Genomic DNA, 144,179 nt, shown 5'->3' with positions numbered 1-144,179 from the left:
TAAAGGATCTGCTAAGACCCGTCAGATAATATACAAAGGTTCAGAAAATGTGATGGCAAAGGTGGCAAGTTTACTAACATAATCCAAGGACGAGTTAAATTGAATTTTACATAATATGACGACGATTCAATGTTGGATTCGATTTATGATTTATCGATTACATGATCTTGTCAAAAAGAACTGCAAAACGACCTTAACGTTTGCTGATTGAGAACAATGACACTCCCCGCCTTACTTGCATTGCCCTTGCAATGAATTATCCGAATTTTTTTAACTGATCATATTAACTCGAAAACATATTATCTATTGAGTGAAGGTTCAGTTATAACCACAATTGAAACAATTATATAAAAATCACCTTTAAAATTGTAATATCAGACTTCAGTAAAAATAATGATCATGAAGTCGTCATTTACATACTGATAACATATGGAACGTCTTTAAATCAAAATCAAATCAACTATTATTATTAATTTGTTTTATTTTACAATGAATAACAAATAAAGTGCATGTAATAGAATATGACTATAAAATAAATATTGATGCATTGTTTAATTTCTGTATACTTTCTTTAACACATATTGCTTATTTATAAACGATATAATGGCCACTTTGTTTGCCCTTTGTTTCATTTTCAGGTTGTACTGATGGCGGTACAGAGTGTACTGGTGTAGATCCAAACTCTAGATGTGTATCTACAGAGTGTACATGCAAAGAAACCTATGAAGTGACTGGTAGTGCAAACCTCTGTGCTGCCAAAGGTTATTTATATATCTTTATTTTTTACTCGGAAACATAACTTGGACAAACAATAATAACCAAGCAATATATTTTCATTATCAAATTATAATTTCTTGGTCCATATTTGATTTATCTTCAATGAAAGGTAATATTTTTATGTTGAATTCATATTTTTTGCGCTTACTTGTCCTAAGTTTGGAAAAAATGGTTTTCTTGAATAAATAGAAACCTTTACATGTGTCGAACCACAACGAACAAAGGTGTGTCAACTACTTTCAATATAAAAGAAAGCACAATTTCTTTCAGTCGTCAAATCCAGTTGCACAGATGATAGTGATTGCGCTGGCATAAACAACGCAGTGTGTGTGACAACTAAATGTGCGTGTCCATCCAGTCACTTTGCCAACGAGGCTAACACTGCATGTATTGCCGGTGAGGATTTTTCATCTATGATTTCCAAAATTAATTTTTAAAAACTATGCTCATGTTTATACAGGATTAATTAACGGATCCATTTAAACATTTTAATACATATTGTTATTATTATTATTATTATTATTATTAGATATCAATTTCAACGACGTCATTTCCGACCTTAAGTAACGTTCGAATACAATGTTGCGCGTTTTATGGAAAACGACAATTCAATTTCTGTTTTAATCCTTTTTAGAGAAAGAAAATTTCCGGAGCATAGTGTTTGATAAACTGAAAGTAATAAATTTAAGTTTTATTTCAGTTTATTTTAATTTTTGGCAGGATATTAAATAAGCTTTATTGCAAAAGACTAATTCCCGCAGAACAAGCTTCTTTATTATATGCTTTCTTGTAGTTTATAGATATTAATCAATGAAAAAAAAAAGATTATTATCACTGTTCAAAAAATTCAGCCCGTTCTCACGTCCCAATCAATGTTCTTCGCGCAAAATTTTAACGAAATCATTTCCGAAATGAAGTTGCATTCGCATACTCGCTACGCCACTCGTGAAATATAACTTTTGGTTTTCACTGAGTGAAATATATTGAGATCTTACACTGAAACAAAAAAATATCCTCTATTTATTATATGATTTTCGGTGGTTTATTGATTAACAAACACGATCGATCGTATCCTGGTAAACTCATCGTGTGAAACAGTGAGTTTACCGAAACATAATATCACTGTTTTTGTCTTTCTTTTAAAGCCTGTTTCTCTGTAAAACACAAACATATACGCAACATATTGGTGGGAAATCAATGATGTCCTTTGACTAAATTTGCTAACTTTTCCCAATTAAACATCGAATACTTGCGACTTTAAGTATTTAAATGCATGGAATGTTTCAGTGTGAGATTGCAATATATTTGTGAACACCAAAAGTACTATATTTCACTATACTTAATATATCCATGGCTACGTTACACGTGAAATACAGCTGATGGTGCTCTCTTTGGTGTCATATATGTGTCTCCTGCACTGAAACAAACTACAATTCTCTATGAATTAGTGAAATAAAAATAACAATTCACTGTTTCAAACAGTAAATATTATAATTGTTTACACTGTTTTTATTAACTATCGCACTCACTCCAAAATCAAACGGCACTGCGCGCCAGACTTAGACACAATAACAACGTGAACATTAAAAGTAAATATTTCACGCTACTCGTGAAATATAGCTTGTGGTGCTCACTCCGTGAAATTCAATTATGCCCTGTGTATTTACATTCTCCTTATCTTTTGTATAAAGACAACTTGATTTAAAATTGCATCACTCATAAAACCCGAGTGGGGTAATAGTGTCATTGTTTATTTAATGTCGATCTTCAGCTCTGATTTAGTTAGCGCGACGTCGTCCAACCAACGATATACGACGTTTCAATTACCGCCTTTTCTTTTATACATTTGGGTAAAGTCGATAACCGTTTTTTTACAACAAAAATATATTTATTAATCGTGATCAATGATGATTTAAAATGTAAACAACATAAGAATTGTGTTTCCTGTGTCAATGCTGTTTGAATGTTGGAGTTCACGCTTGCGAATGTCCAAAGCAACGCAGGAAGGAACGCTTCGTGAATTTGCTGGCGTGCCTTTTTGCAATCTGACAAAATATACGCATGGAACATATGCGATCAGTCCAAATTAAGCTTACGTGAATATGACAATAAAAACAATTATGAACGTTTTTTTACTGCAAATGTATCTATATATATTATTTTGAACGTTTATATATAGAATGTAAATTGTCAAAAATAAAACATTCCCATAAACGCTATGAATTTCTGAAAAAGTTGAACATTTACACCTTTAAAAAACACTGAAAAAAAAACTTACAAAAAACTTCATGAATTCATCTTTGCGACAGAAAATAATGACGTTTTTCTTTAACAGTATAACAGTAAAATTGATTAAATGGTGCGAATACATGGAAAATATATATCATTGGAAGAATATAGAAACAATAGCTATTATAAGTATTGGCTAGAAATGTAGTTTCTTTTTCAAAATCTGACGTCGTTGATTTTTCATTATGTATTTGTATTAGAATTTTTTTTAATAGCAAAGCGCCAATATCACAACAATATTGCGTTGCTTTAATAAGTGTTAAGTTCATGCATTAAACTAAACATTAACTTCCAAAACCACCTAGGGGTCGGCGCCACTTGCAATCCCAATGGAAATGAATGCGCGGGGCTGACAGGCGGACACTGCGACACAAATAGCTGTGCTTGTACAAACAAGTTTGATGTATCTGGTTCCAAATGTGTAGATAAAGGTTAGAATTATATTAACAGATTTTTTTGTGTGAGTCAGGCAAATTGAAGAAATAGATATTAAGACATACTGGTATTAAACAGCTGATGCATGGTTAAAGCCGTTATTGGCACAGATACTTGGTGGTCAGCGTTTATGATTTAATGTATACGTATTTGTTCTGATTGATGGTATGAGAAGTTGTTTGTGCGTGTAGATGTTTTAAAGAAAATATCTTTAGTCGTTATTTCTTGGCCCATAATTGATTCATCTTAAGTTCATTTTAATAAGACTTTTGTAAATGCATTTAGTGTTTTGACTGGCTTATCAAGAAAGCTTTCTTGACGGTGTAAATTAGTTTTCCTGAATAAATAGTGTGTCATACTACTTTTTCCCACCTCAAATAAGAAGATCAATCAATTTAACCATCCTAGAAAGTCTTATCTTGCCCACGGGCAAAGATAAAACGCCCGTGTGGAACTCTTTTTGAATGTTCATCACATTGTAATTACCTCTGTCTTCTGTAGCATCATAAAAATCTTGTCTTTGTGCAATATTTAGAAAATGTATAAATAATTTTTCGCTTCAAATGTCACCATAAAAAGGTTTTCACGCACCTTTCAAGTAATAATGCTTCACTCCCCTCAGAACTATATAAAATCCGAATTCATTATTAACATGATCTGAATCACTGAGTGCATATCCATGGCAACTACGAATTATCACATATCCATACGCATTTATTTTCACTACGCACAAAAGAGTTCCAGCAAAAACAATACATTTTTACTTAATTTTGTTTAACTGAGGTGGGAGAAAAAGCATCTACCATAGCCCATCCCTCGCACAGGGTGTTTTGCGGAAACTCGGTAAACCTCGTTTACGCAAAACACCCTATGCTCGGGTCAGGATGAACCTTTCTTACACTCACGGCCATGGAAGATACTTATAGTTTACTTTAAATAAAGAAGAGAACATAATCTTTTTAGTCATCGGATCCAGCTGCAAAGATGCCGCGGATGACTGTGCTAATATACCCAATTCTGAGTGTGCTGCATCTCTTTGTGCATGCCTTTCCAATTATTTTTTCAACGGGTCTAAAATGCTTGTATTGCGGGTAAGGACTGTTCAGCTGTTTTTAGTTATACTGTTTCTTATATGTAAAGTTTGAAAATTTGTTTTGAAAACTACAGTAAACTGTCATCGAAATCCTTTTTAGGAAAAAACTTAAACATAAGCTTCCGGAGTTTTGTGCTCAACGACCTACAAAAGTAACAATTTCCTTTATATGCATTTTATTAATATTGTTGGGAATGTATCTATATAGTTCATAAATTGTCAAAATTACTGTAAATTTCACTTATAAATATCATTAGGCCAACCTCATGTCTGATAAAAATATTTACCTATTAAAACACTGAAATGTCTTATAAATAAAACTAGATGTAACAATTGTTCTTTGCGACAGACAATTATTGACATTCTCTAAGTGCATCTTACTTAAAACGGATTTTACTGTAAACTTGATAATGCGGTTGGAAACAGCAAAATAACAGTAAAAAAACTAGAAATGTAGTTTTATAGCACTGTTTTGCAATCTGACGTTGTTGACTTTTCATCATGTACTAGAATTTAATGACCAACTAGGAAATGCTCCAATATCATAACAATATTGGGTTGCTTTAATAAAAGTTACAGTTCATGCATTAAACTAAACATTAACTTCCAAAACCACCTAGGAGTCGGCGCCACTTGCACTCAAAATGGAAATGAATGTGCGGGGGTGACAGGCGGACACTGCGACACAAATAGTTGTGCTTGTACAAACAAGTTTGATGTATCTGGTTCCAAATGTGTAGCCAAAGGTAAAAGGTTTTGTGTAATAGTCGGGAATACTAAAGGTATGAATATTATGACAAACTGCATCTGTGCGTGCGTGCGTGCGTGCGTGCGCACATGTGTTTGTATGTGTGTGTGTGCGTTTGGGCGTGCGAGTGATTGTGCATGTGTGTGCATTCATGCGTGTGTGTGTGTGTGTGTGTGTGTGTGTGTGTGTGTATGTGTTTGCGTGCGTATGTGTGCATATGCGTCTGCGTGCATGTATGCGTGCGTACATCCTTACCTGCGTGCGTGAGTGCATGTATGTGCGTTTGCGTTTGTGTGTGTGCTTGAGTTTCCCTGTCCGATACCTTAGGTAATAGAAACCTTTAAATGAGTCAAACCAAAGTCAATGTTTTAAATCGGAAAGCGAGTATCATTATTTCAGTCATCGGTTCCAGCTGCGCAGGTGGCGGTGACTGTGCTGACATTACCAATGCAGTATGTAAGTCAACTCAATGTGCCGCATGTCCTTCAAATTCCTTTCCTGACGAGGCCAACAGTGCATGTATTGCTGGTAAGGACTTTAAACAATATAACCATTCGTGATCTTATAAATGAATATATTCCATATTCGATATTATTGGGCCTTCTAACTGTCTTATAAAATAAGAGTATGATCACCCTTAAAAAAATGTACTAATCCATCTTTATCTAGTAATTGGCCTTTGAGACGGAACGTGTATTACCTTGCCTACAGTACGGTATATTGCTAAAAAAATCGAGAATAACGTGCGGGAAAGTACAAAATATATCGAAACTTATTATACTTAAACACATATGAGCTAGAAATGTAGTTTTATCATTTGGCGTCGTTGATTTTTATCTTGAAATAAACCGATATCAAAACACAATAGTTTTGCTTTAATATGAAAACATGACGGACTCATTAGAGCCACAACATTATGTTATGCATTGTAACTGTTGCAGTACGTCTTGAGGTAGTTTGCAAGTAAGTGGAAAAAGGATGCAAGTATGGTTTGTAAGGCCAGAACAAATTGATCATTTCTTCTACGGATTTTTCAAAAAAAAACAACAACACTTTTTAAATTTAAGGCAAATCAGAGGCGAGCGCAAAGCGAAAATAAAAAAAAAATATTATATATTTGTTACAAAAAATATTATATATTTGTTACAAAATATATCATAGAGTTATGTCAAGTAATGCTTTTTAATTGCAAAAAAGGTTCTCAGTTATAAATGTAAAGGTTTTGATTGTATCACATCGAAATCTGTCTCAATATTTAACAAATGGCAATAAGACCCAGTGCTCTACTTTTAACTTTCATTGCATCAGCAATTTAAACGTGTGTTTTTGTGAAGACAGCATTCCTCACAGTAACGTGCAATAATTCGAAGACCAAAAAGAACAACTATTGTACTAATTCTGTACTAATTTAACTTACTATCACAAAAACAACATTTTAGACTAGTAAGAGTAATTCATCATTTGAGCATTTCCAAATATTGGGTCACGTCTAAATTTGAACCTCTTCAAGCACATGTGTCCGCGATTTGAAAATAAGTTTTGCTTTCAGAATCTGATTGAGTTATTATTTAGCACTAAATTTTGAGTACAAAACAATGAATTACTTAAAACATACATGAATAATAATTTTCTTTGACGCAGTGAAACTGCTGTTGTTTACTGACTTTAACACTGAATTTCACTTAAAATGTGTATTTTACATTTCGAAAACTGAAAGTAAACTGGAAATTTATACCAGAAATGAATAACAACGGTGAGTCCTGCAAAATATTCCCGACAAAAAAGACTGTCAACAAATATCAGCTGTTTTGCGGTTACCCGGACCTGATTTTGTCCGGACACGAGGAAAACAATGTAAAGCATGAAAAAAACCTTCAATAAAAAGGCGAAGTCGACGTTGAAGGGTTAAATTCTATGTAAAAGAAAGTCAGAAAATAGGGGAAATTCAAAAGTAAACAAAAAAATCCGCGCGGCCGAATAATATGAGCGGGCGCAATTTTTTTTTTTTTTTTTTTCGTTTTACGAATTTTAGGTGCGGCAAATCCAACGAACAATTGATCAATTTATTGTGGCCTAAAATTCTTTTCCAGAGGTTTATATGCGTGAAATTAATTAAAAAAGAAACAAAAGAAATCATGATATGTAGATCCACATCAGATTTACTATTCGTTATGTTATATGTAAGAGTCCTGAAAGAAAATCAAAAACTGACATCTAGAACTTGCTAAACTAGTTAAAACTCAACGTTGACAACAAATCTGAATCTGAAACTCATTTTCAATCATTGGCACAGCCGGAGGAAACATTGGAGCACTTGAAACGTTTAACGAAATGGTGTTGCTTCAATGTCTTGGAATAACAGTTCATAATATCAACTACATATATAATATAATATATTATTCATAACATTACTTCAATAACCTTCTAGGTGTCGGCACAATATGTACAGCCAATGGAAATGAATGTGTGGATTTGACAGGCGGATACTGCAACACAGACGTAACACAGCATGTTTGTGCTTGTAATAAAACGTATGATCGATCTGGTTTCAAATGTACAGCTAAAGGTTAGAATTATACAAACTCATTTAATTATGTGAGATGATCAACATTGAACAATAAGATTTTTATTAAACAATGCCGGTGTTGAATGAAATCTGTTATTGGAACAGACCCTTTTAAGTCGACGTCTGTAATGTAATGTGTACGTAAGTGTCAGTTCACGGTAGGTTATCTATATGTTAAAAGAATCTGCGGAATTCAGGTGGTTAATGTGGGAACATTATTGTTTGAACGTAGTTGGTTAAATGAGAATGGTGATACAACAGTACTAAGGGAGATCAAAAAGGTAGTGAACATTGTCTGTAATATACGATTGTTTCCATTGTAAATTTGATCTCAATGAAAAATAATAAATATGATCCTAACCATATGACGTCATGAACAATATAGAATATATATCGTTTCGAAAATGTACAGTATGTAAATCCGGCCATGTCTGAAAATTATTTCATTATTTGCCAAATTTCCTTTGAGATGTTTTTAAATACTGTTTTTATTGAGAGTTCTTAGTATGAAAACGTAACATAAAATCATAATGATCAGGAAACATTGTTTTAAATTCTGAATATTGAATTTCCCCTACATTCGATAAGCCCACAGTATAATGGATCTAACATGTCATGTGCATCTCTGGGAAACATAAACATTTGACGTCGTTAGACGTAAACCAAATTTTGTACTGTCATTCAATTTAAGGGACCTTCAACAAACAGCGTCAAAAATCTGATGATACACAAATACGAAATAACACTCACAACTACAGGTGCACTTTAAACTATAGCAAGGTGTTCCCAATGTATAACTCTCTTTTTCTCACATCCATGGTGACGGTAAAACTGGTAAATGTGGTTATTGCTGCAAATTATTGTATGGAAACAGTGAAACACATGCAAAGATTTACTCAAAAGGAGCTACTGTTCCGGATATACAATTGGCGAACATTACACCTAAGAATTCAATTCATACATACAAAGCATGAAATTAATGTCCGAGAAAGACGTTGAAACAAAAACAAAACACGCGCCCAAACTATGAGATATCTGCATATAGATATTCTTACAGCAACATAAAATATGAGCAAGGGTAGCAGTTAAAATATTAGCATGAGAAGCAGACAACACTTTGTTATAAATGTGTGAATCAAACTAATTGTTCAGTTTCAGTTGATTATTCTTTGTTCAACATTTAAACACATCGTCATTGTGAACCATCTTTATTTAGACGTGTACGTTGTTATAAGCTTGTGTCACTTCGTGTGTAATAAAGCCCGAACTCAGGTGTTAATACTTATTGAGGGTTGTCCTAGTTTCCGCTTCGGATCCCCGGCGCTTTGTTTTATTATTCAATATGTTGAAATATTGTTACAAATAATTCCAGTTATCAATTCAAGCTGCACCGAAGGTGGTGGGGAATGTGTCGGAATAACGGGAGCAATCTGTAAGACATCAGGAAACTCTCTTGCTTGCGCATGTCCAGACACGCATACGGCAAACGCGGAGAAAAACCAATGTAACCCGAAAAGTTAGTGCACACTTTAAGTTGTTAGTAAAGTCTAATAAACACATACTATTAAAAGAGTTGAAATTTCAATGTAATAATCAAAGACATTCGGCCCATACTCAAACACAGTCACCTATAAAAAGACTTCCCTTAAAGATGCACTCTTACTCCCAATTAAGATTTACCACAATTTTTAATATTGTTTAATATTCCAAAAAAGATGAATAAATGTTGAAAACAATGGTTCTTATGAAACATACCAAGATTAATTGAAAGAAATGAGCATAAACACGGTGTTATACCTTATGAGACCATAGTAGACCACAGTAAATCTTTTAGCATTCACCAATCATTTAATAATTTTGCGCTTTCTTCTAACGAATACACGGAATACATCTTGTTATCAGTAATTAATATTTTCCATAAATGCATTATTTAGTAAGCAGATTAAGGTTTATCACTCAAATTTGATGTTTGTTATAAAAGTGTGTATGTATTGATTTTGAATAAGAGTGTCACTTTAAGGGAAATGTTATTTGGTTATTTTGTTTATTTGGATTGTTTCCATTTTATCAATTAAACATATTTCTTAGTTGAACCATCCTTTCATAGATGACCCTTTCAATTTCAGACAACGCCGTCGGTCCTGCTGCGACAGGGATTATTCTGTTCGTCTGTTCTCTGTTAACATTCGTACTTCAATTTTAGATTGTAGTAGCATTTACATAACACAAGCATTATGTTTGTTAAGAAAAAGTGTACTAAACAAGTGTAGAACAAACTTTACAGCAATGGTAAAACAAATCAGAAAGTAAGACAAATGGAAAGTCTCATATTCTTTTTATTAGTTTTAAAATAGGAACATCCTAAATGGTTGATAAGATATAACAAAATCGTAATGGTCATATGTTTTGGCAAGGATAACCATTGGTCCCAGGTTAAAGTAAGACTGAGGAAAATAAAGTCGAGCATGTTTGAAAAATGTGTCTATATAACCAGAATTATTTAATAAACGTTATCTGCGTTCTTGTCATGCACTGTGTCCTCATTTGTCACTTCAATTTATTTTATTGTCATAATTGCATTATTGTTCCAGTTTGTTCGAGTCGAATTTCGTAAGAAATATAGAGAAGTATTAACAGTTTTCTATCATGTAATTTTGACCATTTGATTAATTTATTATTATCTAATAAGCAAGTCCATGTCAAACAGATAGTTGGATGTATGATGCAGAATGTAACAGCTGCCCCAGGCCAACTTGATACAGCTGCCCGTAGTTTTCTCTATAGTTTGTTAAAAGCATTGTATACATTGACTCACGAAACATTTTATTTGTTGCTTATCACACAATAAGACATGATGCACATATACATAATGCTTCTGCAACAATATTTCCAGATATTAAGTTAAGACATTTCTTAGGAGATATGAAGTTGTTGGGCATCCATGATACATCCAACTATATGTACATGTACATTCAAATGGAACAAATATTATATGCGTTTTCCAGATATCAATATTGTACAATGGTTCTATTAAAACCATAGCAAAAAAATAGTTTACTTCGTATTTACTTATGTTACTGTACGGTAGGATGTTTGGGACTTAATATGAGTTGATATGTGTATGTTAATTGAGCCGGATACTGTTTAAGTCGATACATTTCCAGACATTTAAAGAAGCACCAGCAAAGCCACTGTGTGAAAATGAAATATTCGTTATTGCATACAACAAGGAAAAGCGTTCAAATTCAACGCAATTTACGTAACGATAATCGTTCGATGATCACTTTGTCTTGATGTGCTCGAGTCAATCAGAAGTAAAATTCTTCTGGAAATGTATTTAATATGTACATGTATATATGTGTTAAAAATTCCGTTTACAACAAATAAACGTAAAACAAAATATTTTCGTTTGTGCCATCTTTATTACTTTGTACCTATTTTCAAATATAAACAACTAACGTAAACAAACACTTGAATGAACACTAGACCACAGGTATTAAATAAAGGAAGTGTTTACAGAAATAAAACAAATATCATTAGTGTATGTGATTGGGAGAATTACTTATGTCGTAAGAAGTGTGAAATCCAAACATATAGACGACACTAAGAAATCTATCAAACTAGCAACTCGCCGTTTTATAAGACATTAATAACCCATGAACATGAATCAAAGCTTAACAAGACAGGCAATGTGACAGGAAAACAGAAACATATAACAAAAGTATTAGAAATTATAAACATTATACATAAGTTTTGATTTGTTTTGATATAGTTAGCGATGCCTCGTCTTGTAGATAACGTGTTGAAAACTACCATCGTGATGATAGAGGATGATTGGGGTCATTCCTTTCAAGACATAGTAATAGTAATGTGATTCGTCCATGCCATTCTGTGTTTTGAAGACAAACTAAACACACTTAAACTATAAAAGTGTTTGGCTGAATAATTATCTCGAAGGTAAAAGTACAGAGCAAATTGGTTGTTCTAAACATTACAGGTCGCATGATGCGCTTTCAGCACTATACTTAAACCCGATTCATAATCATGAATGACTATACTTCTGTAAAATGCAACAAGGATGGGAACATATTTCAACACAATAGTATCCAAATTATTGACTCAGTCGGTTCAATTCTCATCGTAAAACATTAAATCAACAACGCCAATTAAAGCATTACGAACGAAATAAGTCATAGACTGCCATGTTCCCAACCAAATCCACCAAATGGAGTACACTATAGCAGAGATCAGATATTGAGGACAAATATTAGGCATGGACATGATAGAAGGGACTAACATAAGAAATACTGCGGTTATGGTTCATGCGCCCTGTATTTTTTTCAGATATATCTGTGTACTATGAAGTTTGAACATATATGAAAAAAAAAGAAGTATTATTTATTATGAACATGAACAAAATACAATGACGCAAACAATATCACAATCAGATGCATGGTTCCTGTACACGGCACGTTTTCTAAATACGATCTGACTTGATATAAGTTTGATATCAATGCCTCAAAACATTTAGAGTAATACTCTGGACAAAATAAAGACTTTATATGAACAAAGGGAGTACCTCATATCATGTAGCAAAGAGAGTTATAGTTCATGTGCTTCACTTCTTACTTTAATCTGATTTGAAGACAATACCTAAAGATGTTTTGGAGTAAAGCTGTTGTTATGGGCTCTAACTCGCATTAACTTATAGTACAAATTGCATTATGATGATTTCTTTAGAAGACAAGTCATAGATTTGAATACTTCAAAACACCAACGATAAAATACCCATTTAAAAAAAAAACATATGTACATATTCTCAAGGAATAAACGCCGGTAGTTACCCAGGCAACATTTTTAAAACGTAGTTGTTAGCTTAATGCAACTGAAATTTCATTAATTTTATTTCCTTTGCTTGCAGCTATGCGATCCCTTTTATGGAAATTTCAATTAAATGGCATAGAAATGAAGCATATTTGGTCTATATGCGTGTTACATTACGAAAAACATATATGTTTTGCTCCAATAGCCCTGTAATGGGTTATACACAGCACGTAAACATCTGTGTCTGGAGGTGAATCACATTGGAAGTCCCGCCTGTATCTGAAACATATTTAGCGTGCATAACAATGAAAGTGTTTGCCTCTTCATGATTGGATTTCAGGTCATCTATTTTGCAGCATTGAAGATATCAGAAGACAGTTTTTGCCTCAATTCAGGATAAATATGTCATATTCCCTTGCAGGAACACCTACAATATTTTTTCATGAATTCAACATAGTAGGCAGATAGGCGCGTCTTACTTTTGCCACAACTTAAAAAGGCTTTCCAAGCCTTGGGTTGTCGTAAATTAGCCTGTATATGCATGTCATTGGATGATGTGTAATCACCTTGTTCTTGGGGTGCTGTACTCTTCAGACTGTTTTCATTATATCTGTGAAATAGTATATGTATCGTTTATACTTACTCTTGGAATGCAATGGGCTTTTCGGGAGTATTTATGCCAGAAAAGAAGCAGCAAATATCTTTGAAAGTATTATGTTCGATGTTAATTGACAGTGCTGGTATAACTGTAATTCCATTTCTTGGCAATAAACGGCCACTACTCCGGATTGAATAACTGTCCCAGATAGTAAACTCATAATTCTCATAAAATACTGCATCCATATTTGGTATGAAAAGCACAACATGTCAATGTCTTACCTTAACATTAGGCCATAACTCAGGGTCGACTGGAACAGGTTGAGATATCATGCGAATAAATCACGTTTGGTAAGGATTATAAAAGATTTTCTGCAATTGCAGGTGAAACAAGTTTAATTTTGGCAATTCGATGTCTTAACGAATTGATCTGGCTGGTTATCAAACATGCTAAAGATATGCAAATAAATAACAAAAACAGTTGATCCACGTTTCGAAAAGATAGCCAGATAACAAGAGCCCAGAAACTTGGTAGAAGCAGTCCGCAATGAAAATTCCATGTAATAATTATACGTACTGGATCTGAACAATTTGAAAAGGGTTATAAGGTTTCGTTGACATTTTCTTAAAAAATAAAGCTGCAAAATTTCAAGGGATGATCTGTAATATATAACAAATGTCGCTTGTAGGAAATATAAAATGTTTTTACTTTTAGCAACTTAATTTCTTTAGACTATCATTGTTCTGTTATCCAAGGGTATATTTTTAGTAAGACTGTTGCCTTTTGACGACAAGATATACCATTTAAATATCTTATACAATACAGCAAAGTCCAAAATAAATGTTAAAATTTAGAAACATACATGTTACTAAAAAATAAAGGTAAATCATCAAGATATACCATCTTTTTATTTGTCATGCTCGATTTATAGCCCTTTGCATCATGCGGCCTATAGCCTAAACACTGCCAAGTACATCAAGACATGGTTTATTTTGACTTTTTGTTTATTAAAATCAATATGGATTCGAAACGGCTTGTTGATTTATTTTGAGTGTCCATGTATTTGTTTAAAACAAAACGTGTTCCCATATATATGACACCTAAATAAAAAGTTAATTATAGAAAGGACCTAAGTTTGCACGAATTAAACGTTTGTTATGTTAATCATCCTTAAATAGGGTTAAATGATAATTGTATGCGCATTTCAGTTCCTTGTTAATATATTCAAACTATTTGACATTGAAATATTTCAATAATCTTTTTTTTGTTATTTTGACCGCCAATTGTCTCTGTTTTGGCAACTATAACAAAAATATACAGATAGTTCCTTTTAAATATATTTTAAAAATGACAATAGTTCATTTGGACTGCTTGGGTGTTAATGGCGCAGGATAAACTATTTGAAACGCATACACATTTCAATATCACGGTTAATGGATCTTTAACAACTATGATGGAAAATCAACTCAATTGGTCTAAATATAATTAAAAGCATTATGTATATGGTTAGTTCAAATTTGGTGAAAGGATTGTTAATCAACTCATTTAACTTGTATCATTGATGTTATAGTGGAAAACGAAAAAAATGCAGGGTAAAGCAAAAACGATTTAAGGCAAAAAAAAAATAAAAAAAAATTATGATCGTTTGATAAAACATTTACAGCACCAGACAGCAATTTCACGATAGTTCTTATCCAATATTTGATCTACTCAACAAAATAAATATGTATGAAAAACATTACACAATTTGTCTTAAAGATGCACTCTTACTCCCAAATAAGATTTACGATACAAAATGATGCAAGCTATCGATTATAATGCAGCAAAGTCAGCGTTATCATTCAATGGGCAATACAAACATAGCGAAAAAGCTTTTCAAACCTTTTTACCATCGGAAATTGGCTCACATATCACAGCAAAAGCCGTACTATTGTAATCGGCAGCTATATGTTTACATAACTGCCTGTGTCATAAATCGTGACAGTCACTGTGCAAAAATGTTTAAACAGAATTGCATTTAGACAAATTATCATGTTCATGTAACTGGTACATATACACTTGGTTACTTAGGTTTCCATATTTCATTACATATCGCAGATATTTTTTAGAGATTAATATACCGAACGAGTTTCGCAAACCCTACTCACGTTTTAGTTTTCATGATTTTGTTATAATAACAAAAACTGAATAAGCATGCTAACGTTCCACATGCGGGTTGCAAACCGTATAATTATAATTGGCCCGGGAAGCAAACACATTATCGCTGAGTAATGAAAACAATCGCCAAAATCCTGTCACAATCCTTTACTATATTCAGGAGCATACCTTTGTATGTATGAATATTACAATGAAAGAACATACACATTATAAATAGGCTTTCAATTTAAAAAAGGAACGAAATATAAAAATTTAAGTGAATGTGTTTGTACTTAACCTCAAAGTGGCATTTACCTTTAAGAGGTCAATGCCTCAGTCAAATTTACGTTTAACAGTCTTCATCCCTGTCTATTTAATGCCATATTCAGATATATTCGTTATAAATTAATGTATTTAAAGTCATGCATTAAGACATTCAGACAAACAGAAACATATGTATAGTCTAGAAAAAAAATATTACATATAAATATACTAAGTTCGTTAAAATTCAATATTCTGTCTGAAATCTGTTTTTGAACACATGCTGAATAATGGTAACTATATTGTACGTATATTGACATGCAAAAATGTTTTGATAGTGTTAATAGGAATGCTCTGTGGCTGAAATTACATACATTGGGTATAAATGGAAAGATGCTTAGAACCGTACGTTCCATGTATACTTTTGTAAAAGCAAGGGTTAGACATTGCAGCAAATACTTGGAGTTCATAAAGATGTCAGTTGGTCTGAAGCAAGGAGATATATGTTCGCCAATTTTTTGGTCAATGTTTATAGATGATTTAGAGTTTAATCTGGAAAGTAACATAACAAGTGTAATATCTATAAATGACATAACATTACTTTTATTTGTTGTATGCTGATGACATGGCAATATTTACAGAAACTCATGAAAAGATGCAGTCAACGCGCAATAATCTTAAAACCTACTGTCATAGGTGGGGGCTAAAAGTGAACGTTGAAAAGAGTAAGGTTATGGTATTCAGACGTCGTGGACATGTTCGTGCTAACGAGAGCTGGAAATATGGCGACTGTTTGTTAGAGATCGTTGATTATTTCAATTGTCTGCGAAATGTGTTTAATTCTTTGTCATGGATCTTTTTCTTCAGATATACAATTGCTATGTGGTAAGGCATTAAAAACAATGAATATGCTTCTTAATAAATTGAATGAGCTGGCGTTCAATTCTAAAGCAAAATGTCAATTGTTTGATGCTTTTGTAACGGCGATCCTAAACTACTCATCTGAAGTTGGGGGTTTTACTAAATCGAAGGACATTGAACGTTTACACTTAAGATTTTGCAAACGGATTCTGGGTGTCAAACCATCAGCAAGCAATGCGGCAATATATGGGGAGTTAGGAAGGTACCCACTACTCATTAACCGTTACACACATATCATCAAGTATTGGGCAAAACTATTATATACCAAAAATTGTATTGTAAAAAGGATATATGAGATGTCTTTGTGTTTGTGACTTAGAATCAAATCAGAAAAAATGGTTATTTGATGTTAAGAACTTATTATTTAAGTACGGCTTTGGTGCCGTTTGGAAGAATTCCTCACATATAAATACACAACTATTTATAAACGAGTTTCAGCAGAGAATTAAAGACTGTTTTATCCAGCACTGGACAAGTAATTTACAATCAAACTCTGTGTTAACAGTTTATAAGGAAATGAAAAGTGACTTTGAATATGAAATATATCTAAGTGCGAGTATTCCTACTGATTTACTTAAGCTGTTTACACAAACAAGGATATCTTGCCATAAACTACGGGTGGAAACGGGACGATATGGTCGCAATCGTATAGAGAGACATGAGAGACGTTGTGAAGTGTGTGATTCTGGGGACATAGAAGATGAATTCCATTTTGTGTGTGTTTGTCAAAAATATAAAAAAAACTATCCGTAAACGCTATTTACCGGCGCATGTTATTCAAAGGCCAAATATGGTCAAATTTCTTGTACTTGTTGTATGCAAGAGCTCTGATATATTATATAAAATGATTACTTATATACGTTGTGCTATTAAAATAAGAGATTATAAGTATCTTCCATGGCCGAGAGTGTAAGATAGGTTCATTCCGACCCGAGCATAGGGTGTTTTGCGGAAACGAGGCTTACCGAGTTTCCGCAAAACACCCTGCGCGAGGGTCGGGATGAACATTTCTTACACGAGTTAAACGAAATTAAGTAAATATGTTTTTTTTTGCTGGAACTCTTTTGTGCTTAGTGAAAATAATTGAGCATGGATATTTGATAATTCGTGGTTGTCATGGATATGCGCGCAGTGATTCCGATTATGCTAATAGTCAAATAGTTCTAATGAGAGTGAATCATTATTTCTCGAAAGGTGCGTGAAAACTGTTTTATGGTAACATTTGAAGCGAGAAATAATTAATTAGCGTTCTAAATATTGCCATAAGACATGGTGTTTCATGATGATACTTACGACAGTCTTCAACAAGGGAGGTAATTACAATGCGGCTACCATTGAAAAGGAGTTCCATACGGGCATTTTATCTCTGCCCGTGGGCAAGATAAGAATTTCTAGCATGGTTAAAATTCTGGATCTACTTATCTGAGGTGGGAGAAAATGTATTACAAGGTTAAACTTGTCATTGTTTTAACGTTTCTATGTATTATTTTTGTTTTCCCTCTCGAAGGCACATTTATTTAAATGCTCTCTCCTCGTTAGTTTTAGATCTATTCGAAATACATGCTTTTTTATCTAAATACAAATATACATTCTTGTATAAGTAAATATGATATTTGTTTTGAAAATTATTAATTTACCCTCCAGCAAAGTCTTATTTTTTCAGTTTTGTTTTTAACGGATTATGATGAGTTTCTTCTTTAATATCTTAATTCCTGCGATTATTTATGTTATAAAATTTGATCATTGAGTTTGAAGTGAATAACAATACTTAAAAGTAACTATATGCAGTATACTGCTGTATATATTATACCATTATAGGTTAACATAACACGTTTATTGTTTTGTGTTTGTATTTATTTACTATTGACTTAAAAAATCAAAATAAAATACATTCTGACTCTGATTCTGATTCTGATTCTGTCAATCAAATTCCATTTTTCCTCCCAATTTGGTTAAAAATTGTTTTATTGTTACACTAATTAGTTATTTTGCTTGCCTTTCAAAAAACCTAGGACAACTGGTATATTTAAAACGCATTAATAATTTAATTTAATTTAATTTAAATTAATGCAATATTTGTTTTAAATTGCATTGAGTTTTCATTTTGCATTAATATATGAAACATTGTATGTTTTTATTTAATTTACAACTCGTATTCTGTGTAACATTTTTGATAGCTTGTTTTCTAACGTTTAAAAAATTCCAACCATAAATTACTTTAGTATCTTGAAGTACATATCTTCATTGGTTCGTGCATATACATAAATGGCTTTTACAGGTCAGTTTAACATTTCTTTTTACATTGAAGAAAATGAGCTGGTACATGTCAATTGACTTATTACGATGCTTTATTTCTGGTCGTTTTGTAATGCCTTGATAATTGTTTGTTAGCAGCAACTGCCGAGGCCGAAACAGGTAATAATATCAAAATCCGGTGCCATTACGTCTAAAAGAGGTCATTCAAGCAAACGTAACTCTCAATTGAAGTTGTGGACGCCAACGGATATATACTTATTAAGTGAAATACTTAATGTCTGATACTTATTTCTCGATTAGGAATGCTTATATTATAAATTTTATTTTTGAAACAAATAAACGAATAGAGGATAAACAATCAATAAAAGATAATAACAGTGGGGGTCCTGTCGAGCTTGATAAGGTCAAACATCGGGTTAAACACCCCGTCTGAAATGCAGTTATCGTTAATGATCTTGTCGGACTCTGGGGTTAATCTAATCTACTTCCGGTGTGAGAGTAATTGCTATTAAATGCGGCTGATATAAAGGGCAATATCGTCTTAAAAAATAGTAAAATTGCCTATTATTAAATGTTTACCTAATACATGTTTTAGATTCAAACTGTTATAATATCATAGAGTTCTCTAGTTGCATCACACTACGTGGGAATGACAGACGTTCTCGCGTATATCGCCGTCGGGATGAGCGGATCAAGGAAAACTGTCTGGTAGAATTGGGTAACTTCGGGGGTGGTTCCACTATGCTTTGGGCTGGAGTTTCCATGCACACGAAAACTCTTCTTTTATAAGTGCACTTATCTGGCAGTTTTGTTTCAATTCGTTTGGGCTTGTCTTGAGTTTCTTCTTCATCCCAAAAGTTGCGATGCAAGATAAGTGCTGGTATTTGAGCATCCTTTCTCTGTTCGGATCGTTCAAAAAGTATCATTCATTTATTGCCTGGTATATTAGATGACAGTGTCCGCATACATTCCAAGGTCAAATTCAATTGCCAAGTAGCACCAGTAAAACACAAGTTCGACCCATAATGCTAAAGAATTTTCAGAGACATATATATGCCCGTCGGTGGCTTAATGATGTACAAACAGAGGCTGATACACACAAATACACTACACACCTTGTTGCATACCATCTTGGTGCAATAACATCATTTACAGTTTACAGTTTTGATTACAGGCCTTATTAGCAATAATTGTGACGGTCCAGATTGAACCATTGACGGAATGAGAAATGAAGACAACGGACAAGGCAATGCCATACTAAATTACGCATAGAACATTTTAAAATGGACGGTAATCTTTACAATGAAAAAGGTCAATTGCGTCTTTGGCTTAGAGGTTAAGTACAAGGCAAAGGAAAATTCAGACTGAAATTTAATCGCGTGAAAGACACCCTCAAGAGTTATGGCTCGCAAGTTGATATCAAAACGAGGGTACATATTAGTACTGTGTAGTGTTTGGGTGATTCACATTGTGAAGGCCCGGACTCCGATTACATTCGGTTTCAACTCTTCGTGATGCTTTAACACGTTGTCGGTCAAGAGTTTGTGACCTGTCTATACCTTGGATGAGTTTGTTACTAAAGTATTGCTGCAAATAGTTCTAAGTTCAAAAACGCTTACAACCTTTGGTCACCTATCTTTGTTTCCTGTACATTGATGGGATCAATATTATATTTGGATTAGAGTATCAGATACCATTAATATACCTTTTTGCTCCCTAACCCACATTTGTCGATTCCGACAGGGTACAGGCGGATAAGAAGTTATTGTAGTCATTGATCCAGCACACGAACCCTTTAAATCTCTTTTCTGTACAGTACAATTTAAATCAACCCACAATACAAAAGTTAGCTGTAGTCCGGTTCAGAGGTACACATATCAAAGCCAAAAGCACACAAAATGAGACTAAGAAGGCCTCATGAAAATACATTGTACAAACAAAATGTTAAAATAACATTGATAATAATCATTTGGGATCAAGTGTCGAAATGGCCAGATAACATACTTTAGATTGCTGTCATTTGTGAAATAACGTAAGTTCATCGTCTTGGATAATTTATTTCTGACTTGTCAGCTTGTTACTGTGTTCCGTTATAGTTTTTACATGGTGTTTGTACATGAAAAAAGTGCTTTTGAGTTTGATAAAAAAATTGGGCGCACTTAAAAACCCATACGTCTGACTGTTCAATGGTAAGTTTGCATTTAATAACATAATTTGATATTGTTCTGTTCAATGTTTAAATATATGTTATTTTTCGTTTAATTGTTCTTTCGATTATACGAGAAATACTGGAAATAAATTATTGCACATAGTTATCTTTTTAAAGAAACAAAATCTTCGATCTGCTTAGTTAATAATTGTTTTGTTTTGTACGGTATTTTTGGGTTTGTTCTTTTTCTTTCTCCCATAAAATGCGTTATTTATATTCAGTGAAATTAACCATGTTGAGAAGTATTAATGGCAAGAACGTTTTTGAAGACATTTAGTTCAGTTCTTTTTTTAGCTTGCTGAATTGCATTTTGAACTAACAACTACTTTCGATGTTTGTACCCTAATCATAGAAGTATTACTTCGGAGCTTCCCACTTTTTCCAAGAACGCGCTTTATAGAACATATTAAATAAAAAGTGACCACATTGCTTCTAGGAGAATGACTATTTGGTTTTAATCTTATATCCAATACAAGAAGACGTAAAAACAAACCAGCAATTTATACACGCGATATTTTTTTTTTTTAAATTCAACTTTCAACATTTATGTTTTCAACAATTTACCGTTTAGAGAGAGTGTCCTTTCCAGCTTTATATTGAGTTTGAATCAATTACATTCCACGAGCCAGTTGCACCGACAAACGCGTTTACAGAACAATATGATTGACAGTCATAAAATAACTTGAAAGGAGTCTGCAGATTAAATCCCAATTTTAAAAAAAAAAAAATCATAAAAAATGTTCGTCCAAGAGCAGCTTAACAATTGAATTTCAGTTACGTAGGGAATATTATTGCTAATGTGTGTTCATATTCCATTTATGTGTCATGGATGATTCATAAGTTTATCTTTTTTATTCTTTGTTTGTATTCTTTAAATAAAGAATAAACGGACAAAGTAAATTATATATGTAAGTTTGTGTTCTAAAAACAAAATGAGTTCCTTCAATATCATTTTTAACAGAAAGTAAGAATTAATATGTTTTAAATATAGTTTAGTTAATTTGACAACCAGGCTAGTCATCTAATGCTTGCGAGATACAATTGTTAGACACAATTTGTTATTTTTCAATTAAGAATAAATTGGGTGTCTTTTAATTATACCACACACAGAAAGCAAAATGTGTGATTAATATTTCCTCTCAATAATACGTTTAATATGACAGTGTTGCTGTGTTATTTAATTATTTCTAAACTTCGAACCCGCTATGCGGTTTATCCTTTTTAATTATACTTCTGGTTTAAGTGTATAGCCATTTTACAATACATATCCGATCGGTTGAAATGAATTGCTATTCAATTTTGAATCAATATATTGGATGGTGCAATAGCGCCGCTTATATATATAAGACAGAGCGCAAATATCTTGATTAGACAGGACTGACGCAACGGCGCATAAAAAATGGTAAGTTTTTTTCTGTTACAACCACCATTACAAAACTTTGATATTTTCTTAACATCATAAAATACTGACTGTATCACTATATGTTTTAGATTTACCTTTCTGGTGAAGTCGGATGTCTAGAAATATGCGATTAGTTTCTTACTCAAGGATTTAAAAAAAAAACTAGATCATATTTACTATTAAAGTTTAAATTTATCAATTCATGATTCTCAAACGGTGTTAACACGTTTTCGTTGCTTCTAGTTGTCGGCTTGTTTATTGACAACCGCAATTGGAATTGTTGCTACAATCCAACAGGCATTCGCAAGTAAGTGCAGAATGAATAATAATAATAATAATAATAACAATAATAATAATAATAATAATAATAATAATAATAATAATAATAATAATAATAATAATAATAATACTTTCAACGACATTCGGTAGAAGAATATAGTTTTTTGTTCCTGCAACTGAAGTAGGGTAAAAGGAGAAATTCCGCGGCCATTTTGTTTTTTACTGGTGGTTTTGGCCATTTTTGACGGGTTTTCTTTGTTTGATTGGAGGAAATCCGCGGCCATTTTGTTTTTTACTGGTGGTTAAGCGGCAATTTTTGACGGGTTTCCATTGTTTGATTGACAGTATTCATTTCAATTGGATGGATATGAACAATAGCACTGGCATTCAATAAGGCATAGGCATACATTAACTTGATCTGATTAAGATAGCAATAGGCGTTTAAAATCCAAGACAAACGGTAATTGTTTATTTGTTAATCGTTAGTAGCATAAAAAACAGCCTTAGATTATCACTATTTAATAATCCCATTGTGATTAAAGTTGGCGGTCATTTTTTAACGTTAATATGAGTTATAATTTAGCTTCATATAACGCGAACGGGAGAATGTTTAATTCCTTTTTGGATGAGAATGGAGCTATGTTATCATGGGTAATTGATTTTGAAGCAATTTCCATATACAGTTGGCTGCGAGAAAGCCATGTGACGCTGTGAGCCATACCTCCTCATACCTTCTCAATACTCCTCAATACCTCCTCATTGCCTCCTCATACCTACACCTTGCCCCAACATACATATTCATTGCATTCTCGTACCTATTCCTTACCTCCTCATACCTCCTCGTACCTCCTCTCTGCCTCCTCATACCTCCTCAATGCCCCCAATACATACTTATTGCCTCCTCAATAATACCTCCTCATTGCCTGGAGGCATAAGGATGCAATGAGTAGGTATGAGGAGGTAATGAGTGGCATTGAGGAGGTATGAGGAGGGAAAAAGTAGGTATGAGGAGGAAATGAATAGGTATGTGGAGGCAAGGAGAAGGTATGATGAGGTATTTAGGGGCATTGACGAGGCAATGAGGAGGTACGAGTAATGTGTTAGTGTTATAATGGCGGCAGCAAGTAAAAGACAAAAGCAAAACTCGAAAAGCCTTCGGAAGAAGAACAATAGGCGATCTAGAAAAAAGGCATCCTCTAAAGAAGGAAAGCCCAGGCAGATCTCCAACCAAATCGACTCAATCACGACAACAAGAACTATTAAGACATCGTTCGAGACGTTGAGGTCAATGCACCAGTGCAATATTTGTTATCAGTATTTTGGAAGGCAAGTTACAACACAAAAAATCTGCTCATTTCGACGTAGACCGCAGTTTTAGGAAGACGCGATGACCGATACCAGCGTTCAAGAGGATAGTTTTTAACCTGTCCCCAAACTCGTTTCCGATAGCAGCGACGACGATGGCGATGACGAATCTGAAACCTCTGAGGACTCTGGATATTGATCCCTGGCAAGACATTGTTGAGGAAGCGTTTGATAAGTGACAGTCACAGTACGAGGCTGGTGTTAATGGATGTATGAAGTAAGATTAACAGATGAGTGAGCGTAAAGCTAAAGAAAATGTATTTAAAGAGATAAAACACACTTTTCGAAAAGAAATGATGAACGTTCTTGGAAGCAAACTAGGTTTGTTTGTCGTATAAAAAAAGATCCGGTTTATAAAGCTGCGAAATATTCCGCGAATAAGATGGAACAAGATGATTATTAAGAGTGACTTTGATAAGACACACCCGTTGTGAGCTATTCGAAAATTTGCAAGGACTTTCGCTTTCGCAAAGAAAGCACCAAGAGGACTATAATTACACATGTATATCTAAATAAAAGAGTAGCTGAACTTTGAGACGAGTCGATTCTATCACAAAATATTGATGCCACATAAAAACAGTGTTCATGTTAAATGTATTTTGTACATGCTGTATTAATTTCATAATAACAATTACATACAGACTAACATGTATATCTTTCTACAAAGTATATAACAATAGCTATTGTTATATTATTTATACTTGTAAGGTATAATTTGACTTCTAAAATTGATAATTAAGCTATATTTTCTTAATTTCTCTTTTACGGAGTTATTTTCATGCTAACACAACTTATGTTTATATACTATTGCATTTGGTGTAAATGTTTTAAATTAAAATGATTAATATTGAAATTAAAGTGGTGTTTTCTTTTTTATATATAGAAAGAGTAAAAAAGGTAGTTTGCAGGAACAACGCCATCAAACGGATAAACGAATCGATTTTAACCGAACAATTCAAAACCATGATAATTGTTTTAAAGTCCACTGAGGTAATGCATTTGTGTAAGGTTATTGATTTAAACCAAATTCAAAAGATTTAATTGGATAGAGTATTTCCTCTCTCATTAAATACATTCTATACCTAAAGGCAATACCCTTAAATGTTTTAAAAATATTCCACACGCAATAACGAATGATCGATTTACAAAATGACTGCGCTTTTGAAAACTGTATCAAACCCGCTTATTTATTTGACAGGTCTGTCGCATTGAAACAAATTTATTTGTTATAAAACAGATTATCACCTCCGATATGATATTGATTACAGAAGTTTAATTTTACATAGTTAAGAAAGAATAAGAAGGATTAAATAAAACGGTTATGACACGAAATGCTTTGCTTTCTTATGGTATTGGTGTCACTTGTGCCTTTAATATGTCATTGACTGTTTTCATAGGGTACAAAAAAGTTTTGTTTGCTCTCAATGCTTAACAGATTAAACCCTTTTTACGTCTAAACCATGGAAATGTTTTTGTTGTTTATTGAGAGTGCGTTTTTATTGTGATAGTTTCGACAATGATTAGTTAACATTTGATCGTAAGCAATGTCCTATTTGAGTAATTTTATGACAAAGTCGTCATCTTTAAATTAGGCTGAGTTCTGAGCAAACAGTGTGTTTGTTAATGTTTTAAATAGTTGAGAGAATTAACAAGAAATTCTTAAATCAGTTGTTTCAAGACTAATGCTCTCTAAGAAAACACACATTCATTTTGTATGATTTATTGATAAAACAATCGTACAACATGAATCAACACTCTCCCGTTCGAGACATATGAAGCTAAATCATGATGGAAGAGCAATAATAAAACTGAAATAGTTTGGAAGTTGTAATTTGACCGTCCTTTTAAGAATGAAGCCAACAATTTAACACTTTCCTTCACAGAGAGTTTACCAAATGGTAATTGAAGGTTTTGGTGACCCTTTTTAAATATTATTTTAATGCGTCGCTGTCTTTTTTTCCCAACTATGGCAAATCTATTACAAAGTTTGCAATCAATTTCTCTTCTTTTTGGTGACCAAGAGACATTTTCGAAACCAAAAGCTCTCAAACATGTCTGCAACTCGTTAGAAAGTTCTGGGCTTGAATAACTTTGTATTTTTAAAAAACCTTAGTCAATTTGAGCACAGACAGATCGCAACTGCACTTTACATTCACTGCGTTCATCATTTATAGTATGTTTTGACTACCAGCTGCACATGCAACGATTGGTACGAGTACAGATATCTGTATTATTGTCTAGGAATATAGTCTTCGATGCCTTTAGTTGGAGAAAATGTTGTTAAATGCGGTATAAATTCACACTGGTCTTGCAATTCACTACGACTATTGTACTCATCAACTATGGTTCGAAAATCGGTACTTTTTAATAAATCTATCATGTGGGTATGGTGTCTCGCAGCCAACTGTATATCGAAATTGCTTCAAAATAAGTTACCCAAGGTAACATAGCTCCATTCTCATCCCAAAAGGAATTAAACAGTCTCCCGCTAGAGTCATATGGAGCCAAATTATAACTCATATTAAAGAAAAATAATGACCGTCAACTTTAATCAAGGGGATAATTACATAGTGATAATCTAAAGTTGGTTTTTATGCTACTTATGATTCACTAATTAACAATTATCCTTTGTACTGAGTTTCAAACAATGGTTTACATTATTTCACTATCAACAACTTATACGAATGAGTGGTTATCAAAAGAAACGCCTAATGTCATCTTAATCAGATCAAGGTATTGTATGTCAAGAATGCCAGTGCTATTATTCATATCCTTTCAATTGAAATGAATACTGTCAATCAAACAATGGAAACCCGTTAAAAATGGCCGTTAAACCACCAGTAAAACAAAATGGACGTGGAATTCATGCAATCAAACAGTGAAAACCCAAAACTACCAATAATACACAAAATGACCCCGAAATTCCTCCTTTTACTCTACTAACTGTCACTGCGGGCATTTTTATGTAGTTTTTAAATTCTGATTTTTATGAAGGAGATAAGGAAAATTAATTTCTTTGAGTAAAGGAAGATAAAATGCAACATTATTTTGCATATCAGGACTTTAGTGTCATTTTCGATTTGATATAGTTTTTAGAATTTGATTAAATGTGAAAGAGCAACTTATTCATGAACGTTTAATGGTCCATCTCTAATAATACAAAAGCGTCATTGAATGACCTGAGTTGTAGAAAGTTTTTTTTACTCTGCTTAACAATCTACATTACCTCCGTTGAGAACTTTGACCAAAAGCTCATGATTTATGACAAATGCACTGGTAATAACCAAAGGTCAGATATTTCTCTTTATAAACTCACCTTTTCATTATAATTTATCCAGACAGTATTAAAGGAAACAAAACCTTTTTCTCTTTCAGGTAAATAATAAAATATGTTGGTTATCTATGCGTTTAATATCGTCAGGCGATATTCACCAGGCTCTTGTCCATCATCTTTCTTCTCATCATCCTCCTCTCTTCCGAAGCGTCCGATGCTCGATCCTAGCTTGAAAATCGTTCAGTTTTCTTCGGGCGGAATCTTCTAGTATGCAGATCTTTATAAGAACAATACTCTTCCTTAAAAAATAGCACACACAATATATCGCAAGAGTTTGATTATCGCATCCTTTAACTCTCCAAAAAAGAATAGACATACCTATTGACCCACATCGCGGCATTGTATTTTATGTGAAATCAGACATGTTTGTTTTGGAAATGACTTTGGTTAAAGTACGTAATAAGAGCAGACGTCTCTTGGTACATGTTATAGACATAGGTACTTAAACCTAGCATTAGCACTGTGTATTCTGCAGTTTGCGAATAATTGTAAAAATATAGTGTGCCGATATAAACAGGGAGAACAGTTTTCGGCTCACCCGTTCAATTCCCCCGCCTTGCCAGATAAATTTCCTTCATCCACGGCACTAACCTAGTATTCTCTATATTGATGTAGCAGTTAAATTTAACGAAGACATAAGTAAGATACCCTGACAGCAGGTCTTCAATCCAACAAACATGACGGTGATCCTTTTCTCTAGATAGACAAGCAAACCAGTGCCCTTCCGGTTAACATGCTCGCAGACGTTATCTGGGACAATCAGTTGCAAGCAGATGAAGAAGTCCTTGAAAACATTTAACGTGAAGCTGCCATAATTATTCATGGTGTATAACGTCTTGTAACACATTGACAATTACTTACTCCACCTTAGGTTCCATTACCATGGAATGCCTTTCCAGTAAACGTTCCGTCTGCTCCTTCTCTGCAAGCTTTTAATCACAGCCTAACCAATACAAGCAATGCGGTCCCACAGTTTTTCTGTGAAGGCGATCGGAAATTGAGTATATATATCATGCCAGCCTAAGGACGAACTGCAGTACCCTAAACAAGCATTGTTTAAATAAATATCCATCGTACTATATTGTATTTTTGCTTCTGCGGGGAAACTGAAAACTTATTGCACTACTTCTTCCGATGTCGACATAACAATATTATATATCCTACATAAACTGTTATTTTTGTTTAGACCCATGTCTCTTCAACTACTGATTGGTTCGAAAGACGCCACGGAGCAGACGAACCCTATCATCTTTACATACCTTCGCCAGCTTGTCCAACTTATTAACCACCTGTTTCTTCTTATTTGCATTGACTTGTCACACTTTTCGCCTTTCGTTTCTTTTCACTTAACTTTTCTGTCGTCCGCTTATATATATTTTTTTGTAATTATACAATAAATAAACCACTGGATATTGCATTATTATTATTGTTTAAAAGGCCCCAATATATCAAAAGCAGTTTGAAATTATCTGGTATAAGCTGAAAGCTTTCTTCTTAGCTCTGTTCTACGTATTGTTTTTTATGTAATTCTTCATTGAATTTCTATGTTCATCCTTAATGCTTGTAACAAGTACAAGTAATTTTAATACATAGTGTTCAACTAAATATCATCCGCACTGAAAATAAATGGACAAATAAGACGAACCTACTGAATATAAAGAATGTGAAATATATGTCGTTTTTATGCAACGCAGACGTGGGAACTACTTGCACGGCGAATGGAAATGAGTGTGTTTCACTTACGGGCGCATACTGTGATTTAGATGCCGATGGAGGTGCAAAATGTGCATGTGCTGCTATTTACAAAGCGAGCGACGATGGTAACACAACCTGTATACCGAAAAGTATGTTAGTTTTTTTTCGTAAAAATGCGTTTTACAACATTTTATAAAACGTGAGAAAAGGGTTGAGTTTTAATTGTACAATTATAAAAGACTTGTATATGATATATGTATCTACTCTTGCACTATAGAAGTTACAAAATAAATGAAAAAACAACAAAAAAGCTGTCGTAAGACAGCCGCTCGACTATACACTACTTTGTCATAGAAATATAAGGCCGCAATGCAACAAAACCATGTTTTCAATGATTGACAATCTTTAGATATTGAGAACTTTGTTGTGGGATTCAGTTTATTCATTTTGTAGTCACAGTGACCTTGACCTAGACTCTAGGGTCCTCAAACGCAGTCCCATGGTAGTCCTAGACCTTAACCATGACTCTCTAGCCTAAAACACTAAGGAACTTCTCTATAAACTCTTCCTTATTACCAAATTGTGTCGCAATCTGTCTCTTCTTACTTAAGTTATTCAATACCAACCATGTTTTGTAGTACCATTGACCCTGAACTTGATTCTAGGGTTCCCGAACGCAATCAAATGAAAAGGTCCATTTAAACCCCTCCTATATAAGTTTGATCACTATGCGTCAAACCGAATTAAAATTATTCGATACCATTGGTGAGTTTCACGCCGCCCTCACACTGAATTGCCCGAACAACGACGCATGTTATTCCAATAAACCGGTTTCACTTTGTGAAGAACTTGAAAATATAAAAACGTGTCTTTCAAAAGCAAAATTAATTAATAAAAAAAAGGTAAAAACAAACGTCAATCAAGGAATTGCCCTGTTATATTGATAATGATGTTAAATACTAATCTCCCCCACCCCCATAAGGAGATAAAATATTTGGCCATGCTGGAAATCCTTATCGTGCTCATAGCTAAAGATGAAAAATACTCGTAATGAACTATTTTTCTATAGTCATCACATAATTGCATCCCTTGCTGAAGACCGTGGTCTGTAGCACAATAGAAACATTGTCATATGGTATTATTTGAAATGTGAAAACATTGTAAACCTTGTTTCGGCATAACACGTGAGGCTCGGGTTGGGATGAACCTTTCTTACACGAAAGGCCATGCAAGATACAAATTATCATCTTACAAGCGAAGGTCATTTTCATTGAAGTCATTTGTTGTCAGTGCTTTTTATTATTCTGGATAAAGATATTTTGATCATTATCGAAGCAGTGGATTTACTTGGAGTGTTAGATTTTTTTTTATTAGCCTTAGGAATAAAGAATTTGTTATTGAAAATAATCGTTGCTTGGCTGTTGAATTTCTTTCACGTTGGAACGTACATGGGACTGGTTTGGCTGAAGTGTATTTTGCCTTCCATTTTATTTTATCTATTACTATTACTTCATCCATTTAATTTATCTTTGTACACATTTGGTGAAACTACAGAGGGACAATGAGTATTTGGAAGTCTCTCTTTGATGGCCTTCATGAACCTTTTAAAAATCGATCAAATCGATGTAAATTCATACCATGAATAAGAGTTTTGGGTTATCTACATTCTCGTCACTTTTTAGATAGCAATACAAACTATACAAACAGAATAAAATAAGCATTTTATGATAAGTTTGTTATGCATACAGATTAAACATAGTCAGCTTTATCTATATGGAAAGAAGTTCAAGTAAACGGCAGCACAAATAACATTCACGTTTCAACATTTCTTGAAAATTCGATATATATTGAAAAAACTATAATAACATTTAACGAACAATTCGTTTTATGAAAGTAATGAGCAAAACTAACTTTTTAACGCATGTCTGATTTTTTAACTATCACTAATGACTAAGAAATATGTACAAAACAAAGAATCACGGCGCACACAGCGTTGCATCGTTCAGTCGAGTTGAAATTTTGGCCAAGGATTGCATCGTTAAAATACAAGCAAATCTAAAATATTTTTCACGTGCAGAAGCAGAAAATATCATAGTCTTATATAGGCTAAGAATTTCCTATATTTTTCTTATTAAAAGTTATTAAGGTATTACTGTCACTTTCATGCTTTTGTTTACATCGGTTTTGAACCGTGCTGACACATGTGAGAACCCCGTTGAACTCACGTGATTCCTCGCTCTGAGTAAATTATGTATACGAAAAAGACAATACTTGACTAATATGTATTTGTATTTTCCGTTTAAGACTGTGCTGTTGGTAATGCTGTGGCCAGCAATTCTGTGTGTAGAGCTAGAGATAGTAAGTCAAAATGTGACGGTGACGTGTGCATATGTAAACCAACGTTTGTACTCACGGGGGCAGATGACTCGGATGGCTGTGCACTTGGTAAATCCAACAAAATATATTTTTTATATGTTATAAATTGGAGTCAGCGTTGTAATTGTATTACTTACATTTTTATAACACCATGGTGCAACACCAAACCTAATATGAACGTTATACTGCAAAATCGTCGAAACTTTCTCTCAATTTTCTCTCATTTATTATAGATTATATATATTATATACATGTATCAAGTATGTTTCAGTTTTATGAGTGTTTGTTTTTGTGTTATATGTCATTGGAGCTGAACCTTGATATTAAATAGGGTTTATGTTTACACTTTCGACTTCTGGACTTGTTGTTTCTTATTTTTTCATATAAATATTTATATAAAACGAATAAAAAGACATTTGGCGCTCATTTGAGTCGAAAAGCCGCTCTTTTCTTTAATGCACTCATGGTAAGGCCAACAAATATAAGTCTGATTTCTGTCACATGTCTGCAAAAAGACGAAGGGTTGGTCAAATGTGTTTTGTTTTCTTTGTTTTGAAGAGTTCATTTATGTATGCATGTTAAATTCACATGTATGCATTCTTCTTTTAACTTACACACTTCGTACCCCGTTGTCTTTATTTAACCAGGGATTTAGTACTACTTTGACGAAAATTAAAGCCGGCTTCGACTTTGTATGGACAGTCTGATCACCGGAACAAAACTTTTTTTGCTTAATTTGCCGTATGGCAGATTGTCTCGGAATTGTGTAAAAGTGATTTGTTATTGCTGTAATTATTTAATATATAAATAAAAAGGGAGAGCACGTATATAAATACCGGTTAAGATAATTTTGAATGATATATACAACAAATTGTAAACGTTTGGATTATCAAATTACCGATGTATGCTAGCATAATAATAATTATATTATATATATTTACCGTGACAATGCGTATATCTCTAAATCAATACAAAGCGCATATTTCAGAACTGAATATTGTTCCATTGCGTGTACAGTGTTGCAACAAATAAACAAATAAACAAAAGCTGGCCTCAAATACCTAAAATGCCATCCGTCTTAGCGTTGAGCACGAAATGCCTCTATTCTAACCAGCGCTCATATGAGAGCTTCTAGATAACCAGGTTAAGACAACAAAATAATGACAAAATTAAAGTTTGGCGGTAACTTGTTTACTGGATTTGAGCCTGAGCCTGGACGCTACACCTTGTATATACGTACACTATTCGTATCAATACAAATCGATCGGTTTTCTTGTTTACGCATTTATTTTTTGTTCGGGTTAGTTGAGTAAGCTTTAAATGCTTTCAGACGACCGCACTCTTGGTTATTAATTAAAAATACCTAGCGCGCTTAGAGAGCACAGCGATTTATGAAAAACATTCATTTAGTTTTAGTTCTTCAAACCCGAATGGATGTCTCCATCCTCAGATATATGTGAAATTGAGCCATATAAGATTAGAGGATTCCTCTAAAGTCATTTGCCCTAAAATTTGAAAACACCAAATAAGCATGCTCAAAATAAAAAGGTACACTACCAGTCACACGTTTAGTGAAAAAATGAAAAAAAAAACGCGTTGCAGGACGAGAATGCGTCATCGCGGAAAATCGCAGAAAGATATTCCGCGGTAACCAACGTGTTGTGCGTCCACGCCGCGATCATCTGCTGCTACCGCGTACGGCTTCCGAAAACATGCAAATCGCCGCGATGCGGCTTACCGAGATAGGCAGGTATTTTAACTGACCGTTGGTATAAATAGAAGATTGTACATGTAAATTGTACTGTGATCGCAAAATGGATTTCACACAATTTGCAAGAGTAAACAATCTCATACTCAGAACTTGACAATCATGTCGCTGGAATTTTGAGTGTTTGTTATTGTATTTTTAAATCAATTATAATTCAATGTAAAGACATCGATCTTAAAAATACTAAACACACAACGCAGTTTTATTCAGCATATTATGTATTCACAATCACAAGTTTAACGAAGGCGTTCCAACTATAGATTTTTGCGAATAAGGTGACAATAGCGTCTGAATACTTTCACAGTTGAAAAGCATATTTTTCAGGGGTCAAACTAAGCTTGGGGCACAAACCAAGATTTGTCAATTACGGGACGATTTTGTGTGAGTTTGATAAAACTGACAAGAATTATATTTATTGGAGGGGAACAAAAAACAACTTCAAAATTTGACAGTTATCGTAATTACCGTTATTTTACACTTCGCAACGCCGTGTTGACTCGACGCGGTGGAACGCGGGGAAAATTATAGAAATGAACGCTGTGGGCATTATGCTTAAATCGCGGGGTATAGTGAACATTTGATTCCGGAGATAGCGTCCGCGGTAAGGAAAAATCGCGGCGATGTGCGGAATGTGCAAAATACATGTGGTTGATAGTGTAGGTATCAAACCGTATAGTTTGGAGCTTGGAAGGTAGTCATACATGGTAACATAAGGTCAATAAGATAGTTTGAAGTACATCGTTTAGGCGAACTAAAAGTTGTGATTTTATTTAATTGAATATAAATGCTTGAATCGCCATTACTTTCTCATCATTTTGTCCCCGTATAGATGATTTGGACCTAATTACAAAGCAACTTTGAGGAAAACCTATATTAAACTTGTTGTTGCATTGTGTAGTTATTTTTCATATCGATATACAATTTGATTATATCGAAACTCGGCTACATATTATGAAAAAGGCATACCTTCTACTTAAAAATCGTATTGTGCTGTTGAACAGTTATTGGATCCAGCTGCGCTGGTGATTTTGACTGTGAGCACATACAACACGCTGTGTGTCCTACAATAGCGGAGGGTTGCGCGTGTCCTGCCACTTTCACAGCCAGCAAGGATAGACTTACATGCGTACCAAACAGTAAATGCACGTTGTACATTAGTTTATTTGACGGAAATGTACTTAATCTATTCGACAAATTTTGACATGCATTACATATGCAAATATCACGAATCATGTTTTGACTTAAGGATTCAAACTGTATCAGTACATACAAGGATGTATTTTAGATATTAATAAAACTTCGCAGAAATAAGCGCAGAAAGTTGTAAATTTTTCATTGAACAAAGATAGACATGTTTTTGTTAATGTGTACGTGCGTGTGAAAGTCCATGCATTTTTGTTCAATTATTTTAACAGAAATTGGAGCGAACTGCACCATGGAAGGAGGTGAATGTGCTGACATAGCTAACTCTTTATGCAACACGTCTGGAAAAAACTCTGTTTGTGCCTGTCCAAATACTTACACAACGAACACGAATGAAAGTGAATGTGTGCCAAACAGCATATCTATTTAAGAAAATGTTTTATTGTCCGCTTAGCAATTACAATTGCCGTTAAGAATATTATTAACTGGTTTGCGATTTTTACAATCAAGCGTTATTCAGAGTTGGAATGTTTGTCTTTTGCAATGGCGTTGCTGGCTGCTTGTACACACCCATTTATGCAATAAAAGTCTGGTGTGGCTAATTAACACGTGTTTTAAATTATTTTCACAGAAATTGGATCCACTTGCACCAATAACGGAGGTGAATGTGCTGACATAGCTAATTCAGTATGCGACATTTCTGGCGACAGGTCTGTCTGCGCATGCCCAGCTACACACACGGAAGGCACAGCACAAAACACCTGCATTGAAAAAAGTATTTAATACTTTACTTCAACTTAAATGTAATATTTATGGCCGAAATGCTTTTAAAACATTTCGTCAGAATGTCATCAGTAATATTATTTTTTTTGTAAATAATTTGCTTAATAATTTGTTGATTTACTGTTTATGCATTCAGACTGTACAGAAGACACCACATGCGCGACATCCGATGATAATGCCATATGTTCAGACAAAAAATGCGGTTGCGATGTAACGTTTGAGATTTCCAACTCAAAATTATGTCAGAAAAGAGGTATTCATCATTCTAAGTTGTATTCCAATATTGTTTGTGTGCGAGAAGAAGAATTTAATTAAGAAACGTACATAAAGCAGAAAATGAATTAGTGCTAAACATGTTTGTGCTGTCTTTTTTTCATGGTTTTTGTCTGTGGTATCTTAGTATGCCATATACAAAAGCTTGCCATAAGTGAGCAGTGAGTCAGATTGACTTCTTTCTAATATCCAGGCAAGCCAAATATATTACAATTTCGTTCTGGCCTGGTGCCATTTTTTTTTCTTTTTGGAAGACATCTTGTATGCAGACTATGCTTGTTTACATGGAAGAGCATTCCTTGTATTGAAACAAATGAAAAAAATAATTGAAATCAACGACCATGGTTGACACAAAAGACATACCAAGAGGAAAGATAACTCTCAAATTTAACCACCTTAGACAAGTTAGCAGTCAGCTTCCTTTGCATGTCTCTATTATGACATACATAAGAATTGCAGTTGGTGCCATCGAATTTGTCAGGCATGAACAAAACAAACTGTTTTATCAGTTGTAACTCGGATTTTAATATATTAATTCAAATGAGTTCATATGTTATGTGTTTACTTATAAAGACGAGCTTAATATCAAAATTTTACAAAACGAGATGAAAGATTCACAATACGATTTGAAAACAAACTACCTATTAAGATGGAAAAAAGAAGTTTGTACAGTGTTATCAACTTAGCGTTTATAAATATTTCGATAAGATGTTCATTACTCTGAAAGACGTTCTCATTTTTGTTTAAATATTAAAAGAGATAAAGTAACCACGTTGCAGAAAGTTCAAGTGTTGTCCTGGAGTGTCAAAGCTTGCCACGAACATCCGCATTTACCGATATTGGACAGTAGTGTAACAGGAAACTACTTTTACCCCACACTACAAACAATATGTTAAGAGTTGTGTATGGAGTATGGGGTCTACTTACCATTCAGAATAGAAGTCAGTGATTGATTCAGAAAAAGATCACTGAAACGAAATACACGCGGTTTGGAATACAAGTTGCTACTAGCATAACATATATTTTGAATAATAGCAATGCATACGTACCAAAAACTTACGAATTGTATAGTGTTTCGTATTTACTAAGGCAGCAGAGTTATCAGTTTCGAAAGCTATTCCGATATTTATTACAAAACTATAAACCAGTTGTAAAACTTCGCCATAGAACAATGTAAGTATTTCTTTATTACGACCGAAGAGTGAAAATCTGCTTTATTTTCAAAATATTAAATTAAAAAAGTTTGTTTAAATATCAAAGTCAAAACCTAAAGAATATGTCACCCAAAAAGTTTACACCTGTGTGTATGCTAATAGATTACCGTACGGTATACATTTATAAAAAGTTTGGTTAACCGATATTCATTAATTTGAATGTCAAAATAAATGAACTCTTCTCTGTTGAAAGCTGTTGGAGACCAGTGTTTAAGTTTACCGACAATTTCTCTTTTTAGTCATTGGTTCAAGCTGTAAAAATGGCGGGGAATGTGCGGGTATAGCAAGCGCCGTCTGTGACTCTTTCATTTGTAGCTGTCCAGCCACACACACGGCGAACGCTGGTGGAAGTCAATGCACTACCAAAAGTAACTGTAACAAGTAAAAGTATTGTTATCTGAAAAAGAGTATTGTTCCATTGGCTTGCAGATTTGTCACAGTTGAGTCAAACTATATATCAGTACATATTGATAATATAACAGAAGATTGTTGCCAGCAAAGGTTATTTTTCCTATGATATTTGCAACTTTAAACTCAATCAGTTGCATAAGTTCAAAGATGTTCCATTTAGTTTCAGACAACGCCATCGGTCCTGCTGTGTCCGTGATCCTGCTGTTCACCTGCTTTCTGTCAACATTTCTTCGTTAATTTTAGACTTTAAAATTACTGACTGATTAAATAGACTGTAATAAATTTTTGAAAAAAACAAGTTAACAGCAATGATTTTAATACAGTGAAAAAAACTCCATCGGGCTCTTTTTGCACTTTAATACTAAAATCCTTAATGATTAACAAGCAATTTCTCACTCAGGAAAACATCTGAAGGTACTTAAATAAAAACAGAGAAAATAATGATTCTATGTCGAACATGTTTGAAATCTGTGTCTTTATACCATAAATTGTTTATAAACGATATTGTGTCCTCATTTGTCTATATACAGCTTTTTATGTAGTTGTCAATTTGGCATTATTGTATGCCCTTTCCATTTACCACACCTATCTGACATTCTCATTTTCGCACAATTGTATGACAATGTTATTTTGGCACAATTGAATGCCTCTATCATTTTGGCGCTGTTGTATACCACTCTCATTTTGGCGCTGTTGTATACCACTCTCATTTTCGCACAATTGTATGCCACTCTCATTTTGGCACTGTTGTATGCCGCTCTCATTTTGGCACTGCTGTATGCCATTGTCATCATGGCATTGGTGTATGCCATTGTCATGTTGGCATTAATGCATGTCATTGTTTTTAGGGCATAAGTTTATGCTATTGTCAATCTTAAATGAGTGTTAGTCTTGTCATTTGGCATTAGCGTATGCCATTGTTATTATGACATTAGTGTATGCCATTGACAATTGGGCATTAGTGCATGCCATTGACAATTGTGCATTAATGTATGCCATTGACAATTATGCATTAGTGTATGCCATTGTCATAAGGCATAAGTGCATTCCATTGACAATTAGGCACTAGTGTATGCCATTGACAATTAGGGATAAGTGTATGCCGTTTACAATTAGGGATAAGAGTATGCCATTGGCAATTATGTATTAGTGTATGCCATTGTCATAAGGCATTAGTGCATTCCATTGTCATAAGGCATAAGTGCATTCCATTGACAATTAGGCACTAGTGTATGCCATTGACAATTAGGGATAAGTGTATGCCATTTACAGTTAGGGATGAGAGTATGCCATTGGCAAATATGTATTAGTGTATGCCATTGACAATTAGGCACTTGTGTATGCCATAGACAATTAGGGATAAGTGTATGCCATTTACAATTAGGGATAAGTGTATGCCATTGTCAATTAGGGATAAGTGTATGCCATTGACAATTAGGCACTAGTGTATGCCATTAACAATAAGGCACTAGTGGATGTCATTGGCAATTAGGCACTAGTGGATGCCATTAACAAATAGGCACTAGTGGATGCCATTGACTATTAGGCAATAGTGCATGCCATTGACATTAAGGCACTAGTGGATGTCATTGACTGTTAGGCAATAGTGCATGCCATTGACATTAAGGCACTAGTGGATGTCATTGACAATTATGTATTAGATTATGCCTTTTAAAATTAGGGGTAAGTGTATGCCATTTACAATTAGGTACAAGTGGATGCCATTGACAATTAGGCACTAGTGTATGCCATTGACAATTAGGCACTAGTATATGCCATTGACAATTAGGCACTAGTGAATGCCATTTTCAATTAGGCACTAGTGTATGCCATTTAAAATTAGGCACTAGTGTATGCCATTGACAATTAGGCACTAGTGTATGCCATTGACAATTAGGCACTAGTGTATGTCATTGATATTAAGGCACTAGTGTATGCCATTGACAATAACGCACTAGTGTATGCCATTGACAATAACGCACTAGTGTATGCCATTGACAATAACGCACTAGTGTATGCCATTGACAATAACGCACTAGTGTATGCCATTGACAATAACGCACTAGTGTATGCCATTGACAATAACGCACTAGTGTTAGCCATTTTCAATTTTGCTTAACTGCAAACTTTCCTCCGTCATTCGGATGTCTGTTAGCCTTAATATGTTCATGTAAATTTATAAACAACATACGTAGCAAAACTAGCCGATGCATTAACAGTGTCTAACCATGGATGAATGATATGAATGAATATATTCTTAATCAACAAGCAATGTTTCCCGTTCAAAAAGTGCCGCACTACCAATAGTATATGAGGGTTTCTAGGCATTTCAAGCACAGTATATATTGTAAAAGAGAAATGGATGTATTGTTAACTAATTGCTGCGAAATATATGTCTATGGTGCAGTTTGGTTTTAGCGACTTTTTGTCAGTTAATATATTGCGCGATCAGTAGGGTTCATGGGCCCCTTAACTACTGTTATCTTTGTATATGTTGATTGAGGCCTCCTGGTTTCTCAGGATCTCCCTTGGGCCAATGTAAAGAATACCCCCTTCCTGGTCTCTCAGGATCTCCCTTGGGAAATGGTTTATAACGAAACAGCACCCTGAATTCTGCGTTCTTCTGTGGCGCTGGGAAACATTGGCTTTAACATCCTCTTCAATACCTCAGAAGCATGTTTTCTGATTACCAGTGCAGCTTGTGTCTTTTAAACTCAACTCGATACCTGGTAAATGGAAACAGCTAAACAAACACGTTCTAGTGTTAAACTATTTATTGTTTTTAACAATAGTATGTTTCTCTATAAAAAGTAATAAACATCATGAAACACAGATTCAAACTTCAGCCTACGTATTGATCAAAAATGGTGACCGAAAGCTACTGTTGTCAAATACACACGTTATCGAATCATTCTGGATCAAAGCTAAACAACACAAAACGTCACATAATTGAAGAGTATAGACACCTTTGACAGTATTATAACACATTGGCATTAACATAACATTTGATTCGATTTTAGATTATTAACCATTAACGAAAATGGATCCCCCTCTTGTAATAAGATTTCATAATGAAGACTACCATGGGGACGATAGCAGACAAACTGAATCGGCATTGATAAAAAATTGTCTTTTGCATCATTCGTTTTCTTAAGGAAATTATAACTGTCATCGCAATGAGACAATCACGATTTCCTACTTACTAAAAAAAATACAAAAGATATTCGGTAAAGATTTCTCAACTAAGACAAACTAGATGTGGGAATCATTACAGGTCGCCTATAGCGCTTTCGGCACCATACTGTGACCCATTTTCATGAATGTTCTTCTTAAGGTCATGACTGCACCTCTGTCAACAAGGATGGCCAAATATTTCAATAAAATATAATACGCATTATAAAATAAATCAGGCCAATCCACTGCGAAAAACGTTACCTTAATGTCAGTCGTTGTGACCAGAGATTTACAATAATACAATGAATATTACGTTCATATCTTACAGAGACGAACAGAAAATGTATCAGCGTTTATTATATAATTTGTCAACTTCCAAATGAAATAAAATAAATGTTTTGGCACATAATTAGACCATTTTCGGTTCTTACTCGCAAGTGCTTGCTATGCTTTTGCAATGATGATTGCAAAGAAGATGTATTGCCTTGAAGTACCAACGTTTTTTATTGTTTATTTTTGCCAAATGAAACATAAACATATGCTAAAATGTTAACAGATTTAACAAGTTGGTTTTGCTCTCAAGATTCTCAAACAAGAATATAAAAAAAACATATTGATGTAGGTGTTATATGTGCTTGCTAAACGCTTACAATTGCACACATTTCTCGGGTGTGAGAATTATTACATGTCGTCTGTCATATTTTAAGCAGCATGATACTATGGCGCGGACTATATTTGTAAATAATCGGCATAAAGTAATGGCACAAATATACGTTTCGTATATCTCTTTTTGGCTCAACACACTCCTTATTCACCTTCGGATCAAAGAGGACGGCAGTCGAGATAGGATGCTGCTGTTTTTGCTGCTGCTGCTGCTGCAGTTGCTGCTGCTGCTGCTGCTGCTGATGATGATGATGATAATGTGTGCGTGTATGCGTGCGTGCGTGCGTGCGTGCGTGCGTGCGTGCGTACGTACGTGCGTGCGTGCGTGCGTGCGTGCGTGCGTTCGTGCGTGCGTGCGTGTTTGAGTTTATATATTGAAATAAAAGTAATGTGCAGATTATTACAATCGATAATTGATAGTTTTGGCCGTTACGAAATATAGAGCAGAGCGAATGTCTAAACGTGTTTTGAACGCGTTTGCGCGAGTCATTTGAGTATATTTACACTCAACTTCCATTCCTTAAATGAACTGCCTTTCGGCAATTGCGTTCATCAATCGATGAACGCAACATCTTCGGATATGTTCGGATCGTAATTCATTGCATTACAATATACATGAAAGCTATTGATCTTGTTATTGGTTGTATTGTGTCTGCAGGTCCCGTAAAATATAGAACAACATTTTTAAAAGTGTTAGTTTATTTAGTTTATTATATTTTAAATATATTGGTACCAGAAGTGTTTCAATTTTACGTTTTAAAGTGATTTCAAGTGGCTGATCTTTTCCCTCGTTTTTGTGACGTCATTTGAAAAAAAAATGTTTCAGTTATAGTCGGGTCGTTCTATTTACCGAATGGGTAAGAACGGGTTACTGAAAGGTTGTCTTAAATGAAATGAAGTATTTTTTAACAATTCTTGAATGAAATAATGAACTATTGGTGTAAATATAAGGAATGAATTGCGGGGTTGATGTCATTATCGGGGATATGAACGCAACTGGGTTGGTTAAAGTACGCGTGGAGTCCTTCGGACTCCACACACATTGACCAACCCAATTGCGTTCATACCCCGATAATGACATCAACCCCGCAATTCATTCCTTAAGTGATGGTCACGTGGTATTTAAGCTAGGGTGGTCTGTCATATGTTCCTTTTAATCTGAATTATAATGGAACAGTATGTTCGAACTTTACAATGTTGGTTAAAGTATTTATGCAGAGAATGTATCTATCGTTTGTATGAGTTTGTGTGTGTCTCACTGCTCCAAAATATGCAAAAATAACTCGAAGAATTGTCCCATGCAACATGTGTATGTCTTTTGTGCGTCGTTAGGACTTATTGAACACTACGGATTAGGTCGACAGAGGTCTAAGTAATTCTTAGAAGTCATGAATTAAAATGTTAAGATTGATAAATTACGGTTTGAGCGTAACGAACAAGCCTTCTATATTATTAAGATTTAATTCAGTTCATCTAACTTATTACTTACTTAGAATACAACCTCATTGGCAGACACATTTTCAACGCAAAATCTGAAATAGGAGGTGGCAGTAGGCGGCCTTTTCATCGCCCGCAAAAGTTGAGGGATTCAGCATAGTAATAAATGATTGCCTATAAACAAATTACATTGACATTACAAGAAGAAAAATTTATTTACGGATTAAAACTGCGTCAGATATTATTTACCCATACATGATTAACAAATGACGTAGTGAGCGTAGCGCACGATCCCTTCTTAATCATTAAGATATTACTTTCGGTCACTGATTTAGAAAACAACCCTTTTTGGCTGACACGCGAAATCTGACACAGGTTGATTGGATCGAATGAATGGCAGTAAATGGAACTTTAAACACCCGCGAGTGTTGGAATGTTTAATGATGAAGGCTCGTATTTAATAATTGCCTATCTGCAATTTTATTGACTAAAATTATAGGTTGTTTTCTAAGTATAAATAAGCTCTAGCCGGACTCTGGGTTTATTCTAGACCACTTCCGGTGCGCGTGCATGTGCCATCTAATGCGGTTCATATCAAGAGCAATATCGTCTAGAAAAGTAGGCAATTTACTATTTTTCGATGATATCCGATACATTTAATTTTTCGTACAAGGTGCTTTTAGATCAAAGAAGGGTGTTACGTAATGAAAATTGTTGATTGTTATATTTTTGTTTATTAAATTGTACTCGATGTAAACTTTATTTGCACTATCAATCACAACAATTTTTAAAAGAATATTTAACTAGAAGTACATCATGCGTATGCCAAGCTTTAATGTTGTGTCGATCGTATAAGTATATTTTTATTTAAAACGCACCATCTCAAAACTCTCCGGACAGTCTTGCCATGTACGTAAACGAAGTTAATTATGAAATCAGGTTTCTGTGTCATTTAACGCAGATGGAACATTACGAACACTCCTCATAAAACAGAATTGTGGAAATCTTTAGATGACCCCCCCCCCCCTACCCCTCCGCCGCCCCTTAACTCACTTTCAATGTTAGGCGACTTCAGAGCAAATCAAGTGTGTAGAAATAACAAAATTTCACGTAGGGTGTGCGTGTGCTTCCTTTTTTCTCTCGCATATATCGTTTTATCCTGCCAATCATATAGCGACCATAAATTATATATATTTTAGTACAGCAAAGATAAAATCACAATATTAAAACGGCTATATTTGTATTTCACGGTTGCTCTCTCTCTCTCTCTCATGAATCCAGATAACAAAAAATGCTGTCAAATTCATAGAAACTTTTCCAGATGTCTCTTCAACGGACGTATTTATTGTGTAAATGGTATTGGTTTCACTAAAGAAAACTATTAGAAAACAGGGGAAATATATTATTATGAAAAAAGAATAACCTACATATTTATATCTCTCGCACTACTCCCATCTTCGTTAATAAACAACTTATCTAATATAAGTCACAGACAGACTAACTGATCCCATTACTAGTACAATAGTACAGTGTAGAACAAGATGTACAGCCTGTCTAGTGCTAGATAAAGTGTTCATCAACAATGTTCCAATATGGGTGGTTGTACTTTCATTCTACGACGCCACCGTGTATTCCAAGCATCGGCATCGAACATGTGGCGAGTATTTGTGTTGCTAGGTTGTAGGCCGTTGTGCATTGACAGGATGTAACCCTGGTAATAGCTTCTCAGGATCTTTAGCATGCACGAGCGTGTAAGTGCTGAGGCAGAAGATCGAACATAGGATTCCAGATTATTTTGCTTCTAGACAATGGAATCGCAACAAGTCTGTGCCATTATAGACAATGTAAGCTTATTCGCCTTCACCATCGGGTCAGAACGATTTTAAGAGCGAGCTAACGTGTATCTTACAATCTTCTTTGTAGAAAAACATATTTGTTATATGTTACACTCTTCATCCGTATGATGGTTCCTCGATAGCGCGGGTACCTAAGACTATATGAATTCTTAAAAAAATAAAGGTTGTCCGGGTCGCGCAGTGGTGATCGCACTCGCTTCTTGGCAAGACGACCCGGGTTGGTGGTCACCTAGACGGAGTTGTGGGTTTCCTTAGGGTACTCCGGCTTCCCCACAAAACAAGACCACACTCCTAAGAAACATTTCGCGAACGAAAGTGACTTAATATAAGTTATGATAACTTTCTTCACAATCGTTTTAAAATTTATAATGTTTAAACTAAAAAATATAAAGTTATCAATATAAATATCATAATCTTTGTTATACAAATGTACATGTAGTTAAACCTGAACATTATTCAAGATTTAACAAATTTAAGATAGTGTATTGATAAATAAGTAAATACCTTGGTATTATATTAACAGGCCGATTAGAAATAATGAGGAAATAGCTCATAACAACCTGTTTCATACAGCTGTAGGGGATGTCAGTGCTGGAAATTGCTCATAACAACCTGTTTCATACAGCTGTAGGGGATGTCAGTGCTGGAAATTGCTCATAATAACCTGTTTCATACAGCTGTAGGGGATGTCAGTGCTGGAAATTACTCATAACAACCTGTTTCATACAGCTATATGGGATGTCAGTGCTGGAAATTGTTCATAACAACCTGTTTCATACAGCTATAGGGGATGTCAGTGCTGGAAATTGCTCATAACAACCTGTTTCATACAGCTGTAGGGGATGTCAGTGCTGGAAATTGCTCATAACAACCTGTTTCATACAGCTGTAGGGGATGTCAGAGCTGGAAATTGCTCATAACAACCTGTTTCATACAGCTGTAGGGGATGTCAGTGCTGGAAATAGCTCATAACAACCTGTTTCATACAGCTGTAGGGGATGTCAGTGCTGGGGTGGAAACATTTAAGACCTTACTCGTTACCTCCCTTGTATAATTTATGTATAATTGAATCCCTTGCGTTTGCCTGCTTTTTGTTTTCATTTTTGGTAGTGTTTCAGTATTTATATACACTTTTCATTGACATGGTGTCGTATTGTCTAAATACATATAAAGTTAAAATTTAGGTGACCAGCAATGTATTTTTGTATATATCCTCTTTCAAAACTGTCATCCAGCTAGACTTAATCTGCATATGAAATATTAATGTATAGTATCAGTGTTTATAGTTCGTTTGTCACGTTTTCAAATTATGTTCATGTGTTTGTTAGTGTTCTCCCTGTATTAAGTTTTCCTAGATTTAAAGAAACTGGTCGAATGCAAAGTCTTTATAAATTAAAACTTAAAGATCAAATTGATTTGTTTTGCATACTATTTAAAAAAAAAGAACAACACACATAAAATGTTATTTAACACACGCCTAATAACAATGTGCTTGATTACTCGTATGTATTTCACATGTTGTATAAAAAGAAAAAAGTATGTCTTCTGTACATAACCATTACTTTGTGATAGATGAAGAATAGCTTTCAGTTGAAATCGAATGGTTAATCATCCTGTGCTTAGTAGACAACTGAAGAGGCTTATATTTTAGTTTTGTAATTATCGATAAATAAGTGCGAGGTTATGGCCATACACACTAGTTCAAGCCCCCAGTATACTCGTGTTTTAGTGTTTTTCTAGCCATTCCTATGCATTAATCCTATCATTTATTGGTAAAGCTATGATGATGCGTCCGTGGTCTTTTAATTGCGTTTGTATATGTGTATGTAGTGTGTATAAATTCACCTTGTCCTGTGCCTCTAAACAGTGGTTACTTTTGAAATATCGACTACTGAGCTAGTCCATGTAGTTTCAATTGTATTATTATAAATAACTGCAAAAGTGACCAATACTTTGATTAATCATTGAGTATATTTATTATTACATCCGCAAATTATTTTGTAGTGATTCGATGGCGCTTTGAATATCCAAACCACAGATCCCTACAACGAAAACGCCCGAGGTCCCGACAACACCTTTGTCCAAGGTCACGTAAACACCCCTGCCAATGGTCCTTTCTAAGCCCACGTTTGAGTTTCATTGAGCGCCCAGACACCACAACATTCTCAAAACGGGCCTTGTGTATTGGATAGAACAGAGTTCTAAAATTTATAATATTGCAACCTTTTAACAAAAAGAAAACAAACATGTTAGAGAATAGCCATTACCTACGAAACGATAACACTTTTCCTGAAAACCCTGATGTTTACGTTGTCAACATTAAGCTCTTGCTAGTTATGCAAGTTCTAGCAAGTTATGTAAGTTTTTGAAGATCAGATTTTTTTTTCAGAATTATACATTTAACACGTCACATAGTCAATCTTATGTGGCACTTAATTCACCGATTTTTATCAAGTGGAATACTATGCCAGTGGAAATGTTTGATATTTTTGGAGGAAAATAAGAGTTCAGGAAAATCCGTTTGAAGTAATATAATGTAAACAATTGTCTTTAACTGCAAAACATAATCCAAATGTGATGTGTCATGTTCAGTACTTGTAGTTGATTCATTAGAGTAGGTATAACCATACATAAGATTATCATGATAATGCACCTATTTGTCAACTGTTCAAAAATATATAACTATTTTTAGTATTTGTGAAATTATTTTTCATAATGGTTTACCTTATTTTGAAGTAACACGCGTCCATCAAGTAATTAGGAGGTTGTGTATGTTTGTTTGTTTGTTTGTGTGGAGTGTTCTTTAATGTTAGTAATAAAACCCAATATCTGGATTTCACGAAGAAGATGTTTGCCAATGTTCAATTTTGTGAAACGTTTTGAAAAGTGAGAAGTTATTGGTAATTTGCCTCAAGAGTATCATTTCTGGTTATTAATTTTAAACAACTGGACAGTATTTCCAGGCATAAATAAAAGGAGTGCCTTTCCTTTTAAAATAGAAGTAAAAGTGTTAGTAGCCAGGCCCCTAAATATGTCCAGTATTTCCAGACAACACTTTGAGAGCCTTTAAATATAAGATTCATTCTAAAGTAGTCACGTCCTTTAAAATACTTTATAGTAGTTACAGAGCTTTGTCTGATAAAAATCAATATTGATGAGTCATTCCTTTTAGTATTTACGTTGAACAACTAATCGATTTTAAACAGCTGAAAAACTACATTTGGCTACCGACACATCCCTCTTAGACAAGACGTTTTCGACAAAACGATTCTGTTGCAAAAGCAATCCATTTAATATTTTTAACGCTTAAACAAAGAAAACAACAAATGTAAGTAAAACTGACAAATACTCAAAACTATTGTGTTCGTTTTGGTCACTATAACGAGATGCAAGTTCTTAGAGTTATAAGGTCGTGTGACCTGCTTGAGTTCTACAGATGCAATATTAATTATTTAAAATTAAAACATATATGAAACCATTCGGTAAATCAGAAACTATCCTAAAATGAAATAAAGATATTTAATTGAAAATCGATTCGTAAATGTTTTTTTTTTCTTTTTGGAATTGTCAATCTATAACAATCCGTTTATTTTATCATAAAACATACAAAGGGTACAAATAACAATGCGGTAAATGGTATAGTATTTGAGGTGAATATTCAATATATAGCAATATATTTGATAAATGCATTTAGAAAGCGCAGGGAAATGCCTTTATTTGTAAAGTGAGTTTGAAGCGTTATTAAATCATTATATAAATGGTGCATAATATTAATCGGTTTCGTTCTTCTTTCACACATATAGTACGTCTTGTAAATACAATAAGAAGCTTGACTTAGTACAATGTTAACAATATTATATTCCTTTTGGGTAATTTTATACCCCAGCACAATGTGCTTAATATTCTTAATATGTTTCTGTATTCCACATTTATTAAAGACTGTCTGAATATCGCTCCAAAAGGTTGACAATGCCTTACATGTAACAAAAAAGTGTTCATAATCTTCTACTTCATTGCAGAACATGCATAAAGGACAATCTTTCACTTTCCAGGTATATAAATTTAAATTTGTTGCTATAATATTATGTAATAACTTTATTTTAAACTGTTTGACCAGCAAATATGTTCTTGTAATCGTCTTTCCCAATAAACATGAATGTATGGCTTTTCATAGAATTGTTTGATATATATCTGATATATCTGTTTATTCGTCATGTTTTCTAGAGGTTTGTCTTGACAACTAATTAAAAGTTTTGTTCTTACCACAGTCCTTGTAGATACATTTGTTCTTAAGGTTTCTTTCCAAGTGTTAGGTATTGCTTGTTTTAGCATATTCACTTCTGCTATCCAATTGTGTTTATACTTTAGCTTATCAAGTATAGTATTTGTGTCGATGTTGCCCGAATTTGTCGTTGATGTAAAGTATGTTTGAATCGATCCAGTTTTTAAACAAAAGACTTTTATTTTTAAATTTTATGAACTTATTACCCCATATTATTTCTTTTGTAATATTGTAGTAAGTGTCGGGCTTTTTAGTTTGATTAATTGGCAGTTGTTTAAACTGTATCCATAATATAAGCAACTGTTTATAAAACAAAGTTATTTTGTTTATATTCGGCAGAGATTTAATAGTGTCTACATTCATATGGAATATAAGAATTTTTATCCCAAATTGATCGAATATTAATGATGGTATGACTTTCCAGTTTGCATTTACTGTGTTAGTTAGATAGTTTATCCATTTTAATCTCATTGTTTTAGAATAGTATCCAAAATCGGGCATGTTTAAACCTCCTTCAAGTTTGTTTCCAATAATTGTTGTGCGTTTAATTTTGTCCCTTTTACCACTCCAAAGAAATTCAAAGATCAAGGAATTAACAATCTTTATAATTGAATCAGGTGTTACAATGTTTTGAGCTAGATACACAAGTTTTGGCAAAAGTAAAGATTTTATGACCGTTATTTTGCCAAAGAAGGTGAGTTTTCGTTTATTCCAATTATTTATCAATTGACCTTACGACAGGATTTGATTGACAGGTCCTATCAGCCAATCAGAATGTAGGGCTGATAAGCCGTGTTGCTATCCGCCATTTTGTCCGTCAAACTGACCAGAGTCCGTCATATACATGCGCTGGCAATTCCTCGCCTTTTTAAGTATTATGGTAAAAAGGTGTTGTCATGGCACTTGTAATTCGGATACAAGGTAGCCAGGCCGACTAAAGATGGCTTCCAATTCGTTCCGTATTCGAAACCAGCGAGTTATTTAGAAAAATGCAAGTGCTGTATCAGACTCTGTGGAAGACCTCATCAACAGCTGATCTTGGAAATTTTGAAACATCGTTCAAAGGCGAAACATCTATACGTCTGTACAAAAGTATTTTTTTGAACAAAACTACTTATTTCAATCCACTCAAAATTCATTTAATACTGAAATTGTCCGTGCATGACCTAAATAAGTGTTACTATTTTTAAACTATAAACATCGTACATTTATGCTTTGGCTTGTGTTGTCAAATCGGCATTAATGGCCATTTATTATCCGGTTCAACATGGACACGATTGATTTCATTCAAGATAGAGGTATTTTTGTTGATACCGTTATGTAGTTTTTATAAACTGCTTTGCTTTCAACGTAAATCAGGAAATATCGTACAACTAAATTTTTGTCCGAACCATCGCATGCTTCCGAATCTCATCTACTCGTATGGTTCCTATGTAAACAATGGCTTTTCTAGCTGTCATTCCGACACATTTCATAGATTTCTTATTTTCATATCAGCACTTTGTCGACGGAAAATCCAATCAAGAAAACCCTGACCCTCAAGCAGCTACTGTATTTGACCAGCTCACACCAGCTATGCCTCCTCCAAAACTCAGATAAATATTTGAGCCACCAAAACAAAACGAGAACAGATCGGTCAGAATCGTTAAGGTATTATTTTCTGTATACCAGTAAAACAATTTATTTCCCTGTACATTTAAATCAATTATTATGTTCATTAGAACTTGATTCTGCCAAACATGTGCTGTAAAGACTTAGACTTATTATGAATAAAGAACAAGTCAAACATGTACATATTTTCATTGTTATTCTTATATTTTGGGCCATTTACGTTAATCTACAATATTTAATGATAGTTCATCCAATGTTCAGAGTCCGGATCACATGCACACTCGATTAACAGTATTCTTAAAGTTGCACTCTCACAGAATTCTAGTTTGACACTTTTTGTCTCAGAATCGGCTTATTTTGGCATTCTTTAAATTAAGACCTAATATATAAATCACACAGCAAACTTCTCCGAGCCAAAATATGATAAATGCAATCAAATCCTGTGTAAGTTGTCAAAGTGATCAATCTGTGAAAGTGCAGCTTTAACAGTGAAAAATAACTTCTGCTAATGCTATATATTTTAAAATATATTTGCCATTGCAATAAAGAGATATTCACCTACAATATCATACATAAACACCACAGAAATATCAAAATTTAAGTAATGTTTGTAAAACAACAATGTATTTAATAAATCTGATATTAAATATGCAACAACATGCTGAACAACTTCAAGAACTCTCTTCAAAAGACCACACTTTCCTGAAATAAATAAAAGATGCCAATATTAAAATAAATCAGTTACATGTATTGTTAAATATTTTAATACTAGCTGTAAATGCTACTGCCTTTGATGTTTGCTTTCTACATGTATATCATAATGAAATATTGACAAGATAATAGCTAATGTTTTGTGGTTGTTGTTTTTCTCTGAACAAATAGTCCATTACTTTTGTACAGCAAAGTAAAACCAAATGTTATAAAAAGCTTTAAAATAGGTCCTACCGATTATTTGTAAAACTTGTCATCACTGGTTTTCTCTTGTGGTTGACATTGCCTGGACTGGCAAATATCATGTGTGTGTGTGTGTGGGGGGGCGGTTTCCGGTCTTATGCTAGGTCCCCTGTGGCGGTAGGCTTGTTGAAGACAATAATAAGGGGACTTCCTTATCTCCATCAATCAGAATACTTTAATGGTGTCAACGTTCAATAACAGGAGACCCTCCACCAGCCTTAACCGGTAAATGGGGGGAGGGTAGTGTGTGTGGGTTAGAACCAGCTGCCCGGTCAGCTTAGTTGGTTAGAGTGCCGCGCGGTTCTGGTGGTTGTGAGTTCGAGCCCCACACCGGGGGCACTTTTCCTCCCAGGTCTACTTTTACAGCCAGAGTGTGTGAACATGTTCCACAATTTCTGTAAGAACAAAAATCAAAGCATGTGAATGTTTGAGCAATGCAAAAGTTACAGATTGGTATCACCCACGATTGTCACTTGTCAACTATTACATTATTATTCATAACGCTTAGAACTGAAACTTTTTATGCATAACCCCAATAAACCATTTCTGCTCATACTATAGAATACAAGGTTATACTGTATAGCTGGCATGTAACTGTTATTTAATGTCACTTCCGGGTTCCCCATTCGGGCCATTTATGATTTACTCATATTGTGCGATAATTTAATCTGTGTTTCAACAATACTGTAAGAAGGACCGGTGTTATTAAAAGTTAAACTTACCCTTGTTTGCATTTACAGTATGCGTCACACACACGCTTTTCCTTTGTTTCGATGTCAATATTGACAACATGGCGGCTATCCGATTTTCTCTGACTTGGATAGATTTCACCCCGTAAATGTTAGATATCGTCATTTTCTAAAGATATATCGAGCCTTCCGATGTAGCAGCCAGTTACAAATTCCTTTGACTTCTATTTTTTTCGCATTGTAATTTCACATTTATGATAATTTGTCAGGAATATCGGAAAGCGAAACGACACGAGACGCCATTACTTCCTCGTTTGTTTGACGGACATAGACAGAGTTCGCTCCCTTGATATCAGGGGGCGTGGCTTAGAAGCCGCTGTCGTAAGGTCAATTGTTTACATTTTTCTATTTTTTCATTCCAGCTTAAGTTCGTACATTCATTTTTATCATTTCCAAAATATACACCAAGTGATTTAACATTACACGATGTGAACTTTATATTATAACTACTATTTTCTTCGTTTCGTTTGCATTTGCCAATCCAAAGACCTTGTGTTTTGGCCTTATTTAATTTTAGTCCTGAATATTTTCCAAATTCATCAAAGATATCAACAACTATTGGTATTTCATTATGGTTCTTTAAAAAAACAGTTGTGTCGTCCGCAAGTTGAGTAACCTTTAGATGTTTTCCTTGTATTTTTAAACCTTCGTAGTTTTTATTTTTTCTCAATTTAGTTGACAATACTTCAACTACTATAATAAAGAGTAATGCAGAGAGAGGACAACCTTGCCGTATACCACGTTGTAATTGAAAAGAATCTGAGATCCATCCATTATTTAAAATTTTTGACGTAATTTTACTATAAAGTGTTTTCACCCATTTAAGAAATGACGGTTTAAATCCAAATTTATTCAAAATATCGAACAGGAAATGCCACTCAACTGTGTCAAATGCTTTTTTAAAATCTAAAAATAGAATTGCGCCGTCAATATCGTATAAATACGTGTAATCAATTATATCGTCTATTTGCCTGATGTTGAAACATATATTTCTATTTTTTAAGTATCCTTGTTGATCTTGACTAATTATACTAGGTAAAACAGATTGAAGACGTTTTGCTAAGATTTTTGCTGCAATCTTATAATCAATATTTAACAAAGATATAGGTCGCCAATTTTCCAGATTTTCAGGATCTCCTTTTTTATATATTAAAGAAACAACGCTTTGTAATAATTCACCTTTTGTATAGCAGTGATTTAACGCCGAGACAACAAGCGTTCCAATGATTTGCCAAAATGACTGATAAAACTCTATTGTAAGGCCATCAAGTCCAGGACTTTTGTTTGGTTTCATATCATTGAGTGCTTTTGTAGCTTCTTCATAAGAAATTTCTCCCTCACAATTTTCAGCTAATTTTGAGTCTAAAGTAAATTCTAAGTCGACTTCATTTACATACTGTTCATAATGCTTTTCGTCTTTAAGCCCTGATGTATACAGATCTTTATAAAAATTAACTTCTGCTTTGAGTATGTCTTCAGTTTGATGTAGTCTGGCTACGTCTATCATTAATGCATTGATTACTTTCTTGCTTTGGCGCGATTTTTCAAGGTTTAGGAAATATTTCGAATTAGTTTCCCCTTTTTCAATGAAATCGACTTTTGAACGGATTTGGGCGCCTGTGGCGATATTTATATATATAATATATATATATATAATATTTATTTCTCTCTCAAGAAAGGTGATACGTGAGGAAACATCAATGTCGGGGTTTTGATCTTTTAACTCTACTTCTAGTTTACGTAGGTGGTTATGTTGATTTCTTGAAATTTGTTTTGAATATTCAATAGTTTTATTTTTGATTTCTATTTTGCAGAGTTCCCGATTCGTAAATGGTAAACACGGTTGTTTTGTGGGTTTTATGCTTCGTCAAAGTGTTACCTAATGTGCAATTAAAAGTAAGGAAAAAACAAACATTCTGCAGTATAAATTTAGAAGTAAATTTTCATAATGCTTAGTAATTATTTGCATTGGTTTTCGAATGTTTTTGTCTATACAGCAATTATTCAATACAAAGTATTGTGTAATTGAATGATATGTATTTTCAAATTATAATATAATAATGCTTCACATATCTCACAGTTGTTCACAATGAAGTTCAGCTACGAACTATTGGAAAATGCCATTTTAAAATGATGATATATAACTCGAATCATAATTTGAAAGTAATGTAACACCTTTGTTCCAAAAATAATTTCAACTTTAATGTGTATGCTCTAGTCCAACTTTGGCTCTTGTTCAACTTTGGCATTCTTCGGAAAATGGAGCAGCGCAGCGAGGCCACAGTCCGAATAGTTTTAATAGTAGTTTCGGTAGTAACTCCAAATAGTTCCGTTGATGTTATGTTGGCTAAAGCTGAAAATCAAGAGAAAATACAGAGGCAAGTTTAAACGCAAAGCCACTTTTTGTGCACAAAGTCCTTAATTTATGATCGTTGGACAAAACATTAACTGCACCAGGTGGCAATCTTACAGTCAGAATAATCCAATATTTGGTTTATCTAAGTTAATAAATATGCCTGATAAACACTTTAATTTGTTGTAAATAAACTCTATTAATGATACAAAATGAGCATGCTATAAAAATGAAAATACCGTAACGAAAGCCAGCTGTCAAAGCGCTATCCTTCAATTGGCTATTAAAACGTAGAAATAATACTTTTAAACCATAATTTTTTTCTTATAGTTCTTTTAGATGCTCCCAAATTATATTGAAAGCTACTTTAAAGCAATTGGCATCAACGTAGTTTCATATTTCAATCCTCTTTTTCTTTAATTAAGCTGCAAGAGCAAGATTAGGGCTGTCTTAACTATTCTGCGTGAATTGAATAAGTAGTTTGCATTTAGTCAAAGCATCACCACCCAATGACGTTGCGTTCAATAAACGATCATGCACAAAAGGTAACACTAAAATAACGTGAACGGCGCCAACGGAAATATACTTACCTAGTAAAATACTTAGTCTATTGAATGATTTAAAAAAGACCATATAGACATATATAGGCATAACGATTACTTAAGGTCTTAATAAAACGTTGCAGTCAGATGATATGATTTCCTAAGATGCATAAAGTTAGCACGAATTTGAGGATGAATACAAAAACAAACATCTAGCCAGCTGCAAAAAAAACGAGCTGTAAGTTCGATATTTAAAAATATAAAAAAAAACACATATCAAGCACTGATGTAGGGATGTGTTGGGTAGTTTCACGGCGGTGGGGCTAATTAAACAATGTGAATATCGAACTTGCTGCGAATTTTAAGCTGTAGCCACCAACTAACTTAGCAACCAATGACTTCCTTAGGAACCAATGCCTTCCTTAGCAACCACTTTCTTCCGTTACAACTAGCATAACGACCAATGACTCCAAGAGCAATCATTGAATTCCATAGCAAAAGTCGGCTCCAATTGCCATTACATCCATTGCCAGTTTGAACAACCCTCTGACAACATCCTGACTTACCTAGAATTACTATTTATTTCACTTTACAATTTAGTTCGAAAAGAAGATCATTCTATGCTGGAATATTCCGCCAAAAGTGACCGAAAACTAAATAAATCATTCAGTCCATTTATTGGTTCAGACTAGAAAATCATGCAGTGATTCGTTGACGCTTCCGACACCCAGACCACAGTGCCAATTTATTTTTTAATCCCTTCCAGCATGACAGAGTTTAAGTCCGGACACGGATACTACATTTGTGTGCATTAATGTAGCATCTCATAATGATTAAAATCTTGAAGTGACCTTGAAGTTTCAAGAAGGGTCACGGGTCTTGCGCGCGACACATATCGTCTTTATGTACGGAACACATGCGCCAAGAAGTTTTAGAATCCCTACGTAGATGATAAATTTACAACCCGGACACGACCAACCATACTCTAGGTGAATATATGCATCATTCCATCGCCTTTATGTATTGAGCACAAGCGCAATTCCTCTGTAAGTGACAAAGTTATAAGCCGATCACGACCCCTATATTCTTATCATATTTGCAGCATTCCATGTATATTTGCATAGCACGTGTAAACTTAAAGAAATGCTTGACCGAGCCCCAGTGTCTAGAAATAACTCTTTTTTAAATTACTCACTTAGTCAACTCCTTATACCAGTTCACAGCCTGGTACGGGTCAAAACATTTATGTTTTACCCCGTTAGAATCATATTCTCTCATAGATTATTTGATATGACGTTTTGGTAAAAAGAAGAAAAAATGTTTTAGAGCAACAAATGTACTTGAGTAATTACTCAAAAATTTCAGTGGAACTCAACTGTTTTTATGCACATTTAACCCCATTAAAGAAGGTTACACAAAACAAAATGGTTAAAATATTTAATAATAAATAATAAATTAATATATGCTATAAGTATATATACTTTTCATCTAAAATTATTTTGAATAAGAACTATTTGAGAATTTTGGCCAGTTTATTTGGTGTAGATTTTATAAATTTATAAATTTTGAGCAAGTGAAACAGGTGCATGACTAATGTAAGTTCTAATGTTAGCTGGTGTTCAATTGGAATTGACTTAGTCGATTAGTTGTATAATTTGAAATAACCAGTTTGATGACTTTTATTATTTTGACCATTTTCATCGTTATTAAATAGACACATAAAGCGTCTGTTGTAATCTTACTAAGTGTGATTTGACCTGATGAACTTGTCAAGATACCAAGATACTCTTGTATAGGTATTCCTTACTGATTATTTTTTAGACAACATCTGCCCGAAACTACTTAATTTAAAAGGGACTCTTTCACAGATTGTGCTGACATTTTTTAAACCTTGTTGATTGAGTTATTTCGACGTACTAACGGTCAAATTAAATAGATCAACTAAAATTTGGAGAAAAACTAAGGGAAAAAAAGAAACAAAAAGCATGCATGAAAGTCTCATAGATTCATTTAATATCCACAATACAAAAAACACAGAGTACAGGTACATGGACACATGATTAACCCTGAGAGGCAAAGCTCGACTTATGGCAAATGTATTCTGTAGTGATTGGTCAGTATTGAAGGCTCTGATGAGGCGTTTATGTTTAGTCTTGTAATTATTGATTAATGTAAGTATGAGGCTATGGCTTTTCAAACTTAAAGTTCATGTCCCCAGAGGACTCGTGTTCTAGTGAACCCATGTTTCACTGGCCGCTCCAAGGCGGTATTCCCATCATTTATTGGTAAATATATTTTGATGCGTGTGTGGTATGTGTGTGGTGTGTGTACTTGCGGATGTGGTGTTTAAACTAATACGTCTCTAGTTCAGTGTCGTTTGGGCTTATGTGTATGTGCGTAGGCGTTTGCGTGTAGGCGCGTAACTGACTGGACGCAAATACGCAGTTGTGTAATGACATTTTGACAGGTCAGTTTTTGTCATACCAGAACTCCCGAAATCGAAAAAAAAACGAAGGGGGTTGGGGTAGAGGGTAAAGGGGTTATTATGCTGTACATGATCGATCTGCGTAATCTCAAATTCGCCCTAGCTACGCGCCGGATGTATAATTGTCTTCGAGTTGGTCATCATAAATTACTCCAATCTATACTGTGAAAAATCGTTTCTATGTGTTAACATGTGCAATGTAAAACTTGTTGCGGTTACTAATATTTTGGTGGGTTTCCCGCCTTGTCTAATATTTACCAAATGATAATTTAATCATTAAAACAAAAAAGTGTTTAAATGTTTTAACTTATATATATTTGAATTTGCAGACGATTACGAATTTAGTAATTAGAATGTAAAGCACTTGATAGTGCCAAGTAATTATTTACATTGGTTTCCGAATTTATAGGTCCTTGAAGTAACTCTTTATCCCGAAGTTGATTGTGATTTAATGACATGTATTGCCAATTAAGGTTAAACTGAACGTTTACCCTTTGATAATCTCTTTATAAATTTTACACTGCAAATAAACTACGAACAATATAGAACTCCATGGAAACGTGATAAAGCTAAAAACGGTAGTTCTTGGACTTTCTGCATGCCTCAAAAATTCAAAATTCTTTGTTTGCAAAAAAGACAAATCTGTATTTTACGTATGCTTACCTCAGAGTTTGATAGTGAGATAAGAGGTAATACAGGGTTAACCGACTTATATTATATTAATTATGTTCATTACACCGACGTAATATTATCATACACTTTCATGCCGCGATTGTTCCTATGTTGTCGAATACGTATATTTCATTGGTTATTAAAAATTTATATTTTTTATCATCAGAATTTATTCTCATTTATAATGTTGTTTTAAAGCATTAAACTGGTTACAAACATGGAATATCACCATTTGTGATAAAAAAGGCTTTGAAATGTATTCCGGTGTCATTCCAGTGATTTAGTTTCATCTATATACAAGAAAGATAATTGATGCAAAGCATCAACGGACGCCATGAATTAGTTTGTGAAGTTAACAAACTCTATGGAAATGAATGACAAACGAATTATAAAACTAGTTTCTAAATATTCTTTCATCAGTTTTAATTGTTAACCATGTGACGGCTCTCATCCAGTTAATGTGGGCAAATAGGTTCCATTGTTTTACTCGCTTTTTTCTGAAACATAATTAATGTTCTATGAGAACCCTTGTAATATGTGGCATATGCTTAACATCGTATTCCATGTTAAAATAATTGTATCAGATATCGCAAACGAAGATTGTTCTTCGCTCCATCACTGCGAAGACTGTTGTGTGCCCGTTAGTGTAGTGTGTTTGCATTAAATGATACAAAGGTTGCAGATGACAATCAATCATCCTGCTTGTACTGAGGATAGTTTTCTGTTGTTTTAGCGTCTTATCAATTTAAATCTGTTATCTTTATAAGGCTATTATTATTACAAAAAAACCCAAACAATATCACTTAATTTAAAAAAAGAATACCGTGAAGCTACGAGAACATCACTACGGAGTTAAGAAATTGTATCTAACAATATGATACGCATACTATGAAAACGTTTGAACGGACCCGGTTACCTATTTAATTACATGCTATGGGTTGTTGGTCTGTCGATACCTCGCTGCTTGCCTCTTAGGTGATGCTGTCAATACCGCCAGCAGGTTGGAGAGCAATAGAGAGGTTTAGAAAAAGTTTTAAATCATTTCAACAACAAAACCTCGTGAATGAAATTATCAATAATTATCGCTTTACGCTCCAAGTGTAGTTCTATTAGGTGGGTAATAGGTGCAGTAGCTGTCGCCCGTATATCATACAATGTATTAAAGCTATTTTTGTTGACAAGAAATTAGTCATTAACCTATCGAAGTTTCCTAAAACGGGTTTCATAAAAATAGTTGTACCCACACATTTTGCTCAATGTATCGCTGAAGCTGTTCAAAAGAACTTGTTCAAATCTTCTATCGGTAATACATATTCAAAATGTTGTACTATAGAAAAGAATACTCATTCATTCAATACTTTGTATTTGGTTATAAACTGACATTTCATTGTTTATGATAAACCCAGCATTTATTAAACTATCAAATAACGAATCTGCCACAATATTCAAACGAGAACTTTACGTAGTTTAAAGGGGGCTGTACTACATCCGAACGCCAAAACCTGTAAAACAATAGTATTTTCCCTTTAAAGAAAATCCCGAAAATGTGTTATGATGTCAGAAAAGCTTGATGTGATGGTAATCTTGACTAAAATCATATTTAAAACAATATTCAAATCTATAAGAGTATCCTTAACCCGTTTTTCAATCTATGAATTATTATCAAAGTAAAATTTTCTTTCAAAAAATATATTTTCTTATAAGGTCTAGTAGGGCGTTTTATGCCTTGCTTGTTTATAAACACGATAATGGGACCAAAATGGTAAAACAATAAATGTATTTGTGACAACTCATTTACAGCCGTATCAACAAATTTAAATTTTCCAAATCAGAAATAAATTCTTGAAACAGATTGCTGCAGAACTTCAAAAATGGTAATTATTAATAACATCCACAATTTCTTCACTCGCACCTATTTGCATCTAAACATCCATGTTAGATTTAAATCTACCCTTAATATTTAACTGTGACTTGAACGATCTGGTTCAAAATTATGAACTTCATACGCCAAGAAATATTTATCAAACATACAGTCTAGAGAATACCCATTATGTATATTCCGGCTTGACTACTGTTGTCGGTGTCGAGGTACCGTAGTAGTAGTGAACTTTGCGAGGAAGTGTCCTCGCTTTCCGCTTGAGAAGCAATCGTTTGGTCATTTCTCGTACTTTGAGCGCGAGAAGACTGCTGGTCATGATAACCCCATAGCTCTTGAAATCGTTGATGCCGCTCACTTCCGATAAACGTGCTCGGAAAAGGTGAGAGAACGCTTATAAGAATGATAATTATTTGCAGGAAGATTGGAAGTATTAATTTCTTTAAAAGCCCTTATTTCCGCTTGTCGAAGCCTCTGTTCGTCCTCGCCCTCGGACCTACGTTTCGGCTATTCATATTCATTTACGGTCGACACGCCCCGGGGAATAATTTGCCACTCAAATGAATATTTTTCTATGATGCACTCTAGAAACTTAACCCAAAACAATGTTCTGAGCTACCTCGGGTAAAATGCATTCAAAACACTTTTCAAGTCCTCCTGAATGTCCGAAATAAATTCGATTTGAATTTTGTTTGATTCACTTTTAAGTGTAACTGTTTTCTTCTTTTTAAAAATACACTCATCCTTTAACTGACAGTCAAGATAAGTTATGATCAATGAGAAAGTTTTAATCGCTGGGTACTCCAGGGACTTACCCTTTCCACGTGCACCGCTTCCTTCCTCACTGCTTGTCATAATACAACGAACCATTTTTTCTGTATAATAGCCGGATATACAACCTCGAACGAAGAATACTGGGTGTAAGCGTATTTATACTCGCACTCGGACAAGCCTGCGACCCCTGGATTGACAGTTAATTGTGTTACCACTAGACCACGGATCCGCCAATGACAAATATACTTGTACAAGCTGCTTTTATGTAACCCACTGACCGTTACCATGGATGACAATAAGGCCACAAAAAATTTATCGGTTTTTCGTCAGATTTACAGCACCATTATTTCCGAAATGCAAGTACATGTACTTTTTTTTAAAAGTTTACAAAATAAATGTCAAATATATGCTTTCAATTTTTTGATAGAAATTATTTATGCCTGTATGTGAAAAAAAGCATACACGCTTTGTTTTCAAGCAGTAAATATTCAAATGAACCTGCAAATTTGATCATTCTCGGCGGAAGCGGAAGTCGATATCTTAAGAATATCAACATAAACGAACAGGAAATAAAAAGCGCACTTTCTTGCATAGAACGTATTTGTCAAATTGTTTGAATTCTGTGACTAACACATAGTTACAGATGGTATATACTATCATAAATGAACTGTAACCAGGTTGATAAAGACCATATGGTAAAGGTAATGTCGTGATAAATTACTGTCATTTATTTCGGACATGTTGAGTTTTCAGACAGCATTTTGCGGTTCAAATAATCCAGATTTGAGCAAAACAAAAATGCAAAAATACGCCAAGCTTAACATAAATTACACCAGTCAGCAAATTCATCGAAACCACAAGCCAATATTTTATTTACTTAAGTTAATAAATCTGCCAAATAAACATTTAACTATTTCTCTTAAAATGCATTTAACGATGTGTAATAAAGAAAGTACCGAATGCCAGGTGGCTCTGCGTTTGTCGTTCAAAAGGCAATTATACGATGCAAAATCATTATATAATGCTGTTCAAAAGTAATTCATGTCGTAATTTTTCTTTAAGATGACAATAAATTACATCAAGAGCCACTAAAAATTTAATCAACAAAATGAACGTTTCTGTTTATTCAATGCCCCCTGTCACAAAACGCATTTACAGGAGATATTAAAATAGTTCTGTTTTTATGCAAATCGTCATTTGTATCGTATCTATCTATAGTTAACGTTAGATGTTAACATGCTGGGTTTTGTTTGATAGTTTAGGTAATGCCAGTCTCACTGACCACTGCTTAAACGGCTATATTTTGTTTCAAAACAGTATGGCTACAAATAATTATTAATTTCAAAGAAATTAATATGCAGTGCCTACAGTGACCAAAATGACAAACATACAAACAAGTATGTTAGTGACTATTGCACCGTTAATGTTCCTGTACATACATAGTCGTTTAAACAAGAGTCTTTCAAATAGTTGTGTGTCTTTGCTACTTCTGTATAGCTCATTGAATGATAAAAATCTTAAGGGTGTTTTGCAGTAAAAAAATGGGTAGACAAGGCTAAAAATACATTTGTTTTTGCGTGCGAGTGTCAAAATGATCTACAATGTCTTGATTATAGAACAGAACAGAACAGAACAGATATTTTATTAAGACTTGTACAAAGTACATCATCTTCTTAACCACATATGAATAATAAATAAACAAACACATGGTATGACATAGGTTATACATACTATGGAATAGAATCATAAATACATTCAAAAAAAAAAAAAATATATATGCAAATCAGGTGAGGATGAACAAAACTATTATAATTATAAGTCAATATTTAAAATTGATCTTCTAATACTCAGAGCTTGTTTGACAAATAAGGACAGTTTTATAAGTTCTTGTTTATTTCTTGTGTTTAACAGTTCGATGAACTTAAAAACAGACGGACGTAAATAATAATACCGTTTTATGTATTTCTTTCTTATAGTTTCAAAACGTGTACACGTACAAATAAAATGAAATTCGTCTTCTATATCTCTTGAGTTACAGCATAAACAATGTCTTTCTTCACGTTGTATTCGATTACGATTATATCTACCCGTTTGAATCCTTAACGGGTGTGCAGAAAGTCTAAGTCTGCAGAAAAATAGTCGTAAGCTTTTAGGTAATAAATCCAAATAATCTTCATACACAAAAGTAGTCTTAAATTCCTTATACAAAAATAAAACTGGGCTATCAAGGGATCTATACCATTCTTGCTTAAAACAATCAATTATTCTTGTTTTAAATTCAGTTAGAAAGTACTTTTCATTTATCATTTTAGGATTATTGAATACGTATGCAAAACCATACTGGCTCAAAAGCTTTTTAACATTTGATACCCAGTTATTTTTTCTATTATTACAGTCAGATAATGCATACTCATATACACTACTTATTATAATGTTATCGCTACTTGTATCCTTTAACCAATATTGTATAATTCTAACATATCTATGTACATATAGAGGGTATCTACCAAGCTCCCCGTACACACTTGCTGTACATGTATTTTTTCTAACGTTTAACAAACGTTTACAAAACTTTAAATGGATTCTTTCAATTTCCTTAGACTTAGTAAATCCCCAAATTTCGGAAGAATAATTCAAAACGGGGGCAACAAAAGCATCAAATAGTTGACAAAAAATCTTTGGTTTCAGGTCATACTCCTTACATTTACACAATAACACATTTAATGCTTTTAAAGCTTTGCCAGTTAAATGTTCCTGGTTTAAAGCATAATTTCCAGTGTAATTAAAAACAGTTCCTAAATAATTAAAATCATTCACGACGTCAATAGGCTGGCCATTGTAGGTCCAATTTTCTGTTGGCAATAGCCCTCCCCTTTTACGAAAGACCATAATTTTGGTTTTAAGTGTATTTACTGATAAACCCCAATTATTACAATATTCTGAAAGTCTATCCAAATGTTGTTGAATTTCAACTGGTGTTTCACCTACAATAGCCATGTCGTCAGCAAATAATAATAGAATAAGTACAATATCGTCAATACGTAAGCCTGAGTCTAGATTATTTTGTAAATATAACTCTAGGTCTTCAACAAAAAGAGAAAATAACAATGGGGACATAACTTCCCCTTGACGGAGGCCTACTGCATAGTCAAAGTAATCGGAATATGTAGAACAAGATTTAACACAAGATTTGACTTTTTGGTACATATCTCTAATTATTCGAAGTAATTTGCCTTGTATACCGCATTTATATAATTTCAGCCACAACGCATTTCTATAAATAGAATCAAAACATTTCATCATATCGACGTATACAACATAAAGCCGCTTATTGTCATTTAAATATTTTTGTACCAATGACATTAAAATAAATATAGCATCGATGGTGGATCGCCCTTTCCGAAATCCGAACTGAGCGTCCGAAATAATGTTATGTTCATTACAGAATATCTCGATTCGTCTATTTAGCACAGTAGTAAAGAGCTTAGACATGCAACTAAGGAGAGTAATTCCCCTATAATTATTAACATCGTCTACATTTCCTTTTTTGTGCAACGGTATAATAACTCCTTCCATCCACTTATCGGGGAAATATCCAGTATTTAAAATACCGTTAAAAATATCACACAGATGCGATGACAAAATATCAAAAGACTCTATAAAATATTCATTCATCAATAAATCAGTACCTAGCGATTTATTACGCTTCAGTGCTTTAACAGCAATATGAATTTCACTGACAGTTATATGCTGGTCCAATTCAGGAAATGAATCATTGATTAAATTAAAATCATTTGTGCTACCAAAGTTTTCTGACTCCTCATTGAAACATTCAAAAACACTACTACCTAAAGCTGAAAGATATTCTTTAAACGTTTCATTTGATAAGCTATTATTCGTTTGCTTGGAATTAGATTTAAAATATTTCCAAAAGTCTCTCGGTTTATGTTTCTTAAGTTGTTCTATTTCTTGCATTTTTAATCTGAATGCAGAATTTTTCTTCTTTTTAACAATACTTTTATACACATGCTTACATTCTACTAATAACAATCTATTTTCAAGTGATTTATCGGTATTAAATACACGTAATGACTGTAAGTAAACAGTATGCGCTTCCATACATTCAGCGTCAAACCAGTCATTCTTTTTTACACAAGCATTCGAAAAAAAATAATGGTTTATTACTATAATGATAACGTTTTGAGAATAAAGGATCCGCAACAGTTCGTATAAGATTCGAAAAATCATTAACAGCATCGTTTACAGATTGTCTAGAGCTATCAATATTATTAATAATAGTATTGAATTGTGGCAAACAGCCAATAATTCCTGAGCGAAACTGTTCTCTATATTCGTTGTTCCATTTGTACTTTATCTCTGATCTTTCTTGATCTTCTTGAGTAATATAATTACATAACAGTTTAAAATGCAAAGGTGAGTGGTCACTCCATTGATTGAATGGACAAATAGTGAAATCGCCAATTATTGAAAAGTTTCGTTCATGCATCAATAGATAATCTATAACGGAACAACCATTATTTGAAAAGTATGTATAATTATTTGAGTTGCCTACTCTACCATTAACAATGCGTATTGATGACGATTTACATAAATCTAGTAACTTGATTCCGTGACTATTATTTACAATGTCGACAGAGGCCCGCACAGGGGTACTGTCTGGTTCATAATCTAAATCGTTAAATGAAATATTAACATTATCATGTATAATAAAATCATGTTTTTTACCAGTTCTACTATTTAAATCGCCAGTAATAGCTACACAGCCTAAATCACTGTACTCAGATATATCGTTTTCAAGCGTGTCAAATAAATCAACATTGTTAAAAGCATTATAAGCTGGCGATTCTTCACCCCATAGGTAGACACCACATAAATAAATATCTTCTTTGGTCTTAAAAAATGAATGATCTAGCTTTAACCAAATAATTGTATCGTGATGATTTCTAATAATTTCAATTCCATCTTTTAAGTGATCCTTATAATACAATACAATACCTCCACTACACCTACGAGCATTTCGATGTTGGAACTTGCGATAAAAATTCAGTGAAATATAACCATTTAAAGAAACATTGCTAAGAGAATTAGTCCATGATTCGTATAAGAAACATATATCAGAATTAGAAACAATATTTACAAAATCAAGTGATTGCTGTTTCTCCTGAGTAAGGCCGTGCACATTCCAGGAGAGGATATTGAGCTCACCCTCGGCGTGCCCCTAGTCCCTGACTGGCCGACCGTCCACATAGAGGGTGTCGTAAACTATCCACGCCTTCTTTCCGCCGTCCCTGGCCTCTTTCATCCTCTTCACCAGCCCCCTCCTCTTGTCCGTCACTTCCTTCGGGAATTGCTCGAACATGTGGAAATTCGTCCCTTTTAAATGCTTCCACTCCCTACGCACACTTTCGCGTTCTTGGAAGAACGTGAATTTGGCCACAATGTTTCGAACTTTGCCCCTGATTTGCTGGCCCGGTGTCCTGTGTACACGCTCGAACCGGATGCTGTCCGCCGTCTCCTTGGCAATCTTCAAGGCGTCCTGCAGGTGTCGTCGCAGTTTCCTCTCGGTGACATCTGCTGTCTCGTTTCCGCTACTGTTGTCCTCGGGGATGTTAGTAAATACGAGGTTATTGCGCATAGACTGTGACTTCATGTATGTGACATCGTCGCGCAACTCGTCCCTCTGCTTCTCCAGGACCGCCACCCTGCTGGAGACAAGGCCCGTCCCCATGTCTGCTGAATCCACGCGATCCTCCAGTCTTGACACTCGGTCCTCTGTTTTCTTCGCTCGATCGTCGAGGGCCAACCATATTTTCTTCAATTCTTTATCAAAGTCCGACACTTTCTTTTCTAACACTTCCATAGTTCCCAGTTTCTTTTCCACCTCTGCCAACTTCGCACTCATGGACTTCATGCAATCCATGAGGTCCCTGTTGGTTGGCTCGCGGCCGCCCTCTGCCATTTTGTCCCCGCCAGTAACAGCCTCCTCTTGTGTATCGTCACTTACAAATACACTATTATCACAGTTCTTATCCAAAGCACCATTTTCTGCATATAAAACAGCATTTGCCTGGCTTATTATGTCACTCACATTATGGTCAAAATCCTCTGACGGGCCTCTTTGTTTACAGATTTTACTCCTGTTTAAATCACTGTTATTTCCACTGCTATTCCGATCCTTTCTTTTATTGTTTTTACTTTTAGTCATGATACACGATATCCCATAACATATTTCGTATTCTATACACTTTTTGTAAATAGTATCCGTTTATTCACTCAAAATATCAAATTTTACTATTTTTTCACCCCTGACTTAAAATCCACGTCCACTCCCGCGTAAGTTTAATCGATATATAGGAAATAATATAAGAAATGTGATCAAACGTAAGTATTATACTGTAAAACAGGTTTCATAGTTATTATAGAACATTTTAAAAGAAAACATTTTCGGATAATAGAATCAATCATTGGTGATTTGAATGTGTCAAACATTTAAGCACAGGAAAACATTTTTTTCTCTTACATTTTCATTTTGCACTTAGGAAACTCCTGAATACGGCACCTGGCTTTTGGTACATTTTTCTTTGATGGCCAAACTGTATTATTATTTTATACCATACGCATTGTCATTTTAAGCATTAAGTCAGTGTATTAAAGAGGAAATAGTTTATGATTATCTGACAGGTTTATTAAAGGTTGCTAATCATAAGCTTAGTATTAATAGCGAGTTCGCTTCATTGTGCTTTTTGTGTCTGTATTATCTTCGTTTGACGGTCATAAATTGTATTTATAGTGCATATAAAGTACTAGCGTATTATATTATTTAAATTTTACAACTTTTCGTTTGAGCACAACTGTGTTACAAAAACATAGTTGTGCAAAACAAACATGGACACTCAGGCACTGTCCATGTACATAAAGAAGCAATGGAAAATGAAATGCTATTGTGCTAGGAAACATACTAAACGTTTGTATAATCCTTTTATTTCTTTTATTCAACAGAACGACGGGCTATTTTAGTCGGCTTAACAAAGATGTAATACATTATTGATTATTTGTTGTTTGCAGACGATATAACAATAACCCTTGTACTGCTAAGGGCACACTTGCGTCGAATTTCTTTGTATTTTTCTTGCCCGGGTTGTTACTTGGCCATGCGTTTGAGATTTCAAATTACATAGTTCGCCGATTTAAGATGGAATGCCACTTGAATAAGCCCTGGTTGAATGTAAGATTTGAGGGTCGTTTTTTTCCAGCTGTATCATGGCCATGCGTTCAGGGATTGTTAATATTTTACAAAAATACTCACGATCAGGAGACAGCTTTTTACGTGCAAAACTCCAAGTTCGTATATCAGGTAAAACTCCAAGTTCGTATATCAGGTAAAGTAGTCACGCAAGCGTCATTTATCTTTACAAGTTCTCCAATGCACAGAAATGATAAAATGTCAACAACTTTTGGTATTTAATCATTTATTCATTGTGTGAATGATTATTGATTTTTATTACCTAATAATTGAATGAAAATTTTGCTTAATCTTGGACGATGATTTCAATTTCAATTCAAAAGAAAAAGGCAAGAACGCATTTTGCTTCCTTTGTTAATAATGACCCTGCTGGGCAGCCTTTGTCTTTTCGAAGCTTTCGGGGAGGAGGGGGGGCCGGGGATTCCAGGCAGAAGTACGTTTCGTGCAGTGTGGACCAGACATCTGTTTCAAATGCAGCTCAAAGGGATACTTTGCTAGTGGATGTGCCACAGACCTGCAAGGAACCACCAACTTCATGGGTATCAGACGTGGCCGAGGAGTCACCAGACCGGTGGCAGCAACCGCCTCTCCACAGACGCAGCTAGCTGTCTTTTAGTGATATTTGGCTTGAATGCCAGGGCTTGCTGCCCTTTTGGGATATTTTGTTTTGATAGCCAGGGTTATAGGCCCTTTAATGGCTAGAGTCCTTCTTGGATATTTAGCTTAGATAGTTAGGGCTAGATGCTATTTTGAGATTTTTGGCTTGGATGGTCAAGGCTATCTGCCCTTTTGTGATATTTGGCTTAGATAGCTAGGGCTAGCTGCCTTTTTGTGATTTTTGGCTTGGTAATCCAGGGCTATCCGCCCTTTTGTGATATTTGGCTTGGATAGCCAGGGCTAGCTTCCCTGTTGTGATATTTGTCTTGGATATACAGGGCTTGCCGCCCTTTTGTGAGTTTTGGCTTAAAAAGCCAGGGCTAGCTGCCCTTTTGTGATATTTGACTAAGATAGCCTGGGCTAGCTGCCCTTTTGTGATATTTGGCTTTGATAGACAGGGGTAGCTGATCATTTGCGATAATTTGTTTGGATAATCAGGGTTATACGCATTTTAGTGATATTTAGCTTAGATAACCAGGGATAGAAGCCCGTTTGTGATAGTTGGCGTTGATAGCCGGGGCTATTCTTTTCGGATATTTAGCTTAGATAGTTAGGGCTAGATGCTCTTTTGAGATATTAAGCTTTGATGGTCAAGACGCGAAGTCCTTTTGCTTGGATAAACTGTTCAAGAGACACTGTTGTGATATTTAACCTGATATCTAGGTTTTTTGTCCTTCTGTGATATTGGCTAGAGACCATTCTGTTATATTTAGTTTAGAAAGCCAGGGGTTAAGGCCCTTATATGATATCTACCTGATATAACTAGGGAATGAGACACTTCTGTGATGTTTAGCTTAGAAACTCAGGGCAAAAGCTTAGCTTAGCTTAGATTACTAGGGATAGAGACCCTTTGTGATATTAAGGTTAGCTAGCAAGGTAAAGAGACCTTTAAGTGATATCTAGGTAAGATAGTTAGGTAAAGAGACACGTTTGTCATATTATATAGGTTGGAGAGTGTCTTGAGGACTATTATGTGGTACGGACGCTTTAAAGGTAGTATTTAATATTTAATTTTATTTGTTATTCATATATATGTATCTGTTACATGAAAACAAGAATAGATATAACAATAATTGATTGAATACTACCCTCTTTGTTTGTTTCGACAATAATTAGTTTACTTACGTATTGAGCAAGTAAATGATCTTATTTCATTAGGGTTATTGGAAAGAAATACAAAGATAAATTATATATTTGAAGAGAAAAAATTCTTGATAGTAACAAAGGTTGTTATTTTCAGTTCAAGAATAACACACTGTGCAGTAAAACGTTGGTATGAATCCAATCGTGAATGATTTACCTTCCATATATTAAAACTCTGCAGGCTTGTACCAATCTTGTAATTAATTTGCACAGGGCTTGAAAATGCAAAGTAATTATTTGCATTTGTTTCCGAAATGAAAGGTGCTTCAAGTAACTACTCTAAGCTAAGTATGTTGTGATTTAATGATGGTTATTGTCAAGTTAGATTAAAATGAACTTTATCTCTTAAAACTTCACGCTGCAGTTTAAGTACGAAAAAATAGTAAAATTCCATTGAAAAAGCATTGTGCAAATAAAATGGACACATATTTTTTATACAAAATTGAAGCAAAACCTGAATGTCCAGCCAATTGCTGACACGCAATGTCCTGCATTTATTGGACAACACATTAAGTGCACCAGACAGCAACCTTACAGTATCTATAATCCAATATTTGCTCTTCTTAACGTAATCAATCTTTCTGCCAAAGCATTATACGATTTATCTTAAATGAACTTAATGATACAAAAATCAGCAATTTATCAATGACAAATATACGGTACAGAACAACAGATGCCCCGCATAATCAGGCAATGAACTCTTCAAACGTTACAATAATACTTCTAAAACAAATTGCTATCTTATTGTATGGTGGTCACAAATTACAGCAAACGCCGCTTTAATGCAATCGACACTACAAGTGTCATCCCTGCTAAGCTGTTTACTGAATTGCGTTTCAACTGTTGTGCCATAAATCACGGGCATACAATACCGCATATATCATCTAGATATTAATAAATACATGGCGGAACCGGGTCGTTGCGTAATAATTAGCCCGATTGTCCCATAACAGCCCATGGCGTAAGTATCGGCCAGGTTCAAGTTTAAACTCTACTTCTAGATTTAACCCGACCAAATACATCTTTCTATATTTTTATGCATTATAATTTTATATAGTAAATTTGCCAATTCATTTTACAAGCCCCACACAAGTTTTACTCGACATAACCGGAGGTTTGGACGTGTTTCGCAAACTCCAAGCCAGATTTAGTTTTAAATACGCAACAGTTTGCTTTTGTAAACGTGCGAAAATTCTAGAGGTGGTTCACAAACCAGACAATCATAATCGGCCTGAGCCTCAAATAGCATTTTGGCTGAGTCATGAAAATAATCATGAAAACACTGAAAAAATATGTTCTATAAAAGCATAGGTATAACTTAATATTACAATTAATCAATTAATTAATTACAATTAATCAATGCACAAACAACAATGCCGAAGCGAGTGCTGTGCACTAACTAATAACTTTAATGAGTATAAAAGTTGAGTGTTGTTTTCGTACTTCACTGTCAAGTGGTCAATGCTGTATGTCTTTAACAGGATACAGTATCTCGTTTAATAGTATTAATCCTTGTCTATCTAATGCCATCTTCAGACAAAGAAATAACCAAACATTGGTTTTACATTGGCCATTCTACTTCACCGTTTCATGAAGTTTAAATTTTTACGTGTACTCCACCCAAACGAATTTAACTCCGCGGGTTGAAGCCACAATCAAGACATACAGAAGCGGCAGTTCTGCATCAACTTAAGACTGACTGTCTTTTGATCATTTACATCCTTAACTAAGTCGTTTGATTGCTAGAAAACATCCTATTATAATTTGAATACGAAAATAGGTGACCAGTATGATAATGTTGCTACCAATGGCCTGATGTAAATAAACACTTGATATTAATATTTGCTCAATAAAGTGAATTCAGTACCTTCTGACTTCGTTTCGCTGTAGTAGACACCCTTGACTTCATGACACAAAACTACGTAACACAGTCGAATTCATACACGCATTTGACAGATGGCGGTAAATTCAAATCAAATTGAAACCGAAAAATAAAAAGGCATTATTAAATAGGCAGGTATATTATAAATGGAATATTACGATAAAACGATTTTCTGGTGACCTGCAGTCTTGACTGATACGTGTTTACACACCAAACTCGACGTGATACAGGTCACCAGAAAAGCGTCCTATCATAATATCCCCTTTGTATTTCTAACTGAAATATATGGGCATTATCCAGCGAGTTGTTTTCTTTGATTTTTTTTCACGTTTGGATTGATTTGAATCATTTGTTTTTATTTTTGTTGAACTTAATTTGTTTTTTACAAGTAGCTAAGCGCGATATAATGCAAATGAGAGGCTTTTTGTATACAACTTTTCTACCCAACCTTGCGACTGGTCATGACAGTTACGCAGCAATTTGGAATACTTCTATAGATTTCAGACCAATGTTATGAACCAATTGGACATCTGATCACGAACGAAAGCATCCCCACCCGCGTTATCACCGAGGAACTTCTCCGTCGTTTCCGATGTCTGTGGCATTTAAGCGGACAAAATAACTTTCGCTCCGGATTTACTAGCGGTTTTGATGTATTTCGGTTGGAAAAACTATATTGTATTGTTGTATTGTATGCTTTTATCCCCAAATCATGACAAACGACATCGCTTACACGAGTGTCCTAGCGCACTTGCTCGATTTTGTTTTCAACATTATAACTCGCCCATATTGTGTATCAAGAGGTTAAGTGTTTCGTCTATAGATATTGCATTGCACAATACGGAATTCGGCGTTATCCCAACGACTGTACTCGTAGCCGGTATAGTTAGCAGTTCCTCTTTCCATGGTGAAAAGCCCCATACAATGCAGTTAGCGCATCATTTTCCTCAGTAATATTTCGTAGATTGGTGCGTAAATAAATAATAAATTGTAGACGTTGTTGCTTCATTGAGCTTAATATTGCTTGAGTATTAATTTTCTCAAGAGCTCAAAAATCATTTCATGTATAAAGGAGCCGGTTGGACCGAGACTGTCTATTGATAGGTTTGGTTAGTTCAATGCCATAAACAATTTTACAAAACGGCTTACGAAGTATTCTATTTGGAGAACAAAAGTTCAAACCAAAGGATATCAAACCTAACCGCCAGAAGACCTACTTCTAACATCCATCGAATCATCAAATACTAAATAACCATGAGCACCGCGTCAACGGCAGAACGATTGGCAAATAGTTCATCATAAATAATCTAAATGATTTCAGTATGAGACTTATTTTCTCTGTTTTTGTATGCTCATCAAGTTTGCACCTGATTTTGTAATTTATGGCGCTGATAACCATTTGCTGAAAAAAAAAGCCTGAGGGTTGAGCACAGGACGACCAAATCGACCAATGAAAAGAAGCGCATTTCTTTTAACAAAAATCAGTGCGATATAATTGAATATAAATTCCAAATCACGCGGCTTACAGACTATGTAGAAGTAAACGGCAGCGTCGATAATGGTATGTATTTTGTTAACTTTTTTGTTATCAATAAATATTTTAAAATATCGCTTTTTATAAGGCTGATCGAAAGTTAGATAAATATCACTAAGAAGTTTCAATTGTAATTAAATCGTAAGTATTTCATTGATTGTGTTCAGTTGTGCTAAAAGTGTGATATTGACTATTAAGTTATTTACCACTTTTAAATCGGTTTTAATATTTCCAGCCATATAAATAATAACAATAAATGTTTTTGTAGCTTACATTATGATGTTTTAGAGAGAAGAAATGATACTGATGATTTTACTAAGATAGCCATTTTATTTTACGTCAAATAATAAGGAAAAGTCGCTAGCCAACGGAGGTGATATTCATTTGTTTGTGTAAACGTTTATATTGCGTTTTTCTTTCAATCGCATTCATATTCCGAGGAACACATCCTCTGTTAAATGAAGTTATATTGAAATTTTATTGCAGTACAATATATAGAAGTCGCTTTTTAGAAACTGTTTTATCAACAAATTGCGACTTTTCTGTGTGTGAAGATATTGGGTTAGTTTGGTTATAAAACTTTGTAAAATGTGTACTCCTGAAAGTTGTTTCATCTTTTACATCTGTATTAAAAAGAAGGGGTATGGGGACAAGCGACATTTTCATTCATTAATTGAACTTTTTAAAACTAACTACATATTCTTTTCACTAAAAATTGTATTTGTTGATTCTGAAAATGCTTAAACTATTGATCTAAGTCCTTCTGGAGTCGCACTTAAATCAGGGAAAGTAATAAAACAGATTTAACATGACATCCTTGACACTTATGTTACATTTGAAGATTTAAATTCAGGTGCAAAGTTTGATAATGTCAATTACATAAATTAAATAAGTTAATTATTTGTTATGATAACTGTCATGTAAAACAATATACCATCATCTTTCAGGAATATAATCTGAATGGATTTGATAATAAGCATATTATAATTAGCATTGGTTTTGCAAGGACTTGTACGTTTCCAAAAATGAGTCCTTATATAATCAGAATAAATATATGGCGACGCGAAAACGAACGTGTGTGTCTCCAAGAAGTAAACAAAATATAATTTAAACAGTATATTTTGTTTGAGGGGAACATTATGTTTTGTAGTCATATTGTCTACATGAAAAGTCCGAATTTCAGAATAGGAATAATGGGATTTCTATTTTTTGGAGACAATGAAAAAAAAACACACACAAACAAACAACAACATAAACATGCGTGTTTAATGATGAAAAAGCTCTTTTCAGATCCATGAAACTTCCTCTGTTTTATTGTTTAAAAGGAAAAGCGTTCCGCTGAGGGATAATATATTATTTTTTTAATGAATTCTCTTGGGCAAAACTACGTCTAGCAGGAATCGGTCTATTATAGAAAATATTCAAGTTAGATTATCATAGCCTTGGTGTGGCGTGGTTGGCGTGCACACTTTTTAAACTTAGTCAAAACTCAACAATAGTTCTTTATACCCCATAATTTTTGCTTTTAAAGTTATTGAGTTATGTTGCTTAATCAATCAACACACGACCGTTGGCGTTCGTTCATGTTAACTAATATGTCAGCGGAATTTTCTTTGTTCTTTCGCAGACTGTCCACGGAATGGTAACCCTATCTGGACTCCTGGTGTTCGCGATGGTGATCATTTCTGTTCATGGAGTTGATGGTAAAACATTTACAGTAGAAATTTGTCAACGTACAGATCAATATAAATAAAAAATACTTGTAGATAAGGTAATGTTTAGAATTTATTTTAATATTTATTTTTCTTTAATAAAAGCATAAGCACAGCGAAAGAAACAGAAAGCGTTGCATCCTGTTTTAAAGGATTGAATTATATATTTGTGACATTTAATCTGTTCACATCAAGACGTCGTTCTGTAAATATTCTGAAGTTTGCGTCTTAATCATGTGTACATTAACATTTTTGACCTCGTTCATTGGTTTTTGGTTGAAAATCGTGGGCAACACATTCATTGGCTAATGATCTATGTTTCTAGTCGTTGACTACTTAATGTTAATTTATATCTTCGCGCCCGCCTACCCGTTAAAATCGCGACTGAGTTTATATTTCATTTACACCGACCCTGCTAAGGCGGTTCCTTAAACATTTATCAATGGCGATATTGAGATATGGATGTGTGATGTCTTGTCGCGTTGTGTCTCTTGTTTCGTGTTTTATTTAGGAATTAATTAAAAATAAAATAAAAAGATGTTCTATATGTTATCGGTGGTTGGAGAGATAATATCAGTGAAATAGAACTGCTACTTCGCTGTTTCAAACAGTTTCACATTCATCCCGACAGCGCGTATATGCCTAGAACACAATATCAACGACGTTATGTTTTTTTTAAGAAAATGGTATTAAAGTATTACTTACAATTTGCAATTTTATTAAAAAAATACTGAAAATGGTTTCTTTGAGTGTATGATAGCTGCTTTTTTACCTCGTGAACACCAAAAGTCAATATTTCAATCCAGTAAACACCATTCGTGAAATATAACTATAAGCGCTTACTCGGTGAAACACATAACGATATTACACTTAAATAAACAAATATTGTCTATATATCATGACCTAGATATAAAGATACACAGTACATTCAAAACAAATGTAAATTAAATTTCATTAACTTATTGACTACAATAATTTGCTGGACGTTATATGCATTCGAAACCTAGAAACTAAAACCTCATGATGTTAAAAAGAGTTTTAAGTTATTTGTGTATTAAATTGGCTCTCACTCGAGCTGAAGAACATTTTCATCTTGAACAATGATTATCACGACTGGTTAGGCAAATCAAATGTTACTTCAGCGTCCTTTATTGTCATCGCTGTTTGTTGAACGTACTTTGTTGTAACTTCCAAGTGATGGCATGTTGTAAAAATGTTTTTTTATCAGAAATAAAATGTTATATTCTGTTTTTGCATGTTATCAGTCGGGTATGATGGCACATGTGTCGTCAATACTGATGACTGTACCGTACCAGGGACCGCTTGTATCGCGGAATCTGGAGGGGGCCAAACTAAGTGCCTTTGTGACGGTAACTGGGAAAAAGTAGCAGATCAAAATAAATGCCAGTGTAAATCGGATTTCATTCTGAATGAAGCAGAAAATGGATGTCTAAGCAGTAAGTTGTTGTAAGACGTTTTGTTGTGAAATATTTTAATGGCGCTAATTTAATAGAAACAACACGTTTTACTCTTCTTAAGTTATAATTTTGGAAGCAAAAAAGAAACATAACTATTTATCTACTTGTTTGTTGGGTAGTATTGTTTTAAATACATAGAAAACGAACGGTTTTAGTGAAGATGCAAGCATAGCCTGAGGGTTATGAAATTACCTTTGTATTGTTAGATTTTCATTGGCAGACTCTTTCAAGAAACAAAGCTGACGATATTAATTTTTTCTCTGTCTGATCACGATTTCCAATCGATGCGTCGGGGGGGGGGGGGGGTCATATCTACCCCCTCCATGAATCATCTCAACAGAAATGTTATACAAATACAAGTCTATTTAAAACAAATATCGCTTATTTTGTGTGTTTTTTTTAAATCACCCTACTCGTAGTCGCATGTAATGGAATGAAGTCACGCAATCATTCGGGCCGACGTGTTATTCTTGAAAACAGATTAATAATTATAAAGAAAAAACAATTTCAGAACTTGGAGGAACATGTTTGACCGACGACGACTGTGGAGAAGGAGTTTGCGATGTCACAAGAACAACAAAAGTTTGCGCTGTCGGTAAAAATATTTATCAGCAGATCGACAGAGGAACTCGTTTTCTTTAAATACTGATAATTCGGTACTTAATTTTTAAATTTAGTGAAAATAATTCTTGGGTTTTTACTGTTGTCTTTGAACGAGCCAATATATTTGAGAAAATCCACGGAAACCAGTTATATAAGACTGCTGACAAAAAAAATGATCGCAGATTTTTATATTTAAGTTCAAAAAATGATGTTTTATGCATTTTTCTTAAACCGTTAGTAGGCCATACAACATTAATTTTCGAACGAAAATATGAAAATCTACGATCTGACTTTTTGTAAGCAATCTTAAATCATTGGTTTGCAGAAATTTATACAAAACTTTGCTCTTTCCAGGGCATTTTTTTTGTAAAATGGTATATCTGTGAGAGTGCAGCTTTAAAACTATATGATTTGCATTACAAGTCTATTAAAAAATAAAATATACTGTTATCCACAGGTGACACAGACTCGTGTGCGTCAACAAATGCAGACAAGTGTGTATTGAATGCCGAATGTACGGCCGACACCTGTACATGTAAATCGGGTTATACGGCAACAGAAAAGCTCTGCATTGGAGGTAAGCCTGGTTCAATATGACCATACTATCGGCTTGTTATATTTATTTCCAGTTTTGTTGGTTTTCATATTTGTGAGATTGCTCCAGGTTAAATGTTTATTCCTACAGCGTTAGGATCGGCATGCGAAACATGCATTGGATGTGAGGAAAATTGTATGTGTGACACAAATGCCAACCCTGCGACGTGTTCTTTAGGTACCATGTTTACGCATAGCTTATGTATTTAATTCATGCAACCAATTTCCGTACTCATTAAAAAAATCACTGATAGCCAAAGTTCAGGAAAATCACAAAAATATTTGAAATGTAATCCTCACATAATAATTAACAATTTTCTAACACTGTTGAAACTTTTATAGAAACGAATTTTACTCTCTCTCTCTCTCCATGACCTTAAATGCCGAATCAAAAAATTCCAGAACATAGTACAACTATCCTCAAGAACTTCTCCAAAATTCATGAAGAATCGTTTTTATTCAAACACTTCAATACATGAAAATAATAAAAGTAAGAACGTTCTAGGCAATTCCTGAATGCATTGCTAAAGTAACATAGGTGAAAAACAGTGTTTACTTTAATGAATCTAGGTCACCTTACAATTTAACGTTTAATTGTGTTTGTGAAAGGGTTAGTAGTTTAGGTGCCCGTCTCTCATGCAATAGGTTGTGGGTTGAATTCCACACTTTCTCATGGCCTCTTTAATTACACCAGTATTTTTAAGGCAGGAAAAGGATTCAAGAATAATACACATCAGCATTCAACTGCCTTCACAACGAGCTAAAATATTTTTTAATAAACTTAAGTAGTTGTGTCGCTCGAAAAAGCGACATATGGGTTTTACTTTTGGCGTAAGTGGCGGCGTCGGCGGCATTGGTGGCGTCAGATAAATATTCTGCAGACAATAATTTAAATAGTAATCATCCATTAATGGTGAGGCCTGATGACAATGTTTGTGGGCAAGATAAATCTGTTAAGTTCATTTGTAAAGAAAGTAGGTTTATTTCTTTTGCAGTAAACTTAAGTGTGTATTAGCCAATATTATGGAAACGATATGACAGTGTTCGTTGACATAATATACAGGTCAAAAACGAAGATAAGTTGAATCGCCTCTTAAAACACCAAACGTAACAACTTAACATGAACATATTGGTTGTTTATTGCTTGTGCAGACTGTTACTTACATATTCATAATCCAAGTTTAAAGGCATTGGTGACATGTCTTTGTCCAAAATGTCCATGTAACTCTACCATAGTTATGCCGATAATTTTTTACAATCTTAAACCCAGTTTTGTCCTATTATATTAAAATTGGTATTATATTTGGTATGAAAATGCACTGCGCATTCGATATGCGACACAAGGTCTCGAGTGTGTTTTACATACATATAACCAATGATTTTCGAATTATTTACTTTTTTATTCATTAATTGTCCAGTGCATTTATGAGTAAAGAAGTAAAATAGCATCTCGCCACCGACGCTCTTACAAATATGTATATAACCTTTTAAATACAAAACAATGATTATCAAATGGGTTTGCAAAAGAAATAATCAAAACATTAAAACAATAATAAAAATACCATATCTGATATTCAAATGCCTTATCGAATGAAACCAATAAAATAAAGATTTTGTTTCAATCGATTTTGAAGAAATTGAGTTTGCAATTATTTTGCAAAAAAATGAGACTGCATTTTTAAATGGATTTTGGATTTTGATTTTGTGCATCAGTATCTGCAGTCCAAAAATACAGAGTCCATACATGTCTTTGAATAAATAAATTTTAATTACATTCTGTCTCTATTTCATTGAACGCTCATATAAATACAATATCAAAATGCTATTATGTCATATAATAATGCTATATTAAATCCTCTGTTAGTGCACAACGAGGTATAGAAGTGTCTTATATACTACTGATATAGATTGGGCATACTGTGGCTTTTTCTTTTCACATTGGCTCAGCGAAACTGAGTAACTTGTTAGACAAAGTATTTTAATTATTTCAGACCTAGGCGTAGCATGTGCTAGCAACGCCGAATGTGGAAGTGGAGTTTGTGATTCCACCAGAACAACGAGCATTTGCGCTATCGGTAATGTATAATAAACGTATCCCTAAATATGTTCCTTGTTGGTTTCCTTTAGTGATGTGTTATCCGTATTTATAACGTAACGGCATGTATATCTTTGTTAACTCGCCCGTTTAAAAAACATGAGGTACTGCCATAGCTTTAGTGTTTCAAGAGTTGAATGTGGAACTTTAGAACAACGAGTATTTGCGCTATCAGTAAGATAATAAACGTAAAATTAAACATGTTTCTTGTAGATTTACTTTTGAGATGTTTAATCCAGTTATATTTATTTTATATTGGCATATGGATGAGCTTTAAATTATAATCAACAGGTGTCACAGACGAATGTACTGAGTCCAACGCAGATAAGTGTGTATTGAATGCCGAATGTACGAGCAGCAGCGACACCTGTTCTTGTGAATCGGGTTATACGGCAGTAGGCAAACTCTGCACTGGAGGTAAAGTTGTTTCACTTTGTGCATTGAATCGGATAGGTTCATTTTTCTGTATTTTGTCGGTTTGTCCAGAGAGTAGTTATATTTGTATACTTCAGGTAACCGCATTAACATAACTTTTTACCTTTCAAATGCGAGTATTGAGAATGAGGTATTGAGAATGAAGAGTATTGTTTGCGATGTTATGGTAGACAAATATTGCGCCATGTTACTCCATTGATTGTCCATTTTTTAAATTGTTATCCCTTCAGCGCCAGGATATGCATGTGAAGCATCTAGCGGCTGTGCTGGAAATGACATTTGCGACACAAATGCCAACTCTGTGACGTGTGCTTTAGGTATTGTTTACAAACACAAAGACTTTGTCTGTAGTTGTAATATTCATCAATTTCTCACGACGTGGATTGATTTATTAAACGCAATGCACATTTACTTTCTTTCATTCATATTCCAATATTATTATAGCTAACGGGGATGCCTGTGATGCCGATGATTCTAAGTGTATGACACACTCAGAGTGTACCGAGGAAACTTGCACGTGTTCCAACGGAGACGCTGATGAAACCACAGAGCTGTGTCCAGCACCTAACAGCGGTAAACATAAATACATGATTATGCACATATATAGAAGAGTATATTTTTATAGTGTCATTAAACGTGATGTTGTTGCTACAATTGTATTATTACTGTTGTTGATAGGGATGGTTCTTTTTGTCCCTCATTAGGTTTCTCTTCTGACCTCTTGTTCGTCTTTAATTCATGCATATTATAATAGTCTTATACTGTGTCTGTTTCTATTTTCATACGGCAGGTTTACGTGAAACGTCTGCGATGCTTGTAGTGGCGGCGTGCCTCTGGTTGAGTATGTTTTAATCGCTACGACTGTACTGGAAACTGATCGAGTGCATAAATAACTGTCTGTGATTCTAACCATATTGTGCTTAAAAACATTTTCCCCATATTTTTGTCAAATGCTATGTTTAAAGTACTAAGGTATCGAACCAAAGGAAAATAGGGAATTGTGTTTGTTTTTATATTCAAATAACGGAACAACATAATTATGAAATACAAAATTTAATCTACAGTGTACAATTATAAGGGTAATTTAATTAACATGCCCTTAAAAAGCAAACAAAAAATAACGTTTCATAAGAGATCAATATGCCCTGTTTTAGGAAACAAATAACTACATTTAGACAATTTGTGTAAAGATCGGCTTGGTCGATTTCTTGTCACCCATAACGGTCATCAAACGTTCGAGTTTTGCAAAACCTCATGAAACTAGCAGACACTTCACATTGAGGATTAAATCTGCAAAGAAGTACGCAAACATTTTTGTGTCAAAATATCACCAAATTATTCTCAAATTAAAAACACGTAAAATGCTTTCCTTTACTGTTATGTGTGGCTATATAACGATGTGTATTTAAACAAAGAATGCAATTTTAGAAGAAATAATATTTTCTTTAAAAGTAGGATAGGAAGAATCACTTACATTGGAATGACGTGTATCGAGAAAATTGCCGACTGAAATGGTTTACAAGTTATAAGAATCTTTTTAAATTTTAAATCATTTTTGTATGTATTTACGTGTTAACACTTCGTTTAATTGTTTATATTTCCAGCGCATGATATCCACCATAAATTGAATAACTAACATATAAAGGTAATGACATATTTTATGGGGCCCCTTCTTTCAAACAGTGCACTGGTATCCATACCATGTGGATTCAACATCCCAGGGCACCGTTTATAATTGCAAACGTTGTACCCAATATGCCATTTTGTTTAATGTTATTTGACGGATGGCTTTGAGCGAATAACTGGCGTTGCTGTTGTTTCTCAAACAGCCATAACGAGCACCCATTATTATTCTATTTTTAGTGATAATCGTAAACGCTTAGACACATTTTATAAGTCTATGTACTGTTTGCAAAATTGAATGTCATCTGTAACTTGTTTAATAGAGAAATTAAGTAAATATTTACTTTTAAAAGACATTGCAATAAAAAAATATGTGTGCTTGGCTAGAAGTCGATACAAAGGTCACTTATAAATTAATAAAAGTATCTTTAACGCTGTTAAAAGACATAGTAATAGAATGAATGTTGAAAAACAAATTTATATTTCTGTCGTACCGATTTAAGGTGTTGATGACTGCGCTGTTGCTAATATACCTAGCTTGGTCTTATCCAACGTTCCAGTGTGGCCATGGATATTTCAGTGGTGTGTAGCTACAAAGTGGAGAAGGAATCAACCACAGAACTGAAAATCTGTTGATATCTAAAAAATAATAGGTTGAATTAAATTAATTATCAAATCCTAATGCACATTACTACTCTATCAATTAATGGGACATACTGATTTTAAAAACTCAGCCAATCGTTTCTCTATAGCTATATACTGTGATAAGGTTTCATGATACTAGGAGCTGTTCCTCACTGAAATGTCTTTCAGATTAAAATCAAATTACATAGGATTCTTTTTATCGAAATGGCTTTATTCTACTAAATATGTATACTAAATTTATATAAATATATTTCATTACAAACCATACATACTATGGATAACAATGTCTAAAACAAATGCTAGTTATCGTTGATAGTTTAATGCTATTAAATGTATTAATGACCACCGAAAGCTGGAAAAGAACAGTATATAACATGATTGCTGTGAATATTATTTATTTAGAATTGTTTTTTGAATAAACAGTTATCATTGAAATATTTGTTGAACCTTGTCTTTATCATTTTAAAAAATATAATGATTATCCGAAAATGTGTTTTCGTATAAGTAATTTCATTGTTGTTATTTACAAAAAGGGTCGACCTCCATATTATAAAGGAATGATCATTTGTCAAATGCAATTCGGTATCATATGCATATATATTTAAGTAATTGTAGAAGAATATCAATTGTATAAGCAATATGAATGGCCTTAACTGTATTCTTATATTGATATGAGTATGGCTTTCGACTTGTATAATAGCAAAACTATCATGAGACAAAGGTTTCATGCAGTTTGGATCTCTCTTGGCCAGGAGTCAACAAATTAAGAGCCGAACAAGAAACAAACATCAATACAGCACATCGATATGTCACGTAAAAGGAGAGGATAAGAATAAATGCAAAACATCATACTAAATAAATGAGAAGAAAAAAGTACTCAACAACATGCTGGCTCAGAAAGTTCAACCTTGATGACATGAATAATTTTGTATGCTTTTTGTAATAATTAAATAGTTCCACATAAGTGCGAGTTGTGTTGGAGGTCTCCGCAGTTGGCGCTTAGCTCGTAGGTCGTAGATCGACCATCTAAAATTTTAAAAAATGGCTGATTGGGGTCTTCGATCGTAACCTAGACCATCTTTAATCTAAGATTTAGTTGATCTGAATCGTAGATCGTAGCTCGATGACCTTTATCCCATTAATAGTTTACCAGGACCGTAGATCGTAACTCGATCACCTTTAATCCATTGAAAACCAATTTACCTGAGGCGTAGATTTTAGTTCAACCAGGTCAAACATTTCTTAATGGATTAAAGATGGTCAGTCGATTTTTAATGTAAGTTTTAAGGTATTTGCGATTTTTCGAGCTACAACCTACGGCCAATATCAACTAATATCAATTACGATCTACTATCCAGGTCAATCAATGCATAATATTAAAGGCGGTCGAGTTACGATCACAACCCAGGTTAACCTATTAATAGTTGAAGATCGTTGGTATTAAATCTTCGAGCTAGGCACGAACTTCACACAAGTAACTGTGTGTAGAAAAGTAGAAAAAAAAAACAGAACAAAATTTATTAGTTATTGCTTGCCCATGCATTGTTTGTATTTTTAAATGCCCAAAGAATTAGAAAATATTAGAACATGAATAATTTTCGCGACGTTTGATTGAGAAATATTGATCTAGTTTCATATTCCTTATTCGACTTATTTTTTTTTCCCAATCCTTTTGTATTTTGCTTGAATGTGTTTTAAAAGAATAAGAACTATATTTAAAAGTTAAATATTGTATGTGACGACATCAATTGTTCTTCTTTTACTCTTTATAGGTAATTGGATTGTTTTACGTTTCTTCTTACTGTCCAACATTTTCGGACCGGATAGGTTTTTGTTAAATAACGGACAGTTAAAAAAAAACGTTACAAAATTGTATAATCTTGGTAGTAAAAATGACCAATGATTGACGTTACAAACATGTTTTAGATATCGGGATACGAAATGCATGCGTTTCAGGGTTATGACTCAGTTAGTTTTGATGATACATGCTGACCTTCATTAAATGAAATCGATATAACACAAGTGCAGCCGTTTTGTAGAAGTAAGCATTTAGTTGACTGTGCGTAATTTCGGTTATAGTTACAATAGACAACGAAATACAAACTGAGCAAAAACGAAAAAAACAACATACTTACACCTGACAAGCTCTCGTATTTTAATGTTTACTACACATGTGGTCCACACTTCTTTTAAAAGAAATGCTTAAATATTATGTGTTCAGTGAAACATAATGAATCATTCTTAAATATGAAAATGCTTAACAGAAGAAACGCATAGTTTAATATCAAATGACAGGAACAAATATATCAAATAACGTCTTTCAATTTTGGTATTTTAAATGATACACATACAGTTGTATGAAAAAATGTGTAATCCAGAATAATGCCCTTAATGAATAAGGCATTAAATTAGCATTTGCTAACATAATTACCTTTTACTGCCTACATTTCTGCAATCCTGTGTCCTATATCATTGAAATAGTTCACTGCTGTGATTACTAAATAGCTACATGTTATGATTTTAACACCTTAAAACTTGTGCACTTTTAAGAGTTCAGCAAGCGCATTGAACACATTTATCAAGGATATCAAATGCCATAAAATGCTGTACATTTTTTCAAACAAATGGTATAAAACAACAACTAATATATGGTCCGGTCGGAGGTTTTCATCAGATAAGGTAGGGTTGCTGTAAACACAGAAACTGTGAAGCATCATAAGCCATTTGAGATTATACAAAAAACTGAAAAAGTCAACAAATATAAACTCGATGCGATGTCTCAAATCGACAAATCGTGTCAATTGGTTCTTTACCGTTGAAATGTCCTTAACATTATCAACTGGATGCAAGATAAAGGTAATGAGACCGTAGAAATAATGAAGTCCTTTATCTTACATTTTTTTAAGTAAATAATATGAACTTCTAACATTTAAAAAGTGTTGTATATAAGTGACCATTTGGCGAGCTGTATAATTTTTTCTCTAACGATTTTCTTAAGTTAGTATTACATGGAAACAAATGTAAGATTCTTTTTATCACATGACCCATATTTTTCCACCCAAAAAAGATTTCATTAATGTCTCGGTTAAAATCTCAACGCTACATTTGTAAGGCGAAATGACGTAAAATCAAATTTATATTACACCATTGTTATATAACAAAATCCATAAATGTTGTATAACACTCGAAACAAGCGAAGTTATGTGATATAGAGATTGACATATTAATGCCGTGGATTGGGAAATGTATGTTGCAAGGCATACGAATTTAATTAGTTTCGCAGCCTAGACAGGTAAACTTTTCCATATCCATGGCACTAACCTGTTATTCTATTTATCTTGTAACATATTTGCTTTTTATCTTAAACATTATTTCAACCAAACATCTATTGAAAAAGAAATTTTCTTTGCAAAAAAAGTTAATAATACTTAAGATGTCAATGTCAATACTTTGGCTTGACAACCATAAAGTAAGACAAATATTGATGTAAGTGTTTTACATGTAGTGCATGTTCAACATTATTATTATTGACATGCTTTAGCAGAATTTAGTCAGTTACACGTGGTTTTTAAAATGTTCTTGTCACAGTTTTCGACTTTCCGGCAAACCCAAGGCCAGCCTCGTGAATAAAGCAATTGACACTGTGAAACTAAATGACATATTGCGGACATCAGTAGCCACGTTAATTAGTATAGACTACGTATACACAATCATCCCTTAAGTGTCGATTCATAACACGTCGTTTCATGCTTTTAATCATCATTTTCTTTAAACCTTTTCTCCACGGAGGGAGACAAAATGTTTATTACTGCGCCATCAAAATGACGTATTTAGCCTAGGCAATTTATGTAAACGTGAATCAGATACCTTTAGAAGGTATTGTAGTTAATGTGTTTTAAGTTTAGAAATACTGTTAGTAATTATACAACAAAATATTTCCAAAACCAACAAATGTATGCTATATTTAGTTTTGATTTAGATAAAAGACACATTTAAAAGCATAATGTATAGCCGTCAAAAGCCAACCTTTGATTATATCAATGAGAACATGACGCCCCAAGACAATGTTCTGGTATTTTGTAAGCGTCTTTCTCTGCGGGTGTTTTTGCTGTTGACTTTTTCTTATCATGTATGTGTAATTAGACGCAGCCTGTAGGCCGCGTCTATAGGGATACATGTTTGCAAATGTCAATGGGGAAGTGTATACGAATAAATTTTAGTTATGAAAAAAAAGAAGATTTGTTAATGATATCAACTCTTATTTAACTGTACTTAAAATTTGTCGTCAATAACCGTTTTGATGCGTATAAAACGAATAAGCCTAATGTGTAAAACAGGAAATTAAAAAAAAAGTTATTCTCTGTGTTTTTTTATTGACTGGTTGCCGGTTATGCGATTGCGTTATTTTAGAAATTTACTCTAGAGATTTATATACACGCTGTGGTAATAGATAAGCATGTGAGAATTTACGGGCATATTGTGAATAATAGTTTAAATTATGCATTTGATAACAAATATAAGTGACTTAACATGACATTAATTGACTGTTTTAAACTTAAGTGATATAACATGGAAGTACAAAGCTTAATTCACACGATTTTACCAACGAATATAAGTCACAATATCGAAATTAACACAATTTAATTAAACTGATATAAAATGAAAGTTCAAAGCGTAATTCACACGATTTAAAACAAACATTAATGAATAAAAGTAGGCCGAAAAGGATCAGGCCGAAATGATATCTCGGCAGAATCGACCCGACCGAGTAACTACGATCTAGAAAGTTGATTGAACCGTCATAGTTCGGCTATGTCCGTGTTTATTCGGAATGTTAACAATTGTATATATTGTCACATGACTTTATTGAGCCAATTGGGTATCGATGATATATATTAATATTCAATAAAACCCATTCAGCAGCGTCTTTGATGCCTAACATCAACATTCGTCTTGTGATGTTATTGTATTACTTCTTATTCTCTCTAAATAAACACACTATGTATGTACTCTATTCTTATACGGTTCTAGTTTGGATCTTGATTGGTTGTCTCCCAGAGAAGGCTGTTATTATCACCTTATTACATACGTAACAAAAATATTTGTATTGCATATACACTCGATTCTATAAACCTGTGTATAATACTAACGCACTTTTAACAAGTGGACATGCCTTGTGTTCCTCGTGACTTGTTTATTCATTGGAACCTTTTAAAAAGTAACATTTTTTAACATTGCTGCGACAAAAAAAGGCAGCCTTTAAAAATAAAAGAATAATGAGCAACATATATTTAAACGATTTTTTTTAATTTACAAAACAATATTTCTTTTAACAAAAAAACATTCACAGCAACCTTGTCACTCGTAAAACTTGTCCAGCGCTAAGTAGCTTTTTGTATATAAATGACTTTAAATCTAGGGAATGTGTTGTATTACGAAAATATTATTGAAATTGTGTATGGTTCTACTAATATTGCAATACAATTAAAACAAATATTTAGCAGGATGAAGCCATTTCGATAAATATCCATTGTTATTTGATTTTTAATATGAAAGACATTTCAGAGTGGTACAGCTCTTAGTATTATAAAACCTGGTCACAGTCTATAGCTATAAAGGAACGGTTAATTTTAACATGCATTTTAATTGTTTGACTTTTTGAAAAATCAGTATCTACATTATGTGGTAGATTCCTTCTTTACTTTTTTAGAATATAATATCATATTGTCACAATAAATTACGGTAGCAATATAGAGCAAAAATACCTGGTGCAATATCTGAAACCTGTAAATAATAATGTATTTCGACAACTTGATATATTTTACTCAATGAGCATTTCCTCCTCAAATAGTATCAATATAATTGGGCTTCTACATGCATCAATGTTTCAACATTTCAAAATTGAAGAAATGGTTCATTAAAAGCAAAACATAATTATGGTATTAAAATCTTATTTGATAATAGTTTGTCAGCGAAATGTGATATTTACTAGAATTACTACGCATACAGTTATTGTTCTAGTTGAGGTTTTTTTACTTTATATTAGTTGATATGTGTACGGTAATGGAGCTGGGTACTGTTTCAGTTCATGAATTTCCAGATTTTAAACGAATCACCGACAAAGCCAGTGGAGAATATGAAATATTCGTTTCGGCAACCACAAGGCTTTGCATGTATGAGTATGAAATACTTGTTACAGCAACAGCAATGCCTTGCGTTCATAATACCGGATTTAAAAAAAATAGTCTAGCTGGTTATCAAATTCGTCCAAGATAATACGTTCATAATTCCCATAAAATGTTACATCCGTATTTGATAAAAGTTTGATATAAAAAGCGGACATATTCAATTCTAAAAATATGATATGACTGTGTTTCTCTAAAATAAGTTCATAGCTCAAGATCGACTTGCTCAGGATGAGGTATCATGACAATAAACATTGTAATCAAATCTGGTAAATATTAGAAAAGAAATGCTTCAATTGCAGATATAAGTTCAATTTTGACAATCGGAGGCCATAATGAAGCAACCTGACTGTTTATCAAATTTGTCAAAATTATTCACATAATATATAAAAACATTTTGTTCACTTAAAGAAAAGATTAACGGATTACAAAGGTCACGTTTAGTAGAAACTTTGTGAATGCGGTCCGCCATGGATACACTAGCATGTACTTAAATCGTATTGGAGCTGAAGTAGTTGAAATTTATAATAATGCTTGAATTCGTGGACATTTTCTGAAAATATATATTGCTCAAAACATTGCTAAACATCATCTGTAATTATTATTTTAAGTAGTTTTGCGTAAAGAAAAATAAATTGTTTGTACTTAACTACAATTAGTAATACTATCATTGTTTCTTTGTCAAAAACTGTAGTCTTAGTTGACTTTCGTAAATTTTTGACGAAAAGAAAAAAACATACAATTATCTAATACGTTATAGCAAAGTCAATTCAAAGCAATAACTCATTAAGACATAAAGGTTACTAAATATAAAGGTAAATCATCAAGCTGTACAAAACTTTTATTTTTGTGCTCGAGTTGTAGCCCTTTGCACCGACCAATTAAATATTCCCTGTTATAATTCCTGTTAATGACTGATATTTCTTTACTATTTAACAAACTAGTTTTTTATCTGTATTTAAACTTCATATTTTTTTAATTAAATACGTTTAGTTTATATAGTCATATCAGGATCCTCAGCAAATTTCGAGTAATACTATGCCTTATCAATAAGTTCGAGAGATTTTATCTATTGAAAAATTGTAACTTAGAGAAAACTTAATCATGTTTGGTTAAACGTATAACAAAAGCGTATGTGCATAATGTTGGGGATTCTTATAGGGTATTAATTTCGTGTATCAAATCGCGTTCTTTCATCTGACAAAAGCAAACGAACATATGTCTCTTTAATTTATCTAATATATGCAACATTAATTATATTCTACACATATACAGTGTATACGTAGAAATTGGAAGGGTAAAGACAAGAACAACTTAATATTAATGCATTTACAGAAAAGAAATATCAGCAGTCAAAGTCCATCTGTGTTATGTTTGTTCATCGACCTTGACATGGCATTTACCTTCCTGTGGCCATTGCTACACATTTGGGGTAAATTGTGAAAGGACTAATATCCTTGTGAATTGATATCCAAATGTTTTAAATGAAAATTGTCATTTTTAGACTATCTTAGCCATAATTGCTATCTTGGACTTCGTCTTAGAAAGTATGATCCCATTTGATTGCCAGGATTTCGCCTAGGCTGGTAAGAAAATACCATACGATCGAAAAAATAATAATCAATAATCGTCGTCTGGGAATCTTATAACAATGACCGAAATGTTTGAATTCACTATAAATATGAATGAAACTTTGATTGTACGAAAATAAGATAAGTAAAATAAATCCATATCTGCGTTTACTGTTCTATTTTTAACCTACCTCCACTTGAAGGCCTAGTTTAAGGATTTTCCTCAAGCAAATTAACAAATGTAGTTGATAATTGACTGTTTGGGTAGAACATTACCACAGATTTGTAGAAATTGAAGTGCTGGATTTGTTTTAAAAACCGATCGCGACTTATAAACGAGTATTGTATACAAAAAAACACCAGATTTCATGGGCAAAAATGGCGGGAAAATACGGTAGTCGAAGGTAAGGAAATGATTTCAGATATTAAACAATGCTGTTCTTCTCTGACTTTTTGTAAATTATGAAACGCTTAGATATAACATAATTGATCTGATTCAACAGAAAATTGCATGATATGGAAACTGTGAAAAAAAAAAATCCCGACCGACCGACCCTATTTGTTTTTCGCCATGTAACCGGAAACACAGGAATTTTTTTTTGCCTAATATATAATACAATGAACTTGGACAAGTGCAGTAGCCAAAGGTTTAACGTAGACTCTACTTGAGCACCCGTTTTGACTGGAAGTTGAATAATATAACAGTGGAAATGTTCTATATTTTTGAAATGAAATATGATGTTGAATTTCTTTGTATCTTTTAAGCAAATAAATGAATCAAATTGGCTGATATTGATATATAATTATGGTGATTTCTTTTATTTTTATGTGAACTTGTCAATTTTTGAACACAATGAAAACATATTTAAAGTAAAATGAGACCAACAATAGAGGACGAGATGCTGAGTTATCGACTGTTTAAGTCAGTTTGTGTGTGCCTTTTTGCAATTTTGTTCTTAAACAAACTGGACAGTAGTTAGATATGTCTTAATCGGTCTTTTGCTGATAAAAAATAATACCTACGTTTTTAACGAATCAATGCGGCCAGAATACTAATTTCAAGTATAATGTGCGCGCGCGCGTGTGTGTGTGTTGGGGGATGCGTGGGTGCGTGCGTGCGTGCGCGCGCGTGAGTGTGTGTGTTTGGGGGGTGCGTCGGTGCGTGGGTGCGTGCGCGCGCGTGTGTGTGTGTGTTGGGTCGCCGGGTGCGTGCGTGCATGCGTGCGTGCGCGCGCGCGCGCGTGTGTGTGTGTGTGTGTGTGTGTTTGTGTGTGTGTGTGTAGGACAATTCAACAAAAATATACATATACAATTAGACAAAACAAATACATGTATTTGTTTTGTTACATTTATGTTTATATTATTTTTCAACAGAAATAAAACCTTCATTTGCATTACTGTATAGTAAATATCAGACTCATTTAACAGTTAAAGCTTAAATAAGTCTTTGCTTACTATATTGATAAACAGTTGTCTCTGATTTTGTCACTATATCGGGTTATATAAGTCAGTGTAACTTGCTTGAGTGTCCCAGATGATGCGAGATAAACCATTTGAGCTATATTCCTTTAATTTATTAAGATAGACACTCTGACTTCAAACTATTCTAATGGACAATGAATTGGTATATTGTATTTTTCTGTCGCGTTTTGTGGTGCATTGTTTTGTTAAATAGTTATCCAATGTACAATTAAACGTTTGGATAAATCGGTCAGTGAATGTATGAGCTTCCATAAACAAACATCTTGCAGGCTCGAAACAACTAAGTACTTAGTTTATGAAGCACTTGATAATGCCAAGTAAGTATTTGCATTTGTTTCTGAATATATAGGTACTTGACAAAACTATTCAACCCAAGGTAAAGTGTGATTTAATGATGTTTACCCTATGGTTATATCAAATTTCACGCTGCAATTCAACGACGAATTAATGACAAAACATTAAGAAAACTATAAATAATGAAGATACGGTACCGAAAACCGGGTGCCCCAAACATAGACTACAATTGACAATTTAAACGTATCATTTTTTTTTCAAAATGGCTATCGTATTTATCTTTAAGATGATCACAAATTACAGTAACATCCGCTTTAATGCAATCGACCACTTCACATTTACATAGAAACACGCCTCTCTTTACTGAATTGCGTTGCATCTTTAAGATTAGTTGCGTCATAAAACATGTGCGAAGAATATAAAAATTGTATTGGCAAAGAAAAACATTGTTTCAAGTTTCAAGTTTTATTGGCAACATTGGCAACACAAGAGCCTTTGGCCATGAACAAGTAACATAAAACATGTTTAGTGAGATGCATACAAAGTACAAAGATTTAAACAGTACATTTAACTTTTTTGTATGTTCTTATACAACAATATACTTAAAGGTACTAAACTAAGAAGCGACTGCATCAATGGAGACAGATCGCCTCAACATAGCATGATATATGAATTTAGTCAGACATAAAATATTAATATTTGATGACATTATCTTTACAAATTTACTCGATGTATTCCATGATCCTGAAATACTGTAAACGTATGTCGGAGTACAAAGAACAGCATAGTATAAAGTGGTATTCAGATTCAACCATACTAGTATAACTTGGGTTGCGAATTCATAGTATCAGACCAGTGCTGTACAAACTGATCATAAAGACGTTGCCTTAAAGAAACAAGGCAACATTTATCAATATTATTGCTATACCAAACATAGCTAAATTCAAGAGAGTCTAATAAATTCTTAACAGATTTAGACCAATTACCTTTGGCATTGCTATACAGAAAAGAAGCATCATTCAATTGTTCATTAAACATGTGATTTATAAGCGGGGTTGGGGGATTTTTTACCTTGCATAAGAATTTAAGTGCTATAATTTTACAGTAAAGATAAAGGAAAACGACCCAGCTTGTGTACGAAGGCCCAAAATATGTTTACAAAACCTGAGATGAAGTTTTTTCAACCTCTTTCATATCACAAGCTCCCCAGACCTCATATCCATACATAAGGATGGGGGCAATCATGGAGTCATACAATGACAACTTTGTCCTAACATCAATCTCTATCCTACCAAATATTGATATAAGGTGATTGTATGCTTTTAAAGCTTGATCTTTCAGTGACTAAACAGCATTAACTAAACTTTCAGTATTATAGTAAAACTGTATACCTAAGTAACAAAAACCATCGACAATTTCAATAGGTTTAGTGTCGATAGTCCACACAAAATGATTTAATGATTTACGTTTTTCGAAGATACATATTTTGGTTTGAAGACCCCAATTGCATGAATATCTCTGCATAGCATCAAGCTGGTTCAGTAGTGAACACTGCGATGTCGTCTACAAAAAGATACATATACGACGACAGGTCATGAATATCACTATTGGTCAGATTATCAAAATCTACATTGTCTTTGATATTATATATAAACAAAATAAATAGAAGAGGAGGCAGTGGTTTCTATTATTCCGAACCAAGAGAAATATCAAAGATATCTGAATATGACATACCATACAAATCTTTGACACATGCCTTTACATTTGCATATAAAAACATTATTAACATTTCACTACTTATATCAGATTGGATTAAATTAATCCATAATGCATCATGTATAACAGTGCCAAAAGCCTTTTCATAGTCAATAAATGCACAGTATAATCTACGCTTCTGTAATAACACTTTTTGAATAATAGTGTGAAAAATAAATATACAATCCACCGTACTGCGGCTATCGCGAAAGCCAAATTCGGCATTATTTAATTTATTATTAGTTTCACATCACTTATTAATCCTATTTCTCAACGATAATGAGAATATTTTGGCAATAACATTGACCAACGTGATACCCCTATAATTAGAAGGATTGGTTGTATCGCCCTTTTTATGGATAGGCATAATAACACCTTTAGTCCAGGCGTCTATATCTACACTATCTATATATCTATACACTAATTTGCAGGGTTATGTTTCCATATTTCATTAAATACCGCAGGTATCATTAAGAGGTCAATATATGGTGGAGCAAGGCCGTTGCGTGATAATATGACTGAGCGACCCATTAAGGCCCGAGACGTAAGAATCAGCCAGGTTCTTGCAAGTTTTAACTTCTTTATATATATACTACACATATATTACTATAATATGTTTTCGTATTTGTTATTTTTGCTATAATAGTATTCGTTGATCTCAAACTCCAGGCTTGTATTCCTATCGTTTTGAGGCTATAACGACGATGAGATCGACTTACCCTCAATTTATTTTGAGAGTACACCATTTTATCTCTCGAAACACATATAGCTTTTACCCAAACGATTGCATATTGTTGTTCACTTCCCATTGTTAATTTTGTAATAGAAATACCATTTCCATTTGCATTGTTAACAGCTTGGTTTGGACGGATTACGCAAGCTCTGAGCCAGATAATTTTAATCGACCCTGGCCTCATATCGCATGCACAAAATCATGAAAACCCTAACCATGTGTTACTGTAGCAAAAATATGTATAAAACATTAATACAGTGAACGCAAATACAAATCACAATGTCGCATCTCCCTGTGCAGAAACGGAATGTGTCTTAAGAGTTTAAGGTATTTTTGTACACAATATGAATGCAATTACACTAAACAGTGTTTGTATTTCAAACTCAAGTTTGCGAAAGAAACAAGTTAGATATAAGGCTCCATTAATTTCAAAATATATAATCGTTGTATTTTAGTATTGTAAAAAGCAAATGTTTTTGGCAATCATCTAAAGTAGTTATTTAGTTGTTTGAGTAACACTGAGAAATCTTTAGTTTGACCTTATAAAAAGTGTTCAAAGTACACATATTTTAATGAGTGCATTGTTTTTATGCATAATTTTATATATAAAAAAGAAACGGTTCACTTTCGGGCAAAACTTCCACTATTGTCTCTAACGCATACGATCAATATTCCTCTTTCTAAAACAACTCCTCTATCATGTTTGATAGCGACAGCGCTGTGTGGAATTGCTTCGATTATCTCATTTTGGAAGCTACGTTTGTATTAGAACAAATACAAATTCATATAGTAAAACACTTCCAAATTCCAAATGAAACACTCTTTATCATTACTCAGTATCGTAAGCTTACGTGCGTTATTCAACCAATATTTACACGTAACTTCCATTCCTTAAATGAACTGCCGTTCGGCAATTGCGGTTATCATCCGATGAACGCAACATCTTCGGATATGTTCGGATCGCAATTCATCGCATAACAATATATACATGAACATTGTTGATCTTGTTGTTGTTTGTTTTGTGTCAGCAGGTCCCGTAAAATAAAATCAACATTTAAGAAAGTGTTAATTTATGATATATTGAATGTATTGTTGTCATCAGTGTTTCAATTTCGCGTTTAAAAGTGATTTCAAGTTGTTGATCTTTCCCCGCGTTATTGTGACGTAGTTTGATAAACTGTGTCCGGTTACAGTCGGGTCGTTCTATTTACAGAATGGGTTAGAAAGAATTACTGACAGGTTTTCCTATATGAAATGTGGTATTTTTTAACAATTCTTGAATGAAATGATGAAATAAGTAATTAATTGCGGGAATGATGTCATTATCGGGGATATGAACGCAATTGGGCTGGTCAAAGTACACACTTTGGCCAGTCCAATTGCATTCATACCCCGAGAATGACATCAATCCATCAATTCATTTCTTAATAAACGTGTTTGTGCCGTTATGATTTTTTTCACTACCGTTCGAAGACAATATGAGGTTTTAAAATGTTTCTTACTGTTTGCAATATCAAAGTTTGTGCGATATGTTGTTTGAAGACGCCAACTTTACTCTCCTTGTTTTAGTCAAATGTATTGTCCTTGTACTTTTACACGTTTAAACAGTTAGTCATTTGCCATATGCTAAGTATATGTTTTATCAAAAATGTGTTTGACATCTTTAAAATGAACCCCACAGCAAATATAATCAACTTTACATTGACAACCAAACAAACAAGCAAACAAAACAATTTAAAACCTTTATATGTCAAATTTCATGCGATAATAAACAATGGCATTTATGTATTATTGTTCGTATGAAAACACCCAAAAGTAACCCGATGCAAACTATATCAAAAACATTAATTTCAGATAAATCCATGAAAATCTTGCTATACGTCAATGTAAGTGATGTTTAATTGTACAACATGGACTATATAACTTTTTATTTTGATACAACGGTGAAATAAATCGTTATTAAGCCTAATGCAGTCGTTGAAATTGGTGTTTTTTAACACTTAAAATGAGGTCAAATCAAAGGTTTGTCATTGTTACTGAATAAAACTATTTTACGTGACAGGCAAACTTATTTTGGTTTTTGCAATAGCAAAATACAAAAACAACGATTAAATATAATGATATTAACGGAGCCTCATTTATAGGTTTCTTTTATCCTGTGGATATATAAAAAGATTTTTCGTACTTTACTTTCGTACGTTCGATATGCAACCACGGTTTAATCCGATTGCATCCGTTTTAGTACTGAAGGAGCTTTGTCTTCGGTCATAACAAATAACTTTTTAACAATCGGAACATGTGTCCACACATTGGGCAAACATTGTAATTTGTACAATATATAACTTCAATCATCGTGTGTCATGTACACTTTTCTCCTTAAACTTTACAATATTTTGTTATAATTTATAATAAAATAAAGTATTAACAGCAAGTTTCCATTTCAAATTGTGTGTCTTTAAGTACAACATCCAAAAGTAACGACGAAGACCATGTAATCTTATTATGTTGGTATATGCAGGCATCTACATGGTAAATGAAAATAAAACTTATAAGTTATTCTTAACATACTTGAAATGGTCAAAGTTTTGTTCTGAGTTTGTTTTGTTTTGTTTTTTGGACCAGATTATTTTCTAATGTGCGATAAATTATATGAAAACCGTGCAGAACAGTATCAGTTCAGTAATTTATTTGCTAGATACTTAATATTTCTTTGAGATTATTTGCATTGATTTCTAGATTTGAAGATCATTGAAGTACCCATTCGACCTTAAGTAGATTGAGATTAAATAATGTTTATTGTCAAGTTAGATTTAAATGAAACACAAAACAAATAAAGTTAGTGTTTGTCTCTCAGATACATACCAGTTAGCCAAAACTGTTTATTTGCCATACACAAGAATATATATTAATACAAATGTAGCACACTTAACCTGCGTGTGGACTTGGAGAGACATACGAACCCGTGCGTATTATATAGCTTTCCATCAAGCGATTGGAAAAACAGTTGAATGACGACCTGTCAATGGAATAATGAATAACACGAGACGACGCACTGCATGATTTAGAGTTTTGATACTTTGTAATATACGGTAGATAAAACTGAACTCAAAAAGTATCGTGAGGAGGTACGATTACCGTACTATTACGTCCCAACCGTTCCATGTTTGAATCGACACCTGCCGGTTTACCAAGCTGACAAAGGACCAATGACAAAGCCATGTCAAAGGGATTTTAAGATATTTGCCTAAATGCACCAAACCTTATATTGATATGCTATGTATTGAAAACATATATTGGTATACAACGGTTGTGGACGATTTGGACTTTGATGATATTTACAGCAGTGCTAAAATCGTCGCCCTAATAAACTCACTTTTGCCAACGACACATCAAAAACTACTTACAAAAAAATTAACATCAGCATTTTAAGTCAGCAATTCTACTTGAAATGGAATCCTTTCGGTGTCCCAATTTCTAAATGTTATACTACCTAAACATAATATCCATTGATGAATGTCAATATAGTATGGTTGCCTTCTGCATCCTGCTCAATTGCTCGGTACTTTTTGCTTGTCTTGCAAGATCGGCTATCGAAATTTAGTTAATCTATTAATAATGCTGCCATGCATTCGTATTTCTTTTATAAAATATAGTCCTAGTATTGGTCATTTTATCGTTTGATTGTCAGCTGTCGACTGGTCATTTTTATACGGGTATCTTTGTTAACCTCATTGTACAACTACGTACAGAGCGCATTTTGTTCCGATTAGAGGAGAGTAATACTTACGTTTCACTGCAGCGTTTTTGAATTTATTAACTTTGTTAAATAAATAACAAATATAAATTTAAAAAAAATAAATACAAAGAATTGTCTAGATCAAATATAGTTAATGCCTATATTTCGTGTAAAACGTTCGCAGAATACTGAAATTTTGCTTTAGTCTATCAGTTCACGTTGTAAGTGATCATATTTGTTTTAGTTATCTCATGATTAGGTCGAATTTCCAAAGTCTGTTCGTTAAATATGTTACATTCGTATTATGTTGAATTAAGCATAAAGTCAAACGAATTCAAACAAAACTAAAATGCAAAGATTGCAAATTTTATTGTTTTTACAAAACAGGTCACGCAAAGTAACTTCAATTCAATATTTGGTCCCTTGAGGTTAATAAATCTGTCAGATAAAACAGCAAATGAGCTGCATGAAGCTATCAATAATGAAGTAAGCGCCGAACGCCAAGAGTCTCAGTGTCATTCAATGAGCGATAAAGCTTTTCAAAAGTAATTGATATCTTATAGTTGGTTAAAATGCTCTAAAATCACATTCAGTATAGCTACATACTATGACCGAAAAGAATGTCTCCGTTTATTTGATGTCATTTGTTGCAAAACTCATAAATTGTTATACCTTTCTGCAAATCGCCATTATAACCTTTCAAAGTTAAACGGTTTATAACATAATTAATAACATCATCATTTGGTTTTGATTTCATGTTCTAGTTAGAAATGCCACTCTCATTGACTGCTGCTTAAATGCATATATATTTTTTTTCAATACTTCATGACTACAAATATGAATGCTAAAGATCTAATGGCGGAGCCATTACAGTAACATTAATGTCGGGAATATTGTGGCCACGAAGCTATTAATTGGGAATGGGAAAAAAACTGATTTAAAGGGATCGCTCATTTTTGGGCATCATTTTTGTTTTCTTCCCGGTAATACATCTAAAACACTTATATTAAAACTATTTTAATATTTGATACCGAACTTGCAGAAAAAAAAAAAACATGCTTCTGGTTTTAGTGGGATATGTACCCACGCCGGTACACCCAATGCATAATTAGAAAACTGATAAAAAAACTTACTATCACAAGGACTCATGCACAAACGTTAGGATAACTTAACTTTTAAGCCTTTTGTTGGATCGCGTTACTAACGCTATTCAAGCTGTGGACCTCAAAGGCAATATTTGAGCTTACTTCGTCATTTGTTGGAGGTTTCGAAAGTAAGTATTTTAGTTCTGACACTCCATATGATTTCCCAAACTTTATTTAATCATACAAAAAAGCGCATTGGACAAAATCATTTAGGGGTTCCCTTAAAAACTAATATACATATTTTTAAGTTCAAACTTAGTTGTTCATCTCCTTTTCACTAATCTATGGTTGATCCTTCACATCTATTATCCGAGTTCGAAAATGTAATAGTTCGCCCCTCCTTATTCAGGAGCAAACACAAACATGACGATCATGTGCACCACTCATTGGTACTTATTTAGTCGCACGTCATCATTCACCAATCATCATAGGACAGCTTATTAATTGGAAATTTCTTGACGCGCTGTAGAACATCGGGTGACAAATGGAAAAGGTACATTAGATCTTTCCTATCCAATAAAATCTATTTTAATTGTTTCATTTGCAGGTTTTAATCGCATTATATCATGATTGCTAAAGCAGATGCTTATACTCAATGCCGTATTTATGTAATTTTTCATCAACGTAAATTGAATGTTCTTATGTCTTAGGTTACAACAACGATATTAAAATTATTGACATTCCGTTTGAATTAACACAGGCACACAACTGTAGCTCAAAATGTTTTATTTACTATTGCTTTTGATGTTATTTTTCTTCTTCTTGTCGTTTTTAACAATCGTTTTTCTTGACAATAAAATCCCGAAAAGCAGGGATATTGGTTTTGATTGAGGATGCTATTGGAAAATAATCATCTATTCATTCGAGATATACGCGGTGTATAAAAATGTCTTTAAAGAAAATACAACTGTCCCGAATAAACTAATAATAGCAGTAATGTTTTTTTACGATTTGTAATGTTAAGCGAATATCATTGTTTTAACTGCATTAATTGCCTTGACATTTACTCTTTAGCTTTATGCGACGAAAAAGCAATAGAAAATTGTCTTTTTTCAACAGAACGGAAAAAAATCGGCGTTGATACTCTGCGTTCTTGTGGCATTGCTCTATGAGGAGATTGAAGCAGGTTCATTATTTATGTATTTAATTATGAATATAAATCACATAAGTTTTATTCATACAAATCTATGAAAAAATAATAATAAAGTAATTTAAATAACATAACTTACATTGAGATATCCTGAATACGGAGTGGTTGGGTGACCTTTTAGGATAGATGAACGTTGTCTTCAATCAGTCGTCAACAATTGGTACTTCTAAAATATTCATATATATATTTGGTGACACGGACTAAAGTATGCAAGCTATTTTATATATATATATATATGTCTGTTTTGAATCGATGACCTGAATTTGAAATCATTTTTCGTGATTTATCATGTTGGTTGCTCTTGGGAGTGACTGCACAAATGATCTTTGAGCTGTACAAAACGCCGAGTGTGTAGATTGAACACATAATTTGCCTATTCCGATGGATATACACAACAGAATACCGCCTGCAAAGCAAGTAGGTTATACAGGGTACTGCAACTAATGATGCAGTATGTACAAGTATAATAGTTCGCAAATATGATTGAAACTGTCAACTGTTATCGTGATTTTTCAGCATAATTCAGCAAATTAAGCAAATAAATTAATCGCCTGGAAAAAAACAGATTTCGAACATTTTTTTTATCAAACTTTCCTTTGCATTTATTGGTAATAGCATTCTTTCTTTTTTTTTTCCTTGATTGAAATAATTCTTGATTAAAAATGACAAAAACATGATCGTGTTAAAAATATTCTCAAAGTGCTAAATTTATGTGGTTTCGTTTTGTATTCTAGTCATTAGAAGCCACCAGAATGAGTCAAAATAAAATCAGATTCAATGTCTTCGAAAACCAAGTGATTAATCGGTAGTATTAGTTTGACGATGAAATTACATATGAATTTATTATAGATGTACAAACTTCTACAAAAGAGTTGTCATAGTCTATGTGGCATGTTGGGGGTAATTAGGAGTTCCGACATTATCCATGCGTGTTTAAATAAAGCAATTCCAGCCTATCCGCTCAACAATGTAATGTGGCGTCATTGTGATATGCTTTTAAAAAGATATTCAGTTTACTTAGTGAAAACATAGTGACACAATCATTAAATCTACTCTTTCCAAGTAATGGTTTAGCAATTATAGTTCTTCTCTATTTTAATTGGAAGTATACTATAATATTGGTATAGAGTCATCTTCTATTATATGTGAAAATATAGCACACACAGGTATTGTATTGTCTACTATCAAACAATTATATATTATTATAGGTGTATATTTTAATTATATTTTTGTTGAAATAGGCCGTAGAATTCTATTCCTGCAATCATATTAGTAATTAAGCGAAACGGTGTAAAAAGTATAAAACATTTCAGATCTTGGTGGTACATGTGTTACCAACGACGACTGTGCGAATGGAGTCTGTGATACCACCAGAACAACGAGCATTTGCGCTCTCGGAAAAATATATTCAAAAATGAATCATCCGATTACATTACTTTAGTTGCGATATATAATCATTAAGTGTGTGTTGTTTCCAAAATATCGTTTCACTCCATATCTATATTTATCAAATAAACATGTAGTATTGCGTTCTTCTATTCAAATTGTGAACAGGTGACACAGACTGATGTGCGGCACCAAACGCAGACAAATGTGTATTGAACGCCGAATGTACGAGCGACACCTGTTCATGTAAAACGGGTTATACCGCAGCAGGCAAACTCTGCATTGGAGGTAAGATTGTTTTCAAATTTAGCATTAGAACTAAATCTTATAGTTGTCTGTTTTTTAACAGTATTCTCTCTCGAACTTATGAACTAGATTTCTCTCTGTTTGTTCGTTATTAAACCTTTATTCGTACAGCGTTAGGATCCGCATGTGAAAAGTCTTCTGGATGTGGAGAACATGACATATGTGATAAACATGTCAACCCTGCGAAGTGTGCTTTAGGTAATGTTTATAAGCATATGTAGTACAAGTAGTACACCACCGGGTATTTCAATTTAACGAAAGGAAGTTAGATACACACGCTGTTAATTGTTTGGTATACCAGCAATTATTAGTATCATTGTTTTTAATACCCGCAATTAAAACAAATCTGTATTAAGAACCATTCGCTTAAGAGAAAGAGCAATGCGACTTGCATAATTTTTATCTTTGAACCAATGCTTGAGAAATGTTAATATTAAAGTGACCTATAGGCCCCATGAGCCGGTTGTTATTTTCATTGATATTTTTATTACGACATTACATTTATGTTATGTGCATGTCGCTATGAAACACAATTACTTATTTAAAGTTGAACAACGTATTGATTTACCACAGCGTGAATGTGTTTGTTACACAAAACAAATACTTGCTTACCTTAATATAGCTACCGGTGGGAACTGTGATGTCGATGATTCCAAGTGTATGACCCACTCAGAGTGTACAGCAGAAACATGCACATGCACATTTGTAGATGCTGATGAAACCACGGAACTATGTCCAGCACCAAGCAGCGGTAGGCACACAAACATAATCAAAACAGCACAGTAGACATATTACAGAAATCAATTGTTGTTTTGGTACAATAATTAAATTATTACTATTCTTTGTTCCGCATTTCTTTCTTTGTTCTCGTTTTGGTTTATCTGGTCTTTTAGCCGGTCAATATAAGTCTTAAATTGTGTTGTTTTTTTCATATCGCAGGATTACGTGAATCATGTTCAATGCTTGTTGTGTTGATGTGCCTCTGGTTGAGTCAGCTCTAACAGCTCAAGCCAATACTGACGTTTGGAAATTGATCGATATGTATGTCATATTGTAAAGATCTTGTTTGAGGCGATACCTTTCAAAATGTGACTTTGTAAAAAATGTTAAAATGAGTGATTATGTATAAAAGCAAATAGGATGAACAATAAGTAGTTAATTTAATAACACATTTTGACTTCAACTTATTTTAAACAAACTGTAGCCTGTATGTACGGTAAATAAATATTTGTGTTACACGAAAATGCTTGGATACATAACACCAGTCCATGTTCTTTTTGCAAAATTAAATGTCATCTTTTTGTGTTAAATACAGAATTTTTAACTCAGTATTTATGTGCGTTTAAAAGACATGGCAATATAACTATGTTTCTGCTTGTTCAGCTTTAAGTCGGACAAGGTTCAATTAGAAAAAAATACGATTTCTTCAACTCTGGTTAAAGATGAATGTACAGAATTACAATAATAGTTGATAGTATAAATGTTGAATCAACAACGCATCTATTTTCTGTCGTATTTGATTGGAGGTGATGATATCTGCGCTGCTGCATATGTGATTATCCTGGTCTTTTTCATCGTTCCAAAGTTGCCATAGATATTTTAGTGGTTTGTGGCTCCTAAGTTGAGAAATATTCAATCACAGAACTGGCAAAAGCGTTGGAATTTTAAGGTATGATGAGATTAATTAGATGTTCGAATCTAAATGCACATGGATTTACTATATTTAAATGCAAAATACTGATTTGTTTAAAAGTCATGTAACGGATGCATTTAAAGTGGGGTTAAGATAAACAGATCTTCTAAAATAGCTATGCACTGTATTTAGGTTTCATGATACTAGGAGCTGTTTCTCACTGAAATGTTTATCGGGGGTCATAGTTATATAACATGATATATCAATGAAATGACTAAAATGCTAAAATACTTATATTTGTGTTGTACAATTATCTAACACTTAAAGCATAAACAATGCGGATAACAACGCTGCATATAATCTATTTTTGTTTGACTATTTGTTAAAATTTAAGGTTGTTTAATACACCGATGGCTACTGAACGCTGGGCAAGATCTATGTATGACATGCGTGTTGTGAATAGTATTTATCTAGAAATATTTTACGAATAAACAGTTTTCATTAAATCTTTGTCGAAAATCTTATTCTGGCATCTCAGCGAATGCCATAGTAATATGGAGAAATTCTACATTGCTAGTCTAAAACTGGCTCGACGGCAAATTAAGAACACACGTATCAAGGAAATACAACACATGTACACTTGTTGATCGCGACACGGTATTAAAAATGTCTATATTATTGCGTAATTGAGTAACAATTCCATCGAATAATTGTAGAACAATAACAACATTGAAAGCAATACGTATGCTTATTATCGTAGTTCGCCTTATTTAATGGCACGCATACTATGCGACAGAAGATATAAACCAGTTTGATTATTTCCCGTCGAGAGTTTACCAAAGAAAAGCAAAACAAAATCAAAGAATACAGCACACACATTAATAAACGACATTGGGCGCTGCAATCTACCTCACGCTTACAACTTTCCCCAATCTGTGGTTCAACAAAAATGCTGAAATTAAATACATTACATGCACGCAGCGGTCAGATGGCACTGAAATAAAAATTTAGGGCGGAATCACATACAAAAATCCAGTCCATTAAATTGCAGTAAGTTATTTAAATGGACTTGCGAGTGATTGCACCAGTTTCATGCCCTGAATATGTTTAGCAGCCACTAGTATTACCAAAACATGTTTCCAAATAGCGTATTAATCCATTAGAAATTTGGTCAAATTTAACATTTTTCAACCCACCGACTAGCAGACAACATTGGTGAATGTATATAAAATTGATTGAATGAATGTTCCCTTTGATGTGAAAAAAATAACATTTCAAGAGACAGATTAAACCAATATTTGCCGCCAGAGATGTCTACAACTTCAAATCGAAACTCTAACTGTTGACTGCTACCATTACACCTGCAGAGTAATGATATTCAACGGAACAGGGTGTAAGAAACACAATTTTTCTTGGCATAGGTTTGATTTTCCTATTAGTTTGGTGGGATTGATATAAACTACATGTATTGGCTATCGCGGGCTAGATGGAGTTACTTAAACACACATAACGACGTGCAATGGACACTGGTCTATTAGGAAATAGTACAGCACTGTATGTTGACTACCAATAGTGATCAAAACAGATCATGTTTTCAAGTGTGCCTTAATCCCCATCGTGCAACTTAGTCTAAGTAAATTAAACAAAAATAACATAATATTTGCTTGTGAGATAGAGTCATAATAAATAACTGACGCTATGCCATGAATGGTATTTAAAGTGTCTGCATTTACTAACGTCTGATACAAATAAGAGAGATAGTGTATTTCGAATAATTGATCATTTAATTATTAATCTACACAAATGTTTAAACAAATGTATATATGTCTTTTCCATATATTAAGCAAAACATTACGTTCTCTCCCGCTGAACGCCTAAGATACATTATTGATTGTTTCAAGTGAATGATTTTAATTTAAACATGTAAAAACAGCCATCTTAAATGTGAACTTTAATGTGCTAAGGCTTGTACTTTAAGAGAAACGAAAGTGCAAACCATCTCAAAGGACGCCCTCCCTGTTTTAAGACACCAGGTTTAGCGGAATAGAAGAACGCAAACTATCGCAAAGTGCGCCCGACTTATTTAAGGACACCAAGGTTTATGATAAGTTGTTGGACGTAAATGAAAATTTAAACCAATTGTAGAGAACCGCAACTTTAAACACAGTTTTAGCCAACTGATTATGTGCCATACCTATCAATTAACGGAGGCGACATGGCAGGTTATCAAACCTGGCCGACAGATTCTGCACATGCACATATGCCGAAATGTGTTGATGATTGGACAAATGCTTCTAATGTTATAGATCGGACAAGACTATTCTATCATTCTGGACCTCATGTATTACAGAGCGGCGAATATTTTGACCATGTTTCAAAAATTATTGCAGAATATGTGGCTTCTAGCGTCAGATTGTATGAAACTTCAGGTTTCAGGTTATCTTTTGACCAGTTAGTACGTGTAAATAATGTTATTGGTTAAAAGTAATTAAGAGAAATATCGGCTAATCAATTATCATTTTACCAAACCAAATAATTAGTGTTATACACTTGTTGTAGCTTGTAAACAAATGACAAACCTTTACAAACTTTTGGCATAGTGGCCAAAACGAAATAATTCATACTTGACCAGCACTGAAGCTTGATCTTAATTTCTCAATAACAAATTTGGACAAAGTTTTCTGGACTATGGTTCGAAATGTGGCCAATAGTGGGTCCAAGATTACTATTTGCCACAGTGACGTACTGTTTAACCCAACATAGCATATATAAAATCATGATCTAGACTTAAATACTCATGCTTAAATTCCATTCACATCTGGAAGGTATATACAAACATGATTACTAGATGTTAAGGTTATTGTTTTTCTTTTGAGCTTATGATCTAACTTAACTAGAATGATCAGAATTTCCAATTTAAACTTGAACTTAGATTTAATTAAATCAAGTCTGAGCAAGTTCACTGTTTAAGGTACAATTCATAGCATTATTCTGACCAAATTGCATCATGATTTGATAGGAACATATGTCAAACCTTTTGTATTCACAAGGGGGTTGTATTGTTTTGTCTTATACCGAAATGACCTTTACAAAACAATGACCAATATTTTATGGGCACTAGCGTATCAAAAAGAAGGATGTCAGCCGCGGTAGTGCACGAAGTCAGATGATAGACACGTGGTGAGCATTTACTTTGAATAGTTTGTGCTTCAACATGACACACGGTCAATTTGGTCAAAGTTTGATAGTTAAGGGGCCACAACTCGGGATTGATAAAAAGAATATTGCTGGTTATCAAATCTGTCCAAGATGCCAGTCTCTAAAAAAACATTGTATCCAAATTTAGTAAACTTTGGAATGAAAGGCAGACTTAGTAAAGTTTTTCCCGTATAAGCCCTACAAAAAAGACCATAATTCCGATTTGACTGGTACATGTTGACTGTTTATCAAACTCGTTTAAGATATCATGCCAATACAAATTGTAATCAAGTTTGGCAAAAAGTTTAAAGTTTAAAAGTATGCTTCAGTTGCAATAAATACACTTTCGACAATAGGGGCCATAACGAAACGATCTGGCTGAGTATCAAATTTGTCAAAGACAATTTACAAAAATATTTCATCCACGTTTGGAAAAGATTACTGGATAACAAAAGTACAAGTCAGGAAGCGGAGTATTGGTGGATCCTGTCCGCCATAAGTGTTCGCAACATTTAGTCTAAAACCATACACGTGTACAAATCGTATTGGATCTGAAATATTTGAAATTGACATTTTCGGAAAGAAAATAACTCACAAATTGCTAATAGTTATAGGTTTTTTATTGAACAAATTATCTCTTACAGTATTTTGCTTCGTTCTTCACTAATTTATCAAGATTTTCATTGTTCTTTCTTTAAAAAAAAACTTAGAACAAAACGCCGTTTTCAGACAATTTTTCTACTCAATTGGCAATGTATGGACGCCACCTTAGATTTCTCAGTCTACACGATGCATTTGTTGTTATCTATTCCGCTACAGCCTCAGACAAATATTTTGATTACATTGACTGGTTAAAACTCTTGTAACCACCTACTCCCTTAATATATATACAATACAAACTAAAGGGACACACTCAGTAGCCAGAAGTTTAACGAAGAATATTCAATATATAACTTTTGAAAATATAGTTATAAGTAGAACTGACAATTACACAAAATACGTGTTTGTTTTGTTATATGTGTGGTTATTATAATTTTTTTCACAGAAATGAAACATTACAGTGACATTCTTATTCAAAATCAACACATACACAAGTATAACAAACATAAATTTTGAGTAATAAACCTTTAACTACTTACTTAATAATGCACTTATGGAAAATATTATTTACTGATAACAAAATTGTAGCCGTGTATTTAATAGCTGAAAACGAAAAAAATGATGGTGAATGCTAAAAGATTTACTGTGATCTACTATCGCCTCATTACGTATAAATACCATGTTTTCTGCTCATTTCTTTCAAATTAAATTCGGTATCCTTAATAAGGACCATTGTTTTTGACATTTATTTATCCTTTTCGGAATATTAAAATAATAGTTTTAATTGTGGTAAATCTTATGTAAGAAAAAGGTCTTTAAAGTTTATTTAAACTTCCTATAATTATATTAAATTCATTAATCAATGCTAGTTATGTTGAGAGGAAATTATCACAGTTGTTGAATAAATAAATTATAATAGGAAACAGATTGTAAATAGTTACACATGTTGTTATTGTAGTCTTATAATTAATGCTACACAAGGTACAGTGTAACGTTGATAATGCTTTAGATTCCATATACTAAAACTCTGCAGATTTGTGACAAAAAAATGTAATTAATTTGCTCTGCACTTGATAATGCGAAGTTATTATTTGCATTCGTTTCCGAATTTAAAGGTGCTTGATGTAACTATTCAACGCTTAGGAGTTTGTGATTTAATGATGCTTATATTCTAGTTATATATTAAAATGAACTGTTTCTCTTCAAGTTTCTGACACACAATGTCCTAAATTAATGACCATTAGTCAACACATAAAGTGCTCCAGACAGCAAACTTACAGTATATGTAATCTATCTTATATTTGTTCTACTAAGATCATCCAATTGTTCTGTCAAAAGATTTACAATTTATCTTAGATGAGCTGCGTTAATGATAAAAAATAGCAAACTATCAATGATTTATGATACGGTACCGAAAGACGGATGCTCCAGCATTATCATTCAATTGACACTTCAAACGTAACAATGATGCTTTTAAAGCAAATTGCTGTCGTATATTAGTTTATGATGCTCACAAATCACAGCAAAATCCCTTTAATGCAATCGACAGCTACAAGTGTCATACAAGCACACCTCTGTTTACTGAATTGCGTTTCCACATGTGCAAATAATGTATAAAATTTATTACGTTGATGCAAATAGTTACGTATATCTAATTGGCGTATGTTAACTTACTGGATTATGTTTCAATGTATGATTTAATTCCGCAAATATCATTTAGATGTTAAAGTATACATCGCGGAGCTGAGTAGTTACATGATCATTTGCCCGAAATACCAATAACGACCCGTGGCGTAAGCATAGACAAGTTTCAAGTAGTAACCTCTTTAATGCATATATTTCTTATTTGTTTGTTTACTTTTTTATAGTTTATCTCAACTAAAGGCTTGTATTACTATCATTTTGAGATTCTTGATAACGAAGAAATAAACCAACCCTTAATACATTTTAAATATAAGGCAGCATATATATCGAAAGACTAAACTGTTGGTATGGACTGGTTTCGCAAACTCTGATCGAGATTTAGTGTTCCCAACGCGTCATGTTGCTTTTATCAACGTGTGAATTATCTAGAGGCGGTTCACAAACCAGACAATCATGATAGGCCTGGGCATACCCTAATGCCAGATACGTTACCAGTATAATTTTCAAATGGATCCAGATGATACATTTAGCTATAGTTAAGATAAGTAAGTGTTTTGCATTACTATCACCCATGTCGAATGAAAAACAACCCTTTTTCATACTTTGAAACCTTATTTTTTGAGATCCCACAGATATATCCACATTGTAATGTTAGAAACTAGAAGGTACGTCACCATTATAATCTTATATTATTCGGAAACACTATCTTAAATTATCAGTTATCTTTTCACATGCCTGAAATCGGTTTATTATATTTTAAAAAAACTATCGATAAAGGCCCATCTTTTATGACACTAGATACGTTACTACCAGATACGCTATCATTTAAACAATCAAATCACTTTAATTGGCATCGGATAGTACTTGACATGCACCAGACACATGTTTATATGTCAAATGATGTACACTAATATGATTAGGTCGCGTGTCATATCAGGGAAGCTGTTTTTTTGTTATTTACAAAATCGCTAGGAAGTTCAACACACGGTGTGTTTTTTGTTGTTGAATTATTACATATGTCATCCATTCAAAATGATTATTAATGCTCGTGATTTATATAGTATTCATATATATGTGTCTATAAATGTAGTAGTTTGAAAATTTAAACCATTACTGTGGATTTGAATATACTCGATCTAAATAACGTATCTGGTCATTGAAGTAAAATGAACTTGGACAATGTAAGCATTAAAGATAAACATATACAATTCAGTTGCACATAAATTATGTGTGTTCTTAGGAAATAATGACATAGTTTAAGCAGTTTAAAAGCAATATAATGGCACAGACATTGTATAATATGATTTATTTTGATAACAAAATAATCGAAGAGAATTTATTATAATACACACCATATGTGGTGATACCCGGCAGAAATACTTCTTTGGTCATAAGAGAGGTAAAAAAAACAATAATCAAATAATCAATCAATCAATCAATCAATCAATCAATCAATCAATCAATCAATCAATCAATCAATCAATCAATCAATCAATCAATTAACAAACAAACAACAAATCAAAAACGTTTAAAACATTTTCATTGACATGTCTTGTGTCACTGAAGCGAATAAATGATTTGAGGTATTCAATGTGACGGCTAGGAAATGCATGATGTGGAAACTAATGACAAAGGCAACAAAGGTGAACTTAGAAGGTTGAACATTGTTAACTATCTATTTTAAAGAATAAATGGAAATTGAAAAAGTAGGGTTCTATTAAATTCAAAAGTTTAAAAATTAATTTAAAATTAAATATGAATCTATAACTTTAAAAATATTTCTGAAAACGTGTTGAAAGGCTGCAAGTTTAGAGATTAACATATTCTTGCAATCAGTCACAATTTTCTACGGTTGCTTTGTCGCGGTAGATTACCGGGGGGGGGGGGTGCGTGATACGTGGAAAGAGTAACGGGAAGTTTACCTCACCCTCACTCATAGAGATCTGGAATTACACTCGAATTGCAACTCCCTGATGGTGAACTTATTACTGTCTGTAGTTTTTCATATAAATTTAACACGCAAACTTATATAAATTATTTCATATAAGGAAATAAAATGTGGTATTGAAGTATTGCAAAAACAGCATTAAATATAAAATAAGTACAGACGTTAGAAGAGAAACACACGTGTAAGCATAATTCGGAAAAAGAGGTGTAAATTATAAGACATGAATAGAAAAGAGTACATAACTTTTATATGTTGATTGCAACGTATCTGGTTTATAGCTTTATACCGTTATAAATTCAGTTTAGTTCAACTTTTAATAAATTTTCCCATGTCAAATTTTGTAAATAATATGCTTTGTTCTTCCCAAAAAGTCACAATTAAAGTTTGAATGCTAACTTTTTTTGGCTAATATGCATTTTGAATTAATGCAGTCTTACGTAGAATCAATAATAAGTGGAATACGATCTTAGTTGACAGGACAGGTAAGATAATGTTGCTAGCAAAGGCCTATCCTCCGTCTTTGCGGCGTACGAGGGAAGTAGCAATTCCTGTTAGAGATCTAGCTAGACATTTCAATTTGTTCTCTCTCGGTCCACTCTATCACTTCTCGAACAACGTCTCTAAAAATACGGAAGTGATAGTGAAACTCCATTTATATTTTTATATTTAACTTAAAAGCGCAAATTTACCCAGAGTGCAATGGCTCCTAGACCACACAGTCAGAACAAGATGTATATAATAATTATTACATAACGCTTTCTTTATACAGATATGACTTTGGAACGTGATCTCCTGTGAAAACAATCAGATTTTTTTATGAATGCATACAATCATTTGTTGATCTTTAAATAGCTCAAATAAGTGCATGATAGGCAGCGTTTGCGATTCGCCAGAACAAACAAAAACAAAGTAGCTGCGATAAGTTAAGAAATCCATACTCTAGACAATATACTGTTTAAATGCCTTCGGCTTCTTTTCGAAAGCTGCCTTAGGTGAATCCTGCAATACAGAAAACAACGGTGATTGCACTGGTGACAATGTCGTATGTGATGCAACTTCCACAAAGTGTGCCTGTGCGACCGGATTAACAGAAGTTACGAAAACCTGCAAAGCAAGTGAGTAATAAAACGAACGTACCGTTTTTTTCTAGACTTAATTTAACAACCAGGGACCGATAATTGTGGGTTAACTGCTTTCTGAGCAACACAACCTCGCAATAAAATGGGCATCATTTTACTTGCATGAACTACAGTTCCAAACATATTTCCATTGCAATATCTCAAATAGAATATCATTTTTGTCCATACAAGTCTACTAACTGCAAGATATTAATGGTTCACTATTTCTGTGTTAAAAACCGTCCCGCAAGGCGATGGCTAAACAGGAATCATGATCTTAATCACACCAGGTTTTGCACCTTATAAAACTATGGTGTGTATTCCCTTTTATGAAGAAAAATATGTTTTGGCAAATATTATACTGTATTATTTTAAGAATAAAATGGAATAATGCATTGTAAAGAACAATGTTTAACATAGCTAACAAGTATTACTTAATCTTTATTACGTTTCAATTTACTAAATACTTTTATCGTAAAAATATCAGCACGTTTTATTTAACTCTGGCCAAATTTTTCAGCGTTAAAAACAGAACAAAGCATTTATCTACTAGTAGATCTTAAACCCATATGGTCAAATATTATACAAATAACGACAAAACTAAACACTCATGCATGTATACATATATGACACTCGATCTTATTTAGCAATGCACAATCAAAATGATCACAAATAAATAAATGTTATGTTTAACTGATATATTGCACATTTAATACTGCGTATAGCTATACTAATATTAACTATTCCATTATGTCTTTAATAAAAACAACATATAAAAATGACTGTGTTAGATGAAACAATTAGTCGTAAAATCAAACAAAAAACTAAAATAGCCCCTTGCACTTTAAAAAGTATCTTCATATATGGCGATAAAATATTAAGATTCCAGGTTTCTAAACATCAACATTTCATAAAATAGAGATTTGAAATCATAATATCGCTATATAATTTCTAGAACTTTCAACTAAAAAATATTACTTAGCCTATATAATTTTACATGCTATGTACATCTATAACATACACTAACGCAAATGATTACGTTATAGGTTAAACGCTATCATAACTTATACATTTCAATGTTAAAATAAATATTATTTTTATTGTTAAAATATCTATAGTTTAAGCAAATGAAAATGAAATGTACAATATAAGCCAGCTTGGCCAATCGCAGTACTTTATTACAAATATTTAGTCTCAATGTAGTATACAAGTTTCATGTTTTTTTCGTTTATCTTAACTTCCCCGCCTAATCAAAGGCTGTTGATCACCCGCATTCTTCAGAATCCAATGAATGAAAACATTATTGACATCTATTTATAAGCAAGCTAAACCAAGTCAGTTCACGATTTCCGACAGGATCTGCTATTGAAAGCCATAAATCTTTCAGCTTCAAAACAAGTGAAACGTTGCCTCACGTACAGCCTAAAACTTAATTGAAATTCCCCATTAAAAACAAGATAAATGAGCTTTCGCGAGCTATCCTCAGCTCGTAAACACTGTATACGGCGAGAAAAATGCCCCACCCCCAAACAAATAAAATCTTTTTTTATTTGATTTATATTTAGAATGATTTTGTATTTCACTGTTTACTCTTATGTGATAGCTTCGTGATATTGTCAGGATAATATATTATCAATTGTATTTTAAATATAAAATTCAATGTTAACATTAATATTATTGTTACAAATATCTTGCCGTGTGTATATTTATTGCGTGTATTTTTGTCTAAACAGATTCGCCAATCAATCAGTAACCATGCCGACAAAATGATTGATTATTTCAGGTCATTTCCAGTAAGGTTTTAGTAAACGTTAACCATACACAATGTGATAAAAAACGTATGCTTCACATGCTATATATTTATGGCCATGTTTTAACGAACGCTTGTTTTATGCCAGATAAAGTAATAACAGACGCGTGCACTCCGGCTGACAATTTTTGCACCACTGTGGGCACGGCGTGTGTTGGTGAAGGCGGGAGTACAAGTACAACAAATTGTCTCTGTGACGGGGACTACGTGGCTAAAACAGATAATAGCGGTTGTCTCAAAAGTGAGAGCACACTGAATTGTGTCATATTTTCATAAAGCTATGATTGATGATTGCCGATAATAATTTTAATTGCGTTGTTGCTATTATTCCATACGAAACAAGAGCAGTAGCCAAAAATATAATGCGATCTTGATAAGTGACCCAAAGATATATAAGATAACAAACAAAACGATAAACTGGAAGCACTGTTCACATCCGTAAAAAGGGATATTTTTAGAAATATTGTCATATACCAGAAATGTTTTCGACTACTAACACCTGGAAAAATGGGTAGTCCACGGATTTATGACCTGACTGTGCATTCAACGGAGGGAATAAATATTTGAATAAAGAAATGAGAATATGAATTACCAGTATTAAGTATTAATTCGTAAAATTACAGTAAATTTCATTGTTTTATAAGATAAAATCATATGTATGCTTAACTTAGAATGTTATACACATTACTTTTAGGGTTTAAAAGTAAACAGATTGTACCAACCAACATGAATTACTGTTAGCCAGGAGGGATTCATTTTTTTAGCGGCTTGGCCCTGTAGTTTACATTTAACTGCACATGCAACACCAAAAATGTGTTGAATTTTACCAACACTTTAAGTGCGTGTGTCTTCGACTTTAAAATTTCAAACGATAGGTTGTTATTATAACAAAGATCGGAGGCGTAACAACTAAAAACTAACCGGACAATACTATTGATTAACTTGTTTATCACGATTAAATTTGAATTGAATTTTATTGTTTAAACCCAATCGGGTTAAGAAATAGTTATTGCTAAGTGAAAACTTAACAGAGGTAAGGCGATTTATGAAATAATCTTTTAAACTATAGTATGTAAAAATCTAATGTTGACATTATAGTCACATTAGTATTGACGTATATACAAAATTGAGTGTGTTTTTGTCGGAACAAACATTCATCAATCAATCAGTAATCACGCCGATAAAATGATTGACAAGTTTAGGTATTTCCCAGTAAGGTTCAGTAAACGTTCACCAATAAACAATATAATGAAAAACGTATGCTACACTGGCCATGTTTTTAACGAACGTGTGTTTTATGCCAGACAAAGGAATCGGAGAGGCGTGCACTGCGGCTGATAATGTTTGCACTACTCTGGGCTCGGCGTGTGTTGCTGACGGCGGGAGTACAAGTACAACAAAGTGTCTCTGTGCTGATGACTATGTGGCTAATACAGATAATAGCGGTTGTCTCAAAAGTAAGAACATATTTTCGTATTTCATAAGCTATGATTAATGAATACCGGTAAAAAAATCAATAACCTTGTTTTTATTATTCCATACAAAACAAAAGCAGTAGCCAAACATCTAATGCGATCTTGTTAAGTGTGCCGACGATAAAACAAACTAGAAACACTGTTAACATCCCTAATAACGAATAGTTTAAGAAATATTGTGATATACCAGAACTGTTTTCGACTTCCAACCCCCGTTTTTATTTGAGTAGTCAATGGAATTTAGAAGTGATAGTGTATTTAAAGAGATAAATATTAGAATAAAGAAATGAAAATACTCACTGCCAGTAACAATATGTAACAATACGATCATAGATGCTATTATATAGATGCTTAACCTAGTATTACTTTACCTTTAAAACGTCCTAAATGACAAATTGTAACTATCTAACATTCACTGGCCGGGGTTATGTCTATCCATCTCCAATTGATTGTAAGCTAACACAAAACTGCCGTTTAAAAGTAGAAAGCGACAGTACATGCAGTGCGGAATCGGAGTGCATAGCCCATGATGTATGTTTAAGTACAAAATGTCAGTGTGCCACCGACTTCACCTCAACCACCGACAAAACAGAATGTCGTAAAAGTATGTCGTTTCTTTGACCAACCAGCATAAACTCCTGTTAACTAGGAGTGATTGTTTCCATTGAAAGTTACAAGGTGGAAAGATCAGCTTTTGAAATCAATGTTTAACATGTATATTATCTGTGTAAGTTGTCTAATGTGTATGTATGTAAATTTATAATACCTGACAGGATAATAGTTATTGTTTGTCTGTTTAACATGTCCCTGTGGTTTCCATTGTACGGCACATGAAGGAATGAAAATGTGTGGTACGATTCCGAAACCTTCGACCACCGAAATCCGATCTTAATGCTAATGTAATTTCAATGTTTAGAGGCGTTACAAACAAATTAAAACGGACAATAAAACTGCCAATTCAGTTTGTTTATCAGAGTTGAATATAATGGAATTTCATAATTGAAACCCAATTGGATTAAGACATAGTAATTAACATTTCATATTTGTATCCTTTATGGTGTTCCTACATACTTGTATTAAAAAATGTTTGAATTGTATAACTAATACCCTAGAAAATTAAACACGTTAATGACCTGGTCCCTGTCAGATGGACATACTGATATGTTATTATATACTTAAATATGCGGCATACATAAATGAAGATTGAGTTTTACTCAACAGACTTGGGCACATCATGCGGGTCAACAACTGTGTGTGCCGATGGTGGCGTTTGTGATATCAACTCTGACTATCCAACATGTGCTATGGGTATGTTCTATATCACAATGTCGACATTATCAATGAAAACTTCAGAGCAATCGCTGCAAAATGAAAATGTTTATAGCTGGGCAATACATTCTGCCATTGGCGACATTTTATCTTAGGGAACAGAATATACGCCTTAGTTTAACTTAAATGATAACACATGAATCTTTTGCATTTGTATTCAGGGAATGGTGGAACATGCGATGCCGACTCGAAGTGTGTAGCCAACTCAAAGTGTACAGAGACAAAATGTACCTGCACTAACGGAGAGGCCGATGAAACAACGAAACTGTGTCCATCTCGAAGTGGCGGTAGGTATAAATGCATAGTTAAACAGCAACCTACATGACACAGAGTTTCTTCGTGTTAATAACCGTTGACGAATTTCTTGGTGATGCTAGTGTTGTTCTCCGTTTGCTATCTTGTTTGGGCTTCCTTTATCTTTTATATTTTCGTGCATAGCATTCTTGTCTTATATTTTGCTCTTTTAATGTTCATTTTGCAGGTTTACGAGAATCGTTTTCGATACTTGTAGTGACGCTGTGCCTCTGGTTGAGCCTGTTCTAACTGCCACTGGAAACTATTAGACTGCAGAAATTACTGTCTGTTATGATTAGAACTTCGTGTGATATAAAGATAATTATTCATCTTTCATGTATGGTTTAATAACCTGCTCTTTATCATATTTCCTTAATATGTATACAATGTAAAACAATTTGTGTATATGCCAATGTAAAACATGTCATGGAATACACATTAAAATATATAAGTCAATTTAAATAGAGTAAAAATATTATTAGGCCGCATCGTATTCTTTTTTCGACGGCTTGACTGTTGCTCTTTTTAGTAAATCACAATAGTAATATTTCTTAATGAATAACGAACTGCTTCGATTACGTAACAATGAAGCTAATAAAGCTGTATTTCAATATAAAATATGGTACGAATATTTCATTAGGGCGTTACCTTTTACAAGTTTCTAAGTGTACTTAGTAATGTTCACAATTTTCATTCCCATTATACATTTTATGGGTAAAGTACGTTTGTTTAGGCCTGCTTTCGTTTTAAAACTTCATCAGAAAATTATACTTTATATTCATTTCGGCCTCTGAAAGCAATTCAAAATCCGTAGAAAAATCTTTTAATTCGTGTGACCTTATATCAACCACAGAGACTTGAATGTATGATGCAGATCCCAACAGCTGCCCCTGGCTTACTTTTAATAGTTGCCTGTGGCCTCAGTTGGGTAAAATCAGTTTTGACCCTGAAAATAAAGAAAATACAACAATTTATGGTCTGCTTAACACGTCATGGAACACAATTCAACTATTAAACATGATTTGTCGACGATATTTCAACTTTCAATAAAATCTAAAAATCCACTAGGTAATATAATTGACAAGAGAAGAAACTCTTCAAAACACAGTTCGTCATGAAACCGGTACATGTCCAGTTTAGACATGAATTGTATAGTAAATATACGAATACTAAGCGTATCACTGCGTTCTGCGCAAAGATTAATAATTTTACATCGAAATGACACAACAATCTTACCGAATATTCCAAATTGAAGCAGAAATCCGATTTAAAATATACACACTATCGCCAAAAGTTCGCCATACACAGGTCCTTTCGACTAATTCGACTACCGTTATGAGCGTTTGAAATGATCCCGACAATACGATGATACCATCGGGATCCCTCAGGCGCTCATAAGGGCAGCAAAATTAATCGAAAGGACCTGTGTATGGCGAACTTTTGGCGATAGTGTGTATATTTTTTTAAATGTTTGTTATGTTTATGATAGAATGCACGATTTTTTAAAATTTACTTGTAATACATGGCAACCAAATATCAATAAATATGTAAATACACCACTAGTGTAGTAATAAAGAATGAGTTGATCATTAATTTGTAGAAAGATATCAGAAAAAAGAACCAATTATTTTAACCCAAAGTAAATTCTAAAAGAGTGTACAGGGACATACAACAAGTTTAAAGAATAAATAATAAAAAGGGAAAATAAAACATTCCTGTCGTATCAGATTCAAGGTGTCGATATCTGCGCTGGTGTTTATGTGACTATTCTTGTCTTGTCAAGCCTTCCAGAGTGGCCATGGATATTTCAGTGGTGTGTAGCTTCTAAGTGGAAAAGGAATCTACCACAGAATGACAAAAGTGTTTGAATTTCAAAAATATGATACCATTAATTTAATATTCCATTCTGAATGCGCATGAATAACCTATAATTGTATGTTTATTATTGTTTTTATTTAAAGTCGAGCAACCGGTCCTTTAAAATTCTTGTTAAAATAGACAATTCCTCTATAGCTATAACATGTGATTGGGTTTCATGATACTAAGAGCGGTTCCTCACTGAAATGTCTGTCATATTCAACATCAAATTACATTAAAAAACATTTTATCGGAGTTGCTTGATACTACTAGATATATTGTGGTCGTATTATTATCTATCATTTTAACCATACACAATATTGATATTGATTTACATCACACAATTCTAGTTACGTTTGTCGATTTTATAAATCTAAGGAATGGCCACTGAACACTGGACAAGACACGTATGACATGATTGCTGTGAATGTTATTTATTAAGAACTATTTTATTTATGAATAAACAGTTTTCATTACAATATTTGTTAAATGTTTTCTTTACAATCTGAAATGGTTTTGCTGATGTTAAAAATGATTCAACTGTTTATTTTAGGACATTTTTTAACAAGGAGTACAAGGCATGTACAGTTGCAAAATGCAAATGACAAATTTTAAATATGCACAAAATATCAAGTAGTTTTTTAGCAAAATCAACGGTTTAAGCAGTACACTAGAGGTTTTACTGTATGCTTATGTTGATGTATGGCTTTCGATTACTAGAATGGCATCGATATCATGGAACAAAGATTTAAGGCACTTTTGATCTCTCCTCAAGAGCCGAATAAAAACCTTACAACCACACAGCACATACATATGTTAAGGAAAACGAGAAAATAGTGGCTGATCTTGGAGTAAGAAATCATAGCTGGCTCTTCGTTGCTACTGGTACTATTGGGGTTGTCCCTGTAGTTTCATTCGAATTGATAGAAAGAATCATGCTGTGCATTTTATGGTTATGGAATTACTCTAAATGTTCAAAGCTATACAAGATCATGCAATTTATATAATTGATATGCAATATACATGGATCTCCGTGAAGTCCCGAATTCTAAGGCGAAGCGGACCTTGTGCCATCGAGGATTCCCGCACGTTGCCACTGACCGCGCACACATGACGAGAACTGGTTGAGCTTACCTGGAAAACCACCCGGAATGAGCCCCGAACAGCCCTTCGGCTAACCGGCATCTGACCGATAGCCACATATTATTATTGATAACCTACCCTTTTTTAATTCACGACATAATGAAATTTGAAGATTAATTTAAATTTAATCTTCAGTCTGCAAATATTCTGAGTAAGCGCAAATGCTCCGGATATTTAATATGTATAAATTATTTTATTCTGATATGTCCGTGAATGCATCGCAAAAATGATTCATTCACGTTTGATATCCAAATACTAATGAACTAAAAAATCGATATGATATTTCACTTTTTCGCAAATCCTCAGACAATTCTCAGAAATTTTGTCAGACAATTTTTAAATTAAACCCGAAAACGTTTTTGTTGGCGAATGTAACCTCAACATCTGGCCACAATGTTTACAGTAAATGTAACCTATCCCAACATATAGCGATAATGTTTGTAAGGATAGGTTACCTATCCAAACATCTAGCCACAATGATTGTTTGTGAATGTTACCTATCAAAACATCTAACAACCATGTTTATTCGGAAATTTGACCTATCCAAACATCTGGCGACCTTTTTTTATTAAGAAATGGAACCTTCGCTAACATCTAGCGACCATGTTTATTCGGAAATTTGACCTATCCAAACATCTTACGACCTTTTTTAGTTATGAAATGGAACCTAAGCTATCATCTAGCGACCATGTTTGTTCGGAATTTCGACTTGTCCAAACATCTAGCGACCTTTTTTAGCTAGGAAATGGAACCTACGCTAACATCTAGCGATCATGTTTATTCGGAAATTTGACCTATCCAAACATATGGCGACCTTTTTTAGTTAGGAAATGGAACCTACGCTAACATCTAGCGACCATGTTTGTTCGGAAATTCGACCTATCCCAACATCTAGCGACCTTTTTTATTAGAAAATGTAACCTTTACTTATATTTAGCGCCCATGTTTGTCAGGGAATGTTAACTGTCCTTTCAACTAACGACCATGTTTATTTCGGAATGTTTATTATCCCACCAACTAGCGACAATGTTTGATAGGAAATGTAAATGATCCAACTATCCAGCAACCTTTTTTCGGGAAATGGGACCTATCCCACCATCATTTATGGACCATGTTTGTCGGGGATGGAACCTATCCCGACATCTAGCTTCCATGTTTGTCGGGGAGTGTTTCTTTTCCCATCATCTGGCGACCAACTTTGTCGGGATATGTTATATAACCAACATATGGCGACCATCTTTGTCCGGGTATGTAACATATCCAACATCTGGCCACCATCTTTGTCGGGGTATATAGCATATCCAACATCTGGCGACCATCTTTCTCGGGGTATGTAACTTAATCAACATTTGGCGACTATGTTTGTCGAGGATTGTAATCTATCTCTACATCTTTAGACCATTTTTATCGTGGAATGTAATTTATCCTTAATTCTAAAGACTTTGTTTTTCGGGGAATATAGCCTATCCTTCCATCTTGAGACCATGTATGTTGTGGAATGGAACCTATCCCAAATTCTAGCGAACATGTTTGTCGGGAACGTAATCGATTACAACCCACCACCTAGGTACAATGTTACTCCAGCACGTTGCCACTGACCGACTGTTATAATATATCCAAACATTTAGCGAATATAACTGCCGGGGAACGTAAGCTGTAACAAACAACCATGTAGTCACATGATTTTGAATGTAACCAATCCAACTATCTTGAAATTATGTTTGTCGGGGGATCGATACGGTTTACGGGACACAACATGATTATTGCTGAGATATGACTTTTACAATGATCGAATTTGTGACAGAGGACAAACTGATACTTGAGATGTAATAATTGGTAAAATGTCATAGTATCGCCTTGCCCTTCGACCTACCGATCCTAAAAAGTGTACGACAAGTTTGGCGGCTCTACACAAGCTTGTAGAAACGTAATCGTTCGGAAATGAAAGTGTAACGACGACCACGAAGTTTTTGTCATGCTCAGCAGGCAACATGGACACTCTTGTGTGGTTCCAGACATGATTTTTTCTAACAAATGGACACTGCTTTAGCAACATTGGCTTATTGTTTCTGAAATTAATATTTTGAATATTGGAGCACCTGCGTCACCAAATTATCTTGCCAATGCGATCAAACTTTAACAATGTAACAAATATAACAATTAAAAAACAGTATAAATATTTGTAGAACTTACCTTGACACACAATCGATATATGATTTGTTAGATGTGTATTAAATTAATTCGTCATGTATAAAAAACATCCTTGTGTATTTGACTTCCTTGTAAATACCCGTATATACTTCGTTTTACAATAAATTGTTTTCTTTAACCTTTGCATATTATGTTGGGAGATAATTGTTATCGTTTTAATCTCTTTAACGATTTGGAAGTTCTTAAAAAAAAGTTCGTGTGACATGCCTGTGTGCAAGAGATGCAAGAGTAAATCTGACTTCATAGCATGTTCCTTTTTTAAGTGTTAACATGTAAAACTACTAGATGCGGTTAAAACTATTTTTGGTGGATTTTCTTTATCAAATGTGCAATATATCTTGAGATAAAAAAGTACTTTGATATTTAAGCTTTATTATATAAAAATGTGCAGGCAAGTAAAAATTTAGTAATGAGTTTGTAAACACTTGATAATGCCATGTAATTATTTGCATTGGTTTCCGAATTTATAGGTCCTTGAAGTAACTACTCAACCCGAAGTTGGTTGTGATTAAATGACGTTTGTTGTCAAGCTAGGTGAAAGTGAACGTTAACCCTTCGATAGTTTCTCTATAAATTTTACACTACAAACAAACTACGATAGAGATCCCAATGCATGTAAACGTGATTAAGTATAAAACCGTAGTTCTTGCGTTGTGACCGTCCAGTGATTTAGTTTTAAGTATGTATTATGGCATGGGTGGACATGGGAGAATAGGTTGGCGAGCTGTCAAGATCCGTGAAGACGAATGTTATAATAAAAAAAGGCCAATCCAAACTATGAAATATTTCTAAAGCATTTCACCAACCCTTTCAACACGGTAACTTTTATTCATAATGGAAATACACCTTTCAAGACAAATTGTGTCTGTTCTGTTATTTGTTCCGTTAAGGGTATTTTTTGCTTAATCCTCGTGATTATGATGCTAGGCTAGTTTCAAAGTTAGGGTCCCGAAGGGTTCATGTGTATGTAAAATGAATTTACCATTACGTCCAATCCGACCACCCCTTGTCAAAAAAACTTTACGTTACTTGTTGCCGTCATATGCATGTTAACGCAAAACATGTCATCTGACAAATCATGAGGTCATCGGCCGGCACTAATGCGTTTCGGCGTTATGTTACTATTTAACTATCACCAGGTATGGATCGTGATATTGTTGCATTTACATAAACGTCAATATGGTCGCCTGAATTTCTTTAAACGATCAAACAATGAAAACTAGAGGCAAGAAGTCACAAGCTTAAAAGTCACATATACAGAATTCATATTTGGATGCCAAGGTAATGGCCAAAACGAAAAAGAACTAGAGATACAAATGTATAAATACCCTATACCCAAATACAACCACCACAAACATACGAGCCTTATTGATACTACGTACAGAGGATATTTGCGGTTTAGGTTTACAAAGTTTTACCTTATCCCCATTGTGACGTAGACTGTATTTAATGTGTTTAATTAACTAAAAGCATGTACGGAATTTCATAAAATAATTATATCAATGTATTTATTACGTGTAAAAAGTCAGCAATTTACTTGACTCAAACTATGTTAAGACTGTCCGCTTAGTTGTTTTATAAGGTTAGTACGTGCATTCGTTTAGTCATGTATTGTATAAGAACCATATCCAAGTTTAATGAATGTGTTATTTTTTGTTAGATACCGCAGAAATTCAAGCGCAAACACAAAGATAGCCCGAACGAAATTATAAATAATAATAAGCAAAACTGAAATGCAATGTCAGATTTTGTGCACAAGGTCTGAAATTTTTGTCGCTGCCATTCGATGAACAAACGATTTTCTGCACCAGATAGCCTACGAGGTGTCACGCTGAATCAATATTAGGTTTACTTAAGTTGACAAATCTGTACGATAAACTAACAATTCCTCATAGATAAACAGCGTATTATAAATTGACAAAATAGCAAGCTTGCAATACTGAAAATACGATAGAAACCCAGAACCCTATTTGCAATCTAATTGCCATCGTATATTTCTTTAAGATTATCACTATCAAAACAAGATCAACTTAAAGTTAATCGACAGTTATTAATAAACGCCTTTGAATCATTATTAAATTGTAAATGCAATAAATGTTATAATACTAATGGAAAATGTTAAATTGGTTATATTTTACATCAGATGTTCGTGTATATTAAATTGTATTGTGCGATCTAAAAAAGACATTGGTCCAGCGCACGATCGATGACGCGAAATATCTCATTACCCTTCATATATCCATGGCCAATGAAAAGCGCATTTGTTTAGTTTAAGCAAACGGTAACGCCAATAAAGCGGGGACAAATCCAATGTCGTCATTTTCAATTTTCTACTTCAGGTATACCTATAAAATAAGGTTTGAAAGAAGTGAGGTATATAAAAGAAATTTTTACCTATACCCTAATGAGAACAAAACATAATCGGCCAGAAGCTAACTCCACTATAAAGTTACAGCATTAAGGTCAACCGTACGGCGTTTTCCTACTATTAAACTGCCGTTGGGGTCACCGTAGGATTATAGCGTGGATATATTGCCGTAGCAATAGACATGCCGTAGCTATGTCGTGGAGCGGTTCCACGGCCGCAGGTCGCAATATGCCACCCTTGCTGCTGTCGTTCGGGCGCGTTGCGACTACCGTGGGTCAGCCTTGATATTTGCTGTAGGTACACATTAAGGCGACAGTGCGTCATAGCTTCAAAGGCCGGCAGCCGCAGATTTTCTGTGTCCGCAAATTCAAAATACGCCCTGTGGCTACCCTAAAAGTTGTGACCACTGCAATAGGTGGCCGAAGGAATGCTGCGGTACAAGCAGCGTTTATCTTTGAATTCCTGACTACTGGGCTTTTACTAACGGTTCCAAGGCGGTAACTTACAATCCTCGATAAACACCCCTAGTTTTTTATATACTTTTAAGTATATATATACTGTGTTGTTCGTGGAGTTTTGTGCCTTTGTTTAATGTTTTGGGGTTTTGATTTATTGTTTTTGTGTTTTATATTTTTGGCGTTTCCCCTGTGCCATTAAACGGGGTTTATGTTTAAACTTTCGACCACTGTGCTTGTTTCTGTAGTTTTTCATATAATTATTGTCCCCGTATTTTTCAAATAATATGGGATCATCAAATACTCAGCTTGTTTGTGGGTCGGACAATTTCAGGGTTTCATGTTTTTATTCGAAGTGTTTCATTTGTTTCTATAAGTTTAAGTAAGTATTATTTTTAAGATGCCGATATCTTATGCATTCATTCAAACTAATGTTTTACCTCATGTTATCTTATTAATAGCTGTAAGATAAAGCTTACTTTAAGGTCGTTTTGCCCACTCCTAACAATTTACGGATTTTTAAAAAAGAACTAATTCTATAGCATACCATGTTGCTATAAGAACATGTCTCATTTAAGCCATCTGTATACTTCTGAAGTGGAGTTACGTGTCTGGGAATGAACAATACATGGACGGCGCTACGACTAAATGTTTTTGTATTTGTATTTGAATATGTCAGCACACAATCCTAATTTTAAGCATTAAGGTCCTCCATAAGAGTACAAGTTAATCATTGAAGGGATCTGCCAGATGTATTTGAATGTTATCAGCAGAGGCTAGATATTCGCTAATCGAAAAAGGAAGACCACGTGAACGCTACACTACTACGCATTATAGTTGTTAGTGATTTGATAGTATATATGCGAGGGGTGTAACCAATCAAAATAGGATAGCTTATATAACAGACGGAAAATTCGTGATGCGCTACAACACAACGGCGGACAAATGTATAAGGTACAGTTCATCTAAAGAAACACTTCGTTTTATCTTTCTAATTGTACATTGGTTTTAACTAATTCATTTGCTGGATTTATTTTTAAATATTTAAATTAAGCAATTGTACATTCATACTAACCACAATATGTTTTATCTGATAAATTTAGTTTTGTGTATTACTTACTTTACTGAAAGATTTAGTACACAGGGAGTATGACCTGTACGTCAGATTTAACTGTCTTTGTGTTCGTTTAGTTTGTTTGACTACAAATGTTGATATTTACATTTATGTTGTCGAAGGGCGTCATGGGGTTTAGACTTTTATCATTAAATTGAAAGTTCAGACTTGATAAATCGTCTTTTGGTTAAACAGTATTTTATGTTACCGGACACAAGAGTGGTAAATAGTATTTAAGATTTACTTAAAAGTACATCGGGATACTATGATTTGGTATTTTGCATATTCTTAATGAACAAAAGGGTGGGGCATGCTTGTTTAAGAATCGGTAATAGGATCGAAAAATTTAAAACCAATTAAGTTTCTTCTATCAATTTCCTAATTAAGCCATCAGCAATTGTATACACGGAGTTAATTTTAAAAGTAAAATTGTCACTTATATATAAGTTATTAAAATGTTGTTGTTTTTTACGAATTTATTTTATTTACTTTTTACAGAAAGGCGTTACATCGGCGTTGATAATTTGGCTTCTGGTGGCATTGCTTTATGATGCGACTGAAGCAGGTAAGCTATAATACTTCTTTACTCTTGCTTAGTCATGCTTTCGTTACTACGATAAATGTTTAACTAAGACGTTACTTTGTGAAACATTCGTTGAGTTGTTGTTTTATGTAATGATTTATGCCGTTCTGCTAAGGATTTCTTTTTATATTTTTGTTGCATATTTCATTTTGTCTTTACTTTGAATTTTACTTTTATTTGTTCATTATAACCTACTTTTGTGTCCGTCTTCACTACTTTTGAAAAGTAGTCAAAACATACTATTTTTTATAAATCTACATACTTCGATTGTAGCAACTAGATAACTTGATAATGTGTTGAAATATTTCACATAAGGTCAGAAAAGGTCATTTCGATTTGTTCATTGCTTTTTTAAAAATAATTTAAGTTAATTTTACTGTTTTTATGGTTATTGTTTTTGGGTATTTGAGCCCTACAAAAATCATAATATAGCAAACAAATTTCATTGAAGCCAGGAGTAGTATTCAATATTCGTCTTAAATGGATCTAAGAATGGTGTAGTTGATCGGATTGCTCGATAAAAAATATGAATTCCAGATCTATACAGTGAAAAGAGTCAGTGATGTATGATCATAGTATTGTTTCAATAATATTGGATATGGTTTAACATTGCCGAATAGATTTCCGAGCGTCTGCTCTGCACTAAACAACTCTTGTAAGAGTGCAGGAACTAATAAAGCCATATAGTCGGTCAAAATTGAATTGTTTGATCTGGCTGAAATTCCAATGTATGTAGCATATTCATATAACACGATATGTTAATTATTTCATTTCACGAAACCATGCATTTAATAAGCGAAATAACAAATGCGTAAAAGAAATACGATCTGGCACATTAGAAAGAATCTTATCAATTCCTTTGAACTACATTTATTTAAAAAAGAAAATTATAACTGATAATTGTTAAAGGTATATAGTTAAACGTACAATTACCGTTTAAAAGTTTGTGATTTGCTCGATAGTTGCTCTCGATGCTTCCTGCACAAACGACGCGACTTGCACTGTCGAACACTCCGTGTGTTTGGGTGAGGAAAATTCAAAGATATGTTCCTGTGCGGAAGGATATACAAAACATACCGCGGTTTGCAAAGCAAGTATGTGTTGTTAGTATTATGCATTTATTTAATTGAACCGATTTAGGTATAACAAGTTTGTTTTTTGAAATGCAGCATCTTATAAAAACAGTACTGTAGTTCCCTTTTCCAAAAACACTTTCATTTTCATATTCATTCCATATGCCATAAGGACGTTTCTTCTTTAAAGGGATTGGCTCGAAGTTGTTATGTTGGCAACGAGCTTTCAAATTGATAGAATACTTCATTTTATTCATTAAAATCGCAAACAATAATTGTCAGATTGTTATATGGAAATAACATTATTTTTTTTTAATTTAATGCTAAAACTCATTTACTTGTCAATATATATATTATCATTATTGACGCTTTCCGGCAAGCATTTTCTACCACACTTCCAATATGTCCATGAACAATATACATGCACTTGGGAAACCAAAAATGAACAGTCAGAATATGCATGGATTAAAACAGGTTATTTCGAACGCGATGTTGGCTATGGAATATGCTGTATTTATGGCATATGCTTAGGTGTGTAAGACTTGTGTAAATTTAGATATATCTATGTTACTTTTAGTTCTCTTTTTTTAATATGTTAATGTTTATCCATTTGCAATGGACAAGTTGACTTGATAGTGCAGTAATTCAACATTTTGGCATTTGCTGACATTATCATTGTCACTGATGCCTGTACCTCTGGTCATCATTGAGTGCTTCGATTTTTTTTAGAGAAGCCAAGAAATTCAAATTTAGTACTTCCCAGCTATACCATAACGTTATATATAATGGACCAGTTATTGAACATGAGTTAATGATAGTTGTTTTTGTTAAAACTGATTGCATGCATACACTTGCTGCACTACATTTTAAATAGCATTTGAATCATTTCTTATCTTTCACAGCCATTACCAGCCTTTCATTGCGCTAAATACTGAAACCATGCGCAATAAGATATTCGAACTTCTCATCTACTTAACGCAATGTTTACAATATGATCGGCTGATGATCCAACAGTAACCACTGACTTACTTTGGAATTCATTCAGCAAATAGAAGTCTATTTATTTTCCAATTTATATTATTTAGTGTATTATATAAGTTTGTTTCAAAGTTTTCTTATGACATTTCTAACATTGTTTTAGCAAATGTTTTATTTAAGAAACTTGCAATTACCACTATAAGAACTCTTTATACGCAATTTGAATTCAAACAGTAAGCCAAAGCTTAATTTGATGAATTTTCGATGCAAAATGAAATTGAAAAAAAAAATAAAACACCAAAAAACATAACTGTTTGTCAAGTGGCGGCTGTATAATCTTAAATATCCCTAAAGTTTAAAAACATTTGCTCATCCCTTTTCTTTTAGACAATAAGGTTTGAACACTTTCATATTTTTTATAAACCAATGTACTTTTAAAAATGCTTTGGCCAACAGAGCGTTATTCAGTTTAAAACTTTTCGGCCAATTTTGATGACATAGTAAACATGGTTTCATTATCACAAACAATGGTTTTACAATATGCGAAAAGAAATAATATACGACGCTTTATATGCTGATTGGATAAGTAATAAAACTATATTATGTTTCATTATAATAAATACATAAAACATGAAGTATTGTTTAATGTTAAAGAAGATAAAGTATCGTGTTAGTTTCTTTATCATATCGGGTATAATAGCTAATCAATTAATAATATGTTGCACTAAAACAAGTAGTAGAATACAAAATAATTCAGTAGAAACAAAGTTAAACAGTGTAACTAGTAATAGTAAGCACCAATAAAATGTTTCAGATCTTGGAGGTGTATGTGCTACAGATAACGACTGTGACTCTGGACTATGTGATATTCATAGAACGACGAGCATTTGTGCTCTCGGTAAATTATATTTATAAATGATTCACTGATAACATCGGGTTTTTGTGATTTTAAATCATCCTGATTCTATTATATCTTGAACATTTTGCCATTTCAAATTTCAATTTTGATAAATTGACATTACGCTTAATGTATTCCAAATATATAACAGGTGATACAGACACTTATGTGGCACCCAACGCTGACAAATGTGTAATTGAATGCCGAATGTACTACAAACACTTGTACATGTAAAACGGGTTTTACGGCAACAAACAAACTCTGCATTGGAGGTAGGCTTATTTCATTCTGAGCATTTAATCGGATTGTATTATGTGTCTGCTTATTTGAGAGTTTATCTATTTCTTTTATTTTTGTCGTTGAAGTTTTTATTACCACATTTATATAACTATTTAAATTTAAAAAAGCGTTTTTAAACGAAATGTACAATTCTTCCCCCAACATTGGATACTCACATATGTTCATGGCTACGGAATCCTGTTTCCGTCGTCATCTTTTAATAGAAACGCGACAACTTGAAACTAAACATTCAATTTCATCTTTTCTCGGAGTAAATTTTCAATAAAATGTTAAAAATCAAAGTTGTTGGCTTGATAATAATTGCGCAAACGTCATCTTGTCGACCCATAATTAAGCTTGAAAAGAAGAAATTCAAACGTTACACCAGTTTCAAATTGTCGCGTAAGATTATGTGTAGATAATGTGGCATTTGCACGATAATAATCGAATCAATCGTTTTTTCAACTTTACGTGGGAAATTTAAACCGCGATGAGCTGACATTTAAAGCTTAAATTCAGCTTGTCAAGATATAAAGCTGTGATGGTGCGTTAAAAGTAAATGTTAACAATGATCGGGCAGATAAAAAAGAGTTTAATTAATTCCTCTGCGCTTTTTAAAATAGCAAGCTATAAACGATATTTTTAAGAGTAAATAGTTAAAAGCAACTTTCCCTTGCAATATTTACAAAAGTCTGTTATTTGTTGATAGTTGCTCTCGGTGATGCCTGCACGAATGTAGCACCTTGCACTGCTGCAAACTCCATGTGTGTAGATAAGGATAATTCAAAGATATGCTCCTGCGCGGAAGGATATACAAAAGATACCACCTCCTGCAAAGCAAGTATGTTGTGTTGTGCAAGATTTTGTCACACTTTATGCAATATTAGGTCTGACAATAATACAATGAAAACTACAAAGACAAGCCCAGTAGTCAGGAAAATTAATAATTAACCCTATTCAGAGGACACAAGGCAAAGGCCCAAACGACAATAAACTAGAGACACAAACATGGTAACATCACTTACACATATTCAAACACGAACAACAATCTGACATCACATACACAATAAAGAACTCCACATACAAACCAAACCCTTATCGAAACTGCTTTACCGTTAAAGGACGGGATTACCACCTTGGAACAAGTTGATTCCGATATGCAGCATCTTATGAAAATACGGTACTCATGCAATAAATCTTACTTCAAAACCACTCCTTTTTTCATATTTAATACACAGGCCATTATTATCATCGGCAAATGTCAATTTGTCTACACATAATCTAACGCGACAATTTACTTTTACTTTACAATTTTCATTGCAAGCTTAGTTTAGGGTCTACAAAATGAGGGTTTTTTTCCAATTTTTGGAAATTTTCAACGAGACTAGTTAAAATTGAAGGCTAAGTTTCAAGTTGTCGCGTTTCTGCTAAGTCGAAACGACGACGACGGAGTCAATCGATAGATATTTTTGACATGTATACAAAATGGCAACACTTTTAATAACTATAAGTTTACATATCCATTGCATATATGCATTAACACGTTGAAAATTACGAGGTCATTAACACAATATAAAATAATCTTAACTATCATCGTTTAATTGTAAAATGGCATAGAGATATCTCAATTAACAGACATCTAACATATCTATATTATATTCATATATACAGCAAATTCAAAGACAACTTCGCATTTGACATAAACTAATTATTCCATCGTAGCACCTTAACAAGTAAATACAGTTTAAAAAAAACTGTCTGTGGTAAAAGTAAATAAACAAAATGAATAATTGTTCTAAGCTTGCTGCCAACATAAAGACTTTCAGCTAATCCGTTCTTCAACTTTTCGTGGGAAATTTAGATCGCGATGAGCTGACATTTAAAGCTTCAATTCAACATGTCACATTTCTGTTAATTCGGCAACTTGTCGTTTATAGCACTTATTTCACTAAGTCATTGAGGCGAGATAACGGCAAGCAGAAGTCTTAAGTAAAACTTTTTGCGTTACAATCATTTGGCCATGTTCACGCTATACGCTTCCGTCGTCCTCATCAGTCGTCTGCATTTGAAAATGAAAACCATGTTCCATTTGTCCACGCAAACATACAGAATCGTATAGTGTGTAGAAATCTCATATGTTATTTATTTATATTTATATTTCAACAGTCAAAATTGATGTTAACAGTTAGAGATTCAAATTTGTATATGTAACCATAAAATATAATTTATTCAAAAGTTTCATTACAATAGAGGTACGTACACTCGAACGTTTCATACTTTATGATTTTTTTTTGTATGAATACCAACTCGTCTACAAAAAAGAAAATGGCCCTATGCCGACGAGTTTATTATCTTTCAAATGTCACTATGTCAAACTAAAATCTAGTGCGACAAAAGTTTGCTTGTACAAATGTCAATTCTCGCAGTAATTTAAGGGTCCACAAGTTAACAATTGAGTGATTATTGTCGAATCCAAAACTTTGACATTTAAAGATTTCACGGGAAATTGACAGCGCGACAACTTAAAGTGCAAGGCTTAATTTCTAGTTACCGCGACCGTATAGTCCAATATTCGACGAAGGAAACAGGATTGAATTCCGAAAAATAGGAATACTTTGCCAGTTATTGGCATACGATTATATCTATGCAATAAACCTATATCTTTCTACGATATGGCCTGAGCTAAATACTAATAAAATACAACCTGTTTTAATTATACATTTTGGACTACAGACATATATAATCTACAATAACTCTGCACCCTCCAAGTAACGGTATGCAGAATATATAATTTCTCTGTTTTCACTAAGTGTATAGTATTGGAAAAGTTGTATGTGCTATTGCAATTCTTAAAATAAAAAATAAAACAATTGGTACAATTAAGATTACATTAGTTTCTTAGACTTCTTTTAGATATGGACATGACTTTTTTCTTTTCTGACACTAGCACCGGTAATTAACTAATGCTCTAATCAAATTCGCATTTTAATAAATTATTTCAGATCTTGGAGTTGCATGTGCCACCAACGCCGAATGTGGAAGTGGGGTTTGTGATTTAACTAGAACATCGAGCATTTGCGCTCTTGGTAAGATTTAAAAGACGAAAACACCGAATGTACACAGGTGTTCAGTGTGTTTTTTTATTATGTTTGCTAAGTATAAAATCAACGAGGTATTGTCATAGCCTTGGTATCGTTGTCAACGTGCACACACTTTGACCTTGGCTTTCAGTCCAAATATGTATTAGATGATATACCACATCCCACCTGTGACAATAAACACATGTGCATTGGTTTTGAAAATCGTCGAAATATTCCGTTATTGACAAAAAAGCAAGCGTTTTTAACCAAAAGTGGTTATATTGGCAATGACTATATAAAAGCCTCGTAAATTATTTAAAGGGAAAACACAAATTATTTGAAACACTAAAAAGGGTTAACTCAAACTTTATTTTTATCAGGACACGCTGAATCCTGTGCGTCAACAAACGCAGGGAAATGTGTATTGAATGCCGAATGTACGACCAACACCTGTACTTGTAAAGCGGGCTTTACGGCCACAAACAAATTCTGCATTGGAGGTAAGATTGGTTCAATTTGAGCATTTTATCGGATAATAATGATTTTTCAGTTTTGTTTATTTTTTTTCCTTATTGAAATATTGCACCATGTTACTTTCTCTTTGACGTGTTTTACCTGTCTACCAATACAGCGTTTGGATCGGAATGCGAAACATCTACTGGATGTGGCGGAAGTGACGTTTGTGACACAAATGCCAACCCTGCGACGTGTGCTTTAGGTACTGTTTTAACACATAGCGTAGGAATTCAATGAAAATATATGCATCCAGTTTCCGTAAAGACATGAAAAATGATTAAGATTATTGAGATAAGTTTAAAATATAAAAAATTGATGAGAACTATTTAAAAAATAAATAACTGATAGTTTTGCTTCGACCGCACGAAAATCAATTTTAGAAAATTAATAAAATTATGATTTTATTGTTATAAAAATAAACACATATTTATTTATCACTGAACTCGTGTTAAAATAAAGACATGATAGTGTTGTTATTACTGCCTGCAGTAAGCGGTGGGACATGCGATGCTGCTAAATCACAGTGCATGACCTACTCCGAGTGTACAACCGAAGGATGCACATGCTCCAATGGAGACGCTGATGAAACCACTAAACTGTGTCCATCACCTAGCAGCGGTAGGTACAACTACATAATTAAAACATCATAGTTTAACATATTCTCATTTTATGTGATGTCGTTACCACATTTGCGTTATTACGTTCATTGTTGTGCTTTGTTCCTCATTTGGTTACCCTTCTTTTTTCTTGTTCGTCTTTAATTCATGCTATTAATATTACTCTTATACCTGTGTACCTTTTTGTCTGTATATTTCAGGTTTTCGTGAAATTTGGTCGATGTTTGCTGTTGTTACGTGCCTCTTCTTGAATCAGCTCTAACCGTTACGGCCGTACTTGAATGGAGAAATAACTTTCTGTGATACTTGAAGATTCGTGTTTTATAACCATACTTTTCACATGTTCGTCACATTTCTAGTTAAACAATATATCAAAGATATAATATTCTTAACGAACAGGTCTAATATATACATATAATTTATATATATATATATAGATATATATATATATATATATATATATATATATATATATATATATATATATATATAACTTAACAGGGGGTACACAATGAAAATAAATATGCATTTACATTTGAACAAGTATTAAATTGAACCATGAATACTAAACTGCTGATGTCTCGTAACCATATTTTGTGTTTGCATAATTAGAACGCATTTTGCAAGTATGATATGAAAATCCCAAAAGCTTGACTTTTGAATTTCTCTAATTTAAAATACTATTTAAGTTTTTTGTTATCTTGGCCGCTTTAAAGTCAATGTATATTAAAAAAGATAATGAGTATCTTCCATGGCCGAGAGTGTAAGACTAAGAGTGCTAGGACTCTTTTGTGCTTAGTGAAAATATTTGCGTATGGATATGCGATAATTCGTGATTGTCATGGATATGCGCGCAGTGATTCTATTATGTTAATAGTCAAATCGTTCGTTAAATAGTTCTACGGAGTATGAAGCATTATTTCTGGATAGGTGCGTTAAAACTGTTTTATGGTGACATTTGAAGCGAGAAATAATTTATTAGCGTTCTAAATTTTGCCACAAGACAAGGTTTCCATGATGCTACAGACGACAGTCTTCAACAAGGGAGGTAATTACAATGTGGAGACCATTAAAAAGGAGTTCAATACGGGCATTTTATCTTCGCCCGTGGGCAAGATTAGAATTTCTAGCATGGTTAAATTATTGGATCTACTTATCTGAGGTGGGAGAAAAGCATTTCTAAAAATACTTGAATGGGTAAAGATAGGATAATACCAATGATGAGCCACCAGCAGTAAATTGAATATCGCAAGAATGGCCGATCACTTCAATTTTTGAAATGCACTTTTAATGTATATACGTGTGTAAAATTTGCTAATGGTTCATATTGCAAACGCATGATTTCCACCAGCAATCAAATATTTGACAAATTAACTTAAACACTAGAATGAGAGAAAAAGAAATGTGCATAGTAGTTTACGTAGTTTTGAAAAAGAAAGGCATATAGTTGTGTCATATTTGATTATAGGTGTTGATATCTGCGCTAGTCTCGTCTTATCCAGCGTTCCAGAGTGGACATAGATACTTCAGTGATGAGTAGCTCGTACGTGGAGAAGGAATCGACCACAGAGCTGACGAAACAATATTATTAGATTCAATTATTAAATATTCTTATTCTTAATTTAAATACATATACTTTCATTTAATGTAAAATGTTGATATATTTAAAAGTCAAGTAAAAGATGCCTTTAAATGGGTGTTCAAATAAACCATTTTTTTAAATAGCTATATACTGTTATCAGGTTTAATGATACTAGGGGTTTTTCCTCACTGAAATGTCTTTCGTATTCATAATTGCCTTGCATAGGAATTTCATCGAAATTGTTTAATCCTACCTAATACATATTTAGATTGTTCAATTATATATGAACAGAGCCTACTAAATATATATGACATGTTCGTAAGACAACAAATATATTATGGTTGTCTTTTCCCCTAAATTTAAGGTTATCTAATACACCAATGGCCACTGAACTCTGGACAAGGCACATGACATGAGTGCTGTGAATGATATTTGTTTAGAATGTTATTATGTTATGAATAAACAGTTTTCATTACAGTGTTTGTTGAACATCTTTTGTTAGCATCTAAAAGAATATCATAATTATCCCGAAAAGTGTTTTGGCCTCAGAAATTGCAATTAATTGCTAATTTATAGACGTTTGACTGTTAAATGGAGGACACAAGTATAAAGGAATATAGGACATGTTCAATTGTGAGACATCTAAAGTCGACCTGGGTAGTAGATCGTAGTTCGACCATTTAAAACACATTACAAATTTTGACGATCTCATCCAGATCCTAATTGAATTAAGATGGTCGAGCAGTTTTTAATGTATTGTTTTCATTCTTGAGCTTCGTTCTACGACCCAGCTCAACCAATTCTAATAGAAATGAAGTGGGCGAGCTACAATCTACGACCCTGTTCAATCAGTTCGTTATATATTGTTATTGGTTGATCTATGAAAAACGACCCTGGTTAACCAATTCTTAATGCATTCTAGATGGTCGATCTAAGATGTAAGTTATAAATGTAATTTAATAATGTATTGTATATGACCGAGCTACGACAAACCGATTCTAAATGTTTTAGAAGGTCGCCCTACGATTTACTTTCCAGATCTACCAAATCTTAATGGAGTTTAGATGTTTTATCTACTATCTACGACCCAAGTTAACAAATCCGTATAAGTATTTTAGTTGATCATTGTACAATCTATGAACCAGGTCAACCAATTCTTTATATATTGTATTTAGGCGAGCAACGCTCTACAATACAGGTCAACCAATTCTTATTTGTAGTGGTCTATCCACGACAAACGAGCTAGTAGCCAACTTTACACTCATGGACATGGAACAGTAGTTAAATGTGATTCATGCTCAATTACAATATCTTGTTTTGAATAAAGAAAACGGAACCAGCTCTGCATGTCTTATACTAGTACTTGTACAGTGGTATACTTCCAGACGATTGAATCAGGAAAAGGGAATACATGCAAAACATATATATTACAGCTATCTTGAGCTAGTATCGTACAAATAAAGCATCCAATACTACTCACTGCACCAAATGTAGGATTACACAATGACGGATCAATATAAACCAACTATCTTTAGGCTCAAAAACTCAACTTCGTAAAATAAAGCAATGTTCATCTAACGAAATGAAATCTGCTTGCATGAAAATTATAAGGTCACGACATCAAATAATATCAAGGGAGCAGTATAAACAGCAACTCATCATCGGGTTGCATTTGTTTACATGTTTGTATAGTCACAAGGGAAGACCCCGTACGCAATAGTTAAGACCTCGGCAACCGGTTTAATTTTTTTCCTTTGGACATATTCAATCTTCTACAAAGTAAAGTAAAAATACTTAGTTTAAACTTATCTATTTTACAACGATTGTGAAACAAGCTTTTGCAACTTATATTAATCGCTCTCGTTGGCACGATGTTGCACGACAGTGTGGTCTTGTGTTGTGGGAGAAACCGGAGTACCCGGTGAAAACCCACTTGTCCAACTTGGTGACCACAAACCAAACCCAAGCCCATGCCAGGAATCTAACCCGGGTCGCCTATGTGAGAAGAGAGTGCCTGACTACTGCGCTAACTGGACAACCTAAGTAAAAAGTGACACTGTGCTAACCTATTCTATTGATTTGTAAGTTATCAACAGAATAGGTTAGAGTAGTGTTTTTTCTTGCTCAAATATATAGGTTAAGATTGAAGACTTTTTTATAAAACAAAATTATGTCACTATGCCGACAAAACCACCACATATGTGTTTTCTTTCGAATCTTCAATTATCATTTGCGCCCCTTTAAACACTTTTGTATTAAGTGGAGCGATATAGGGTCATTTAATTAGCATTTTTAGTTACAATATGAATGCATCAAATACAATTGTTTATTCAGTTTTATTTAGAACGCAGTAATGCTACAAAGAACAGAATTTTTTTTAGATAGCAAACACTTTAGATTTTAAGCATATACAAGTACTACTAGTTTCTTAAATAAATGTGAGCTTAATTTGCAAGTCTGCACTAATCAGATAAATAAAAACAGCTACACTGGTCAAGGTTTTACAACGCACCATACATTAACCTATTCATCCAATAAAACAGTTTTTAACACATTCGTTCAATAAAGTAGCATTGTTATATTCATCTGGACATTATCTCCAAAACATAAACAAAACCTTTTATAATATAGATGATGATAAAACTTCATTGAGAACCTGTAATGTAATACATTGTAGTATGAAGCATTTATAATACCTCACAATTCAGTCAGTTGGGTTTGTTGGCTCTACATAAATTTTGAGAATCCATGTATCATGTTTATTCATAACATACGCAGCATATACTTTGAGGGTACACACATAACCAAATGAAAATGAACAGCAATATAAAAGCAGAAGACGCAATAATTGTTCGAGTTGTGATTGATCTGACGGAAGTCTGTTCTTTCGGTGGACATTTCTGTGGTACAAATGGAGTCTGTAAATGTTTCATTAGACTTTTGGGTTGTAACCAGGGTCATGTCTGTTGTCACCTTGTCATTTAATATTGAGTAAGCAGTATGCTTTGTCTGTTTAATCCCGTCCGTTCTAGTTTATGGCGTCATTACAGATATTAATAGGGTTTGGGGATGCCGATGAATGACCACCAAAAGCACAGGAAAGCATCATATGTTAACTGATGACATTGAATCAAGAGTGTGGTGAAGTATTTAACCACAGTGCAACTGAAAAGAAAAGAAAAACACTAGTTTAGTTGTATTTAGATATACTAGATAAATATGTAAACGTGTATATGCGTTAGTAGATGTAAATATATGTTGAAGAGCAAACAACTGTAAGACGAGATGAACATGGCTAACACAACATGACTGGCACAAGTTCGCGTCATTGTTATTCTTAATATATACCGTGTTTTAAAACAATCTCGTTCTATTGGGTGGAACTACAAGTATATTTGTTATTTACTAAAAATCACCAGCATAGCTAAAAGTAAATAAAAACAATGTAGTTTGAATGACAACATTAATCCCCTGCCACAAAATGAACGAGGCATTAACACTGAGGTCATCAGGTTGTTTTTGTGTAAGTCGCTTGCATTGTTTTTACAAATGAATTTTGGCAAAAATATATAAAAAAACGCGGATTAGTATAATGATGTTTTCATTATTGACGAAAGATGAAACGGCATGTGACCATAATTCATAGAAATAATTCCATCAATTTAGAATACATGGAGCGGATACTTACATACAAAAGATGGATAGAACATGTAATCCAAGTTTCATAGAGATCCTTCCATAAATGAAGGAGATCTGGACAGTTGCACTCTACGACAGCTACATTACTCGACATAGTGCAATGACATTGGCCTTGACTCGACGCATTTCAAACATTGGATATGCATTGATGAGAAGAAGCCAAAAGGATATGTAGAGCAAACAAGAAACACTTGTTCTCAAACTCCCGACCTAAAGCAGCCTGATATGCAATCGGTTTCAAGATGAGTCTGTCGATCGCGTTGATATATAGAACAAGACACCCAAGTTTAATGCAATATTCAAATATTCAACCATATACAGTGACCTTGACATTAAACCTTTTATTACATTGGTTTTGCATATCGCTTTGATGGGTAGATGATATGGCCAATGTTTCGTAAAGATTTCTTAATAATGTAAGAGATACAGAGAGGACACCAAGTACAAGGCTAAAATCCTCGATCCAGAACATTGATATAACATAACATACATATAACAGTACAAACGACGCAGTTCCAACGTGGCTTCTGCACATCACTTTGATATGTGGAACAGGTGACTCATATTTAGACAGATAATTGTATGCCTACTTAAATAGATTCAGTGCGTTTGAACATTCGGTTTCTGCCACTAAGAATAAGGAATTGGTAATCGATGACATTTAATATTTTCAATTTATAACAAACCAAAGAACGAGACAAGAAATGTCCACAACAATTCCCATATATATTACAATTAAATACACAGAATCATTGATATTACAGTTTTGCCAATAGTCGTGTGTTCTTTTGTGTTAAACATTGAATAATAGAAGTCTAAATAGTCTTCCAAAGTACAGAGTGGGTGGAAAAGTCTAATTTAAAAAAAACACCTTAGTTTTGAGGATTTTTGTAAGAGTAAAACAAAAGTATATTTTAATATGGTGTGCATGTGTGTGTATGTGTATGTATGCGTGCGTGCATGCATGTGTACATATGTACGTGCCTGCGTTTGGGTGGGTTTCCTTGTGTGTATAAATGTGTGCATGCGTCATTTGTTCGTGTGTAGGGGCTTGTGCGTGTGTGTGTATTAGCGTGCGTGTTTACTTGCGTGTCTGTATTTGCGTATTGGCCAGGGAACAGCGTTTATTCATACCTACGGTGTCGATTAATCACAATCACAAGTAAAATATTTAATTTGTTACAGTCGTTATCGTGGTTCGTCCCATGTTTAGGATCACTTGAGGATGAACAAATGTTCAACGGTGAAACAGTCATCTAAGAAAAAAATAACCACACCTCCATTTAAAAACCTACTTTTTCGAACTATTCACTATCCCATACCAAAAGGGGAGGCCATGTCTCTTTGTTAATGTATGAACTGTATCTTAGATATCGATGATTTTGATTTCAATTAATTTAAATTAATTATTTTACGAGGTATATGTAGACGAGATCATTACTTTTGTATAGGCGTTGGCCTCTCACGCAAGAGATTGTTGTTTCGATCCTACCCGGGGTACTTTCTCACGACTACCGAAAAAGGACAGTCATATGCATAGTATAAGTTTCTGCCCAGTAAACAGAAGCGAGAATGATCTATAACAGTTTTAGCTGTCCTCAAAATCGATATTAGATACGTTACAATAAACCAATGAAATGTTCCTATCTCTTTGGTACTTGAACTGTAACGTGAACAACTGAAGAGAGATTACCAGAAGGTCAACGTTCATTTTATTCTATCTTTACAGTAGACCTCATTAAAGCGAAATGTATGCTTGGTTAAATAGTTACTTCTAATGACATATAAATTCAGACACCAATGCAAATAAGTACTAGGCACTATCAAGTGTTTAACAAACACATTACTCAATCGATACTGGCCCGCAGAGTTTAAATATATGGGAGTAAAACATTTTAAGTTTTTATCACAACGTTTAATTGCACTTTTGACATGTTGGTACCGATTTGACTTAACAGAAACCACCAATGTTTGCATTTGTTTACATTGCTCATGTTAATATTTGTAAAAAGATCTTCAAACGGTATGTTGTGAAGCCACTTTAATAATATTGTGTTTTTATTTCTGATATAAATGCATTATAAATAATTCATCTTGCAAATGTAGCACTCTAGGTCACACGAACTACAATCAAAGATCTTACGACTTACTTAAATGACCGAAACGGAAAAAATGAAGGACCAACAATGTTTTAATAAACATACACCCCCTCAAAGCCAAACATCCATAAAGAAAACGTCACAGGGGTAAAGAAGTCAAATTGTTTCGCATTCAGTATTTTTAGTTAACTTCGGTAAAATGGTCAAATGCTCAACGAATCAAGACGAAATGCAGAACCAATGTCCTAGGCGCATTAGATGAAAGCCAATGCCACCATTTAAGGACGGCAGCCAATTGTATAAGACTGGTTTATTCTTTGGTTTTGTCAAAGTAAATCATAACGATTAACCACTAATTACTAATCACCAATAGCATTATTTAAATGTGCAATTTGGCCAAATTATAATTTATGAACAACTTAGCCAAGGTTTATACACTTGGCTGCATGGTCGAGAAGACGTTCGACTTTGATAACATCGTCGCCGACCATAATTTAACTTTGGCTTAACGTTGGAGCCTCAACTTTGTTCGAACTAATAATGCACATGTTACTATTACTTTTACCGTTTATGACACCTTCAGTGTTTCAGTGACGAGTACAACCGGAAACCGTTAAGGTCCAAAAGCAGTGAGATGAGGAAAAGTTTTGTTCAGACGATTCGTTTGACGAAATGGTCATTAAGGCTTCGTCCACCCTAGCTGCGTATATTGAAATGAGCGTCAAATTCAGCCGATGTAAAAGCATGAAATATTTGAAGACTGCAAATATTGCAGTCTTATTTCGAAAACACGCGATACAATTTTCTCTGTTCGCAAATTAAAACTATTAGAACTTCAATTCAAATTAATATAAACTATCAACAATGTAATATAAATCTAACTATATACAGTACCCCAAAATAACAACCATACGATCAAATAGGTGATATCACAATTTAAAAAATAATGTATATATATTATCTAACCGGGGCTCTCAGGGCTGTTCGGGGCTGCTGAGTGCTATATGTCGTGTTACCAAGTTATGTAGCGTACAGATGAAAAACCGAATAAAATTGATGTAATCATTATGTTCAAGCAGAGACGACATTTAAAGACGCGCATATTTTGATCAATCTCAAAACAAGGTCCATGTAATATTAATTATTGCCGCTTTATAACAAGAATATCACTAGTATATTTGATATGTTCTTAGGCGGTGACTTCTGTTAAGCGAAATGTCAACCGCTTTGCCGCTCAAGGCAGCCAGGGTAACAGAGGTCTGCTAAGATTTAAATGTACTGTAACCAGGTACAATTGCGTCTTTAATAGTCATACTTACACTATTTGGATCCGGCATCTCGTATCGCATCGGGACATTTATTTGATAATGTTTGAGTGCACGAGGTCGTAATTTATATGTGTCAGTAAGAGCCTTTGTCAAATGAAACCAACCAGAGGCCCTGATAATATCAGGAGTCGGCTATAAACATTCTCAACGTTCAATAAAATCCAGTCTTGTTTAAACATACTGTTAGGCTAGGACAAACGTGAATTTACACCAGTCCAATCAACAAATATAAATTATAACGCATCTGTTTGATTGGTTAAAGCCGTATGGTTATTCAATTTTGGACCAATAGTTCCGACCGTCTGTCTATGCTGCTTATATAAAGCTAAGCGCATCTATCTAAATTGGAAGGACTCACCACGGAATTTAAAAATGGTACGTTCTTAACTTACTTTATGTCTCTTAAACTTACTATGAACAGTTTTAAGTATTAAGGTTTGAACAAGGATTTTTTAACTTTACTTTGAATTTGGTACATAAGAAAGAAATATAGCATAACAACATGTATGATTTAAAGGTGCAGACACTTTATTTGGTATTGATTTACTCGAAACCACAAACAAGGAGTAAGTTGTTGCACACCGAAGCAAACAGGTCTTAACAAATGATAAAACGCAAATATAATACATGTCAATAAAATATATCGAGATGAAAAGAACCTTAATCATAATATCCGATAAATGACATGGTTATAAATTACTTTTATTACTTAATATGGATTAAAAAGATAGTTCGTTTCTAACTGTATTCAACAACAGTAAACACGTTTTGTTTTGTTTCTAGGAGTGGTCAAGTATTTTGGTAACCGCTATTGGGATTGTTGCTTTAATGCAACCAACGTCTGCAGGTAATAATAATAATTAAAAAAAATATATTAATAATAATTACAATATAATAATAATAATAATAATAATAATAATAATAATAATGATAATAAAACGAAATATGCAAACACTTTTTTCTATAAATTTATTGTAAAGTGGACTTAATAACATCTTTGTTTATACTAAGATACAGCGCGCTATCAATTAAGTTATTGAATCAGTCGTTCACCGAGTAAAATATATTTCAATGTTACCACGTGTCTGTAGGGAAAGATCGTAAATATATGTTTAAAAAATTATTCAGCTGTGCAATGCTCAGGAGAAACAGGTTAATTTGATCGAGTAATTCCTTGCTGAAAATATCATGATTATAATGACAAATAAGAAACATAACATTAATACGAAGAATACCAAGATGTCGTTTGCTTTTATGC

At 33.6% G+C, this 144,179-nt stretch overlaps 2 protein-coding genes and 1 long non-coding RNA gene across 7 annotated transcripts; 2 read left to right on the top strand and 1 right to left on the bottom strand.

The window, feature by feature from the left end:
- Nucleotides 1-22,441: 22,441 nt before the first annotated feature.
- On the top strand, nucleotides 22,442-37,765 carry LOC128232866 (neurogenic locus notch homolog protein 1-like). 5 transcript variants are annotated; one of them, XM_052946645.1, is made up of 10 exons: nucleotides 22,442-22,515; nucleotides 22,759-22,822; nucleotides 29,188-29,337; nucleotides 31,493-31,633; nucleotides 34,334-34,468; nucleotides 34,748-34,777; nucleotides 35,107-35,250; nucleotides 35,395-35,511; nucleotides 36,985-37,113; nucleotides 37,317-37,765. In XM_052946645.1, exons 1-10 carry the CDS (start codon nucleotides 22,513-22,515, stop codon nucleotides 37,391-37,393), a joined length of 990 nt encoding a protein of 329 aa, XP_052802605.1. In that variant the 5' UTR covers nucleotides 22,442-22,512; the 3' UTR covers nucleotides 37,394-37,765. The 5 variants fall into 5 exon arrangements, with proteins under 5 accessions (XP_052802605.1, XP_052802604.1, XP_052802606.1 ...); XM_052946644.1 differs by having other exon boundaries at nucleotides 34,748-34,891; XM_052946646.1 differs by lacking the exon at nucleotides 34,748-34,777.
- A 12,593-nt stretch (nucleotides 37,766-50,358) lies between these two features.
- Nucleotides 50,359-52,221, bottom strand: LOC128232788 (uncharacterized). The gene is made up of 3 exons (XR_008260572.1): nucleotides 51,856-52,221; nucleotides 51,125-51,528; nucleotides 50,359-50,881 (listed from the first exon to the last, which is right to left on the bottom strand). It is a non-coding gene; the product is annotated as an uncharacterized LOC128232788 (long non-coding RNA).
- Nucleotides 52,222-74,703: 22,482 nt separating this feature from the next.
- LOC128230826 (cell death abnormality protein 1-like) lies at nucleotides 74,704-117,290 on the top strand. The gene is made up of 11 exons (XM_052943269.1): nucleotides 74,704-74,767; nucleotides 76,042-76,233; nucleotides 77,315-77,434; nucleotides 79,443-79,526; nucleotides 79,838-79,963; nucleotides 80,212-80,298; nucleotides 80,426-80,554; nucleotides 115,248-115,400; nucleotides 116,640-116,726; nucleotides 116,909-117,034; nucleotides 117,229-117,290. The coding sequence occupies exons 1-11, from the start codon at nucleotides 74,704-74,706 to the stop codon at nucleotides 117,288-117,290; spliced, it is 1,230 nt and encodes a 409-aa protein (XP_052799229.1).
- The last annotated feature ends 26,889 nt before the right edge of the window (nucleotides 117,291-144,179 follow it).

This window comes from Mya arenaria, chromosome 4, assembly GCF_026914265.1.
Source record: "Mya arenaria isolate MELC-2E11 chromosome 4, ASM2691426v1".
NCBI classification, from domain to species: domain Eukaryota; kingdom Metazoa; phylum Mollusca; class Bivalvia; order Myida; family Myidae; genus Mya; species Mya arenaria.
Note: the sequence above shows the minus strand (reverse complement) of the source record. Positions and strands in the feature narration are given on the sequence as shown.

Excerpts from the sequence above, each read along its gene's own strand:
- LOC128232866 (XM_052946644.1), top strand. Across the intron at positions 34,892-35,106 it reads AAGTGAATGTGTGCCAAACA|AAATTGGATCCACTTGCACC; the intron begins GCATATCTATTT and ends TTATTTTCACAG. Across the intron at positions 35,251-35,394 it reads AAACACCTGCATTGAAAAAA|ACTGTACAGAAGACACCACA; the intron begins GTATTTAATACT and ends TTATGCATTCAG.
- LOC128230826 (XM_052943269.1), top strand. The coding sequence starts at position 74,704 with ATGGTAACCCTATCTGGACTCCTGGTGTTCGCGATGGTGATCATTTCT. Across the intron at positions 115,401-116,639 it reads TAATAGCGGTTGTCTCAAAA|ACTTGGGCACATCATGCGGG; the intron begins GTAAGAACATAT and ends TTTACTCAACAG. Across the intron at positions 117,035-117,228 it reads GTGTCCATCTCGAAGTGGCG|GTTTACGAGAATCGTTTTCG; the intron begins GTAGGTATAAAT and ends TTCATTTTGCAG.